This window comes from Danio rerio, chromosome 11, assembly GCF_049306965.1.
Source record: "Danio rerio strain Tuebingen ecotype United States chromosome 11, GRCz12tu, whole genome shotgun sequence".
Classification (NCBI taxonomy): Eukaryota; Metazoa; Chordata; class Actinopteri; order Cypriniformes; family Danionidae; genus Danio; species Danio rerio.
The window spans coordinates 14,662,592-14,806,770 of NC_133186.1; the positions used below are offsets into that span (position 1 = coordinate 14,662,592).

The 144,179-nt window shown below is 37.8% G+C and overlaps 3 protein-coding genes across 9 annotated transcripts; all 3 read left to right on the forward strand.

The window, feature by feature from the left end:
- The first annotated feature begins 34,637 nt into the window (after positions 1-34,637).
- On the forward strand, positions 34,638-102,736 carry palm1a (paralemmin 1a). 4 transcript variants are annotated; one of them, XM_005155951.6, is made up of 9 exons: positions 34,638-34,753; positions 63,820-63,865; positions 64,542-64,622; positions 83,141-83,268; positions 83,821-83,929; positions 87,497-87,518; positions 87,754-87,819; positions 92,840-92,971; positions 101,457-102,321. In XM_005155951.6, exons 1-9 carry the CDS (start codon positions 34,749-34,751, stop codon positions 102,029-102,031), a joined length of 1,164 nt encoding a protein of 387 aa, XP_005156008.1. In that variant the 5' UTR covers positions 34,638-34,748; the 3' UTR covers positions 102,032-102,321.
- A 12,220-nt stretch (positions 102,737-114,956) lies between these two features.
- Positions 114,957-126,956, forward strand: misp (mitotic spindle positioning). 4 transcript variants are annotated; one of them, XM_021472448.3, is made up of 6 exons: positions 114,957-115,903; positions 116,027-116,187; positions 122,493-124,848; positions 125,531-125,772; positions 125,986-126,024; positions 126,103-126,956. In XM_021472448.3, exons 2-6 carry the CDS (start codon positions 116,128-116,130, stop codon positions 126,190-126,192), a joined length of 2,787 nt encoding a protein of 928 aa, XP_021328123.2. In that variant the 5' UTR covers positions 114,957-115,903; positions 116,027-116,127; the 3' UTR covers positions 126,193-126,956. The 4 variants fall into 4 exon arrangements, with proteins under 4 accessions (XP_021328123.2, XP_005156019.3, XP_696077.7 ...); XM_005155962.5 differs by having other exon boundaries at positions 115,552-115,898; XM_690985.11 differs by lacking the exons at positions 114,957-115,903; positions 116,027-116,187 and adding an exon at positions 119,821-119,889.
- A 3,046-nt stretch (positions 126,957-130,002) lies between these two features.
- Positions 130,003-135,245, forward strand: si:ch211-262i1.4. The gene is made up of 4 exons (XM_021479991.1): positions 130,003-130,624; positions 130,718-130,891; positions 134,982-135,138; positions 135,206-135,245. Exons 1-4 carry the CDS (start codon positions 130,003-130,005, stop codon positions 135,243-135,245), a joined length of 993 nt encoding a protein of 330 aa, XP_021335666.1.
- Positions 135,246-144,179: the final 8,934 nt, after the last annotated feature.

Genomic DNA, 144,179 nt, shown 5'->3' on the forward strand with positions numbered 1-144,179 from the left:
CTTATGCTTTCCTTCCTTAAGCACTGGAATAGAAGCCATTCATTTATTAGCTATCCAATTTCATCCTCAGTATATCCTTTTTACACAGATGCCGCCCCCTCCATAGGGGATATTATCAGGGCCGCCGACGCGCTTCTAACGGGCAATATCGTGGAGAAATTAATAGTCTGCCTCCAATATTCTCATGCACAGTTACAATGAAGTTGCCGTTCACTGCACTAATAAAGGGCGTTATCATTATCCTGCTTAAGGCGGCTCTTCATCGCTACATTCTGAATTTTTAAAAAAAAATCCATTTTTACTGTTGTACATGTTCTTAGTTGCATAGGAAATCGCTGACTCATCTCTCCTTTTAAGATGATAATCCCATAACCACAGCATACACAATTTGCATCAACATTCATTTATACATTTTAAGTTACCCCAAAACACCTCATCAATTTCTCACTGCTCAACACATCCACACATTCCATTCCCCACACAACACTTCATTTCTGTTTTCCCCGCTTATAATCAGTCTATACATCACATACTTGCATTCTACAAACACATTCAAGACAACTCCATCAAGAGCTATTTAAGTGGAATTAAATTCTTCCACACACATACTCTCCAAATGCATTGCACAATCAGAAAAGGCTACCTATCCTTTCATACAGACCACACTCTAGATGCAATGTACTGTATATTCTCGTCTTTTTCAGATTTCTCAGATGTTCTGAATTTACAGTAACACCAAATTTCGATCCCTCTATCCACCCACCATCACAGATCTGACCTTGATTGACGAGGAAACAATTTCCTTCCTCATCAAGCAAAGTAAACAGATCAATCCAGAAAAGGACATTGCATCTTCATATTCAATATTCTCTCCTCCACAAGCCCGTTCCAAATACTCCTAGCTTCATACACTATAGGAAAACACTAAGCGCAAGTCCCCTAGCCCCCTTTTCATAGACGACACACACCACCCAGTAACATGTTTTGGTTCCAAAAACACCTTAAAGTCATAGGACTATTCAGGCTTCCGTCAGATTCATAATCCAGTCACTCATTCAGAATTGGAGCCGCCACCACAGCAGCACACAAAGGGCTATCGCAACAACACATACAAACACTAGGAAGGTGGTCTCCCGACGCCTTCAAATCTTATATCTGACTCAGCCACAGCCATCTCAGGGAAGCTCAGAGGACCCTCACCAGCAGACGCAGTAATCCCAGCGGCCAAGGGCATGGGCCTAGTCCAGGGAGAGAATACGACCCAACCATACCAGCTTCCCGAGGGCAGAGGAACTACCCAGTCTCCCAAGGGCGCGGGCATGACCCAGCCATCTAGCTTCCTTTCTTCCTTCCAGCTGATTTGCACTCAGCCTTCTCCCCCTTTTCACTCACCTAACTCCAGCAGGAGTTCTTTCCCTGCCCAGACCCTCCAGCTGGGGCTTCACCGACCATTCCTTTTCCCGACTCCAGCTGGGGATGGCACATACAGCTCTCTCTCCCGTAGGAGAGCCAAGAGCTTCAACTCTCGCAAGAGTCAGTAAAAACGCCCCCCCAAGGCCCTAGATTACCCCATTATATATTTATATATCTATATGTTTCATACAAATATATAATTATATATAGTGCTGCCACCTCCCAGCTCTATCTCGGCAAGGAGTGTTCCTCGAGCACATTACTCCTTCAGAGTCCCCGCCCCCCCCTGCCCCCCTTCACCCCCCTCTCCAGCCGGAGTCCTTCCTTCCCCTTACCTTATAATGACTCCAGCAGGATTCCCGCCCACCCCATGGCTCTGACCTCCGCAGGGGTCTCCCCGAGTCTTTACTCCTGCAGTAGTATTCACAGCCCACGCCAACTATGCTCGGGTTCCCGCAGGAACCTGTTTCACCCTTTGCTCCAAAGGAGCCCCTTTACCTTTTCTTTTTCAAATAACTTTATCCAGCAGCCGGATATAGCATTTCAAGCCTTTGGGGAGTTTCTTCGAATACACGGCTGCTGTCCCGAGCTTCATGCATTTGGGGAGCTCTCGAGAACCACCTGATCTCGTACTCCCCTCACATGCTCTATGGACCTGGCGGGAGCCCTGGGCTCAACTATCTCCGAGCTCAGGGTTCTCTCCCGGGACAGCATGCCAAACCTGCTTACAGTTGTCAAGCAATATCTAAGTGTGAACTCTTGAAGTGAAGTTTTTAAACTAATTTCGAGAGGAGCACGTGATATAATTGACTGCAGCTGGCCACCTATCTACACTCATTAGTTAGCCAATCAGATCTATCCTAACTCACTATAAGTAGCCTAGCTAGATATTACTCCCTTATCTTCGTTTTCCGAAGAAACCCCCCATCCACCCCTTTCTCCTCTTTTTCTCCTTTACAAAAAAGGGGAGCTCTCGAGAACCACCTGATCTCGTACTCCCCTCACATGCTCTATGGACCTGGCGGGAGCCCTGGGCTCAACTATCTCCGAGCTCAGGGTTCTCTCCCGTGACAGCATGCCAAACCTGCTTACAGTTGTCAAGCAATATCTAAGTGTGAACTCTTGAATGTGCGGATATTGAAGTGCTTCTGACATTCGATCCTTTCAAAAACAAACGGCAGAGTAATGCATGAAAAAACAAAGGAGAAGCCAGAAAGGGTACCTAGCACGAGAAAAGGGTACCCAAAAGGTGGAACTACACGCATAGCTGAACACTGATTGGTTACAGAGAATCGTCACTCACAGAAGCAGGAGAATGAAAATAAAGGAACTGTCATTTTTAAAAACACTGCCAAGATGTTACACAGTAATAATAATAATTTAATTATTTAATTATAATAATCATTTTCTTGTCGGCTTAGTCCCTTTATTAATCCAGGATCGCCACAGCGGAATGAACCTCCAACTTATCCAGCAAATTTTTACACAGCGGATGTCCTTCCAGCCGCAACCCATCTCTGGGAAACATCTACACACACATTCACACACTCATACACTACAGACAATTTAGCCTACCCAATTCACCTGTACCACATGTCTTTGGACTGTGGAGGAAACCCATGGAAGGCAGGGAGAACATGCAAACTCCGCACAGAACCAGCGACCCAGCAACCTGCTGTGAGGCGACAGCACTACCTACTGTGCCACTGCCTCGCCCACATATAAAATAACAAGTTATGGTCGACCCAAACTCAAACCTACCTTGTCGTCATCCACCCCACATCAGACATGCTCCAACTCTATCTGTTTTTTAAAAAGCGTTTGAAACTCTGCTTTGTTCTTAAGCATTTGAGCCTTTTTAATGTAAAGTGGTTCACCTTTTGTTTTAATTGTTATGTTTGTATGTTTTATTTTATTTAGTATTGATTGTGTTCAGCACTTTGGGCAATGTTGTGTTGTAAAAAATGTGTTATAAAAATAAAATAACTAACTAACTAGTGTGCTTCACTCGGGTCAGTGGGTTTGATCATCCATCTGAAGGTGCAGGTGTTTGGGATTTTACCAAAATCTGGATCAATTTCTTGTCAACAGTACATTTAGAAATAAATTTACAATAAAGAAAATACTTATTTGTCTCACGGTATTACAGTACTGCTACTTTCTGATGATTGGAAGTCTTTTTCCAGACTTGCAAGTGCTAAATAAATAACTATAAATGTAAAATGTTTTCCCCTTCATATGGGAACTTCGACATGTGTCTGTATAAACAGACTTTGGGAGTGCTTTAGACAACCAATCTTTTCTGGAGATATAAAAACGGGCCAATGAAATGCCAATTGAATTGGCGGAGCTTAGCTCCACAGCTGAAACTGATGAGCCAATTAGGGCTATATTAGTCGGCTGTGTGAGTTAGCTCGTCAGAATTGTTGCTTCAGACCTGATCTGAGACTGAAACACCCTTCTGCTCAGCTGACTTCCAACATTGAAGAAAGCTTTACCTTCACCAGTGTGGGAGAAGACATGTAAGCGGCGGTTGAGCTGGGTTTTCCGTCCCCTTGGCGTTTCGCTGGTGATCTGAAAGAGCAATTTACTGAAAGGGCAGAATTCCCTAAGAGAGCACACGGTCATACAGTGCGTCTTTTTAAAGATGTCGTTTCGACAGTGTGTTTCTGGATGCGGTGGTTTCCTCGCCCTGGATGACAGGCACGAGTATTGCGTCACATGCTTGGGGGTCCAACATGTTGATGCGGTGCTTGTGGACAGTTCTTGCCCGCATTGCGATGGCTTGACTGTTGCGCAACTGAGGTCACGGCGAGCTCTTTTATTAGGGCGAGTCACCCTTGCTGCTCCCCGCCAAGCGGTTAGCACTTGGGCAGACCTGAGGATTACAGTGGGGGCTAATCTGTCGCCTGCGGGCCCACGGACCCCTCGCTCCTCTCCAGTGCGCTCTGTTTCTGCTTCGAGTGTGAGCGCTGGTCCATCCTCCGGGCTGGCCGCGCTTGCATTAGATGACACCGGGGGCGTGACGTCCATCGCTGCATCGGAGGGCGGGTTGACATGCTCCGTGGAGGGTTTGGACCCCCTGCCACCCTCTGGGGTTGTCAGTATGGTTACGGATCTGGAATTGGACATGTTAGCCGTGTTATCCCGGGCTGCTTTGGCCGTGGGGCTGGAGATGGCTTGTCCCCCAGAACCGCGGCCGGACCGCTAAGACGGGTGCTACGTGGGGGTGAAGGCAAAGCCTTCAAGACCCCACGTCCCCTTCTTCCCGGAGGTACACAGAGAGCTCACGCAGGTATGGAGGGCACCTTTATCCCTCTATGATGGAGCGGCCAAGGGATATGAGGCAATTTCCCGGGGGGAGCGTGCTAGCCGATCCACTCGTGGTGATTCGCCCAAACTCCCTTCCAAGGCGTGCAGGTTATCTGAGTCTCTCATGGCCAGAGCCTACTCTGCTGCGGGTCAGGCCGCCTCCGCTCTGCACGCTATGGCCACCTATCAACGCTACCAAGCCAAGAAGCTGGCCGAGATGCAGGAGGGAGGTTCTCCCCCAGGCTTGCTGCATGAGCTCCACACGGCAACCGATTATGCTCTCATGACCACCAAATCAGCTGCTCGTGCCCTGGGGAAGACGATGGCCACAAAAGTGGTCCAGAAACGCCACCTTTGGCTGAGCTTGGCTGATATGAGCTCCACCGGCCAAGCGACAATGCCGAGCCTCCTGCGGGACTGCGGCACCACCACCCCAGAGTGCGGTTAAGTCCGGTAAACGGACTGCGAAGCGTTACCGGGATGGGCCATTCGGAGAAGAGGGGACCTGCTCTTTCCTCGGTGGGGGGCCGGGAATTATTACATCAGTCCTCAATGACTCTAAACTCATCGCTGCCGGCCTCCGGGCTAACGGCAACCAAATTTCCAAAAGAGCAGTTTCCTCTCTCTCCGGATACGCAAACCCGAGCACTGCCAGTCTGGGACGCTCCGCCTTCCAGCTCGCAGCACCGGGACCCCTTGCCTCAGGCCCTCAGAGTGCAGCAGAACGGTATCCTTTCTCTTACTCTGGCTTCGCCGCGGGATCCAGGGAGGAAGGTAAGAGAAATTTTCTTATTTTCAGCTCTTCCTTGGGACGCTCTGCTTCCCAGGATGAGCACTCCCATCCTGAGCTGCCCCTCCGCTGGCACGTCAACGATGGTGCAATTAGTGCGCTCTCTGCTGGCTTGGTTAGCGCCGCTCAGCGCGTTGCAGTGGTTCATACGGACAGTCTGACTCGGCTATGCGATTCAGTTCTTTGGCTTTGGCTTTGCGATCGAGTCCCCAGACGGTCATGGTTCGGGCATGCACCGGGTGCGCGTCGCTCCGCTGTGTCTCCGCACCCTCAGCCTCTGGACGGATCTGGTTTTTCTACGGGCCGGAGTGTCTCTAGAGCTAGTATCCAGGCATGTTGTCGTAACGACAGATGCTTCCAGCACGGGCTGGGGGGCCATGTACAATGAGCATGCAGCCGCGGGTTCATGGTCCGGACCCCACCTGCATTGGCATATCAACTGCCTGGAGCTGTAGGCAGTGTATCTAGCTCTCCGCTGCTTTTTACTGGTGCTGGAGAGGAAACACATGCTGGTCAGGACAGACAGCATGGTGACGGTGACCTATATCAACCGTATGGGGGGTGTACGCTCTCGCCGGATGTCTCAGCTCGCTCACCGTCTGCTCCTTTGGAGTCAAACGCGGCTGAAATCGCTGCTTGCCATCCAAATTCCAGGCGAGCTCAACCGTGCAGCCAGTGCGCTCTCACGGCAGCTAGTGTCGCGAGGGGAGTGGAGACTCCACCCCAATTCGGTCCAGCTGATATGGGCACGCTTCGGGGAAGCCCAGATCAATCTGTTTGCTTCCACCGAGAACGCACATTGCCAGCTGTTTTATTCCCTGACCGAGGCCCCACTCGGCACGGATGCACTGGCTCACAGCTGGCCATCGGGCACGCGCAAATATGCGTTTTCCCCAGTGAGCCTAATCGCACAAACTTTGTGCAAAGTCAGGGAGGATGAGGAGCAGATCTTGTTTGTTGCGCCCCTCTGGCCCAACCGGACCTGGGTTTCGGAGCTCACACTCCTGGTGGCGGTCCCTCCTAGGCGCTTTCCCCTAAGGGAGGACCTCCTCTCTCAGGGACGGGGTACCATCTGGCACCCAGGCCCACATCTTTGGAATCTCCACATGTGGTCCATAGACAGAGCGCGGAACACTTAGGTGACTTACCGCCCGCGGTACTTAACACCATCACTCAGGCTAGAGCACCCACTACGAGGCATGCCTATACCCTAAAGTGGAGTCTATTCTCTGAGTGGTGCGCTTCTCGCCGAGAAGACCCCCGAACTTGCCAGATTAGCATTGTGTTATCCTTCCTTCAGGATAAGCTGGAGCGCAGGCTGTCACCCTCCACACTGAAGGTTTACGTGGCTGCGATCTCTGCTCATCATGACGCGGTAGATGGCAACACACTCTGGAAGCATGGTCTAATCATCTGATTCCTCAGGGGCGCGCGGCGGTTAAATCCATCCCGCCCCCCTTCATGCCCTCTTGGGATTTCTCTCTAGTCCTAGCGGGTCTGCACTCGAGCCACTCGAGTCAGTATCTCTTAAAATTCTGTCATTAAAGACAGCTCTGCTGGGGATCTGGAGGCATTTTCGGTCAGCGAATCGCGCCTTGAATTCGGGCCCAGTTACTCTCACGTTGTCCTGAGATCCCGGCTTGGTTATGTGCCCAAGGTTCCTACCACAACATTTAGAGATCAGGTGGTGAAACTGTAAGTGCTGCCTTCAGAGGAGACAGGCTCAACCCACTCACTGCTTTGTCCCGTTCGCACTTTGCGCCTTTATGTGGAACGAATGCAAAATGTAAGATCATGTGAACAGCTCTTTATCTGTTATGGTGGTCGGCAGAAGGGAAGTGCGAGCCTAACGTGAGAACTCTACAAGAGGTGTCGCTTCTTTATGGGCGTTATTACGCGGCGCCTCTCTCACAGATATCTGCAGGGCTGCGGGTTGGGCGAGACCTAAAACATTTGCGAGGTTCTATAATCTTCGAGTGGAGCCAGTTTCCTCCCGGTTATTGGGTAACCCCAATCAATCGGGGGGAATTAAGCTCGGTGTCACAAACGCTTGCTGCGCCATGCTCCCTAACCCAGAGATGCGTGCGCTTTATTCTACTTTGCTAGTAAGTTTCCCTTCTCAGGCGAACCCTAGTGAGGCCCCCATCATCGACTAGTCTATGTTAGCTAGGTAAAAGCACACTTACGACCACCGATTAACACCGATTAACCAAAGTCTGTTTATACAGACACACGTCTCCGTTCCCTATTCGGGGAACGTGAGTTATGTACATAACCTGAACGTTCCACCAAATGAAACCATTTTAGTCTGAAAATTGTGCTCATACAAATACAAATTTTGTGAAACATTTCACCTTCTTTTCTTTTGTATATAAATGAAAAGACCAAAACATAAATGGTCAGTGAAATAGCTAAAACACCAGAGACTTATGCACATTGTGCTGTGCAGAAACCAGCAGCATTCTTTTAAGTTTGATTCAAATATGAAGTGCTTGTATTTGAGACCTGACTTTTAAACAGTTTCTAATTTAAAGTGGAGTTTTAATCTCTCCACCACAGATCGTTTCTAGCCCAGAGCATTTTACAGCAATTGCATGGTAGACTTGGTGAGGTCGTTCTTATTAAATGCAGATTAATCAAAGCATTTGCCAGTGCATGAATTCCTAAATATAAAATGGACTTTGAATATGAAACATGTTAGATGCAATATGTGGCAATGCATCAGCCGTCAAAAAATGACGGAGAAAAATAATGAATAAAGATTTTCTACTGCTGACAGACTGCTGTTACTTATATTAAAGGAAAATAGGGATTTCTAAAAATATATTACAATGATTTTACAATGAAATAATAAAATGAAACATATGAGATGCCTGTTATGTATCGTTATTCTAATTATACTGATTGAGTACAAAGATGAAGAAATTATCTCCCGTTCAACAATAAAAAAATAAAAATAAACAAATAAATAAATGCAAATTGATATTCTGGTCATAAAAAAATAATCTTAGTTCACTCCAAAGTTATGATTAGCCATATTCAATAGTGTTTCTTTTTTATATACAGTTGAAGTCAGATTTATTAGCCCCCCTTTAATTTAATTTTTTTTTTCCCAATTGATGTTTAATTTCCCAGTATGTCTGATAAAATCTTTTTCTTCTGGAGAAAGTCTTATTTGTTTTATTTTGGCTAGAATAAAAGCAATTTTAATAATAAAAATAAAAAAAACATTTTAAGATCAAAATTATTAGCCCCCTTTTTTTTCCGATAGTCTACAGAACAAACCATCATACAACAACTTACCTAATTACCAAAACCTGCCTTGTTAACCTAATTAACCTGGTTAAGCCTTTAAATGTCACTTTAAACTGAATACTTGTGTCTTAAAAAATCTATTGAAATATTATATACTGTCATCATGGCAAAGATAAAATAAATCAGTTACTAAAAAAGAGTTACTAAAACTATTATGTTTAAAAGTGTGTTGAAAAAATCTCTCCATTAAACAGAAATTGTGGAAAAAAATAAACAGGGGGAGCTAATAATTCAAAGGGGCTAATAATTCTGACTTCAACCGTATGTAAAGTTACAATCACTCAAAGAGGCAAAGCCTATTTGGGTGCATCCATGAAACCTAGTATTTGGCAACAAAATATCCATCTTCCACCTAGTCAGCGCCGATGCCTACCTATGCTGTCCAAACATGAGGCAGTGCCCACGCCATCCACTGCAACTATCATGAAGTCTGCAAAAGCACAAACAGTGCTCTGACTGTTGCTATGGTGACTAGGTTGAACTATGGGGCTTCCAGTGCACAGCAATTTATTATTTTAATAAGAACTATATGTGTTCTTCAAGGGACGGATCTAGGCTTACAATCACATTTAATTCATTTGATTCCATTAAATACTTTTGAAAGATGAGAGACTGAAATGGATTTTGAGCACTGACAATGCTGCTGTCATTTTCTGTTGTGAGAAGTCAAGACTGGGTTTATTATGTGACTTCCGAGGTAATCATTTTTCAGATGTTTAAATAAAAGCGAGACAAGTGAAATGTAGAAAGTATTAAACTGGAAAAAACAAGACATAGTAGTCATTAGTTCATAGTAACTATTGACTACAATCAATGACTGTATAAAATATGTATAAATATAAATATATAAATATATTTGAGACTGTATATAACCAGTGCCTTAATTGACCAGAACCATCTTTCGGGACGTTTTATTGCAAGTGTAATTAATTATTTTTTTTTTAAATTTGGGTTTAAGTCTCGTTCTTTAACACGGAGGAGGCGGGCTTTATGACTTGCTGCAGCCAGCTGCAGCCAGCACCCAGGGGGCGATCTAATGGCCGAGACCTTCAATCAAATGCTGGCGTGAGGCACACTTGACTACAAAGTAATTTTAATGATTTTGGTTAGCCAATGGGTGCCATATGCACACTGTTTTAATATGTTAATTTGTTTTCTGATATCTACACTGTAATAATCGTCTGTGGTTTTAATGGTAAATGTCTGTACAATATACAGTTAAAACCTGTTAAATGATAAACAGCTCATTTCTGTACAAAATACGGAAAATAGCTGTAACAGATCTAACCTCTGTTTTCAAGAAACTAATCAGAGTGTCTGAAATCTCACCACACACCCTCTTTCACTCGTCCCTAAATTAGTCAATTAGTTTAGTCCACTAGACAGAGTGAATGACCACAAATGACTGAATTCAGACACTGATGAACAGCTGCTGTTAACAAGCACAATCACTGAAGTAAAGAACAAGAAATAAAACTACAGACACAGCCTCACACCAAAATAACTGAATTAAAACAGAGGATTAAACACCTCCATTAAATAACAGCATTAGCAGCTTCACTGATTACAGTTTGACTTCAATTCTCTCATATCTGCACGAATATTTGATAATTAAAAGAGTTTTTTTTTTTATTAAAATATTTCGTTTGATCTCTCCATCATGGAGATCAGAGGTGCTTTAGTTAAACTCTTGAACCTTTCCTCTTCTATTCTAATGTTTCTCTAGCTGTTATAACTGTTCATCAGTTATAGCAAGAAAGGCAATGAGAAACTATACTGTAAGTGCTTATTGTAAGATATATAATTTCTATTGTTTTATAAGTTTAGCCATAGAAAATAGTTTTATTTGATACTGTTTGTGATATGTTACAACATCCCATGGAGGTTCAACAAACAATTATCAAGGAAATAATAAGATATTAAAATTGAATTCTTTTCATGCACAAAAAACCTTGAAAACACCAGTTGCACATTACGACACACAGACATCAAGAATCAGGATATGAGCCTCAACCATGGTTGCTAAAAAAAAGCTGCTTAATTCATTTATGCTGCAATGCATGCTGGGGGCCAGCATAGTACAAAAATCCCAGCATGCATTGCAGCATTAATATAGCTTAAAGTCTTTACAATCTCTTTCTTTTCCTTTATTTTATGCTATTTTTGGGGTGTAATATTTCAGTAGATTGTCTTGTATTGTTCTGTGTTGATATTTATTTGATTTTTATTTTTTGTTTGTCACCATTATTGAGATTTAAGGACTAATTGTTGATATCTGTGTGTTTTTGAGTTTTGCCATATACTGTAGATCAAGCAATCACATTGTGAATGGTGTATTTAGACCTGTCAAACAGTTGTTGACTACTGCAGGTGAAGTGGTTACATTTATATACTGTATTTATTTTTCACTTATTTAATGAGTGCACAAGTGGTGAGGATGGTTTCAACATCATTGTTAATCTTATCAGACTTATTATTGTAGTCTTCATTTGACTTGTCATGCTATAAAATTAGCATGTTTGACACAATTAGTTATAGCAGTCAAAATAAAAACTAGTTTTAAAACAAATAGTTGAAGAGCCCAACTAAAGCAGACTCTGTCCCCCGTCATGGTGACTTCAAATGTACAACGGAAATTTCTTTAAGAGCTTTTGTCTATGTGACAGAAATTAATCTCAAAGGTCAATAATAAGTGAAGCTCCTGATGTTTGTGGCGTTGTTTAATGATCTCTGCTGAGATCTTTAGAAATTAAAAAAGTTTTTGTGCAATTTGTTATATTTTTATTAATTATTATTTTATTTAGAGTTTTATTCTCAGTTGATTTCATCTTTGGTTTTGGCTGTAATTTGTGTTTTTCTTTCCTTCTTCTGTTAACAGTTGTTCATCAATAATTTTCAATCCACCTTTAATTAGGCACTTAATTATACCATTAACTTCATCACTGTCTAAGTGTTCAACCCTCTGTAGTGAGGACACTAGTGAGGATTTTGCTCTGGGGTTTAAGGGGTTAAATGTGTTTGATGAAAAATACAGACTGTGGAATGTATTTTTAACATAAATATTCTGTAAACTGAATTTTCTGAAGGTAAAATGTTAAAAACAGTATATTACGGGCAACCACAGCTGCCGGTATTTTATCCTAAAAATCAAGAAAAATAACAGTAAAATACTGTAAAACATTTTTTTGTGGCACCATTGTAGAGTATAGTAGCATCTGTGTGCAAGTCCAAGATGAACTAAGAGTATTAGATGTTCTGTTGCTTCTTCTTTTGTTTGTAAACACATATGTACACATTAGTGCATTGAAGGACTGTATGTTTTTATGCACTAAGTGAACTGAGCATTGTACCAGTTCATAAAATACAGTTATTTTTCGTAAATTTATACAGTTCTATAAACTTCTGTATTTTGTTACAGAAAATTTCTGGCAGCCACAGCTGCTGGTAGTTTTCCCTAAGTTTAGCAGATTTTTATTTTTTTTACAGTGTGTGTCTGTTACCTTATTACAAACATATGTGGCAAATTTCACAATATGCATGTTAAACTCACAAATGACGCATTTAAACGGATCATATGTCTCTTCAGGGTGGCACTAAATAACCATACTATCTATGCCCCACATTTTGATGAGCTCTTTGCTGATTGTATAAACTACATATTTAAAATGAGCTTAAACAACATAATTATTGATGTTTTTTGAAAACTTAATTGTTTTATGTTTAATCCACTTAAATTTGTAAAAACTAATCTTATTAAAAACTTATCCAGCATATGTTTTTTGCAGCAAATGTCCTCCCAGCCGCAAACCATAACTTGGAAACATCCATACACACTCATTGACTCACATACACAATAGACAATTTCACTTACCCAATTCACCTATACCACGTTTTTGGACTTGTGGGAGAAACCAGAGCACCAAGAGGAAACCCATGCGGACATGGGAAGAACATGCAAACTCCACACAAAAACGCCAACTGAGTCACCCTAGGCTCGAACCAGCAACCTTCTTGCTGTGAATTATAAAATTTAAAATATAGGGTTAAATTACCTCTTTAACTTGACCCAAATGATCAAATTATTCAGGAATCCAAAACTATTTATATAAAAAATACCACCCAAATACACACCAGCATGCACTACAAACATCCAGACTTGATTATTTACCTCATATTTTATGTCCACAAAGTAAATAGAGGAAATAAAATAAACTTTCATAAAAGCTGATCAGATAGTGGGTAATGACTTTTGCTCTTTCCCACCAGGTATTCAGTTTACTCACCTTGATTAAATTCACATTGATTAAATTTTCAGCAGCTTTAATGAAGTCAGCAGTCCTTTGATCTCCAGCTACTTCAACTGCTCATAATGATAAAGCTGTTTTTTTATTATTATTGTTTTGCAAGAATTTCGAACAGAAAACCACTTCTACAATGCTAAAGAAGGTGAGTCAAACAGGTAGTAGACCTTTCTTTGGAAAAATGCTCATTGTGGAATATAATGCTTCTTAAGTGAACCCTGGGTCAAAGAGTTTTTACAGCATTAAAGCAATAAAAGTGAAATAGCGCTTTAACTGTAGTTGTTATTATTTATGTATTAGAATTTGTCCTGTATTCATTTTCATATTTTTATTCATTTTTCTTCAGCTTAGTACCTTTATTTATTAGGAGTTGCCATAGTGGAATGAATAGTGGAACTTATTTAGCATATGTTTTACACAGCAGATGCCGCAACCCAGTACTGGGAAACATCCATACACCCTCATTCACACTCGTGTGTGTGTGTGTACAGCACTTTAAATGGAGTTAATTTGTTAACAAAGGTTCAGCAACGGAACCACTCCTCACTTTGTCTCCTTTAATAAATCACCTACTACCTAAAAACTTTTTTAACATCCTAGGGCTTGATACAGCACACTTTAGCTCTTAAGTAGCTATTTAAAATACTTTGTTTTAAATTTGGGGCGAGGCAGTGGCGCAGTAGGTAGTGCTGTCGCCTCACAGCAAGAAGGTGGCCGGGTCGAACCTCGGCTCAGTTGGCGTTTCTGTGTGGAGTTTGCTTGTTCTCCCTGCCTTCGCGTGGGTTTCCTCTGGGTGCTCCGGTTTCCCCCACAGTCCAAAGACATGCAGTAAAGGTGAATTGGGTAGGCTAAATTTTCCGTAGTGTATGAGTGTGTGCGTGAATGTTTCCCAAAGATGGGTTGCGCCTGGAGGGGCATCCGCTGCGTAAAAACTTGCTGGATAAGTTGGCGGTCTGTTCCGTCGTGGCGACCCCAGATTAATAAAGGGAATAAGCCGACAAGAAAATGAATGAATGTTTTAAATTTTGTTACAGACAGTGTCTTCCTGCAACTGTTTTGCAGCATATGAAATTTCCCAAACATTATTTTTAATTGTCCAAAATGGGAAGACATTTTGTTTTTACTCACTGATAGTCAAAGCAAGTTCCAAAAAAATTTTAAGTTATAAATGCATTAAAAAACAGTGTTTTTTAAAAAGTGTTTTCTATAAGTTCGGACCACGAATGCACATATACAGTATGGACATAATTTTTCTCAAAAAGTACATCAAATCAAAAGATGATACTTAGGTTTTATTCTAATTAGGTTCCAATAAGCCCAAATAGCAAAGAGAAAAAATAAATAGATGAAAAAAACACCTTGGGCCTTAAAAGGTTAAGGCAGACCAGCCCTCTAGCAATTTTCTTCTCTTTCAAGAAACCACTCTCCCTTTCTCTACTTCTCTAACAAAATATTACAGAGACGATACCCACACTCTGAGTCTCTGGGCATCATCGTAGGACACCCGATCAACCTACCTGTTCACTGTTTATCCTCTTATTTCCCCTTCATCTGACTGTTCTCATACCATCCCTACAATTAAGTCTAGCTCAAAGTGTGGCGTAGTCCATGTTGGGGAAATATGATATAGGAATGTTAAAAAACAGGCATATGTTGCAAGTAAATCTTACGTAAACGACATGCAGACAAACGATTAGACTGGCATGTTTGTTTAAATTTCTGTGCTACACAAAAGAATGACATTTGCTGTTTAGTCAGGCTACTTCTTTAAAATGAATTGAACCAACACAGTTCTTAATATTGTTATGTTGCAACATAAAGGAATTGTTTGGAACCCAGCATATTTTGCAGTGTACACTGAAAGTATTTTTGCTGCTTGATTAAATTTCTTGTTTAAAATGAGCTGAAACAACACAATTCTTGAGATTTTTTGGGACAACTTATTTGGATATGTTCAATCTACTTAATCGATTTGTGTTGGGACAAAATTGGTGAATTGTGCGGAACCCTGCATTTTTTTTCAGTGTAATATATGTGTAGAATTGATGAATGCTGACTGATTTCTATTCTGTAATAATAATGCACTACACAGTGATTTATGTAAGAACGTCGTGTTATATTTCACAGTGGTCATGTTCACACAGATTTATTAGACACCAACAAATACCTTAAATTTGACTTTAAAGCGGGGTTTTAATACACATTTTTCACAGTCATTCAAATGTTTGACACACAGCATCACGCTGAAATCAAAACCTCCTCCATGCATGCACAAGCGTTCCGCAGCTATTTCAACCCCCTCTCCTCCTGACAGAAATTTAGACTCAGCAAAATCCAGAAGGCTGATCATTTGAAGATAATCCCTTCATTCCACATTGCAGAAGTGTCATTCAGACTGATTGTTTAGCGTTATTACAAAATCACTGCTCTCAAAGAAAATTATTTGCCTCATGAAGGGATCATTTAACCCTGACCACAGAGGCCAAGCAACCACCCAGATGGTATTTCACACCCACATCTACCACCCGGCCAATTCCCTGCCTCAATTTCTTTGTTTGTGTGTGTGTGTGCGTCTTCCCTGTCTTGGAGCAAGAGAGAGATAGAGATAGAGAGAGCGAGAGAGTTACGTTGCACTCCAAGAGAGCTGGCAGCGCTCCAATCCCCTGCGACGGCAACATTTCCATTGATCAGAGCAAATGGAGACATGTCAAGTTACCACGGCAACTGGCAGGCCAGTGAGGCGGCTCCGTTTGCAGGCTGCCAAAGAGGACTGGCTGCAAGAGCATCAGGGTGGAGCTGTGTGGGCTGGAATCCTACAAGAACACAAGCTTTGCATATATATATATATATATATATATATATATATATATATATATATATATATATATATATATATATATATTCAAAATGTTGAGTTATAGGGTTAGCTAAAAAAATCTCCAATATGTTTTTTATCAGCTTCTAACAAAGGACATTTGATGGATACTATAACAATAAACCAAACAAAATTAATTCACTCATTCATTCATTCATTTTCTTTTTGGGTTAGTCCCTTTATTAGTCTGAGGTAACCACAGCGGAATTAACCACCAACTTATCCAGCATATGTTTTACACAGCAAATGCCCTTCCAGCTGCAACCCATCACTGGGAAACAAGCCAGATGAGATTTACAATGAATGGATCTTATTGATTTAATAAAGGTTATTCCATATACATAGCAAGGTTTTACAACATAAATCAAATCAAATGAAATGTAATAATATTAATAATAAGCATTATTCTTTCACCAGACACTGTGGTTCTTTTAGAAACGACTGGGGTAATTTATTTTATTTATTATTTTTATTTGTTTTAGTATGTCCTTGTCATTACTCTTCAGTCTTTCCTTTTTATTCACACTATTGTTGTTATTGCTGGCACTATTATTAATACTATTATTTAACAACCTGTATATTGGTTATTTAATGTAATGTATATCTATGCACTTTGCTATATATATCATGATTTTCTAAGGGAAGGTTTTTTTATTGTTCAAGAAATACAAAAAAAAGGAAAATTTTGCGGGGGAAAAAAGAAATGACTGTGGTTGTAACAAACATGCACACAAGCTAGTAATATACCTAATTGATACAGCAATACTGTCATGGGGTGTACTGTCTTGGGTTTGTAAAGTAATATACAACAGCTTCACACATGGCTCAACCCATCATAATCAATACCTAGAGCTTTTTTCTATCTATTTTATAAATTCTACTTGACCGCTGAAATTGTTTGACACTGGTTGCTCTTTTTGGAGACTTAAAGTTGTGAAACTCTGAAAGCCAGATGGATAAAAGTTTTACTGCTGTCTCTGGACACATTTCAAGAATTTCAGAATGGGTGAGGAGAACAAAACTGTGGTCATCCTTTTTTATTATATATACAGTTAAAGTCAGAATTATTAGCCCCTTTTGATTTTTTTTGTTCTTTTTTTAAATATTTCCCAAATGGTATTTAAAAGAGCAAGGACATTTTCACAGTATGTCTGATAATATTTTTTCTTCTGGAAAAAGTCTTATTTCTTTTATTTCGACTAGAATAAAAGCAGTTTTGAATTTTTAAAAAACTATATTTGGGACAAAATTATTAGCCCCTTTAAGCTAATTTTTTATACAGTCTATACAGAACAAACCATCATTATAGAATAACTTGCCTAATTACCCTAACCTGCCTAGTTCACCTTATTAACCTAGTTAAGCCTTTAAATGTCACTTTAAGCTGTATGGAAGTGTCTTGAAAAATATCAAGTAAAATATTTTTTACTGTCAGCGAGGCAAAGATAAAATAAATCAGTTATTAGAAATAGGTTTTTAAAACTATTATGCTTACAAATGTGTTGAAACAATCTTCCCTCCATTAAACAGAAATTGGGGAAAAAAATAAACAGGGGCGATAATAATTCAGGGGGGCTTCAACTGTATTTTATTGGCTGTGTTTTCAGAGACTTATTACATATTTCAAAATGAATTCTGATATCTATAATAAAGTCCATTGTCCATGGCATCTTCTACTCCATCTACAGTCTGCCTGCCCAAAGCACACATGCACCCACGCAAGCACACACACACACGCACACGCACACACACAATGCAGCTGCAGTGTCTTGTAAAAGATTTACACAACGAACTGGGAAATGCAAATGGTTTTTAAAAATAACATATTTACTAAATTCATTCATGCACAATACAATTCACATTTACAAAATCCAATTTGTACAGTTGTAAACATACAATTTGTGAATTAACAAGTAAAAAATCATAAATATTTTTGCCAAATAAATTGGATTTCAGTATTTTTGAACCCTGTTTTGAATTTACTAATTGGATTTGAGTATTCATAAATCGTGTTTTAAACTTACAAATTGGATTTGAGTATTTATGAATCGTGTTTTGAATTTATGAATTGGATTTGAGTATTTATAAATCGTGTTTTGAACTTAGGAATTTAATTTGAGTATTTTTAAATCGTGTTTTGAATTTACGAATTGGATTAGAGTATTGTTGTGTTTTGAATTTCTGAATTGGATATTTGTATTTGTGAATCATGTTTTGAATTTCTGAATTGGATATTTGTATTAATGAATTGTGTTTAAAACTTATGAATTGGATTTTGTATATGTGAAGTGTGTTATGCATGTATGAATTTAATGTAAATTTAATGTAAAATTTAATATTTTGTATTAATTTTGATACTGATCTGGCTCCACAAATGTAACACTGACATAACGTTTTGTAAATAACAACTCATGGTGTTTAATACTTTGTAACTTTATCAAATTACAACTATTATTCAATGTATTTCTCTCAATTTTAAATCATGATACATATTACATTTAAATGTATACATTTAGCTGATGCTTTTATGAAAAGGAACTTATAAATGAAAATGCTAGTAATGCAAAGTTCAGCCATTATAAATGTATCCAGTGCAAGGAGATAAACAGTTTGTTACCCAGCATTTTGAATCAGGTCTGATTGCAGTTGACAATACATCACAAGGGGCAGAAGAAGTTGTATAGTATACTCTGTTAGGGCCTAGCTCCCCTTCGGGAGGGGAACTACAATGCTGTGTGGAAACTTTCACTATGCGAATTTCCCCAGAATCCAATCATCTGAAAGAGTATATAAACGGGCCAATAAAATGCCAATGAGTTTTCAGCGTCAGCGTGCACAGCTGGTACTACTTACAATCAATTTGGAATATAAGTGCAGGATGTGCTAAGGCATCCTTTTTCGCTTCAGATGCTTTCACGAAGCTTCAGAGAGAGTCGATAAGAGTTTTCTCTGACTGTTTTGACAGAGAGATAGAGAGAACGAGAAAGCAGGCTACTTCTCCTGGTCCAGAGTGTGTGATATGTGGCAGTGGTAGAGCTGGGTTTCTCTCTCGCCTGGCGTTCTTTGGGTCCGGTCCTCCAGAGCATTATATATTTTTACCAATTTCCTAAAAGAGCAACACGTTCGTGCAGCGCGTCTTTTTTAAGACGTTGCTCCGACTGTGCGTTTCTGGATGTGGTGGTTTCCTGTCCCTGGGTGATGGGCACAAGCGCTTCGTTTCATGCCTGGGGGTGCTGTGGTCGATGCGGTGCTCGTGGACAGTGCATGCCATTACTGCGGTGGCATGTCTGTTGAACAGTTATGATCACGGCTTGCTCTTGCAAAAGGGTTTACCCACCCCAGTTTTCCCCCGCTCCATGGTGGGCACTCGGGCAAATCTGAGGGTTACAGTGGGAGTAAATCTTCCGCCCTTAAGCTTGCGGAACTCTCGCTTCTCCACACATTTGTAAAAATACATATTTAATGCTTTGTTTATTTTCCACCAATAAACATGGAGCAAATTATAATAATAATGTAGATTAACTTGCACGCATATCTACATCAATAATCTGTAACAAATTATAATGTAGATTAAAGTGCCCGCATATCTACACCATTATTACTGTAGTAAATTAGCTCAAGGTTATTCTTCCCGCTCCTTTCCGCCGTTATAATGTTGCGAGTTATGATTTAGATTTTAGTGCTCGCGTACCTTCTGGACCATTATATTGCGGACTAGCTTAACGGGAGAAAGATTCATTTGAATGGGGCTTCAAATGAATCGACTCTTTAGATTCGAACAAACGAATCGTCCAATGATGCTATCAAAATAAAAACCCATAAAGTTTGAGCAGGGTAAAAAGATCAAAGTTTAAGACATTTAAAATAAAGACAAAAGACAAAATAAACTTTGTTGACTACTCTAACAAAAACTAACACCTAACACAAACACACATTCATACAAGCATAGGAAAGAGTAACGAACCTGAAGTAAAAGGTTGAGAGGATGTAATGATGGAAAAACCTTGGAGTTTGTAAGAACAAACCAAGCAAACCAAACATAGTCAAATTCAATAACCCTTCTATTGTCTCTTTAGGGTTAAATTTAGTTCACACCAGTTTAGATGTTGGGAGAAAGGTAATACTTGCGGTCTGTCCGTGATATCAGAGCTCCTGTTGTCTGACCATGTGGTTCGGCTGGCTGTTCCTTTGTTCCCGCAAGGTTTGTAGTGCGGGTGAGTCCGTGTTTGAAGTTGAAACAGCAACAGGATTCTGAAATGTGAAATGTCCGAGCTGTGCGATTAACCCTTTCCGTCTGGGTTTCCGCCTGTTTTCTTGGAGGTTTCTCTGCTTAGGTCCCGTTTTGAGTTTCTGAAGAAGTTGCAGAGAGTTTGAAGAAAAGTTTCAAAACAGCGTGTTTCAGAACAGAGCCAAGTTCAAGAGTTGCGGTTCAAAGAGAGACGGGGAGAGAGTGAGAGGTGTAGCTTGGTCCTAAGTTTTATAGGGCAGGTTCGGATCCACCCTCCATGGCAAGTTGACCAATTAGAAGCTAACTTCCTGGAATAATAAGTTTACGGCTCTTTGTCCGAGGCAGAAGAATTTGCATAGGCAAATTTTATGCAAATCGTGACAGAAATGTAAAAGTCTCTAAAAATGTTAATATGTTGCACACATAATAAAATAAAATGTCAGCGATCAATTTGTACAACGAGTAAGCTTTTCGGAAAGTCTAAACACGAACAGTATAAGTGCTTGTTTAGCTTCGGTACAGTTAAACATTATATGCAGAGGCATTAAAACCAAAAATATTAATACAGGAGAAAGGGAAACTTTGCAAAACACATGATTACACAAAGAGAGTAAAGTTTATATTAAAACATCAGTGTTAAACAAGCAGCTTAAAGGGTCCTGAACCGTTCTTTGTTCAATGCCGCGTGGCACATTCCTTTTAGGTCGTAAATACCTTGGAATCAGGTTTCGAGTCATTTCTGGGCAAAGTTGGCTCGGTTATGGAATAAAAGCAAAATGATTTTGTGTTTGGTCGGCCATATTTGTTACATGTTCCATCTAAGTTTCGGAGAAAGAAGAGCTCCATCCTCAGATGGTCCCCTTCTCACTTGATGACACCAAGGCTCAGATGTCCATCGCTTTATCGGAGGATGGGCTGTCATTGCCTGACTTAGTATTAGAACCCACTCCCTCCCTCTGGGGTAGCAAGAGCAGCATTGGATCTAGAAGCAGACATGATAATCATGCTTTCCTGGGCTGCTTCTGCCGTCAGCCAGGAGATGGTTTATCCCTTAGCCCCCGACCGGACCGACTAAATAGGTGTATTTGGAGGATTAAAAAAGCAAGACCTTCTAGCCTCCCTTCCCTATCTTCCCGGAAGTGTACAGTAGGCTCAGACAGTCTTGGAGAGAACCTTTTTCTGCCCGATCTGCGTGCGCCTCCGCCCTCACCACACTTGATGGTGGAACAGCCAGGGGGTACGAGTCGATTTCCCAGATTGAGAGAACCATTGCGGGCCCGTGTGTTACCTCTTGCTGGCAGAGTCAGCCTTGTCTCCCATCCAAGACGTGTTGGTTATCTACCTCTCTCGAAGCCTGAGCCCTCACAGCCGTGGGCCAGGTTGCTTCCATCATGCACACGAGGGCCACCTACCAGCGTTACCAAGCGCAGGCGCTGGCCCAGCTGCACAAGGGTGGTTCCAACCTAGGCTTGTTACGAGCCTCGCACTGCAACCGACTCAGCTCTACGACTCACAAGTCCACTGCATGTGCCCTGGAAAGGACAAGGCCACATTAGTGGTCCAGGAATGCCACCTCTGGCTAAACCTGTAGAAAAGATATGCGCAAAGTTGACAAAGTTTGGTTTCTTAACTCAACCATTTCCCAGGCCTGCCTGTTCGGCGACACCGTCATTAGATTCACCCAGGAATCCAGTCAGATATGATTGGCTGAGTCATCTATCGGTGGGAACATAAGACTGCTGCCCCTCGCCGAACCATCCAGAGCTTGTTGCCGAGGGCGTCTGCTTGTCCACACCTGCTCCACACCTGCTCCACACCTGTCTGCGTCTCCGGCAAAGCGGCAGTGCCAAGCACTTTGCAGGCAACCAGTGCTCCTCACCCCAGGGCTCTGCTAAGTCCAGTATTCTGGCCACAAAGTGCCCCTGAGACGGGCCATCTGGAAAAGAGGGGACAAGCTCCTTCCCCGGAGGGGGGCCGGGCTCTTCATCCAACGGCGCTTAAAAAATGCCATCAAATCCTCAAAGAAAGAGATTTTTTCCTTTCCTCGAATTTGACAGCCCAACACTGCCAGTCTGGGATGCCATGCCTTCCAGCTCACAGGGTCGGTGCACTTCGCCAGTGGTTCGCGAGGGGTGGGAGGACCGTCTCCCTTCTCTCACACTTCCAGCCACTTCTCGGATCCTGGGTGCTAGGTGAGAATGAGTCTTTCTCCTCCTGCTCTTCCGCAGGACCCCAGCGCTCCCCAGATCAGCTCTCCCATTCCACGCTTCCCCACTGCTGGCACGTCAGTGACAGTAGCGATGAAGCCATTAGCGAGGGCCTTGCCTGCCTGGTTAGCACGGGCCAGCCCTGGGCAGTGGGTCATACGCAGGATCAAAAAAATCGCGAATTCGGCCTTCCAATTTTACGGGTGTTTATCTCTCCAGGGTCAGCACTGTGCCCGCCATTGTCTTGCGAGAGAAGATTGCTGGCAAAGGATGCAATCTAGCCGGTCCCTCCAGCCAAGATGGAGAGCGGGTTTTAGCCTGTACTTCATTGTATCTGTTACGTATCGGATGCACCCCGCTACGCACATAAGATTAAGGATGACCACTATTAAAAGAGGTCACCCGGAGTCCCCGTTCCTGCTCCCCAAGCACACACACACACACACAGGCCAAGTTGTCAAAAGAGGTATCAGATTTATTAAACAAAAAGATCAATATCAGAATCAGGGAACAAAAAGGCCAAAACAACAAACAAAACAAGGTACGCTACCTATTAAACCTCTTACCTATACCAAAAATAAAGTTCCATAATAAAGCATACAATTCTAACCTCCATAACTAACCGCTAAACAGGAGAAAACTGGACAAAAGAAAAAGGGCCTTCCCTTTGATCATTCAGCATTAAGGTAAATATTAGTATCTCACCAGATAACTTTGCAACAGGGTTGTAGAAAGGCATTAAACAATCAGACACCGCTAATGCAGGTTACCGTCCTATTACCGTATTTAACAGAGTATCTCACCAGATTACTTTGGAAAAAAGGTTTCAGACAGATCACTGCCACACAGAGAACTCAGAGCGAACTGCTCAGACACACACACACACACAATAGCGAGGGGAAACAGGAAAAGAACTCGACGAGGAGCGTCATTGGCGTGGCTTTATAGCTGGCGCCGCCCCTCTCACAGCTGCACCTGATCTCCTCTCATGTGGAGAGAGAAAGAGATAGATAATGGAGGAAACACACACAGGAACAATACACACTAGCATTGTCAAAAATAATGTTACTCAATATGTAACACTCCTCCCCACCCATAGTAAAAAAAAAAATTACACCTAATTTTTTTTGTACTGCACACTTTACACAGAGCTTTCAGCACCAGGAGCTCTGGACAGCGCATCCGCGATCACATTCTCAGTCGCTTGTACACAATTTTTAAGAATTCCTGCAGTAAAAGTGCCCAACACATCAACCGTTGATTCGCATTAAACATGCGATTTAGAAACACCAAAGGGTTGTGGTCGGTGTAAACTTTGATCGGGAAACTTGAACCACCCAAATAAACTTCGAAGTGTTTCAAAGCTAGCAACAAAGCAAGGGCTTCTTTTTCAATTGTGCTATAGTTGCACTGGTTTTGGTTAAACTTCTATGAAAATTAGCACACAGGTTTTAAAATGCCAGTTTCAGCACTTTGTAAAAGGACAGCTCCCGCTCCCACAGCGCTTGGGTCTACCTCCAGCTGAAAGGGGCGCTCAAAGTCAGAAGCAAAGAGAACAGGTGCGTTGCTCAGCAGATCTTTTACACCATTAAAAGAAAGTTCACACTTGGGAGACCAGCGAAATACGTTGGAGGGCCGAAGAAGATCAGTCAGGGGAGCCACCAGGCTGGCAAAGTTGCGGCAAAACCCTCTGTAATACTCGGCTATGCTGAGAAAACGGCGCAGCTCTCGCTTGTTAGAAGGCTTGGGAAAATTCATTATAGCCTCCACTTTAGCACTGACAGGGAACACTTGGCCCTGCCCCACACGTTTACCCAAATAGGTGACATAAGCTTTGGCAAATTCGCATTTAGCGAGGTTTACAGTAAATGACGCAGCTTTTAATCTTGAATTTATCTCACGTAAGGTTTCAACGTGCTCCTCCCACATGGAAGAGTACACCACTATATCATCTAGATATGAGTCACAGTTTTTGATATCTCGTAAGACAATGTTCATAAGTCTTTGGAATGTGGAAGGGGCGTTCCTCATCCCGAACGCCATCACCGAGTACTGATCAAAGAAGTCTGGGGTGACAAAGGCAGAAATTTCAGCAGCTCTTGCACTAAGTGAGATTTGCCAATACCCTTTATGCAAGTCAAGCTTTGTAACAAACTTTGCAGGTCCAATTTTGTCGATACAGTCATCCATCCTCAGCAAAGGAAAACAGTCAGGTTTAGTAACTGAATTTACTTTTCTAAAATCAGTGCAAAAACGAAAAGATGCATCGAATTTCGGAACTAAAAGGCAGGGGGAGCTCCATGCACTCTGAGATGGCTCTGCTAAACCATGAGCGAGCATGTACTCCACTTCTGTTTTCATAATTTTGCGTTTAAAAGGATTGACTCTATACGGGTGTTGCTTGATCGGAGAAGCGCTGCCAACATCAATATCATGACTCAAAACATTCGTGCGAGACGGAACATCTGTAAAAATCTCTGGGAAACTGTGTATCAAGCACATCACACTGTCTTTTTGACAATCACATAGGTAAGACAGACGGGAATTCAAGTCCTTTAAAACTACGGAGTAACTCCCCACACACACTGCGTCACAAATTTCCACTTCCATATCACTCTCTTTCGGATCAGCTGGCACTCCACTGCAGATTTACATTTCACTTCGCTGGGATTTCTTGAGTAATAGAGTTTCATCATGTTGATATGGCACATTTTGACTTTCTAGCGACGATCAGGAGTTTTTAACACGTAGTTTGTGTCACATACGGGCCCTCAAATTTAGTCTGGAGCGCAGAGCCTGGCACCGGCAGTAAGGCGAGCACTAAATCACCTGGCTCAAATGAACGGGCAACACTCCGTTTATCATATTGCTCTTTTATAGACGCTTGAGAATTGGTAAGGTGAATTTTGGCAAGCTCACATGAGCACAACAAACGTTTACGTAATGAGTTCACGTACTCCGTTACTGGTACAGTAGAAGACTCACTCGCTAGTAACTGCTCATTCAAAGCTTCAAAGGGCTGTGAAAAACGTGGCCATAAACGAGCTCTGCCGGACTATATGCGAGCAAATCTTGCACTGTTTCTGTCACAGCAAACATTAAAAACGGGAGGCTCTCTGCCCAATCTTTGTCTCCATCGACACAGTGAATACGCAGCATTGTTTTAAGCGTTTGGTGGAAGCGCTCTAACGCTCCCTGTGATTGCGGATGGTACGCACTGTAGACTTGATGTGACACTGAAATTGCCTCGAGCGCACGCTTAAACTGAGTTGACATAAAATTTGTGCCACGATCGGTTTGAATTACGCGAGGCAGACCAAAGAGCGAACATAATTTAATCAGCTCCTTCACAATAGACTGAGTTTTAATGTTGCGTAAAGGTACAGCTTTGGGAAATCTAGTGGCCCCGCACATTAGAGTTAAAATGTACTGATAACCCTGTTTAGATTTTGGAAGGGGGCCAACACAATCCAAAATCAAACGCTCAAAGGGCTCACCCATCACTGGTATAGGGTGCCAGGGAGCCGGCCGCACGACTTGATTAGGCTTCCCGGCGACCTGACACGCATGACACGAACGACATTAATTCCCGACACTTGATCTTAGACTAGGCCAAAAGAAACACTTTGTGATGTGACTAAAAGTTTTATTAACACCAAAGTGTCCTGCCATGACGTGGGCATGCACTAATTTCAACACTGCCGACCGATATCAGGCTGGCAACACAATTTGATAGATGGGCGGTGTGTCTGGATCAACCACAGACGCTGATGTCCACTTACGCATCAGAATTTCACCATCCCAGAAGTATCCAATTCTAACTCCGTCTAACTCCGACTCAGTTTTGACAGCAGAGTCAACACAATAAGACAATAACGGGTCGGATTTTTGCGCTTCACTCAATTGTTTACGACCAATATTAACAATTTGATTGTCCAATTTGGTTTCATTACCACTCACCACATTGTCATCCACTGACAGAACGAGCTCGGTAAGATCCAAACGCAGCAGAAACGAATCGGACAAATCAACAGAATCTTTAAATTTCCGTGACTGCGAGTGTGTGATCACACAGGCAGGGAAAAATTTAGACATGTCGGTTATCTTAGCATCATTATTATCAGGACAATCGGACTCAATTGGACAGGGGAAAACACTACCTCCGGCCAAATCGTTCCCCAGAATAAAATCTACCCCTTCAACGGGAAATTGTGCGAACACCCCTACTTTAACTACTCTAGTGACAAGTGCAGATTTTAAAAACCCAGAATGAACCAGAATTCTGACACAACCCAGTTCAATTCCGCGAATTAAAACATCTGAACCAGTATAAGTCCTCTCCGACAAATGCAGAATGTTCTCCCGAATGAAGGAGTGGGCGGCACCAGTGTCCCGCAAGATGGATACGGCTTTCACGGTCTCCCTTGGAGATGTGGAAACCGAGCCCTCTAGCAGAAAAGGTTTGAAGACATCATTGTGCAGCCCAGTGTTCTCAGCCTCCATCATTCGAGGTTCAGTTACTGCATGTGCGACACTTTTAGTTTTACCGGACGCATTCTTTAATTTTCATGCCTTGCACTCCGAAATAAAATGATTCGGATCAAGGCAATTAAAACAAAGTTGTTTTTCTGTACGACTATTTGCTCCACCCACAGGTGCTCTAGTGCGGGCAGTCTCTGGCTTCACGGGACACGTATTTGTGAAATCTCTCTCACTATCAACTTTAAAATTTCGAAGTGGGCGGGCTGCAGGAATGACAGCGTGGTGAGTGAGTGACACATCGGCCAGTGTAGCAGCTTTAGACAGGGTAGTGACTTTTTGTTCATTCAGATATAAAACCATATTCTCAGGCAAACCATTTTTGAAGTCCTCCAACAAAATTAATTCCTCGAGACCTTCAAAAGTCGTAACCTCAGATGCCGTGCACCATTTTTCTAACATGGTCTTTTTATCGCGAGCAAACTCTAAAAAGGTTTGTTGAGCTTTTTTAATATGGCCCCTGAACTTCTGCCTATATGCCTCTGGCACTAATTCGTACGCCTTTAATACAGCAGCTTTATTCACGTCATATTTGAGCGAATCTTGCATGGACAACGCGGAGCACACCTCCTGCGCCTTCCCCACAAAACTGCTCTGCAGCATAATCGCCCACATTTTTTTTGGCCAGCCCAATTTGCATGCCACTCTCTTGAAAGCAATAAAATAAGCGTCCACTTCCGACTCTGTAAATTGAGGAACGAGTTTCATATATCGACTGGGATCGAAACGACTACTCTTAGCAGCTTGCACTTCTCTCGCTTCCTGGCGTAGTTCTAATTCGCGAATACGTAATAAGTGAGTCTCATATTCTTGCTGTTTAATTTTAAACTCGAGTTCCTTTAACTTCAGTGCCACATTCACGTCGTAATCTACTGCAGGGGAAGCAGCGGCTTCGAGCTCCTCTGGAAAGACGCCTTGCGAAGTCAGTTCAGAGAGAAGTTCGGCTTTAATTTCAGCTTTCGCTGCAGCAGATAGAACAGATATTTTATCATAAAAGAACGGTGGGCTATGGCAAATCCTAGATCTGCACGTTTTGAACCGCTGTTATCACAAGCTGCCATTCAGAATGCTTACGCAGAGGTGCATCCTCTGGTGTGTTCGTCCTCTGGATTGGTCTGCAGCAATAGACCTGAAAGACATGTACTTCATGTCTCCATACTTCCACGCCACCATCAGTTCTTCGATCTGCATTTGAAGGTCAAGCCTGGCATTACAAGTCCTCCCCTTCAGGCTCTCTCTCTCTCTCTCTATTTCTTACTTCTCGGGTGGGAGCTGGACTCAATCACTCCTCTCCCGAGAGCCCGCCCAGCTGATGCTGACCTTTCTGAGAGAGTTCGACAGAGAAACTGTGGCCCCACTGATATTATTTCAGAGACTCCTCGAGCATATGGCATCCGCAGCTGCTGTCTTGCCGTTGGGTGCTCCACATGAGTCCCCTTCAGCATTAGCTTCATGATCAGGTCCTAAGATGTGCATGGCTTGCGAGCGCGCACCGGGTGAATGTCACTCCACTGTGTCGCCGTGCCCTAAGACTCTGGACAGACCCTGGATTTCTACAGTCCTGTGTGCCTCTAAAACAAGTGTCCAGGAATGTCATTGTTTCAAAGGATGCTTCCAGTTGCGCTGAAGGCCTGTGTGGTGTGGGCATGCAGCTGTGGGTCCATGGTAGGAACCTGGCTGCATTGGCATTTTAATCGCCTGGAGCTGTTGGCATTGTATCTTGCGCTGCGCTGTTTTTATACTAGTGCTGGAGCGGAAATTTTGGCTGATCAGGACAGACATGCATAATACGCATTTCTCCAGTGAGCCTACTTCCATAGATACTGTGCAAAGTCAGGGAGGATGAGGAACAGTGTTATATATTGTGCCTCTCTGGCTTTATCGACCTCTATTTCAGCTCTCTCCTCGTGATGGCCTCTCCCTGGCACATCCCCTGGAAGAGGCTTTTTCTCTGGCATAGGCACCGTTTAGCACATGTGCCCAGATCTATGCCTCCATAGATGGAGCGTGGAGGACTAAAGTGACCTACAGATTAGGTGATTAATGTCGTCACTCAGGTTAGAGCACCCTATATGAGGCATGATTATGCCCTGAAGCTGTGTCTATTTGCTGTGTGGTATACTTTTCCCTGAGAAGGTCCCTGAACATACCAGATCAGTGTGATGCTGTCCTCTTTCAGTTGGTTTGAGCTAAGGCTGTCCACTCCGCACTGAGGAGATGGCATTAGGATCATCCCCACTCAGAGGACGCAACGATGGCAGCTTGCTAGGAAAGCTTCACCTCATCATCCCGTTCCCAGAGACGCGAGATGTGGATGTTAATTCTCTCTTAGGAGAGGTCTGCTCGATCACTTGACTCAGTATCTTTAAGATGTCTGTCTGGGTAGACAGCTCCGCTGGTCGCATTGGCATTGGTCTAATGGGCAGGTATCTGGAGGGATTTTCAGTCAGCAAAATATGCCAGCATTTTGGGCTGACCTAGTTTCACATTTTTTCTGAGACCCCGGCTCACCTAGGTCCCGTAGGTTCCTACAGCATTCTTTTTAGACCACGTAGTGAACCTGCAAGCGCTACCCATGGAGAAGGCTGACCCAGCTCCTTTATTGCTCTGTCCTGTTTGCGCTTTCCATATTATACAGACCGTACTCAGAGGTTTAAGATCCTCTGAGTAGCTCTTAATTTGTTATGAAGATTGGCAGAAGGGACGAACCATATCTAATGGCCCGTTTACACTGAGTGGTATGGTACGGTTTGGTTTGGTTTGGTACGCTTTTATGGCTGTTTTCACTGTCAAAAGGCGTACCGAACCAAACCGTACCGTACCACTTTTTCGACTCAACAAACTGCAGAAAAAGGTCCCAAAAGGTGGAGCTACACGCGCAGCTGAACGCTATTGGTTTACAGGGATACGTCATTCGTAGACTCAACAAGCCAGAATGTACACAAAGGACCCACCATGTTTGAAATACACAGCGAGAGATTACAGCGGAACTATAAAAAAATATGCAGCCAAGGTCGATCCTGCAAACAAACCCTGTCGTCATGATAAACAGCCACAAAGCCATGGAGAAGAGCAGATTCACCCTGTGCCGTGTAGTTTTTAACGAGCCAGTCTGAAGCCCAAGTGGTTTCGCTTTCTTTCTTGCGCTCGCCGCGCGTCTCTATCTGAAATAACAAACTTCTTGATCTGATGATAATAACATGCACTTGATTATTGACAAGCTTTGGAAACCGATCCTGTGAGAAGCTGACAAACGAGAGTGACACATTCAGAAAGAAAAGGACAAATGCGAGAGTGGAGCGCGAGAAAAAAGGTGAAGCCAATGAGCACGTTATTTCTTCAGCAAACGTGAACAAACTGCCTTGTTTTAATCTTTATTATCACCTTTTGGACTAATATGAACTGGGAATGATTGAATGACTCTAACAGAGGCTTCATGTGCTGATGAAGATTACAGACACAGATGAAAGGTTTTCACTGACTGTACTGTAGGCTATACTTTGTGTTGTTTTGAACCTAATTAACGACGAAGTGTCTGCTTTGTGTAGTTCTTCTGTAGTTGGTAACATATCGGAGACTTTAAGGGTCTGTATGTGTTCATATATGTTCATTTATTTATTTATTTAATATAATTATAGACGTTACAGTAGGCTATTTCGCACCGTCATTGATCTGCAGTTATAATCAACTCCTGTTTATAGAAAAGTTAGTAATAAACATTTATACACAAGTATTTATGTGTGTAAAGCATCTTTTTTTTGAGAAGTGCTTTTCATATGATATGTGAACGACCTATGCAGCTTTATTGTAGACATTTTCTCGAGCGAAAATGACGTCGACTGAAACTTTGTCATACACCACGCTCACCAAAAGGGTACCCTTGGTAGTGGAAACGCAAGCCTGATAAAGGTGACCCGTACCGACCCGAACCGTACCATACTGTACCAGTCAGTGGAAACGAGCCATAACATATATGGAACATACCAGCTGAACAGTGGATGCCATCTACCTCTCTTATCTGAGCCAGGGTGAGCTTTGTCCCCCAGAAGAAAGAGTGCACTTCATTCGGGGTGCGCATCCTTTTAGGCATTAACACGTGGCGCCTCTCTAACAGACATTGTAGAGCTGCGGGCTGGGTGACACCTAATACATTTCTGAGATTTTTTTTTTCATCTTTGAGGGGAGCCGATTTCTTCATGTGTGCTGGAAAATCCAGTGCTGGTGAATTGGTGTTTTTTTTTCTCTCTAACACAAAGATACGTACGCTTTCTCGCTTTGTCAGTTGAGTTCCCAACTTGGCGAACACTGCAGAGTTCCTCTGAGGGCCCCAGCATTTGACTCAGCAAAGAAGTCAAGTGTTGGCCCGTTACATTGTTGGCATGCCCGCTGGTCAGGCTACATTCTGGGTATTGGTGCCTGCTATGTGCGATCCCCCTGGCGATATGCTCACTCAGCCACGATGTAGTTCCCCTCCAGGTGGACCAGTGTCTTCCCTTCTCGCTAACCATCTCTTTTTCATGTACTCCCCCTTCTCAGGGCTAGCCTATATGTCTTCTTGCCACCAGGGCGAAAATGCCATGTTCCTTCACCACAATAATTGCCCCTTAGCTATTGGGCGTGACAGATTCCTCAGCTAGAAAAGGATGCCTAAGCTTGGCACGTGCTGCGTTCATATTTCAAATTGATTGTAAGTGGTGTCAGCTGTGCATGTTGACACTGCAACTCATTGGCAATTCATTGGCCTGTTTATATACTCTTTTAGATGATCGTATTCTGATGAAATCCCCAAAGTGGACGTTTCCACATAGCATTTCCATTCCTCCCCTTGGGGAACGGTGGTTACTTATAGTAACTGGAGCGTTTTTCATATACACAAGAGATGTATAACTGATTGTTGCATAGACTTAATACTCATCATTCATTAATTTTCCTTTGGCTTAGTCCTTTGTTTATCAGGGGTCACCGCAGCGGAATGAACCGCCAACAGTATCTGGATGAAGCCTTGATGATGCAAGCTCAATAGAGCTAGTGACATCACCTTGAGGGGTGAGGTTAGGTTAGTGCATTAAAAAGCATTGGATGCAGCTTAGATTGTACTGCACCTGGTCTGCATCCAAACCCCTCTCCAACTATTCCAGCATATGTTTTATGAAGTGGATGCCCTTCTAGCCACAACCCAGTATTGAGAAACAAACATAGGCCGTACTCACACTATGTACAGTTGCCTTGAACCGGGCCAAAGCACGCTTGTCCCGTCTTCCCCGACGGCCCGCACTCACATTACAATCGGGTCTGGGCAAGCTTACGTCATCAATGATGCGCTGGTGGTCAGGGGCGCTCTCATTCAGCACAGTGGAGATTTCTTCAGTTATATCGTTTGGGATGCTGTAACACGCAGTCAGACATTTCGTCGAAGAGATCAGCCACTTTTGACGCTCATAAACAATCATAAAGCCCTCGTGCTGCAGGGGAATTAGGAGGTTTGCTGAAGGTGCGCAGCTGTCGTGCAGTGAGAGGGTTGCATCTTTAATAAACTACGGCAGTTTGAGTTCATTAAACAGTAAGAATTATTAATAAATCCATATGAAACAGTCCCTTAAAAGTCATGTCTCGCTTTCAGTTTCAGGCTTTGGTGCGTTTTGCACTCACACACAAGCGTACCGCACCAAAGCCCAAGTGAAGCACGCACACCTCTTCCAACCGGGTCAGGGCCGGCCAAGTGAGCCTGAGCCTGATTCAGCGCACTCACACTTCTTAAACGATCTGGGAAACGGGCCTGGGCACGGTTCGGATAGCATATAGTGAGTACACCCATACACTCTCCTCTCGCATTCACACACACACACACTAGGGCCATATTTGTTTACCTAAACAAAATTTATTACTAAAATGTATTGATGTTTACCCAATTCATCTACAGTATAACACATGTCTTTGGACTGTGAGGGAAACCGGAGTAACCTGAAAAAAACCCACCCAAATATGGGGAGAACATGTACACTCCACACAGAAATGCCAATTGGCTTAGCTAGGACTCGATTCAGCTACCTTCTTGCTCTCAGGTGACAGTGCTAACCACTAAGCTACATTGCCATCTAGATTTAATATATTATCACATATTATAACATATTCACACAAAATCATTTAAATTAATAATATAAAACTGGGGCAGCACAGTGATACAGTGGGTAGCATGTTCGCCTTACAGCAAGAAGGTTGCTGGTTCAGGCCTCAGCTTGGTCAGTTGGTGTTTCTGTGTGGAGTTTGCATGTTCTCTCCCGTGTTAGTGTGGGTTTCCTCCGGGTACTCCGATTTCCCCCACAGTCCAAAGACATGTGCTTTCAGTGAATTGGGTTGGCTAAATTGTCTGTGTGTATGGATGTTTCCCAGGGATAGATTGTAGCTGGAAGGGCATCCTCTGTATAAAACATAAAAACGAAAACGTATAAAACGAAAAGAAAATAAATTAATGAATAAATCTATTATGACTAAGTAAAGTTGAAAGTGCCGGCCAGTTTGTTATTTGACTAATAAATGACATAAATAGGCTACAGTTTTTTATTTAAAACTTTAAAAGATTGCCTTTTTTCTAATGATATATGATGAAATTAATTTGCATTTTAAAAATAAGTATTTTATTAATTTCTCTTAATGTATAATTAAATAGAAAATGAGTTGAATAATTACAAAATGTTCCACATTTTAAGAAAAAAGAGCCACCCCTTACACCTGGCTGGCTATGCAAGGCGATAAATGGCGATGTGTCATTCTTGTTTAAGAGCTGACATGCAGCCTTTTGAATCATGTCTGATTGAATATGAGCCTGGATATAACAAGGGCCCAGAGAAGAAGTTGTGCAGCATACTCTGATAGTTTCTTATACACAAGAGATGTATGAAGGATTTTTGCTTAGATTTATTATATTATCACACATAATAATACTATTAACAATCCAGTTGTTTAAATTAATAATATTCAACTGTATAATTATATAATTAAATACAATTTTAAAATATACATTTAATATTTATTATAAATAATCCTTCTAAGTGTAAGTAAGTTCTTTCTCACATTAAGGATTACAAATGTATAACTATGAGCAGGTCTGCAAATGCACTCTAACAAGAAATATTGTTTTCTCTTTTTTAAAATGTAGAAAAATTCATGACAATTGCTTGCTTTTTTATTCTCATTTTGGAGCAAATTGTCTATTAGATAATGGTAAGCTACTGTAAGTCATTTTTAATGAACACGTGATTGGGTAAATGGGTCACAGGAGCAACCATTTTTAATAATATATAGTCAATGCAAAATCAAGTATTTAAACTTATTCTCTTTACTGCATAAATATTTATAGGCTCGTAGTACCTTTTACATCCATGTAGTGGCGACAAAGCTTTCCTTTAATGGTCAGATTGGGCCATAGATCCTTAATACAAAATGTCATTATTCACGTATATGTACAAAACTAAAAAAAAATTTTCAAAAAACGGATACTTTTAGTGAGTTCAGAAACATATGCTACAGTGTGAATGTCTTAGAGTTCGTTGACACGCGACTTTCTTTCCGGGTTGCGGTGGTCTGATAATAAGGCGCAGAGAGAGGCAGATTCAGGGGAGGGACGCACGCAGCAGCAGCTCCTGGTTTCACAGCTCTCACACAGGGAGAAGACACTGGGCTGACACTAATGCTGCTGCGCCTCTGATAAAACAAACAAACAGCCGGGGAAATAACCTGAAATTTGAGGGGGAAACAGCATTGAGACACTATGGAGTGAGTATAGCAACTATTCTTAATTTAGTGGGCAGGCCAATGTACCGCTGGCCCTTAGAATGAGTGAATAGAGCCACACCTGCAAAACATCCCAAGCTCTGCTCTTCTCTTGCCTTTTTTGTTCAGTGTGATTTGCTGTTATCATCGGGGCTCATTTAAACGATATATTTTTAATAAGCATGTTTTTCTTTTCTTTTTTTCTTTTTATTGTACCCTTTGTCTTTTTTGTGGTGGTGTATAATGTGTGCGGTAGCGGATAACGGTATGACATCCAGCGGTGAGCAGCATCCAGCACACATGCGCTATTTAGCCCGTGCTGACAGAAATAGGCTTCTCCTAAACGGCTTTGTCATTCAGTGCAGTTGTTTACATGCCTAATTTAGAAACAGCATCTCTTTTTTAAATCTTTGCGAATTTGCGATAGGCTACTTGGTTATCAAAAATGCTATTCATCTGACGTGTGTGTTCAGCACAGCACAGAACCGTGATTCGAGGCCGCTCGTTCTCTATATAGTTCTCTATACAGAATTTGTACAATTTAATTGTTAGGTTCATCTCAAGTTTTTTGTATAACGCTTTTTTTATTTACAGTAACTATTGTTCCAAAGCTGCTTCACAAGAGGTGTACATTATTAGGGTTCAATCAAAATCATAAAGTACAGTAGTCAATGATGTTATGTATTTGAGTATTAAATTTCACCTCAAAAATACAGATTAAAAAGAACAAATAGTTTTAAAACTTGGTTTTGCATGTAAATAAGCAGCACAGAATATAGGGGATCACTTTTTAACAGCTTCTAAGATATCCATCTCAACAATCATTGGCTAAAACTCCAAATAATAATTGTATATTCCCATTCCAAGCACACTATAGTGAGAGTTGACAAACATTCATCGTATTTTCCAATCAGCTTACAGTTATTTTAACAGCACAAAACATGTTTGTTCCCTGCAGGCACAGGACATCAACATACCATCATATTGACATTGTACGCCAATGTACCTCAATGTCATGGGCACGTTGGATTTTGTTTGGAAATGAAAATCAGGTTGATGTCAGAACCCAAAGCCAGGGTCAGGCTTACCAAATATCTACGTCTAATCGTGTTACACATTGACGTTATGTGGACGTTACCACTATAACATCTATCAGACGTTGGATTTTGGTCGCTTTCAAACACAACCTAAAATTAACCAAACATCAACATAATTTGACATCATTTTTGGATTTCAAAATAAGCTAGCCATTGAATTTTGGTCACCTGACGTCATGATCTAAATCTAACCTAATATTAACGTCTTATGGTGTTGTGTGCCTGCTGGGTAATCACAAATTGTGAAAAAAAAATGTAGTAGAAAAACAATGGATGACCATCAGACAACTCTAACATCTAACATTAATTGCAAGTACATTGCAATGCTTGCAACTATAAGTTAAATCTAAAATCTAATTGGGGAATTACAAATTTGCATACAGAATTGTGAATGGTTTTCTTTTTTTCATGCATTTGGAGAATGAATTGTGGTGGATTTATTTTTTAAACTATTGCATTTGCCTGTTTCTTATACCTAAACGTCTGGTATTTTCTCAGAGACCTACCTTTAATGTTTAAAAAAAAATGAATTACACTTTAGCATTTGTGTAATGCTAAATGTTGCTAAATGTTGAGAGATGCCAATAATAACAGAATCAAAATCTAATATCACTATGACAGATCCTTTATTCTGTATTGTGATGTAATTAAATAAAATGAACTGGAAAAACCTGTGACAGTGCGGTTCCTGATTGGATGGAGGCAGATTTGAATGCAAAATGCATGCGATTGAAAGAAAGACTTAGGTTTATGTAGATTAAATGATTAAAGATATCAGACATACATTATGTGATACAAGTCTGTCATGTCACTGCACTGTTAACAATTTCTGTAAATTACACAGTATTTAACTGTAAAATGAGCTGTAATTTACCGTAGAACAATTATACAGTATAGAACTGTATTTTAAAGTTGCATTGTGTGAAATATCCCATGGTGCCATTAAAATACAGTATGTTTTAATCGGCTGTAAATGGAAATACAGTATTTATACTGTAATTAGATTTACAATAAGTTACTGGCGAACTGCTGCCAGTGAGTTACTGTAAATTATACAGGATTTTTTTTACAGTGTGGCAGACTGGAATATTAAATATTTTGTTTAAAAAAGGAATAATGGTTAAAAAAATTATAATTTGTTCACAAATTAGCGAGGGTTTTCTATTTCATGTTGACTTTAGTTGACAATGTGTAGTTTTACATTTATTTACTTCATCATCTATTTTCACTATCAGTTTTTAAATGATATAGAACAAATAATAAGACACAATAGATTTCTGTCTGTCCCCTTTGTGAATCTGAAAGGACAGACACTGTACGTCTTGACTGGGGCTTTAGCTAGAAGAGCAGAAACAACTGTTGGCAGACTTAATTACTCTAATGTACTACACTAGAGAGAGGGAGAGAAAGAGAGAGATGAGGGATAGACTGACAGTTGCTCTTGGAATCTGAATGAAAGGCCCTGCCCATATCGGATGACACATGCCTCTCCATTAGTGACTCGCAGAGGTCTGTCTGAAACCCCATAAATGACCACTCCGTTCAGAGGAGGATGAAATTAGTCGCTGTTTTATTGGCCCATTGAAAATATCTTCTCTGAAATATGACCTGAGCTGCTTTTAGCTGCAAAAAAAAAAAAAAAAAAAAGTTAATGGAAATTTTTTTGGATCAATCTATTGTGTATTTTAGTTACAGTGCTCAGCATAATTGAGTACACCCAGTTTTGAAAATAAATATTTTTAATCTATTTCTCAGTGAATATAAGCAATGTATTTAGGTGCATTTAAACAAAACAGATTTATTAGACAGATATATTTATTAAAAATATATTTTAGTCACCAAAAAAAAAAATTAAATTGAAAGATAACACAATTAAATTCAAGCAAAATATTGCAAAAAAAAAAAATCACAACCTACAATTTTTTTACTTCTCTTGATTTTTCCCTTTTTAAAATTTGGGTGTAGTTTTTTGACCGTTATCGTAAGTTATTTTGTTAGAAAAGCTCCAGATTTGACTACAGTACTGACTAATCTAATGTATATGCACAAATATAATATTGTATAGCTTCCTAATCAAAATATGAATTTAAAAGATAGATTTGTGAGAGGTGTAGTTATAAATGCTGTATGTTAAAACCAGTTTTTTTTTTCCATTTTTATAAAAAAAAATAAAGCATTCAGCTCAGGCTTCAATGAGAACGTTGATGGGCACACCAGTTCCTGTTGATGTTGCTTTGAAACTCAGCATGTGTACCATTTGCCCACTGTCGTCCTTCCCTCTTGCTTATGAAGTGCTGATTTCTGCCACATGTGCTAAGGAATTCTGTGAGGCTTCAAAGGACTCATCAGACTCTGTGTCTGAGCTCAGCCCTAATGAACAGGCCTGAAACTGCTATGTCAGTGTTCCTAAAGAATGAAGAAAACTGAGTGGGAAACAGCAAAGAATTAGCAGCAAGGGGGGAAATGCTTTTCAATACTCATCATCATACATTATGCTACATTCTTCCTGTACATTTTATTATCCTCTTGGCTCTGATGTTCACTTTCTTTGTCATATGAGCTCACGATTGTCTCCTTTATCTGCCATGTCCAACACCCTTTGTTGACAATATGGGGTTAGCTTGTATAAATTAGACAGTCATTTTAATTCAGTTCACTGAGAAAATCGCATGTAATCCCATAGGGAGCTTCCTATTTTAGTGTTGTGAATAGTGTTGATTTCAGTACAGGGATTTTGGAAATGGATATCAGTCTGTGAATGTAGTATCATAAGATTATGCCTTTTCAGCAGTGGATGGAGTAATTGGAGTAAATGTAATTTCTTTCTGTACTTAAGTATAGATTTGGCTAATTTGTAATTGTACAGAGTATCGAATATATTAGCGTTTTTCACTCTTTACTACATTTTAAACTACTCTTACTACACTTTTAAAGACGTAAATGTACTTTTTACTCCACTACATTTTAATTGACAGGGAATTTACACTTTACATTTTGAATGGTGACTAAATTCCTCTTCTGATGTTTATTTTTAGTACAAAGGAATAGTATTACCATCTACAACAGTTATTTATTTTAACTCCAGAGCTGTGGGACCCACCACTCTGCACATTTGGTGTGTTTCTTTTACAGCTCTGCATCAGGAGTGTTTAATGGCAAAGATATACAAAATGTGCAAAATGGTGCAGTTTCCAAAACCGCATACATCCCTATTATATAGTATCTACAAAAACAGTATTTGATTTGAGAGTAGAATGTCCGAATTTATAATATTGGAAAACCGGAAGTATGACCCACAAGCTACTTCTAGATTCTTAAATGTGCATCCAATTGACACTTTACTATCCAATGAGACCACAGGAGATAATTAATGAATGGGAGTGAAGTGACCCAACTGACGTGGGTAGTCATTATATTGACGACATGGAAGATCTGAATTTTATACCCATATTCACAGGGTGAGAATTAGACCAATCGGAGTGGGATCAAGTTTTTTCAGTTATGTTCGGTAATGTGCCTCAGTGTACCAAAGTTAAATATTGAATTTACTTACATCTAATTTATTAATCAAACTTTTGTTTTTGTTTTGAGGGATATTGAGTGGTTCTCAATAACATTGGTGATATTAAATAAAGGGTGACAGGTTTGCATTCCTGCACCTATTACAGGATGACCATGAAAGACTGCACATATTTTTTTATTTTACTGTTTAACTTACATGTGAAAGCAAGTGTATACTAAAATACAAGCTATGCATCTAGTTTTAGGGACACCTACAGTACAAATACCTTTTTTTTTTTTTTTACAAGAAACATGTTTTTTACGCTGTCTCTAGATTTGCCGCTATATTAATATTTTTTGTGCAGACATGCGTTCACAATGGTATGAACCATTATAAGCGTTGGTCAAATGCATATTAACATTATCTATTATTTCATTTAGAAATATTATTTAAGATATAGATGAGAGAAAACTCTTTCATAACTATTAAAGGGTAGACACCCCCATACATCTTGTTTTGATGTTCTTCATGAGGTGTGAAGGGGAGTGTATATATCCATTATATTATATTTTAATGAATTATCCAGTTAACCAAGGAGATCTTTTTTTGGAGGATACTGGTTTACTTGTCATTCTACCCACCGTGATGCCCATAAAAGAAACAAGTATGAGAAAATAAAAACAACAAAGAATAAAAAATTATTAAAAACAGAATAAAAAAGAAAAAAGAAAAGAAAGACGTAATAGTGTGATCTGTCGGGTGTAGCACTTTGTTGTAAGTCTAGATTTGAATGTGCCTAATGTTGTAGTACATCTGATAATTTCTGGAATCTAATTCCAGCAGTGAGGAGCGCAGTAGCTGAAGGCGGATTCACCCTGTTTTGTATTCAGTGAGCATATCTGTAATGTATTGAGGTCCTAGGCCATTTAGTGTTATGTAGACAAGTAATATTTCTTTAAAATCTATTCTGAATGTAACTTGGAACCAGGGTAAAGACCTGATTTTCTGGTTTTGGTCAGAATCCTGGCAACAGCGTTCTGAATGAGCTGTCTGACTATCTTTTTGGAGGGCCAGTGAGGAGTCCATTACAGTTATCCAACCTGCTGGTGATAAAAGCATGAAATAAAGCATTTAGTTTTTGAGATGTATGCTTATTTAGTAACTGCTTTGACATGACTACTGAAACTCTGACTGCAGAATCACACCTAGATTCTTGACCTTATTTTTTGTTGTTTGACCTAAGAGCCAAGGTGCGCATTCACATTGAGAAGCTCATCTTTGTTCCCAAATGCAATCACTTCAGTTTTCTCTTTGTATAACTGAACAAAATTTTAATACGTCCAAGTGTTAATTTCATCAATGTATTGCCAGAGGGGGTCAATGGGGCTATATATATCCAAAATATTATATTTTAACGAATTACCCATTATTTCAAGGAGATCTTTTTTTGATGGAGACTGGTTCACTTGTCCAATTTTTGAAAACTTAACTGAGTAGCTTAAATTGGCCTTGAGTGTTTATAGATGTTCAAAGTGGTGACCTTGCTGTATTGCAGTATTTATTTTACTTTACACTGTGATGCAAAAATATATATTTTAATTTATATTTTTGAATATTATTTAGTTTTGTTTTGTATCGTCCACTATTCTTTTAATACCACTGACTTTATTATATGAAGAATTTTTAAAAAATGTTTTTATTTAGTATCCTATAAAATGTGCGTGAACTGGATGTTGTTCGGTGTACTTTAAACTGAATATTGAGTGGGGGACGGAGCTTTCTTTTGTGCATTGTTCACTCATAGAAATCTAATAAGAGAGACGTGGTTAAAAAAATATATTGGCTGAAGGCATCAAACTGACATCAACAGAGAAGGACCGCCATTCAAAGATGGAAGCAAATGATCAGACTTTGATTGAAGATTACCATTTTGTTTCAGTGGATTAACTTGCATGGATGAATTGTTCACCTAAAGAGTAACAATGTGTGCTTGCAAAATAAATATTTAAACAACTAAACTAGGATTTCACACAGACTGTAGCCGCACAAATATATCAATTTTTTTTCATCAAAATATCCAAAAATTTCTAGAAAAGTGTTTGCATATTTTGTAAACATACATTATCCCAAATGTTTTAAAATCTTTGTGACATGGATCATATCCTGTATCAACTTAAAAATGTTGTGGATTTTATTAGACTATATGTTTTATAACTATAGAACTAAAACATAATGTAAATAGAATGAATAAACAGCGCTGCTTCTTATTCAATGTGATCTCGATGCAGAAGAAGTTGACTGTGGCATAATAAAAGTAAATGATTTCAGAATGTACATTTTTGGGTGACTTAAGACTTAATTTTTTAAAAAACAAAACACTTTTACGTTGGTCTCTTAGCTCAATGAGAAGCACCACCACAATCCAGCCTGTGATCTCCCGCTGCTCAGCTGTGCTTGTGATGACTCTGTAACCAGACGTGATTACTTTGCTGTGACGCTTCTGTCTTTGAGGCCACTGAATGCCTCAGTCTCTAATGCTGAGCCCAAAGGCATGAATAGCCCTTCACATGGTGTTAAACAGACTATAATCTAAGTCTGAATTCATCTATAGAGTCTGAGTCTATGCTTCAGGCTATGTATTATATTTCTTCGACTGAATTCGGTTTGGAAATTTTTAGACAATAGATTTATGACAACAGATATGATTTCAAATATTTATTATAAATTATTTCCACAATGAGCAGCAGTAGTAAAAGTCAGTGAAATACTTAGCATTGACATTTAAGTGAGTTATGGTTATTAGTTTTGCAGGGTCTTTATTGAAGCATGGCTCATTAGGCTGATTCTCTAGGGTTCTGCTGCTGGAATGCAAGACTTTCTTATGTGACATGATCTGTGATGCTAATTTGATTTGTGTGGGAACTGTGGTGTTTTTATTTTCTTTTATTAAATTTGTTCTGTTTTGCTTTTGTTCATGATCTTTACCCCATTATTTATTACTTAAAGGGCATGTTCACTCAAAAAGCAATTGCACCAGCTCATTCAAAGACCAGAAACGTATCAAAAGACATAGTCAACATCCATGTGTCTTCAACAATTCAATTAGATTATCAAGCTACAAACTATTTTTGTGTGCACATAAAAAAATGACTTTTGCTCCTCTTCGGTTGGGGAACTTCAGTGCTATAAGTGAATTTGATCTTGGAAAATCCACGTATGGGAGGATTCGGTTCAGAAGCCGCTTGTCTGAAAGAGTATTGAACGGGCCAATGAAGCAATGAATTGGCAGCGTAAGCTTGCGCAGGTGTGCTTCATTGCCAATTATCCCAGCATATAAGCACACCTGGAGCGAGCAAACGACATCCTTTTCGCTTCAGAGACTTTCTGATCGAGTCGATGAGGGTTCCTCCTTCTGTGATCCAGCGATTCCGAGCGAACGAGAGCATTCTTTCGGTCCAGAGTGTGTACACGCAACTGCAGACGGTCGAGCTGGGTTTCTCCTTTGCCTGGCGTTCTTTGGGTCCGGTCCTCCAGAGCGGTGCGTATAAAGTTGCAACTTCACAAAGAGAGCAACACAGTCGTGCAGCACGTCCTTTTCAGGGCGGCGCTCCGACTGTGCGTTTCTGGATGCGGTGGTTTCCTGTCCTCGGATGATGGGCACGGGCACTGCGTTGCATGCCTGGGGGGTCCAGCATGTTAATGCGCTGCTCGCGGGCAGTTCATGTCGTCATTGCGATGCCATGACTGTTGCGCAGTAAAGATCGCGGCTAGCCTTTGCAAAAGGGCAAACCACCCCAGTTGTCCCCTGCTCTGCAGCGGGCACATGGGCAGATCTGAGGGTTAGAGATAATCCATCGCCCACGGGCCCACGGACCTCCCGCTCCTCCAAGCGCTCCATCCAAGCTTCGGGCGGGGGAAGCGATCCGTCTAACAGATGGTAGCCCTTACGCTTGATGACACCAGAGACCAGACGTCCACCGCGGCATCGGAGGGTGGGCTTTCATTGTCCGATGATGATCCAGACCCGCTCGTCCCCTCCGGGCAGGTGAGCACTGTCAAAACGAATCCTGAAACGGACATGTTAGCCGTACTTTCCCGGGCTGCTACAGTCGTGGGTTGGAGATGGTTTATCCCCCAGCTCCGCGGCAGGACCAACTAGAGGGGCGTCCCCTTCTTCCTGGCGGCCAGGGGGTATGTGGCGATTCCTCAGGTTGAGTGCGCGATGGCGGTCAATCCGCGCGGCGCCTCTTCTCCAAATCCAAAGCTTGTAAGTCTCCCATCCAAAGCTTGTAAGTTACCTGCCTCCCTCGGAGCTAGAGCTTACAAGGCTGTGGGCCAGGCTGCTTCCGCCTTGCATGCGATAGCCACCTAACAGCGCTACCAAGCGCAGGCGCTGGCCGAGGTGCACGAGGGTGGGTCCAACCCAGGCTTATGAGCTTCGCACCGCAGCCGGCTATGCTCTTCGGACTACTAAGTCCGATGCGTGTGCGTTGGGGAGGACGATGTCCACACTAGTGATCCAGAAGCACCACTCCTGGCTAATATGCGCGAGGTTGACAAAGTCCGCTTTCTTGACTTCCCCATATCCCAAGCTGGCATGTTCGGCGACATCGTCTGTGAATTCACCCAGGAATTCGAGGCGGTAAGAGAGCAGTCTGATGGGTAATGTCTTATCGACAGGTCCGTAAGCCCGCTCCACCTGCCGTGCCATCCATACCTGCTCCTCGCTGAAGGTGCCCGCCTACAAGAGCTGCACCGCCCCCGCACACGCCTCTGGCGAAGCGAGCGCGTCGAGCACCTCGGAAGCAGGCAGTCCCCCCTGCCCAGAACGCCGCTAAGTCCAGCAACGGACCGCGAAGCGTCCCTGGGACAGGCCATCTGGAGAAGAGGGAACTTGGGGCCCCATTTCCAACGGCACTTTTTACTGCCATGAAATCATCATGAAAGAGCACTTTTCCACTTCCCTGGATGTGACAGCCCGAAATCTGCCTGTCTGGGATGCTATGCTTTCTAGCTTGCAGGTTTGGTGCGTTTCACCAGTGACTCACGAGCGCTGGGAGGACGGTCTCTTTTCTCCCACCCGAGCCTCTCCTCCAGAGCTCGGTTGCGGAGTGAGAGCAAATCTCTCACCTCCAGCTCTTCCGTGGGACCCGCGTGCTTCCCGGATCAGCACACCCACTCCGCGCTGCCCCACTGCTGGTATGTCAGCGATTGTAGCGATGAGTCCATTAGCGAGAGCTCTGCCTGCCTGGTTAGCGCAGGCCAGCCCTTCGCGGTGGCTCATACGACAATCAGACTCGGCTATGTGATTCAGTTTCCGAAATGGCCCCCCAAGTCATGGGTGTGTATTCACTAGGGTCAGCCCCCTGTCCGCCCCTGTCTTGCGAGAGGAGATTGCTGTCCTCCTGGCGGAGGATGCAATCGAGCCGCTCCCTCCAGCCGAGACGGAGAGCGGGTTTTACAGCCTACACTTCATCATGCCCAAAAGAGCGGTGGGTCACGGCCAATCCTAAATCTGCGCGTTTTGAACCGCTGTCTGCACAAGCTGCCGTTCAGAATGCTCACGCAGAAGCGCATCCTCTGATGTGTTTGTCCTCTGGGTTGGTCTGCAGCATTAGACCTGATGGACGCGTATTTCCATGTCTCCACTCTTCCTCGCCACCGTCAGTTTCTGCGGTTTGCATTTGAAGGTCGAGCTTGAATGGCACGCGCGCACACCGAGTCTCTGTTACTACGCTGTGTCGCCGCGCCCTCAGCCCTTGGAGCAACCCCTCGTTCCTACAGGCCTGAGTGCCTCTAGGACAGGCGTCCAGTCTTGTTGTCGTTTCAACAGACGCTTCCAACACGAGCTGGGGGGCTGTGCGTTGCGGGCATGCGGCTGCGGACTTGTGGAAAGTTATCCAGTTGCATTGGCATATTGCCTGAAGCTGTTGGCAGTGTTCCTCGCTTTTTTTCCGGTGCTAGAGCGGCAACATGTGCTGGTCACGATGGACAGTACGGCGGCGTTGGCGTATATCAACCGTATGGGGGGTATGCGCTCTCGCTGCCTGTCTCTGCTCGCCCGCCGTCTGCTCCTCTGGAGTCATCCGCGGCTGAAATCGATGCACGCCATTTACATTCAGGCAAGCTCAACCGTGCAGCCGATGCGCTCTCACGGCAGCCTTGCTTCCTGGAGAATGGAGACTCCACCCCGAGTCTGTTCAGCTGATAAGGGCGCAATTCGGGGAAGCCCAGATCAATCTGTTGCTTCCCCCGAGATTGCTTATTGCCAGTTGTTCTTTTTCCCTGACCGAGGGCTGCACTGCACTGGCTCACAGCTGGCCTTAGGGCATGCGCAAATACGCGTTTCCCCCAGTGAGCCTGCTTGCGCAGTTACTGTGCAAGGTCAGGGAGGACGAGGAACAGGTTGCTGGTTGCGCCCCTCTGGCCCAACCGGACCTCGATGTCAAGGCTCTCCCTCCTCGCGATAGCCCTCCCTTGGCAGTTCCCTTCGTAAGAGCACCTACTCTCTCAGGGACAGGGCACCATCTGGCACCCTCACCGATTTTTGGAGGTCCTTAGACGCGAGGAAGACTTAGGTAACCTCCGATTGCGGTGGCCAATACCGTCACTCGGGCTAGAGCCCCCTCCCCGAACGCGCCTATGCCCTGAAGTGGAGTCTATTCAATGAATGGTGCGTCTCTCGCAGAGAAGACCCCCGTAATTTGCCAGATCAGTGTTGTGCTTTCTTTTCGCTGAGAGTAGCTGGAGAGCAGGCTGTCGCCATCCACACTCAAGGTTACATGGCTGCCATCTCCGCTCTCATGACGCGGTGGCTGGCGGCACTGTGGGAACGCATAACCTCATCATCCGGTTCCTCAGGGGCGCCAGGCGAAATAATCCACCCCGCCCCCTCTCATGCCCTCTTAGGATCTTGCCCTCGTTACAAGAGCCGCGTCAGATCCCTTCGATCCTCGACTCAGTATCTTTCTGTCCCTGAAGACAGCTCTGCTAGTCGTGTTGATATCGATTAGAGGGTAGGGGACCCGGAGGCATTTTTTCAGTCAGTGACTCATGCCTGTAATTGGGCTGGCTTTCTCTCACGTCCTGAGACCCCGTCCGCGATATGTGCCAAAGGTTCCTACCACTCCGTTTTAATACCAGGTAGTGAGCCTCCAAGCCCTTTCTTTATTGTCCAGTTCGCGCCTTGCGTATTATCCGGACCGCACTCAGAGTTTAGCAGCTCTTCGTCTGTTATGGCGGTTGGCAGCAGGGAAGTGCCGTATCGAAATTAAGTTTTCCCACTGGATTGTGGATGCCATTCTCTCGCTTATCAGAGCCGAGGTGAGCCGCGTCCCCCGAGAGTGCGTGCGCACTCCACTCGGAGCATCGCATCCTCTTGGGCGCGCGCACACGGCGCCTCTCTAACAGACATCTGTAGAGCTGCGGGCTGGGCGACACCCAACACATTTGCAAGGTTTTACAATTTGCGAGTGGAGCCGGTTTCCTCAAGGGTATTAGGTAACCCTTTGGTGATTGAGGAAACGATTCGGTAGGGTGTTGAAACACGCTTGCGGCGCCATTCTCCCTAACACAGAGATATGTGCGCCTTTTTATCTGTCAGTAAAGTTCCCCGTCAGGTGAGCCCTGCAGATTCCTCCGTGGCCCCCAGCACTGACTCAGCGGAGGAGTCACTTGCTGGCCCACTACATTGTTGGTCTGCCCGCTGGTCAGCCTGCGTCTTGGGTATAGGTGCCTGCTATGCATGATCCCCACTAGGCGATCCCATATGCTTATTCTGCCACGGTTAAGTCCTCCCCTCCTGGGTGGACCCGTGTCTTCCCTCTCCGCTAACCACTTTTTCTATGCGTACTCCCCCTTCTTAGGGCTAGTCCATATGTAAATTCTGCCATCTATTCCCCCCTTGGGTAGCGGATGGCCTCCACAGCGTCCTCGCTATCGGGATTGCACGCTTCCCAACGTACTGTCGTATTCCTAGAATTATCTAGATGCTCACAACTTACCAAAAAATATATCTAAATCCGTAAAACTTCTGTTATAGTGGGATAAGTTAGGGCCAGAGACACGTTGGAGGACCGCGCCTCCCATGATGGGGGTGCGTCACACTTGCTTGACTATACCCTCATCGGGGGCGTTGGTAGGGTGCAGTCATTATGGCGTTTTCCATAGTTCTCCCATACGTGGATTTTCCAAGATCAAATCCACTTATAGCACTGAAGTTCCCCAACCGAAGGGGAATGTTTGAGGTTACAGAAGTAAACCTTCGTTCCCCGAGGAGGGGAACGGAAGTGCTATACTCCATCGCAATAATGACTGTCCCTTAGCTGTTAGAAAGTCTCTTCAGCTTAAAAGGATGGTGTTTGCTCGCTCCAGATGTGCTTATATGCTGGAATAATTGGCAATGAAGCACACCTGCGCAAGCTTACGCTGCCAATTCATTGCTTCATTGGCCCGTTCAATACTCTTTCAGACAAGTGGCTTCTGAACCGAATCCTCCCATACGTGGATTTTCCAAGATCAAATCCACTTATAGCACTTCCGTTAACCTCCTTGAGGAACGAAGGGTTACTTCTGTAACCTCAAACGTTATGTGCACTTATGTACAGTAGGGCTGCTCGATTTTAGATTATGAATATTTAAAACTATTATCAGTAACATTGATTCATATTATATGTATGTTCATAAATGCTGTTAGACTCCACAGAAAACCATAAAACAAAACATGTTCTATTTTAGTCATCTTAGCTTGCATAATTTTTTATTATATTTTATGCAGATATATGAATTCTTTCCAAGTAGAGTTATTTAGGTCATCTTTTGTGAATTCTATTCACATTGCATATTATAATATATATTGCAGAAAAAACAAATATTGCAATGTCAGTTTTTTCCAATATCATGCAGCTCTAGTCTTCACTGTAGAAATTGAACTTGATTTGTTACTTATTAAAGCTGCAAAAGTCCTTCAGTCAAGAGCAGTGAGTTATTTTGTCAATAGTAACTGGATGCAACCTTTTTGATGCAAGCTGAGATTGCATCACTCAGCGATGCAATGTCAGACACAATGCACTCAATGGAGTGAGTGACGTAGTGACTGTGACAGGTAGGGTTAGGTGAGCACATTAAAAAGCATTGGATGCAGCTCAAATTGCACTTCACCCCTCACGATTTTATCCCTGTCTTTTGATGTTTGGTTAATAGTGATAAGCACTATCAGCAGCAGCAATTATAGCCCGCTTTCAATTTAAGAGCCACCCGGTTTACGATTTACAAATACATGAGGCTTTTCTTTTTGAACTCTTTATGTTCATTACACAACAAACAATGGTTCATGGAAATAATCATTAAGTGCTGTGTTTTGACTAGTGGTGGCCCGTGAATAACATTAACATCCAGCGTTAACACGAGACTCCTTATCGTGCGATAAAAAATATCGCAAATAATCTATTCTCAATGTTGGGTTGAGAGCTGGGTCTATTCTATGCAAGCTATGGTGATTTTAGCGTGGATGTATACCTGACCGGTGAGCTGTCTGACAAAAAAGTGCCCCTCTGAAGCAAATCAGCAGGATGCATGATAAACTGCAGCTCTGCAATTACACTTTAACTCATGAACATTTCATTCATGCCACCATGACAAACTGGGGTATTAGACGCAAATAAGGAGTAATGACTGGTGAGAGTGTTATGGAATGTAATTTAATTTCCAAATGTGTGTGTGTGTGTGTGTGTGTGTTTGTGTGTGTGTGTGTGTGTGTGTGTGTGTGTGTGTGTGTGTGTGTGTGTGTGTGTGTGTGTGTGTGTGTGTCAGTGTGTGTCAGTGTGTGTGTGTGCGGTCCTTTACTGACAGCCGCATATGTGGATCTTGTCGGAAAATGACGGTAATAGTTTGATTGTTTTATTTACTTAAATGATGCCACTAATATATGCATACTCCACATGTCTTAATTCCATTTCTGTTTAGTTCAGTTATGAGTTGAATTAAGGTAATCAAAAATCACTATTTCGAGCTTATGTAGGCCTATAGTTCTAAATTCATGTTTAACTGAATAAACAGTTAGTAAACACAAGTACATCTTATTGAACATACTTCATTTTCAATTCAATTCAATTCAATTCAGCTTTATTTGTATAGCGCTTTTACAATGTAGATTGTGTCAAAGCAGCTTCACATAAATGGTCATAGTAACTGGAACAGTGTGGTTCAGGTTTTAGTGTTTAAGTTCAGTTCAGTTCAGTTTAGCTCAGTTCAGTGTGATTTAATCATTACTGAGAGTTCAAACACTGAAGAGCCAATTCATCGATGCGTAGCTCTACCAATCCTGAACCATGCGAGCCAGTGGCAACAGCGGAGAGGGAAAAAAAAACAATTCATCACCAATTATCATAGTACAACAGTTTCTCAAGCAGTTTGTGATGCATTTTGAAAACAGGAGATGGTCTAATGCACAACCTGGCTTGAGAAACCTGTTCTCAAAGACTTATTTGGGTAGCACACATATTTCGAATGCCTTCAGCAGAATTCAAATCAGCCATTTCAATCTAGATTAATCTAGATTAATTCCGAGATTAATCTAGATTTTAAAAAATTAATCTATGCTCACCTATAGTTTTGACACAAATTTAGCATTTAATTGCCCTGTTAGCCGGGGACCCTAAGCTAAAACATGACTTTACATGTGTGTGTTCTGTTCGTCTCTGAGGCTGAGCACATGCACACTACAGCACACGTTCTCTTTCTTACCTTCAAAACGTGAATGAATTGAATACACTTCAACTAATGAGACACGTTCCTCAATGCAAAAGTCACATTATGATTTAATTCATTTCATTATGAAACGTTGCTGAGGAGCGAGTGCAGACTGAGGCAGGATATGATATAATAATCTTTTTACCTCAATTCATATTTTGCATAATTGTTGCATGGCCCTTTAGACTGACGTACACTCCAGGATGCCTGTGCACATGACTTCCTCTGCACAAGCGCATCTAGTGTATATGTCAGCAGCCAGAATGAGCATGAAGTATAATAAATAAAAAGCACAGCACTTTTATGAACATGCAACCTAGTATTTTCATGGCTTGATAATATTCTTTTTTCTGGACTCATAGACCATTGCTTTCAAAGGAAGATGAAGGAACTTTCTGATTTCATCTAAAATATCTTAAATTGTAATCAGTAAATGAACAAAGGTTTCAGGGGATTGGAATGACTTGATGGAGTGAGTAATGAATCACATCATTTTCATTCTTGGGTGAACTATGCCTTTTAAAAAGATATGTAGCGCCTGCGTCAATTTGTTGCTTCTTAAATGCTACACCCGAGCCTGTTTTGTGATGCAAAAAAGCAAAAAGCGTAAATATCAAAAGGCATACAGTTCTTGTAATGTCTTCTTGTTTATTATTCAAAAAAACTTCTTGACATTACGTTTTAATTTTGAATTTGGCCAACAAAAAATGCAATGTCCACGCAACCCTGTGACCCTCCACCATGATCACGTGATAAACAATTAACCATTTCATGTTTACCACACTCCAGCCCCTAATTATTACTGTCATAAATATGGAGAAATAAAAATTCTTCTTGATTCATCTAAAAAGGACGAGCAAACTAAGTGTTCATGTTTTATTGTTTCTGCCTTTGTTAACAGCTTTGTCAATTTTACATGTTATTCATCTTCTGTTTCTTGTATAAGAAATATAAGTTTACTCAAAATCCAAATATGTAGGTGATTTTTTTTTCAGCCTAATTTTTTGTTAAAACCCTTTTGCTACCTTGCAATTTTTTTGATCCGACTTTATATTAAGTGTCCTTAACTACTATGTACTTACATCAAAAAATAAATAAATAGGGGTTGGGTTAGGGACAGGTTTGGTGGTGTGGGTAGGTTTAAGTGTGGGTTAAGGTGTAGGGAATGGTCAGCAGTGTATTTACAAATGTAATTACAGAAGTTAATTACAGATGTAATTACATACAGGTATTTAAGCAAGCATAAGTACACAATAAATACATGTATTTACACAATAAGTACATTGTAACAAACAATTAGTTTCTATGTAAGTACATATTCGTTAAGGCCACTTAATATAAAGTGGGACCATTTTTTTTTTGTGTGTGATTTTTTTTAATAATATTTTGAATTTAAATTTGAAATTATATTAGTAATTGATAATATTGCAACCAGCACTTTGAGATTCACAAAAACATACACAGCCAAAACAAACTTAATACTTTAAGATACAATCCAGTTTTCCGAAATGAAATGGTTGGTTTCATGGTTGATTTTGACAACTAGTTCAACATCCTTGTATGTAATGACTCTAATAATGCAGTGAGGACTATTAGTTTTATATGCAATAACTATTCAGCATTTATGAGTTCAGTTAATTTTGGCTGACATGACAAAAGCAAATGATAATGTTATAAAACAGCAGAGAGTTGTATGAAAGCATTTGATGCACGTCCAAAAGCATTTGCAATTTGTTGAAAGAAAGGAGAAACTTCTACTATGATGTGCACAAATGATTAATTGTTTTGAGAAATGCATTAACTGTTGTGCAAATGTAAATAGTGAGAAATGCACCAAAGCCACTAGGAAACACTGTAAAATATAAATATCAGTATTAAATTTTGCCATGACAACTAACTAAAACAAAATAAGTTTAAACATTAAAAGCTTAATTCCAAATGTGTTATTTTGTGGTCAGAAGAAACAAGTGAGAACAAGTGAGTAAACTTTAAAAGTCCTTTTAGTTTTGGGTGAATTATCCCTTTAAAAAAATAAAAATAAAATGGCCATATTAATAAATAAAGATATGAGCGTTGACGACGCAGTGGCACAGTGTATCACGTTTGCCTCACAGCAAAAAGGTCACTGGTTCAAAATGGGTCACTTGGTGTTTCACTTGGGTTTCCTACAGGTGCTTCTGTTTCCCCCACTGTCCAAAGACATGCGGTATAGGTGAATTGGGTAAGCTAAATTGTCTATAGTGTATGTGTGTGAATGAGTGTGTGTTGATGGAATAGCATCTGCTACGTTAAACATAAGTTGGCAGTTCGTCCCGCTGTGGCGACCCCAGATTAATAAAGGGACTAAGCTGAATAGAAAATGAATGAATATATGAGCGCTACAGATTTATAGGCCTTACATTAATTTTGCGTACTTCAGACTGTGAGAAAAGAAAGAAAGTTGGCAGCATTAATCTATTATCCAAGTCTACAAACTGTGCTGTGTCAAAAACTTGCTTAAACCATCCTCTTAAATGACTTCTGCGGGACACTCCCACAGTCATGGGGTCTCAAAGCTGTGCTTTTTCACAGCAGGAGCACATTTGCTCATCCACATGACCTCAAAACATCTCTGAACTGTAAGACGTGAAATGCTCTAACTGCTGAAACTGTGAGAAGAATGTATTCATACAGTGTTGGCAAGATTAGGTTCTGCTTTATTGAGTGGAAAAACATCTGTTTTAGTTCTCTAGCATGTCTGATGTGATTTCTTTAGGGTGATGCCTTGAATTCCTGCTTTTTCGTAGACTGTTTCGACCAAGCGATGCATGTCAAAAGCAGCTTAGTTTGTGAAATATGTCAATAGTTTGACAAGTATAATATACCTACAATAAACACAATAGTTCTTTTTGAACTCAATACTCTCCAGAATTGAACTCTCTCATTATTGGCCAATAACATACAGATGTGGAGACAATTGTGGGTATGTGGGTTTTGTACAATCAGACCCTTTTACTTAGTATTTTGGTCTGTTTTGCAGTTGTTTGTTTAAGGGTAATGTTGGAGCAGGCAGACACATAACCAACTACAATACAAATTTAAAAATTCTCTTTACCATCAGCCATTCATTTATCTTATCCTAGATAGCATGCAGGGGTACTGAGAAAAGATTTTGACTGATGCCGTCATCACAGAATGCAAGGAAAACTCCTTCAGACAAGTTCTTTTTCCCCCATTTTATTCTGACAGTATTTTTATTTACTTAGTGATAAATACATGTTCCACTGACAGTCCAGACAATTTATGTGGAATCACCTGCATCTTCTGCTCCAAACTAAATGTATGTCCAAATATTCTGAATGTTGTTTTTTTTTTTGGAGAGAATGAGGATTTTTATTTACATTTCAGGCAGATAATTAAATAAAAATAGATTTAAACGATAAAAGATTAAATGAACTGTTCAAAATGAAGAAAAATAATTCTTTAAACAATTTCTTCCCAAACTTTAGTGAATCATGTTTGAAATTATTACCATAAATTATCATACATGTCAGCATTGAGATGCAAAAATATGTGACATTAGTTAGCTTCAAATGATAGAATACATTGCAAACATTAGAAAATGTTGACAATAAAATAAAAATCATAGCCTTTAATAAAAACAACGGCCAATACAGAAATCAAAACAAGTTATAAAATCTCATTCACTTTTTCTTCCCTTTATTTAAATATTGGTAAAAGTTACTCTATTAATTTAGTGAAGAGCAGTAAATATTCTCTCATTTTGTTTTGTTTGATAATAGAGGTGTCACTGTAAGAATGCCCAGATCTAAAGGCTAATGAAAGCATTCGATTACTTTACCTGTTTATGCTCATTTATGAGAAAATTAGTTGTGTTTAAAATAGAACATGCAGGACGGACATGTTTACATAAAATTAAGTGTATTCTGCGGCTGGAAGTTAACGAGAATTATTTAGATTATTTATTAAATTTCCCATTAATTGTATTTTATGAATGCCTACCCCAACCCTAAACCCAACCCTTACAGTAATGTAAAGACAGATCTGGATCTGGAGTCTCCTCTATTATCATAGCTAGTTAGCCATGTGGATGGATGAAATCAGCCTTCTGAACCTACCAGTAGGCGTATTCTCTTGAACAGCTCTTGCAATATATCAGATTTGTGATCGGCTCTATGTTGATGACACTTTCATTTTTCATTAGGGGTTTTGATTTGTATGGTATTTAAGTATTTTAATAAATAGTTGTTTGCAGTGTTTGTGTTTTTTAGCTTGCAATTCATATTGTGTGTAGATAATGCCTTCACTTGTAGAGACCATCATATTTATTTTAATAAATCAATTATGCGGCCAAAATATACAACCAAAAAAAAAATCACTACAGTTATTAAGAATTACAAGAACAAATTATTAAATTACATTCAAAGTTATGTGTTCAAATGTGGGTCATTTTTAAGCTACTTTTTAATGGGACTAACGGAAAAGAGCAACTTGACTGAGCAGCGTAGCACTTTTATCTTACCCATCAGTGACTCTTACATAACATTACATGGCTACTTGGGCTTTCTGTTGACAGCTATTAAAGCATTAAGCTAGTAAAGGAAGTCTAATCAGCTGGTGAGTGGGGCGTTCTGACCGGACCGGCTCTGAGATCCTGCTGTTGTTTTTGCTTGTTGTGATAAGCATGTGACGGGAGAAAAAATTAGCCAGACACATGACCCTCATTTTTCTCAGCCTTAACTGTACAGAATTCTGCAGCTGTGAATAGATTTCACCAAAAGAGAAAACAAAAATTTAGTGTGAGGTCTGAGAAGCATGTTATGTCATTTTACAGCTGACAATGCTGACCTACTAACCTTGAACCCAGCACAGTGTGGCAGATTCTTTCTGAGGTCAGTTTGCAGAGAATGGTTTCTTTTTCTGAAGCATTTATTCTGTTTGTAAAGCTAATTAACCTGCGTATTTGTTCTTTTTTATAGCAGGCAAAAATAATTAAATATATCCATATATACTTTGCCATAAAATGAGATTCTTAATTGGAGCATTAGTCTTGTTTCTTGTCCAAATATCTAAAAATTCTTACATCAAAAAGTATTTTCTTGACAGGTAAAAAAAAAAAAAGTCTTGTTTTCTTGTTTCAGAAAAAGAGTTACACAAGCAAAATAATCAGTTTTGTTGCTTAGAAATAAGACTATATTGCTTACCCCATTGGCAGATTATTTAGCTTATTTTAAAGGGCTCCTATTTTACCTCTTTTTTAAGATTTAATATAAATCTATTGTGCCTCCAGAGTGTGTCTGTGAAGTTTCAGCTCAATATACTCATCCGATTATTTATTATACCTTTTTAAATCTGTGAAATTCGAACTGTTAGGACATTGTAGCTGTTTTTGTTGCCTGTGCCTTTAATTCGAATGAACTGGTTCTCCCTGCCCACTGCTCTCTTGTGCGTGTCAGAAAGATAGCCTTTACGCAGATAAACAGCACAGTGACAGACAATGAAGCAAATCTCGCTTACTACAGTAAGAACTTTCCCCACTGTTATTTGATATATTTGTTGTGAAGTTAATTCAAGCCTTTCTGTAATGATGAGTCACAACCTCGTTATAAAGTTAGCTCATTTTACAATGCAAGATACAGGTTTAGCTTTGCACTGTTTTTGCATGACAAATGTGACAGGATAAACACTAATATCCACTGCTGTTTGGACATAAGTTATGCTAATGTACAAAATAAATCAGATTTAGGTTCACAAACCAGGATTGAATTGTCGTTTTTATAATTGTACTGATACTATGCGGCTGTGATGATGAATTACGTCGCGATTTTACTGTCCTTATTACAAATATGTTTTAAAAAGGTTTTAAACTTGTAAAACTCATTCTTGATCACATTTGATGATGATTGATGATCACAGCGAGCTCAACAGATCTTTTAATACCAGTTGCTTTGCACACGTCTTGTGGATTATATGCGTTACTACTGAGACATGCTAACATGTGGCTGTCAATCAATTCAGTGGGTGGGGAAACAGCACTCTTACGTCATGTTGTGGTGGGCCTCCAAATGGGAGGGATTTGAATCCTGTTATAATGTCAGGAGGCTTAAAAAGGAGACTTATTGTGTTTCTTTCACTCCAATATGACTGTGGACACACTTTATCTACAGAGTTCTGTTCAAACAGCTTACAAAAGTTAGGTACCCTTTAAGGAAAAACTCACTTCATTTTGACATTATTTCTGAAAACAAGACAACAAGTTTTACTGGTCTAGAAAATGCTTTTTGGTTTAAGAATTTGTAGATATTTTGACTAAAAACAAGACAAAAACAAAGAAAATACTTTTTTAAAGTTTGAAAGCTTCAAATGCCATTTTTTGAAGTAAAATAAAAAATTTTGATGCCACCAGTGCTATAAGCATGTTGATATTCAAATTATTTTATTAATAATATTGCACTGTGAAGAAAAATGGGTAAAGCAATACAGAGTTTTTATGGTACATCATCAACAAGGATTCATAATGGAGGCATAAACACTGACTATGTTTACATGGACATCAGCAGTGGTGGAAAGAGTACTGAAAAATCATAATCAAGTAAAAGTACCATTACTTGCCAAAAAATGTAGTGCAAGTAGAGTAAAAGTATCTAGTAAATACTGTTCAAAGTATGAGTAAAAAGTAGCCTTTCAAAAGTACTCAAGAGTAGTGAATATTACGCTGTTAAAAGCTGATGCATTTACATGTAATTTGTGGATATGTGTAAACGTAACATTCTGTAGCGCATCTAGTTATTGCCCAGCAGGCACACAACGTCAAAAGACGTTAATAGGTTAGATTTAGGTTGTGATGTCAGGTGACCAAAATTCAACTTCTAGCCAGCGTCTAACAATGTTATTTTGATGTTCAATAATGACGTCAAATGATGTTGATATTTGGTCAATTTTAGGTTGTTGGAAAGTGACTAAAATTCAACGTCGAGCCAACATCTTAAACCAATGTAACTGACGTCAAATACTGATGTTTATTTGTCAGATATGGCAACCAAAGTTCAACGTCTGATATACATCGTAGTGGTAACGTCCACACAACATTAAGCTGTAATGTCATTAGATGTTGATATTTGTTAGGTTTTAAGTTGGACATTGACGTTGGCCTGAGTTCTGATGTCAATTTGATTTTTTTTTCCAAACAAAATGCAATGTCCCCATGACGTTGGTGAACTTCAATCTGACATCATGTTAATGTCTTGTGACTGCTGGGTGTTAAAGGCCATTTCAGTCATCATACAGTCAACATTGTCATTCTCAAAGTCATCTTTTCATCAGTGACATCTTAACAATTGTCTCTGGGTCAATGCGTGTAACGATTTTGGACATCATTTTGGACACTTTTAATGCTTTCAAACAGTTTGCAGCAATTATAAATCGACCATGTCTTGAGGTAGTTCATTATGAGGTGATTTACCTTCTGTGTGCGATTTGATAGGACAGGAAGTAGTGACTGCAGGAGGAAGGAAAGTAATGTAGTAAAAGTAGTGATACAGCACTAAAAATATTAATCATGGGAAAGTGAAACAGCACTAAAAAAAGTACTCAAGGGAAAGTAAAAGTACACGATTTTAAACTACTTAGTAAAGTACAATTCCTGAGGAAAAACTACTCAATTACAGTAATTATAATTATTAATGATAACAATGAACAATATTATTGTATATATAATGATATAATGAACAATAATAATCCTGTTTTACATGTTAAAGAACATAGTTCAATTTATTTATTTATATATTTATTTATTTGTTTGTTTGTTTGTTTATTTACATTATGATTTCAATGTCTAATTATTAAATTGTTAAAATTACTATAATTAATATTCTTAAGAATAAAAAGTTCTTTTTTCTTTGGAAAAGTGCACTGATGATGCTATTATATTGTCATTCTGCCATTATAAAATGAGTGGCATAAAATGGTCTTAAAATGACAATATATCACCCATTGCAGTATATTTTTGTGCAATATATCGTACAACAAATAATAGACATCATGGCAGGTCTAATTAGTGTCATATTGTTTAGATGCTTTTATAGTTATAGGTTCAGTATAATTTCTTGTTGGATAGTAAATCTTTTTATGAATGTAGTAAATTTCATGTGCATTTTGAAACATATTTATTATGCATTGAATAATTGTTTTTTTTTATTTTTAGACAGATTTTTTTTTACCATAAGTTCATGCACAGCATATGTAAACAAATATTTTGGCTTATTCTGGCTTATTCTACATTTCTGTATTATTATTGTGCATCAATCATGTCAAATAAACCTGGAAAAATTTTAATAAATTCAATTAATTTTGTCAAAGTATTGCAACCTCTCCTGCTTACTAAGCCCCTACTATATGATTTAGCTGCTTTTTTCTGCTTTTTTAGCAGAATTTTTCTAGTGCTATATTGTTTATATTGAATATATTGTTTTGCTAAAGTATCAGGGGAAGAATCTTAAAATGTGAATTTCACATCTACATCTACTTCTATTACTAAACATTTCTGTTGGTGTGAATAGCCCTTGCCGGGTGGGTACAACTGTTTGTCTGACTGATTTCAGGCATTGGAAATATTCAAGAAAACCTAATTGAATTTGAATAGCATACTACTCTGAGTTGCATTGTTTTTGGAATACTACTTGTCCTGCAAGCAGGGTGTCTGTGGGGTCCTAAAAAGTCTTAAATTCACTGAAATATTGTGTTGTAGATCTTAAATAGTTTTAAACCAGTTTTATTTTTTTAATTTCTATGAACAGCTATTAAACTGCGCTAACATTCATCCAGTCACAAGCACAATGGGGTATATGCACACAGACTTTTAAATTCAGCCAGCCAGCCTCAGCTTTTCCAGTGAACTGTCTTTCCATTATAAAATTGCCACGTTTAAGGTCTGATTTCTTTAAAAATCTGAGATCTTCACTGCATGATAGATAAACGATTTAAAATGGGTCAAAGACCAGACAAGAAGCACTGCATTAAATTCCAAAACAAATTTGACAGTTTATTTTACACCAATATTTTATATAATAATAGAATTTTTGTGCACGCCTGTTGATGCTGACAGCACTAGTGGTTACGTGGTCTTTTTTCTCATTTTACACTTGAAAAACGTAATGTATGCTTAAATCTATTCAACTGAATGTATTGTAATTACATTACAACATTGATGCTGCAAAAGGAAACTCGTAAAATTAAAAATAGTCCCATTAAGCTTTCACCGGAAGTTTATCATTGGCTGAAAAACACTAGCTGTGCATTTAGCCCATTAAATAAACAATAACTCGATGTACCAATATGGTGTATTTATCTTCCTCACAATAACATTTGTTTAACAGTACTCAGTGTATTTATAGCTACCTGGTTAGGACTAAAACTAATTTTAGTTTCTAAAACTTGTCAATTTTTTGGTTAAAGTTTTTTTTTTTTTGGTTAAGGTTTTTGTTAAAAAGCTGTATTTTTCAAAGGCAGTTAAAAATCTTTTCCAACCTTAGCATTTTGCCTTATAAAAAGTCTAAAATTTAATTCACAATTGTCTTTAAAATGTCTTAAAAAGTCTCTTACATATGACTTGTAGAAACCTGCAAAAGTCACATTATATGATTACATTGTATGCTTGATGAAAAATATTGCTGAAAGAAAAAAAAACACATTTTACACAATAATGGTCAAAGTAATTAAATTAAAATTGGCTGAAATGTTGAAAACAGGAATAGAGTTGACATTGACAGGAGCCGTCTATCACTCTAATACAATCCTCTCAAATCAGTCAGAAACTGGACAATTATTTGGTATCACACACTGTAAAAATTGTAATGACAAACAAAATTTTTAAGTTATACAACGTTTAACTTAATAATTTTCAGTCAGTTTAATTAATGTAAGTTGAAATGACTAGAAAAGATAATTTGATTCAACTATTTTTTTTTACTGTGCAACTTCATTAAATATAATGTTGTTTTTTTTGTTAACATTGGAAATATGACATGTATGGTAAGGGGTTTCTCTTGGTTTCTCTTGGATATTAAGGGTGCTGTTGGTTATTTTGGTGATTGATAAGCTGATTCAAATGGTTGTTAGAATGGTGGTTTTTGTATTTTTTGGGCTGTTGAAAGAGTGTTGGCTGTTAGTTCAGGTTCAGGGTGGTTACTGCAATAAAAGTCTCAATAAAAAGAGCACAATCATTTATGGTTACACATAATGGTTTGCACATAATAATATTAATATAATCGGGCAGCACGGTGGCACAGTGGGTAGCACTATCACCTCACAGCAAGAAATCTCTAGTTGAAGCTCAGTTGGCATTCCTGTTTGGAGTTTGCAAGCTCTCCCTGTGTTTGCGTGGGTTTCCTCTGAGTGCTCCGGTTTGCCCCACAGTCCAAAAACATGTGTTATACAGTAGGTGAATTGAATAAATTAAATTGGTCGTAGTGTATGTGTGTGAATACAAAAGTGTATGGGTGTTTCCCAGTGTTGTTACTGGAAGGGAATCTGCTGCATAAAATATATACTGGGTAAGTTGGCGGTTGATTCCACTGTGGTGACCCCTAATTATTAAAGGGACTTAGCCAAAAATAAAATAAATTAATAAATAATAATATGATGATGATCATAATGATGGTGAAGTTTGTGTGCAGGTTTACTGAGAACTGAGACACTGAGCATGTGATTCTTGTGACAACAAAACAGTGCATATGCTTATTTATTAAAACCTCCTTTGCAATTTAATAATCACACTAAACCATGTCATAATTTCATTTTTGTTTTTTTATTAATCATGCAGCCCTGTGCTTAATACAGCCTAACTGTATCTGATATTCTGCTCTACTGACTTCCTAAACAATGCCGAAAATGAAAACTCCCCAAAGTGGCAAAATGTAATCAAAATCATGTTTGCGAGTAGCTATATGAAATACCAACACAATCTCACGGTAATTCGTTACTTTTTGATTTAGTGGCTAATTGTTATAATTCGTATGACCTAATTTATACAATTTAGTACAATATCACTTAATGATGGTTGGATTTAGGGGTGGGGTTGGGTGCCACACCTCCTTTTTAAAATCATACAATTTTGTACGACTGAACTAAACTGACAAAAGGTAAAAGACTTATAAACAACTATTTCGAGTATTTCCTGGTATTTTCCTGGAAATATAACTATTTTATGATTTTGTCACTAATCTGTATGTTCAATTCATACTAAACTGTATGAATGAAATCGCACAAATTCATAGTAATTAGTCACTAAATCAAAAAGTTACGAATTACTATGAGATATCATTATAAATACTGACAATTGCTAGTTGGTGGGTAACAAAATGATGAATTAATACAATACAATGTATAAAGAATGACATCCATTTTTTTAAGTGATTTGCTGTTTCTAACATAGGCAAATCAAATTATATTTTTTGAAGATTGGCTGTTCTGGCATCACTGACAACAGTGAATCAAATAATGGGATAAATATGAGCTGATTGAGTCCAGAGCAGTGATTGCCCATCTTTTACGTTTCTAATAACTCTAACCTGAAACATGACTGCTTTTTTTTTAACAATCTTTTGTTTATAATTTTTTTTATTATTATTAGCTTGTTTATTCTGCAAAACCCAAGATTGTGGCAACACACCCCTGGAGTCATTCTGCCAATGCAAAAACACTGAGATGGTGCAAACGAATGGTTCTCTGCATTTTAGAGACGGATGATCTTGGTGAGAATGGATCTAAGACAGAGTAGCATGAATTTGATATTGCGACTATGATGATGGTCTGTTCCATTCGGTTCCATTTCCAAATGGGAAAAACACGGTAAATATGGTCAGGTCACTTTAAAACTATATAAATATCTGGATTTGCGGAAATGTTTTATAGCTAGTCACGAGCCATTGGCAGGTGTGGCAGTAAGTTGGTTTTAGGCCCTGAATATGAGCTTTCAACATAAGTCAGTGGAATTTTGTCACCTATTTTATTATGAAAAAAGTAGTATTTTCAAACCTATCATTTAATGATGGATTTCAGAGATGTAGATATAAATTTACTATACAGATTCAATAGTTTATATAAAAGAAAGCATATGGCAATTTCTATGGGTTTATGATTTCACCTTTGTAAAATCAGCTTGAAACATTATTTCCTTCCGTAAAGAAGGTTCAGCATCAACATTATTCATGCTTTCAGCTGCTGTGTCACCATTCAGTTCCTCTGACAGACTGTTTGTACAGGTGTTGTGTTTACTCCGGAAGGGGGAGGGGAAAGTGAGTTAGGCGAGTCAGAGTACAGTCTTTACATTTTTCTTTTCCCTATTGGAATCTCACCTCAGCTTTTGTATAGGGGGAGCTGCTACAGCTGTGTCCTTCAGAAGATGGGGCCGACAGCAGGGGTCCATCTCTGAATGAGCCAGGCCCTTCGCAAGTGAACAAGGAAATGTGGGTGTGTTGTCAAGAAATTAGGTAGTGAGTTGAACTAGGATGTTCCTGATGGGAAACTAGATTTCATTTGTCATTAGGGAGAACTTCATGCTGGCATTTGTCTACAGACATTTCTCCCGCATGACCTTCAGAGGATGTGGTGAGCGTCAACACAGTTCTTCAGCCATTTCATGCTGTTCTTGGAATCAGTTGCACAAATAGTACAAGGAATTTTTGGAGTTTCTTTCCAAAGCTGAATTTTTCTTCTCTTGCTCAATCAAAATCAGCATAAATATAATCTTACAAAGCTCATTTTTCAAAATGCTCCCCTCTTGCATTACGAGAAAGCTCCATTTTATCCTGAATCTTGGCAGTCATTATTCTGCAGATTTCAAAGGTCTTTTCCATTTTTTGTAAATTTCCATCTTGACTGTTAATTAATGCTTTAAAGTGAGAGTTCTATGAAAATTAGTGGTGTGTTGTGTGGCTATGCAGGCCCCTAGCCAGAGGGGGTTCGGGTGGTTTGAAAGACTCATCCCCTACTCACAATTTCCAGAATTTGGCCCCTTTTTGAGCTCATTTGTCGCATTAGTATGCCATCATAAACTGTAAAAATAACAAATAGAAGAAGGCTTTAAAACAAATTTAATTATATGTTATAATTTAAATGGACAAATTCTGACTGAGGAATTGGGCTGGTCAGTTTATTTGCCTATAGGCTACAGTTTTAACAGATTTCTATATTTTGTTTTTAATGGTGGATAATAATAAATTAACAAGTATTTTTTTGTATTTCTTTGTTAAAAATGTTAACTTAAAATTTTTATCTCATTACATTATTTATAAAACTGTAACAACATAATAAACATTGTAAATAAATATACATTTTTGTGAATATAAAATAGTATGGTAAGCACTTTGACAAAAAATAAGGACTTTTTTGTTGCATCAAAAAGTGTGGAATTAATAACACTATCCAGTATCCAGCAAACAATATTGCTTAAAATGTCACTAAAAAGCAGTATTTGGTTTTCATAATTTAATAGAAAATGAGGCAAATAACTGCTAAAGGTCCACTTTTTGAGAAAAAAAGAAGCTCACCTTTTAGCTACGGGCCTGCATTTACTGGTGCAAAGACAGCAACTATGTCATTTTACACACAGACTTCACCAAAATAGCAAAGAAAAGCCAGATGCCAGAACAGGAAGCAAATCTTCCTTCTGTTTGTGGATATTGTACTACCTGGTAGCCTAATATATATTCTGTCTCTTTCAGGATGTCAGAGTCAGTCTCACAGCAGGAGCGGCTCCAGGCTATTGCAGTAAGTCAGATTCTCACACCAAATGCTCCCCTGGCGGTCTCAATAAACCCACCTACTGAACCCATTTCACAAATGTGAAACTGGGTCAGAGATTTTTACATATGCAGTTTGGAAACAGCTGATTTTGAGCTGTGTCTAAAATGGCTTGTGTTGTCTAGTATCCTTGGCTGGAGACATATTATCGTCTGAAAAAACAACTGCAAAAGTGTGATTAAGTGTCATTATTTCAAAATTACAATTTATTTGTAACATGACAACCATGCATATAGACCATTTTGAGAGATGTAAACAGTAATGGTCCTAATGTATTTTCTGTTTTAAGTTTTAAATTTTCATTGTTTCTGAGAGTCAAAAACCCACCTATTGATAAATAATGTTATGAAAGCTGTTATAACATCAAGTTATAATTGCATCACCTCTTGCATCTGTGTGTGTATATGCAATAATATGTCCCATGGGAGTAGTAGTTCAGGTGAGTGTACATGAAAGTGATCTCCAAAAAGGAAACAATGCTGTCACTTATCAAATAATTAAAAAACACTAGCAAAAATATCACAGCATGGTATGCTATTGTGTGGTTGTTTGTGCTCACTTGTGTTTTGTTTAAGTTACATCAGTGGTTTGAGTAGGTATTATCTCAATATTAATGTTAATATCATATGATTTTTATTAACAGGAAAAGAGGAAAAGGCAGACAGAAATTGAGAATAAGAAAAGACAACTAGAGGATGACCGACGGCAGCTTCAGCACCTTAAGGTAAGACAATGACAAGAAAAGGCCCGATCAATGCAGTTTATGTTATCACCTGCTAAGATACTTTACACTGAAAACCCTAATAAGTTAACTAAACTAAATTAATTGAGTAAACTCCTTGCCTCAATTTAATTGAGTAATAGAGTTTCCCAAAACTTGCATATTTAAGTTGATTTAACTTTTCGGTTTTGTAGACTATACTTAAATTGTTCAGTTCACCAAACTTAGTTATATATATATATATATATATATATATATATATATATATATATATATATATATATATATATATATATATATATATATATATATATATATATATATATATATATATATATATATATATATATATATATATATAACTATAAGTAGCCTTTTACTGAAAAAAAAAGACCTTGCACTTAAAAGGTTGCACATATTATAATTTTACAGTCAAGACTACATTTGTGAAAGTTACCTATTTTTTTTTTATTTAAAGGATTAATTATAAGTTGGAGCTCACTACACTTGAAATCTTAAGTCTATACATTTTTATGGTACATAAGTAAAACCCAAATCAAGGTTATAAAATGGCTGTAAAATCTGACTCTTTGTTTATTTAAAAAATAACCTTAGTTTATTATAATATGACATAGTATTTCATCAAATTTTATTAAGTATTTGTGAGTTAATGTCATAAATATGCTTTAATAATTACACACTAACTATTAAATAGCAAATTTATATAGTTTTTTTCTTCATATGTCATAATTAATATTTTATCTATTAGGTGTTGTATGACTGTCATATTTACAACTTATGTCCTACATTTATCTTATGACTTATCATAACTATAATTATGCATTTATGTTACATATTAATTTGGTCATAATTCTAAATTAGCAATGAATTATGTGAGAAAAGTGCAAAAACACTTTGACTGATATTCTTCCTTTGTACATGTCTTCAGAGAAAGCCCTGGCCATTAATAACAAGCACACATCCACCATTAGAGTTTTCGAGCCAAACCTGCTGAAGATAGTGTCAGAGATTATAGTTTTAGGATGCACAGATGAACACCGTAGTCTCCAAAGACGACATTTTTCTGAGCCACTTCATTTGGCATATTCAGGTTTTCACAGAGATAAAATTAGTCCTGTTTTAAATCTGCCACTATTCTGACATATAGGCATTTGTAGCTCCACCCACTTTTAAAAAAGAGTGCTGGGAGCACAGTCTCATATGTCATCATTTATATTTTATCTATAAATTAATATATAAATTTATATATAAATTGTTGCTGTATGACTCATAATTTTAATTTTTGCCATATATTTATCTTATGACTTAGTATATAATAATTAAATCTTTTATTATAATTATAATTATACACTTATATTACATATTCAATTGTTCATAATTCTAAATTTATTATGAATTGCATGACAAATGTACATTCAAAGTATTTGTTTTTCAATGTTTATTAATTATTCTAATGGTCTTTAAGCAATTTCAGGTAAAATGTCCCTTTAAGCAAAGACAGTTGGAATATGGTTCCCTGTTATAATTGAGTATTGCATTTTAAGCATGTCTGATGATAGCATCTTTGACAGTGGGCCTTGAAACATCAGTGTTGACCATTGACCAGACCACTGTAATTCGGTGCAGTCTGGGCCAAAAACACCCTGTCAGACACAGGAAGAAGAATCTTCCATGGGGGATGATGAGACATCCTGTTTGTGTAAAGAGGGAAATGTTTCACTTTGCTAAAAATGGTGTATTGTCTCTGTGGCCCTCGGGTCAGGTGTACAAAATCGTGGACTGTTGGTGGTCTGTTTACTGTTCATGATATAAGGGGTTTAAACACAGTTGTGAGATAACTGTGTGTGAAAATAATCAGCCGCTAATGGTACACATGCATTAATTCTATTTTTTAATAATCACACCTCATAAAAACAGTCTGCAGACACTTATTGTTTAAATTTGATATTCTTCCTTTGTACATGTCATCAGCGAGAGAAAGCCCTGACCATTAGTAACAAGCAGACATCTGCCATTAGGATTTTCGAAGCATACCTGCTGAAGATAATGTCAGCAACTAAGAATTGAGTTTGAGGATGCACAAAAGAGCACCATAGTCTCCATACCTTCTTCTGAACCACTTCATTTGACATTTTCAGTTTTTCATAGAGATAACATTAGTCCTGTTTGAAATCTGCCACTATGCTGACACACAGGGCTTGACATAAGCTTTTTTGATCACCAGCCTCTATGGCTAGTAGATTTCCAACATTACTAGCCACTTGCCATTTTCACTAGCAACAATTTTGTTGGTTGGAAAAAAAATATTTTGTATTAATAAACGTGACTTTGACATGCTAAAACGACTTGATTTAGATGTGTTGTCCACATGCCTGCTCATTTATTTCACTGTTTGTGTGTGTTGTGTGTGAGCTTGCTCTCTGTGCATGAGCAAATGGGTTGTGTCGCATTAAAATTGTTTTTTATTTCACATGACTTTTTTTAGGGCTCAAAATTAAGGATTTACCAAATTTATCTCTGACCACACCAAAAAGAAAATGTATTTCTTAGCCACACATTTTAAATGTGTCAAAAAAAAGCAAATAAATAGCTGTATACATGCACAAAACTCTTTTTTTTTTTTTTTTTTTAAATGACATTTAAAAATAACTATTATCATGTCTAAAATATGCACAGTAATCTGTCCTGGCTAAAGGTCCCAGATCAGAGGTTACTACACATAAATGTGGAGTTAATATCATATTAAAGCAATGTTATTGCAAAGTATTATAATTAAACTATATTAACAAAATAACTGTAAGCAACAGAAAGCAGGTAAAAACATACCACGAATGATAGTGAAAGGATGATCACGTGCGTGAGAATAATTCAAACGAGAGCAGTGACTACTGCTGCTGCTTACAAATGTTTGCAGCTTACACGAGCATCGCTTTTTGTCCAGTCAATTTCAAAGAGAACCGATCGCAACAGTTGCGCTTCCTCTACGCACGGTTGTTTTTGCGCACGTAAACGGTAGCTTTTTAACAGTCGCGCGCATCACATCACCTGTGCGCGTGAGTAATCATCCTCTCATAAGGTATTCACCTGCTTTTGCTCGCGCGAACACAGTTATTGTTGTCCGTCGTGCTGCTTCTCGATTCTTAGATCACATTTGCACGCATATTGGGCCATCCTTATTGTCGAAACCTACTTTAAGAAAACTACAATGTAAAAATTATTTCCAACTTGCCAAAGTGGATCGTGGGAGCGGCTGTCTTAAGCCTAGTTTATACTTCTGCGTCAAGTGACCGGCGTATTCCACGGCACATGCGACGCGCGTAGCTGTGCATTTATACTTCTACGCGCTGTCTCGGTTGATCTGCATTAACACTTCCGAAACGCTAGTTGGCAGTGAGGTGTAAATGTTCCTCTGTGTCGAGGTTCTTCGCTGCTGTTTTGCTTTTCCTGAACACTTCCTGAATGTACAAGTGGCTCAAACTCGCTCATTTTGAGGCAGGAACTGGCGGACGTGCATCAACTTTAACTATGAGGTAAACAAAAAACAAAACTTTACATCCGGAGCTCCTTCACAGGACTCCACACTTGTAAACAATAGCTCCATTGGGGTCGCACCATTCGCGCAGCTCTGGTCCCGCCCAGACTCGTCATCGCTACTAAGCCGACCAATCACAGAGCTTGCGCTACGCGCCGATTTGAGGTTCACGTCAGCAACGCTGATGGCCATGGCGTAGGGCTATGCGTCAACGCTGTAGCATACGCGTGCGTTTGACGCAGAAGTATAAATCAGCCTTTACCCACCAGAGGCTGAAATCTACCCGCATTTGGCGGGTTGGCGGGTGTTAATGTAAAGCCCTGCTGACACATATGCTTTTGTAGCTCCACCCACTTTTAAAAAGAGTGCTTGAAGCACAGTCTAATTTGAATGCAACAGTCACCAAAACAGCACAATTTGGATCAAAACCTAAAAGGGGCCATTTAAAATAGTTATAAAACATTATTTGTGGGGTATTTTAAGTTGAAATTTCACACAGACCCTCTAGCGACATCAGATAATTATTTAAAGTCTTGTAAAAAGGGGAATAATTAATTCATTTTCTTTTCGGCTTAGTCCCTTCATTAATCTGGGGTCGCCACAGCGGAATGAACCGCCAACTTATCCAGTATATGTTTTTACGCAGCGTATGCCTTTCCAGCTGAAACCTATCACTGGGAAACAACCATGCACTCTTATTCACACACATACACTATGGACAGTTTAGCCTAACCAGTTCACCTATACCACGTTTTTGGACTTGTGGGGGAAAACGGAGCACCCGGAGGAAACCCATGCGAACACGGGGAATAATTGGTCTCCTTCAATGTCTCCGGATAAGTACCAAGCTACCATACGACACTGATACACAAGCCTGATAAATGCTACCTCAGATCATTTTTGTGAACCAACTTTTGTGTTTAGTAGAACTTCACATCTTTATTTTAATCTAGATGTATTTGATGAGTATAGTGGCACAAATGTGTCACTCATTAACTCTCTGTTAACACTGAGCTCTTGGCCAAAATCCAATTATAATGATGCTACTGAACACTTAATTGAAATATTGAGTCAACTAGTTTGAGCAGTTTGTTTGCAAAGACATGCTCTATAGGTGAGTTGGATTAACTAAATTGGCCATAGTGTGTGGGTGTGAGTGATTGTTAAATTGTATGGGTGTTTCCCAGTACTGGGCTGCACCTGAAAGGGCATCCGCTGCGTAAAACATATGCTGGAATATTTGGCGGTTCATTCCGCTGTCGTGACCCCTGATAAATAAGGGACTAAGCTGAAGGAAAATAAATGAAAGAATAATTCTAGATGTGGATAAAGGTTTTTTAGTCCTTTTGCAAAATTATTTTATTTTACTTAAACTGTATAATGCTAATCATACTGGGAACTACTAATTTACTAGAAAAGCTTTACATTGCACTTATATTACTTCTGTCATATTCTGTATGTATACCATGCAGCCTATATTATGCTTTTTTTTCTGTATGTGTAAAGTCAGATCAGCTTTGTAAAAAAAAGCAAACACATACATTGTTTTTGTATATCTTCATATTCTGTATACCATTGTTGCTACTGTTCACTCAATCTAATAAAAAATTATATTTATTGGAAAACCTAAACCTAATTCCTTTTTTGAAAATAAAACTCAAATCAAAATAAAGAGAATACTTTTTAAAGCAAAATTACTAACAGCCTTAATTGAAAATGTGTAGCATTTTGTCACTTTGATGCCTCTTTGTTTACTTGCACCAATATATTTGTCCAGGCCATGTGAATAATGTGAAACACATAATGCATTTACTATAAATGCATGATATTAGCAGTAATTGTGTCTTCTGCGCAAAAAAAATTAAAAAATCACCCCGAAAAACATCCCACGAGAAATCTAGAGTGCCTGGTTCTTGGTACTAACTTGGTATGGTGTAAACCATACTTAGGCCTAATCCCAACTCTACCCCTTAGCCCTTGCCCTTACCCCTACCTCTCATTTTACGCGTTCCTGCGAAGGGGTAGGGGTGTCCCAATTCTCTTTAGCTTGAAGGCATAGGGCTAATGTAAAGGGGTAGATTGCCCTTCGAATGAAGATCTTTCAGGACCACACTCAAAACCAAGGGGTAAAAAAATTTCCCAGAATACACCAGCCACAACGGTAGGATGGCTGCACCTGGAAATAAGGAGATGCACAAATGAGTATTTTTGTTATTATTACAAATCTTTACAACAAACAAGCACATGTTTTACAGTTTTTCTCAATCGCTTTGGTGCATTTCTCACAACAGTAGTGCATTTCTGCACAACAGTTAATGCATTTCTCAAAACAATTAGTACAAACTGCAAAACCTAGTTGATAACCTGCAAAAGCGTGTCACATGCTCAAAATGGCTAGTTCATTCCACACTGCTAAAATAAAAACCTCTAAATTTTGTGATCTATAATCTCCATTAATTACTTCTGTACAGCAGTCCCACAACATTTTGACACTCAAAGACGCTCAAATACCCTGTCAGAAAAATCTAGTTGTTATGAATGAGCTTTTTACAGTGTCTGCTATAATGTTAGTTTTTCTCAGTCGCTTTAGTGCATTTTCCCCAACACTATTTACATTTGATCAACAGTTAATGCATTTCTCAAAACAATTAGGACAAACTGCAAAACCTAGTTGATAACCTGCAAAAGTGTGTCACTTGCTCAAAATGTATAGCTCATTCCTCAAAAGCAAGTATTCATGTCAATAAAAGAGTCAGTGTCATCAAGATGAAAAGTCCTGACACCATTGTTTATGAACAAGATAGTCTAATAGCTTTGTCATGTTTTCATGATGACAGTTTACTCTGTACATTTTTTACAGTGCAAAAAAGTGTATTTTGGTGACACTTCCTGAAAATGCTCAAGATAGCACTATATACTATTTGCACAGCCATTTTAAAACTCCAGTAAAGTTAGACATCACTGCATTTAGTGAGGTATCTGAGTACAAGACATTGAATATGTATGATTCACAGTTTTACTGCATATGCTCTTTGCAATTTTTATTTATTCACAGCATTGTACAAATGAAGAAATACCCCCTTATTTACAACAAACAGAAACTTCCTTTGGGTAGAGCTGTGCACAATTGTAAACAATATTGCAGTACATATTGGAACTGAACCTACAACATACACAGGTCTGTAAATCATTCAGGAAATTTTTCATTTTAGAAGATATTTTCAGGAAAAAAAAATGTAAAAACATTTTATAAAACTAGCTTGACAGATTTTGACAACTAGTCCAACATTTTTGTATGTAATGACTTACAGTTTTTCTCAGTGGCTTTGGTGCATTTCTCACAACAATATTTACATTTGCACAACAGTTAATGCATTTCTCAAAATAATTAGTCATTTGTGCACATCATAGTAGCAGTTTCTTATTCCTTCCAACACATTGCAGATGCTTTTGGACATGCATCAATTGCTTTCATACAACTCTTTGCTATTCATAACTTTATCATTTGCTTATGTCATGTCAGTAAAAATTAACTAAACTTGTGAATGCTGAATAGTCATTTCATATAAAACTAATAGACCTCATTTCATTAATTGAGTTATTACATACAAAAATGTTGAACTAGTTGTCAAAATCTGTCTAGCAAATTTTTATTAAAAAAAAAAATCTTTATTTTCCTGAAAATGTCTAAAAAATTGAATAATTTTATGATTGATTTATAGAATTGTGTGTATTGTAGGTTCAGTTCCAATATGTTCTGCAATATGGTTTACAGTTGTGCACAGCTCTACCCAAAGGAAGTTTGTTTGTTGTAAATAAGGGTGTATGTATTCTTTTGCACAATGCTGTGAATAAATTACAATTGCAAAGAGCAACTGCAGTAAAAATGTGAAACATACATATTCAGTGTGTTGTAGATTCCCCACTAAATGCAGTGATGTCTAACTTTACTGTAGTTTTCAAATGGCTGTGCAAATAGTATGCAGTGCTGTCTTGAGCATTTTCAGGAAGTGTCAACAAAATCTGACTTTTTTTGCATTGAAAAAATGTACAGAGTAAACCGTCATCATGAAAACATGACAAAGGCATTTGACTATCTTGTTCATGAACAATGGTGCCAGGACTTTTCATTTTGATGATACTGGCACTTTGATTGACATCAATACTTGCTTTTGAGGAATGAACTCTCCGTTTTGAGCATGTGATGCGTTTTTGCAGGTTATCAGCTAGGTTTTGCAGTTTGTATTAATTGTTTTGAGAAATGCATTAAATGTTGTGCAGAAATGCACTAGTGTTGTGAGAAACGCACATAAGCGACCGAGGAAAAACTGTAAGTAATGAAATGAGGACTATTAGTTTCATATGTTCTGACTATTTAGCATTCACAAGTTAGTTTAATTTGACTGACATAACGTAAGCAAATGATAATGTTATAAAACAGCAGAGAGTTGTATTGAGAAACTGCTACTATGATGTGCACAAATGACTAATTGTTTTAAGCAATGCATTAACTGTTGTGCAAATGTAAATATTAAATAGTGAAAATATTGAAAAACTGTAATGTTGTTTTTGGTGTGTTTACATAAATGAACATGGCCACTGTGTAAATGTGTAGTATAGTTACAATCTTATTCCTACATTATATATCTCTTCAGTGAATTCCTGAAGATAAATACTAAAAAATAACCCAACTTGAATAACTACAACAGTTACAATTGTCTGATCTCATATGAAGCATGAGATCATGATGACATATGATGACGTGTGCTGTTGTAGTGGTGTCCCATTTCTTAGTGGTAAATTTTAAAGCCCTTCCACTTCACACTCAGTTTTATGGGGCAAAGGGGAAGGAGAAGGGGTATGGGTAGGGGTACAAAATAGAATTGGGATTGTGCCTTACTCTGCACTCAATTTCATTGACCAACTAAAAGCGACATGTTCAAGAAGTTCTAATTTTGACAGCAAATATTAACTAAATTCTACTCTTAATATTTGTATAAAAATGGCAATTATTCTTAGTCATATCGTTTTTGTTATAAATAGTGCAGACAAATGAGAAAAAGTTCCAAATGCAGCTCTATTTAAGCAAAGTATGGTCGCACAGGTAATGTCTAACAGGCATAGACAGCAAAAAAGGGGTAATCCAAACCATAATCCAGTAAACAGGCAAAAGTGTCTGGGCAGGCAGCAAACAATCAATAATCCAAAAACAGTAAAAAAAAAGTGTGTGTGTGTGTGTGTGTGTGTGTGTGTGTGTGTGTGTGTGTGTGTGTGTGTGTGTGTGTGTGTGTGTGTGTGTGTGTGTGTGTGTGTGTGTGTGCAATGAGCTAATTATCAGCTGTAACATGAGTTGACTGGGACAATGTCTCATGGGAGTTGTAGTTCAGGTGAGTGTACATGGGAGTGATCTCCAAAAAGGACAAAACCGCTGCCAATAACAACAATTGTCTTCTAAGTTAGTTTTTGTCTAGTTTTAGTCAACTAAATCTACTCTAAAATAAAATGAGTTAAGTAATTAGCTCAAAATAAGTAAATAAACTTTTTTTTCTGGGTATTACTGCAAAAGGCTTTATTAAGCTGGTGTTAGTTTAAAGGCATAGACAATAAGCTGTACTTGTGCTCTGATAGCAAGTAAAAAAAATGCTGTTTGTGTTTGAGCCTCACATCCACACACAATATTTCATTTACAGCATTGACATCTCATCTTGTTTATCCTCAATCTTAAACAAATAAATGAATATGGGTGCTTGATTGGAATTGAAGCAGTGTAGGGATGTCATGGCACGGATATTATCTATAATCTATCATTTGATTATCTAACATACACTACATGACAAAAGTCGTATCACCTATTCAAGTTTTACAAACAACAAATAATAACTTGACTTCTAGTTGTTTATTTGGTATCAGAGGTGGCTCATATAAAAGGCAAAGTAACTTATTAATAAATAATCAAGTTATTAAAGTCATGACAAAGAAAGTGTTCTTGCAGGATTTCCAGAGTTCATCAAGATTATTTATATTTATCATCAATGCCTACTCTAATTCCTTCATCTTAGCCCAGACATGCTCAATAATGTTTATGTCTGGTGACTGAGCAGAAGTACCTTGACCTTCTTTGCTTTTAGGAACTTTGAAGTGGAGGCTGAAGTATAAGAAGTAGTGCTATCCTGCTGAAGAATTTGACCTCTCCTGTGTTTTGTGGTGTATTGGCCAACAGAAATGTCTTGATACCTCAGACTGTTGATGTTTTCATCCACTCTGCAAAACTCTCGCATGCACCCATTCTAAATGTGACCCTCAACCATGAATTTTCCTTCAACCAAAACTTCACTGATTACTGTAAGAATCTTGGGTCTATGTTGGTTCCAATAGGTCTTCTGCAGTATTTGTGATGACTGGGATGCAGTTCAACAGATCTGTCTTTAGCCACTTTTTCAAATGATCAACTAGACGTCATTATAAGTTATTTTTTGCTCTTACAACTGAGATCAATGACAAAAGATTTGTCAGGTAGTGTGTTTATCTGTAGAGCAATAATACATTTAAATTCAAAAAAGTTTTAGCAAAAAAATAAAAAATTGTTTCTTTTGATTTTTCCAGTTTTATAACATTTTATTTAAAAAAATCCCAAACATATTAATTTAGATGTACAAATTTTTTAACTGTTATCTTACGTTTTTGATTTATTTGTTACAGTTTCGGCTATGGGACTGAATAATCTAATGTACTGGATATACACAAACATATTATTGTAAAGGCATCCTATAGTAAATATGAAATAAAAAGAGAGATCTGTGAGGAGTATACTCATTTATTCCGAGCAATGTATATGATTCTTATTTCAACTGTTTTAAAGCTGTATTTATTTATTTTATTTATTCATTTATTTATTTATTTTTATTGACAAGCCTATCTTGTTTATCAAGCCTATTTATGTATATACTGTGGAAGTTAAAAATTGCCATTTTTTGTTTCTGCATGTGTTTTTGAGGCTTCACAACTTTACAGCAGCCAAGAGACTTTGCTGTGCTGGCCAGAGATAAGATCCAAAAACTCTCCTCATTAGCAGTTTCTATGGAGCTCCCATTTAGAGTCAGCAAAATGCTGAGGGCGAGAAAGAGAGAGAGATGAATGGCCGAGTGAATAGCGGGCTGCAGGTCGCTAAAGTATGCAGGGGCCTCTGAAAGTCCCGAAAACACATGCTCTCTGATATATGAGCAGGCTTTCCTCAATCTAAGATAAGGACCACAGTGTTCTGCTCAAATTTAGAACAATTCCAAACACTTGAGGTATGAAACTGCAGCTTTAGGCGTCTGGCCAAGTCATGCTAAAGCTTATTTGTGTGTGAATTATATTATAGCTATCAAACTCATTCTTTTTTATTTTGGCTTCAAAGCTTCCCTTGTTTTAATTGGCTCAACAGTTTATTTAGACTGATTAAAGGATGCCTGATGTGCCAAGAGCGATCAGTACAGGATGCTAATAAAGATTAAGTATTGGATAAGATAGGTTAAGATAGGTCTTTTCCTCTTTATTTATGGGGTGTCAGTATGTTTGTAGCTATTCATTGTGTTAATATGTTGTTCAATTTGTGTGCTGTGGAAAAGTTATAATTGATCGTGTAGTTGTAATTATTGAGTACTATTAACAATCAATCAAAATATTTGAATAATAAGATGTCACATGACACAAGATTAAGAGTGGTGAACTGTAACACTAACAAAAGGTACTTTGAAACTAGGACTTTTGAAAACAATAGCTCAGTCACTGGAAGCACATGGGAGATTGTGCGCTTTATCCTGTATTTTTCATTGCATTGTGTTGGTGGAGATGTTTGTGTGTGTGTGGTCAGTATGTACTCCCACAGCTGGTCTCTGGAGAGAGGGAGGTGGCAGTTCAAGCAAGAATGAACACTGAGATGAAAGAAAATAAAGAAATGAAAGATGATACAAGGTTCAAAATGAAGGAGCGATCATTTTTAGCGACTTTTTTTTTTTTTAAATGACCAGCGCTAGTAACTGTTTATATGTTGATTGTGTTGGATTTACATATACACATTTTTGGCTTTATTATAATGATCTAGACGCAAAGTCTAAAGCGCATGTCGTAAAAGCATTTTACATGAAAATACAATTTGCACTATGGAGCATGATCTGACAGGGTTGTGCTTATTCTCTTAATGTGTTCTGGGTGTGTTTTGAGCATAACATGCATTAAACCCAACAGAGTTCATTCATTCAATCATTTTCTTTACGGCTTAGTCCCTTTGTTAATCTGGGGTCGCCACAACAGAATTAACTGCCAACTTATCCAACACATTTGCTATTTACATGGCAGACTTGTAAGTGGATTAAACTGAATGCTTCACTGGTGAGAAAACAGAACATCTGCAACGCGAGAATAAAGAACAAGCATCCTCCATTGAGCCTCTTTACTTTTTCTTTACTTTTACTCTTACTTTCGTAAAAAAAAAGAAACAGTGTTGCACTCTAGTAAAGTTTCTGTTTAACAGAGAGAAGATTTTTTCAACACATTTCTAAACAACAGTTTAAATAACTTATATCTGTTGACTGATTTAATTTATCTTCACCATGATGACAGTAAATAATATTTTACTAGATATTTTTCAAGACACTTCTATACAGTTTAAAGTGACATTTAAAAGCTTAACTAGGTTAATTGGGTTAACTAGGCTGGTAAACTATCGGGAAAAAATATAGCTTAAAGGGGCTAACAGTTTTGTCCCTAAAATGGCTTTAAAAAAATAAAAAACTGCTTTTATTCTAGCCAAAATAAAACTAATAAATAAATTTTCCAGAAGAAAAAAATATTATCAGACATACTGTGAAGATTTTCTTGATCTGTCAAACATCATTTGGGAAATATTTAAAAAAGAAAAAGAAAAAAAAAACAAAAAAAAAACAAGGGGGGGGGGGTAATTTTGACTTCAACTGTATGTATATAATAAATAATACTGCCAATAATAATAATAGTATACAATTGCAAATTGTCATGAATAAACTGATAGAAGGCATGGAGGTAGTGATTTTTATATTTATGTATAAACCACAAATTTTGTAACATTTTAATCATTTAATTTTTTTCAAATGTAAAGATATTTGTGTACATCCTGTATGTGTTAAGCAATGTAGAAGCATTTTGACCCACATAAACACATTACTAACACACTCTGCGCTATACTTCAGACCAGGGGCGGACTGGCCATCTGGCAGACCGGGCACTTTCCCGGTGGGCCGACGTACTTTTTGGGTCGGGCTGATCATTGTCTTATGACATAAAAGGCTTAGCAGCCTATCGTTTTTCTTTTTTTCTGCCTTATTAATTGACGCTGCTGTGATCTGTGACTCTCTGAAAGTAAGATGCTTTTTTTTTCCTGGACAGACAGACCGGGCCAGCCCATGTGACACTCTGCAGCCCATTGGTTCTTTTCTGTATTGACATTTGGTTGGCCCAATCACAAACTCCTATTTTGGGCACTGTATGAGCGTGCGTCGTCTGTGTGTATTTGTCAAAATAGTCGAGAGTCAGAGAGAAGAAATGCAAGAGAGGCGCAGAGGAATCGCAGGAAATACACCGGCGTTTCATTTTGCAGTTCTGAGAAGTTCTCCGTTCATTCTAGTACACGGCTAAAAACGCAAATCACGTGACCACACACATGCACACTCTCTGCCAAGAGCTGCAGCCAGTAGTTCAGCGGGTGAGCATAAACCCCAGGTGAGAGTATAGTGCAGGTCAGACAGTTCATCTGCTGGATCTCATCTCACTATAGTTGTTAAACGTGATATTGAATTCATCTTGTTGTTTTAGCTGAGTGCAAAGATAAGCTAATATATTAATTTATGTGACCACGTACACTGATTCTGCACATTGACTGATTGCTTACATTTATCATATAAATTTATTGTATGGTATACTGTTATAATGGCCATTATTGATTATTAAAACTGATATTCTGCAAAAGAGACGGGGTAAAGTTTGTTCTTTTCAAAGAAAATGAAAGGAGGCAGTTATATTTAAGCCCTGTTTTGTTATAAATATGCTGAGTGAAGATGACGCTCATATACATATGTAGCTACACGAGGCTGTTTGGTGTCTGTTAATCATAATATCAAAATAAAACAAATTTGACTTATATTTTGTTTTCATTGTTTAGATAGTAAAACAGCAAGCAGGATGAGGTGAATTAGGTTATAAAGTACACTGTTCCCTTTGAAGATTTACCCATGCATTAGCAGGCAGTTTTTGTTATGTTTATTATTAAATATAGTCTGAGTGAATAATGTATTGAATAAGCTAAATTGGCTGTAGTGTATGAGTGTGTATGAGTGTGTATATGGGTGATTTCCAATATTGGGTTGGGGCTGGAAAGGCATCTGCTGCATAAAACACGCTGGAATAGTTGGCAGTTCATTCCACTGCGGCAACCCCTGATAAATAAGGGACTAATGTGAAGAATAAATGAATATAAAAATTAAAAAAATAAATAAAAAATAAAAAATAAATGAATGAATAGTGTATTTTTTTAGAACTCAACAAATAGTTTTATGGACAGTATACAGAAATTAAGTTGAGATTAAAGTTTGTATTTATTTATTATTTATTTCATATATATGGCTTTTGTGTTTTATAAAATATGAGTTGATAAAAATATTGGACGTGCATAGATAGATAGCATTTTGATTGAATGTAGTGGGCCACTCTGGCCCAAAATGCCAGGGCCGATTTTTTTGCCCCAGTCCAGCCCTGCTTCAGACCACCTTTTAGTTAGTCAATGGCGCAGTCTATTTCATTTCTCAAAATAGCAATGCCAACTATCCTTTTCAGACCAGCACACCCAAGAGACCACAAAGTGGCACAAATGGACAACTATTGCTATTTAAACAACTTGGCACAAAATGTGAAAATTACTGTTGCGCTGGGCTGAAAATATAGCAACAAATTGCGCCAAACACGTCTTGCACCTTATTGCGAAGGGTGTATGATAGGGCCCTTTGTATGAAACAAATGGGGATAGAATATGGACAAACTCAACACTTGGGCTACAATTTTGAATTTAATTGTAAATAAATTCATACAGGGCGAAGCAGTGGCGCAGTAGGTAGTGCTGTCGCCTACCAGCAAGAAGGTCGCTGGGTCGTTGGTTCGCAGTTGGCGTTTCTGTGTTGAGTTTGCATGTTCTCCCTGCGTTTGCGTGGGTTTCCTCCAGGTGCTCCGGTTTCCCCAACAGTCCAAAGACATGCGGGACAGGTGAATTGGGTAGGCTAAATTGTCCGTAGTGTATGAGTGTGTGTGTAAATGTGTGTGTGGATGTTTCCCAGAGATGGGTTGTGGCTGGAAGGGCATCCGCTGCATAAAAACTTGCTGGATAAGTTGGCTGTTCATTCCGCTGTGGCGACCCCGAATTAATAAAGGGACTAAGCCAACAAGAGAATGAATGAATGAATAACCTGTCGGCACCTCTGAAATCTGACCTGGTACCAGTAATAGTAAAAGAAATAAGACTTTCTACAGAAAAACATAGAAAACGCTGGAAAAATTTAAGAGGATCAAGACACCCCATCTTTGACCTCACTTATTAACAAGATGCTTTTTACTCAACAATAATAGCTGCTAAATATCTGTCAACTCTTCACAATATAAGACATGGTTGATTTACTATTCTAGATAGATGTTATGTATTTTTAATGATGATAATGATGATGATGATGATCATCATCATCATCATCATTATTATTATTTGTTATTGCTGTTTTATTGAATCATAAATGTATTTCTTTAAATAAACTGTTTTTTTATTTTTTATTAATATTGTTATAATTTTTTTTGGTTTTATCTTCACTGAAGTGTATTGTTTTCATATATTCTGTTTAACAAGAGAAAATAACTTGATTTAACAAAATAAATAAATAAATAAATAAATAAATAAATAAATAAAGCAACATTAAATAACATAAATGAAAATAATTTAGCTTTTTTTTTTTTTTTTTACAAAAAAATATTGCAATGCAAGAACAAATTTGAACTATTGCCCTCACTGTAAAAAAATCTAGGTTCCACAGAAATGATTTGTGTGGGACAACATGAAGGAATTAGGTTAAATTATTAGTTTTTACTTATTTAAGTGGATTATTAATAATTATGTTGTCCCCACAAAGAAATTGTGATAATTGTGTTGTTTCAGCTCATTAAAAACAATTAGCTTGAACAAAGAGCAATTTTTTTTGAGTGCTGATTATGTTTGCTTTTAAAAATAAACTGAAACAACTCAATTCTTAAGTTTTTATGGGAAACATTTTAATTGTTTTAGTCTTTAGTCCTTTATTTATGTTTAATTAACTTAAATTAGCTAAATAAACTACTGAGTTAACTTTATTCCTTCATGTTGCCCTAACACAAATAAATTGTATGGAATACAGCTTTTTTACATGCCACAATCTTCTTGTTGAGTCATAAGAGTAGGCTACAGAATCCAGAACTGGTACTGATGAACTGAATCAAAATACATAATGGTAGGCATGTGTTATTAGCATATAAGAATGTTATTTAACTTGACAGCAAGATAGAAAATGGCCATGTTCAAAAGTTTGATCAGTAACAGCTGGAAGAGGCAGGAATGTCTGAGGCCTGGAGCTTTGTGCAGTAAATGCCAGGAACCCCTTAGGGGATGGACAGCCGCCAAATGATACAACTCACTTCCATAATGTTCCGTCTTTAAGTGTGCGCAGAATAACTTTTCTGTGATCAGTGTTTTTTTTTAATGCTTGTCAAATATCTGGAAGTACGCACAGAAAGAACTAATCAATCTTCAGTATGCTAGGTCTGCAATATTTTTATATCTGCAAAAGGCAGATTTAAATGGGTTGGTAATAGGTTGGGTTTGTATAAGATATTTTAAAATGTTTGTATAGCAGCATTATTGCCACAGTCATTTTAATATCTGCTGGAAAGAGTTTGCTATGTATATGTAAGATCTGAAGCAGTTTTATTAACATATTCATGCAGTTGCATCAACCAATAAGCAAGGATTGGTCTCTAAGAGTCAGAGCAAGATCAGTCTCAGAGAGTAAATCAGAGCAGTGTCTTGTTTTGTGCCAAGGCAGCTTAGTGCCAGCTCAACACTTAGATTTTAGTGCCAATTAGCTGAATAATTCAAGGCTCTGAGATCGAGAGCTGTGCACTATTCAGTTAGTAAGGATCTCTGCTCTCATACAAGATCTCCAAAGGCTAGCGATAACAGAATTTAAACTCTTTAGGGGCATAGCTGTTATTGTTCAACTGCACATGCATCTTCAGTTTCAAGCATGTCTTTTCTTCTTCTTTGCCATACTTTTTTTGTTTGTTTCATTTATAATGTTCTAAAGTATTTTATGTTTTTTAATCTGGCTTTTTAACCTCACCAAGGCATTTATTTAATCAAAATATAAGTCTTCAAGTACACTACTTATCTACCTATCCACTACCTATCCAAGTTTTAGGAACAACAAATAATAACTTTAATAACTTTAGTTGATTATTTGGTATCAGAAGTAGCTTATATGAAAGGCAAAGGCTTCTAGATTGTTTATTTTACCAAAATAAAATATGATAATGCCTTAATTTTTTATGATTTAATTAGGACAGTAAGGTCTGACTTTGCTGAGACAAAAGTCTTTTCACTTAACAGAAATAATGTACAGTATAGAATGTAAAGTCCTGGTACAGTGGAAAAACAATTACTATTGTGTATAACTCCCAGCTTGGAGAACTGCATCCATACATCTCTGCAATGAATCAAAAAACTTAATAATAAAGTCATCTAGAATGGCAGTTCATCAAGATTCTTTGGATTCATCTTCAATGCGTCCACCTTCATCTAACCCCAGACATGCTCAATAATGTTCAACTCTGGCCACTGGGCTGGCCAATCCAGGAGCACCAGTACTTTCATTCTCAGTACTTGTAATTGACAAAGAAGCATTATTTTATAAACTTAAAAAAGTACTCCAACTTGCAAACAATTTAGTTGGTTTTCAGCACATATTCACAAACAGAGAAAAAATACCTCTACCATAATTGTGAAAAACAAAATAACCCAAAACCCAAAAGTAAAAGAACAAACAAACGGCAAATAAACAAATGATATATGTACAACCACACTATTATACACAGACAAGTCACAAATTGCTCACGGCACCACAGTAGCTCACTCACTCGCCAGGTTAACTGACTCCGAATTTGAGTTTTAGGGCTTCCTTTTAAAGATGAAGCCCCACCTCTTTGAAATAAACCAACATATACAAATTAAAATGTAATCTATCCTTATAAATAAACTGCATAGTTGCAATCTAAACAACTACATTCACGACTAGAAAAGCCTTAAAGGTACATTATGTTGTCCAACAGCAGCAATATTTGTCAAACTGTAGAGTGTCCTCTGCTTGTTGCTATACAGTATGTGGGCAGAATAATACATAAGGTTAAAGGATGAAGAAGCTGGACAAGTGCTGTTATTTACAGAATATTGCAGTATAAAAAAGTTGTATTAAACATATAAACATGATTATATACATAAATAAAGATAGTATAAACATATGTTCTCTGCCCTATCCAAACGACAATAATTGAGTTATCCTATATATGGTTAGATTAGGGAAAGTACCTTTTTTCGCCTAATTTTCACCTACCAAACCTGAAGTCTACTCATACCTAAATACTATTGCATAAAAGCAATATTTCATCTCATACAGATAACCCTTTTAAACAACATAAACCCTGCTGAAAGGGACAAATATTATTGTATAAATAACAACCTCAATACTCAAAAACCTTAAACTAATCATGTCTTTTTATTACTAGTTTCATGTATGCAGCTGTTAAAAGTTGTATAGTAATAAGTTGCTTGCAGAATCAACCAGCAATCAACATTTGACAAATTATATTATTTTTTTTACTCTTTATTTGATAGTCAAAGGCACTTCGGGAAAGATGGCTGCTGGATGGTGCGCCCTCTGCAGGACAGGAGGAAGACGAGACAACTAAACAGCTGCGGGAACATGAGGCCAAAACCAGAGGTCTTGAGGAGACCATTGTCAGGTAAATCCTCCTCAGCATTTTTTAAACATTATTTAAATATTAAGAATACACTTTTTTTTTTAATAAAACGAGTACTAAAAAGAAGTAGATGTGTTAGAAAGGCCCTGATATAGGATTCATCAGGGCTGTGTAATATGGATCTAGTGGCCAGGATTGTTCTTATCTGATTTGTCTCAGTTTATTCCCTATGGTGTAAAAGAGGCAGAATCTCTAATAGCAGAACAGTCGGTCTGAATGTCCAATACCCTGATTAAATTTCTGCTCTGGCTACAAGAGCTCCTTGAAAGCCACCCATGAGGTTAGGAAGGTTACTTTTTGAATTTACTTCACTACATATTAGAAAATAAATTTTTTAAACAGTAATGAAATATGAACGTATATAATGTAAGGATTCTGAAAACTTTAACTAATTACTAAAAACGTTAACAGTTAAAGTTAAACTGACTATTCCATATTTTAGGAGCCATATATGTGAACAATCAACCTCTTTTAGTAGATTTTGCTATTCTGAGTACTACCAGAAGCCTTTCTGGCCTTTTCTCTTGAGCACAGCCTGGAGAGAGAGTTGGAGGAGCTAGAGACGGGTGTGTCTGCAACATCCACCAAAGAAAACCTTTCAGATGCACTTCAGGAAATCAACACCAAGACAGTAGAAAAAATGGTGAGTTTTAACCGAATGTGTTTTGTAACCAATAAATTTCACTCCAGGTTTGGGATCTAGAGGCTTCTGTTGAAACCTTTGTACATGACACACAATGGGGGAAACATCTTATGTCTGGCTACACAAAGGCCATCTTGATTAAAGTAAGTGATGAATTGTTCTGCTTACAGTGCAGTTTCACTCAGGCATCATGCGCTAAACATCTAGGACTGACAGTCCTTTGCCTCATGAAAGCATTAGTGTTCTGCATTCAGAGCAGAATCCATAGCAACAGCAGTGATGCTTCGACAACACTAATTATGTTCTCTAATAGTTCCTTTAAAGTACATTGTATGTCTCTGTCCAGGCATTGGCTGACCTCCAACTTACAGTTTAAGTGTTGTGTCATCAGGACTGCAATAACATTTTTTGTTTACTTTAATAAATTTCCCATTACATTCACAGTGTTTTATTGTCTAGATTACTGCATCTTTCATGTTTCTCTAGATGACAATAATTAAGAAACAGCAACTTGGACTTAAACCTGACAGTCCAAACAGTTTCTATGAAAACTAATTTAATGCCAAAATAGATACATGTGTTGCTTTGTTATTGATGACTACACATTGTAAAATTGAGGGTAAATGTTATGTAACTCTTGACATTTGGCTATGACTTTAGTTTTTGGAAATACATTTTATAAAGTCAAATGTGTACATAGTTCAAATGAAATCCTGTAACACACTTTTTACTACGGCTATGCACAAATCAAAAGAAAATTGAGCTTTTTTTTTTCCACAAAAGGACAAAATGTTGTGTCTCACATAACCATGATATTTTATAATTCATGATGTCAAGTAGTGTTACCCTGTGGATAGAGCTTACATAGGACACTTTAGACTCTATCAGCCAAAAGCTTTTATCACAAACAGCTATGAAGTATTGTTGTGGATAAAGTGCATGTATACATAGCCATTGTGTTCTCGGCCATTGATAGCCAAGCCGCATTTCCTGAACCATTACTAAATCACCTGAGGAACATTCTGGTGAATTTATATGAATGCTTTGTCATTTAATCACCTGACATGAACCCAAATGGACATAAGTAATTTAATTTGGAAACTACATCATCACCACTAGGGTTGGGCCGATAGACGATGCCATAGTCGATAACCAATGAACAACACGATACTAATCTGGCATCGCCATCCATTGCCCCGCCCCCGTCGCAAACCCGCTGCCGAAAAACACACACTCAGGCCCTGTTTACACTTATATGTTTTAGTAAAATGGCATTTTAGAACAAAAGTGATACACATCCACACCGTTTTACCTTGCATTTCTGAATAGCCCTCTGTCTGCTGAAAACGCACATCACGTGACCACACACACAGCCACACACACACACACACACACACACACACACAGCCACACACTATCATACGCTCCGCTGAGCTCCAGGCAGAGAGCAGTGCACGTCAGAGAGCGCGTCTCACTACAGTATAATTGTTAAACGTGTTATTCAGACATCCCAAGTCTCACGGAAGCTTCGGGAGTCTCTATGTATTTGCGGGACTCATAATGCCCGCAAACAAGTAATAATTTCCCGGAAATCGCGCATCTCCCTCTCAGCCCTTAAATAAGTCGCACACTATTCTCACCCCAGAATCCCTCCTCGCTCTTCAGACCAAGATTTTTTTTTTTAAGTATTAATATGTACCTTTAAGATACTTTAAAGGTGCAGTATATAAGTTTCACATCCAGTGGTTAAACTAGGTATTGCATTTCTGGATCAAAACAAACGCAAGCGCATGTTGCCAGTTTGACGACCAAGAGTGAGAACATCAAGCCCAAAGTCTTATTTTAATCGTGTTCTAGATAAAAGCAACAGCACACGATAGAAGGAATATCTTTCATATTAAAAGGAGGTCTTGTTCTAACCAACACCTCTAATTAATATATTAGAAATGATTCTATTTCTCACAAGTCAACAACAGGATAAACTGATCACCTCTGGTACACCTCATTTGCTTTATTCAGTGTTAAATGCTAATAATGTGAGTTTGAATGCCATTTCACATGCCATTTATTACCATACTACTGAATACTACTACATAATCACTATCAGTGATTCAGCATGTACATTTAATAAAGAGGTTTAATATGTATTTATTAGATCATAAACCTTACCATATTGTGAGTAAGTGAATATTCTGTGCTTCTGAGTGGCTGTATTTAAATTTCTGTGGTGTTTCATCTGGTGCAAACAGCCAAATTGAATCTGGTGCAAACAGCCAAATCTTGTCACATAGCATGTTGTTGGGACACGTGGTTACAATGTTATCTGCTCACCTAATGTTTAGGTTTGTAATATTTATAATATTTTCTAATTAATAACCTCATGTGGAACTCTGAATCTAAGTCTCATTTTGGAGTCTGCTACTGTCCAGCGGAGCGAAACGGCCATTTTCAAAGCAGAATATCTGACTTCAGCATTGTTTTTCAGATAAACAAGAATGTTTACTTGGCATGTTTCTTAAATACCTGCAACCAAATTATGGTATTTTATGCTTTAGAAAAGTCAAAAACTTGCACACAGCACCGTTTAATTACTTTATTCAAAAAAACGAGTGATATGTCACGCTCTCTTGGCATGAACATATTTTGCCATCATAATGGTTGTGTTATGGTCATATGAGTGCCTTGACAAATCAGGAAACAGACAGCAGTAGTCCAGAACACCAGTCAGAGAGCAGTTATGGACAGCCACACGTGTTTTCAAAATTCTGCATTTTAGCCCATCTATGCTGAAACTAAACACCAGCATTTCCAACCTTTTTCAGCATTTTCAAAACACTGTTTTCAGGCATGCCAGAAGTACCTGTAACAAAACTCTAAATACATTTTAAAACAAAAATGCAGTAGTGTAAACGGCAGTTGACGTTTGTTCTACAGGTTTATTTGTATCTCTTAAAAATAGCCACCAAAAAAAAAAAACAATAGATTAGCAGCTTTTTCACTCATTCATTCATTTTTATTTCAGCTTAGTCCCTGTATTAATCAGGGGTTGAAAACAGCAGAATGAACACCAACTTATCCAGCATATGTTTTACGCAGCGGATGCCCTTCCAGCTGCAACCCATAACTAGGAAACATCCATACACATGCATTCACACACATACAATACAATCAGTCTTTGCTTATCCAATTCACCTATACCACATGTCAATCTACTTGTGGCGCAAACCAAAGCACCCGGAGGAAACCCATGCAAACACAGGGAAAACATGCAAACTTCATGTTAGAAATGCCAACTGACCCAGCCCAGGCTCAAACCAGTGACTTTTTTGCTGTGAGGCGATCGTGCTACCCACTGCGAAACTGCGTAAATTAAAATGAATGAGTTCTACAATGTGCAACACAACCACTTCTGTTAAAACCATGATCCTTTTAGTACTCTTAAACAGAAAATATATTGTTGTTGACTGTATTTGAATATTTCATATTAAATGCACACATGCATAACATGGATCAACCAGATCAAATTTTAAACAGCTTTCTTTCTCTCTCTCTCTCTCTCTCTTGCAGGTGGTGACAGAATCTGTTAAAGGTAACATCCTCAACCTGATACATCTCTAATGATAATCTATCCATGAGCAATATTTGATCTCCACACATTTTAAATGTCCGCAATTTATAGCTTACAGTCGGTGAAGGATATTTCAGTGTTGTGTTTAGTACTTCCTTTCCATCCCCGCTCTTTCTCCTCCTCTTCCTCACTCTTGCTTCTTAAACCTTATTATCATTCTCTATCCTTCTCTGTCCTCGTTCATGACCCTAATTAGAGGTCAAAGTTCACGTCAGCCCTCGTCTGGAGAAATCCGGAGGTGTCTCTGACATGATGAGAGCAGGTGAGTGTCGGTCCAACTGTAGCTCACACATTCACTCTTCCTGCTGTTTTTACCCTTTACTTCTTTAAATATGACAAAAAAGAACACATATTAAAGAAAATAGAGTCAACATGAAAGTTAAGGTGGTTTTAGGATACAGTTTTGTATGCCATTGCAGAAATAGGAGAAAACCTTTCAGTGTATACCATATTAATGTCAACCCAGGCTCATTCTGAAAACATAGAACTATATAAATTTCTGGAGAGCGCCAGTTTTTTTGCAGTTTTTGTTTTCGTGAATCCACCAGAGGCCGCTGTGTATGCTTTTAAGATTGCAAATTTCTCTCATGGGTGCCATTCCCGCCTGCTCTTCTAACATAAATCCACCAGAAGCAGCTATGGACTTACTGACTGACTGACTGACTGATCAACTGACCCACCCTCCTCCTTCCCTGAACCCAACCAATAGTGTTTTCAAAGCACTGATTGACCCAACCACCCACTTATCTAAACCCAACCAACAGTTTTAAAAAGATAGATTTTTACCACATTTTTAGATTTTACCACATTTTCATCCTGTTATTGACTTATTTATAAAATTTTTTGGTTTCTATTTTTTACTACCCTCTTTCTGGAACCGTTCTTCTCCGGACTCAAACCCTGTCACCGTGGTCAACTCCTCTCTGTCTTAAGTTTGCCGATGTACATGGCGAGCTACTGGTCAAACTGGTAACAGCGGGAAAGCCTTCCACACGGAGGTAATCGGTCAGCTGCTAGCGCGAAAAGGAACGGCATCATACCACCCCATAGCGTTCGTTTTAAAGACTCATTGTAGCCTTACGTACTTCTGAATCTCCAGAAATTTATATAGGGCTATGTTTTTACAATGAGCCTATGCTCAATGTTGTGAGATATTGTTGTCGATGTTCAGTGTATGCTTAGAAACTTTTCAACTCCTATTGCTTTTTTATCATAAAACATGAATGTGCCAAACTGATGGCTAAATTTATGTTTTAGAGTCAAGTAACTGAACAAAAGTTTTTTGCCTTTTAGACATTTTGAAATGCACAAATGGCATTACAGAACTTAAAGACAGAGTCCTAAATATTTAAACACACCACAATTAAAAATGATCATTTGGTATCCAGATAAAACCAATGTAGAAATTATGTCTTTGTTAAAATGTTATCTTTTTAACTGCTCTTGTTTTTATATCCTGAAATATCATGTGTCAAACTGATTGCTGAACCAGTATTTTCAGCAGAAGTAAATACAGCCAGACAAGACTTTTTAGAAAGTTATTTTTGTTGTTGTTGTCAGTGTTATCTAGCAGGTGAAACTGCATATTCCCTCTAATGTGTGTTTATTTATGTGTCCACTTGATTACAAAACCAGAAAATCCAATCACGTGTTGATTTCAACTAATCTTGTCTTCTGATTTTCTGTTCTCTTGGTTGGTGTGTTTGCATGTGTGTGCTTCCATGTGTGTCTCAATCATAAACTAAGCTAAATAACAAAGTTAAAGAATGTTATTTTTGGAAATTATACTTTTAAAGGATCCGTTGTCATGGCAGTGCTGCCTCTGAATTAATAGCATGGCTGTATTCAGAAATTGCATACTTTCCTACTACATCATATGGTATGTAAAAAACAGTATGTGAAAATAGTATTGAGGATAGTATAGTTCATTCATTTTCTTTCCGGCTTAGTCCCTTTATTAATCTGTGATCGCCACTGCAGAATGAACCGCCAACTTATCCAGCATATGTTTTACGCAGTGGATGCCCTTCCAGCTGCAACCCATTACTGGAAAATATCCATACACACTCATTCACACAAATACACAACAGCCAGTTTAGTTTACTCAATTCACTTATAGTGCATGTGTTTGGACTGTGGGGGAAACTGAAGCACCCAGAGGAAACCCACGCAAATATGGGGATACATGCAAACTCCACACAGAAATGCCAACGTACTCAGTCGAGGTTTGAACCAGCGACCTTTTTGCCGTAAGGCAATTGTGCTACCCACTGTGCCACCGTGACGCCCAGTATAGTATAGTATAGTATAGTATAGTATAGTATAGTAGACTAAACCAACAAAACCACTGAAGATGATTTGTGAATGGCATTAAAGCTACGCAATTGAACATTCATGGCAGTTTTAATGACAAGGGATCTGGCCAATCATTTAGCTGATATTCTATGCCCTGTCTTTGTCTGTCATGTTGTCAGTCAGGTGTCTTAGCAGAGTAACAATGGCAATTAACATAAAAATAATGGTCATATCTGAATTGCAACACAGACAGCAGGTACCCAGTCAGGCTGGGCTATGTCAAAGTCCCTTTAAGGCAAGTCATTTCACTCTGCGGCTATCTTTTAAACGCCTCTTGGGCAATATGGTCGGCATTTTGTCTGAATGGGGAAACATCAAATTCTCCAAAATTACTTGCCAAGCTTATGATAAAAGTTAATATTAGGAAACACCAATTCAATTACACAACAACTGTCTGTAGTTGTATTTCTAAATGTTCTAATCACTCAAAATCTGCATAAACTCACTATTGGTCCAAGCCCCTACCCCGGAGATTCGTCAGTCAATAGCGATCACTGATTGGCTCGTGTACTAGAAGGTGGGCTTCATTTGCCATGTTGATCATTAAACTTTTCCCCATTAAAAACTATACGAGTGACATGTCTTGCGTATTCTTTAGTTTTGACAATATACAACTCCATCCCTTTCTAAAACCTAGAGAAAAATTATTGAAATGGACATATTTGTGAGAACGGATCTCCATCAACTTTCAATCAATTGTGCTGTTACTACTGCTGAACAAACAACTCAAGACTATGATAAAATGTATATATATATATATATATATATATATATATATATATATATATATATATATATATATATATATATATATATATATATATATATATATATTATTTTATTTATTTATTTTTTTTATTGACCTGGGACAGTATGCATAACTTTAGTTTAGGGATTTGTGACGTGACAAAAGAACTATTTGAGGACTCGGAATATGAAAGATGAGATCAGCTAATTTAACCTGCCTGCCTGGAGAGACAAACAATTAATCTTTAGTGTCTCTTATAATTTTGTTGATGCATTATAGTTTTGTTCTTGATCGAGATGCAACAATTTGCATGTGTTTGTGAATTATATTAGAGAATAGGTATTTAACATATCAGCTGGCATTTCTGTGGGGAGTTTGCATGTTCTCCCTGTGTTCGCATGGGTTTTTCTTTGGGTGCTCTGGTTTCCCCCACAAGTCCAAAGACATGTGTTGTAAGTGTATTGGAGAGCTAAATTGTCCGTAGTGTATGTGTGTGAATGAGAGTGTATGAGTGTTTCCCAGTGTTGGGTTGCAGCTGAATGGGCATCCGCTGCGTAAAAGCAAATACTGGATAAGTTGGCGGTTTAGTCCACTGTCACGAGCCCTGATTAATGAAGGGATTAAGCCGAAAAGAAAATTAATTAATGAATGAAATCAAATGTTCAGAATTTAATGCATGGTGGCTCAGTGGTTAGCACTGTTGCCTCAAAGCAAGTAGGCCGCTGGTTCAAGTCCCAACTTCGACACTTGGCATTTCTGTGTAGAGTTTGCATGTTCTCCCCATCTTCGCGTGGGTTTCCTCCGGGTGCTCCAGTTTCCCCCACAGTAAAAAGACATGTGGAATAGGTGAATCGAATAATCTAAATTTTCTGTTGTGTGTGTGTGTGTGTGTGTATGTGTGCGTGCGTGCGTGTGTGTGTGTGTGTGTGTGTATGTGTGTGTGTGTGTGTGTGTGTGTGAATGTAAAACAAATGCCAGAATAGTTGGCATTTTATTCCTCTGTGGTGACCTCTAAAATAGGGGCTAAGCTGAAGGAAAATTAATGAATGAATGTTCCGAACTGCCCATCACTATAGTTGTATCGTACGGTAGATTGTATATCAGCCTTTTTTGCACTCACACTCTGAGCAGTGTACTTAATTTACTGTAGATTATACAAATAAAATATGAAAAATGTTTTTACAAATTAACTCTTCACTTATCATTGCCTCGTTAGTCCTGATAACAGATTCATGGTGTAAACAACCGGTTCTGGCAACGTAGTTGAGGATCCACACATAGTTTATTAAGCAGAGAATGCAACGCGAACAAACAGTACCATATACAGTAGGTAATCCAGAAGCATAGTCAGCAAAGCAGGCGATTGGTCAAGACAGGCAGTCAAAACAATGAAAACAATAAGGAAAGACTTTGTGGTGTTACACTACTAGTATAACAAGACTCAGCAAAGAGTTAGTGTGAACGAAGTGTCTTGATATTCCTAGTTATCAGACCTTTAGGAGCTTCCAGCTGTGTGTGTAATCAGGTGTAATCAGGAACTTGTGTGTGAGTGCAAAGACTTCTGGGAGTTGGATTTCATGTAGTGGCAGATGTGTAGTTGTCCAGCCATGTGCACTGGCTAGATTGCTGGTGATTGTGAAGATCTAAGATGCCAAGCTTCTAGGATTCAAGCTAAAAAATAATAGAGAGGCCTTTAAGGACATTAGAAATAAAAGTAGTAAAACAATGCAGATCATGCCCCCTGTAATATTAACATAATATTCAATAATAAACGGAAATAATTAATCCAAAAGTATGCAATTTCAAATGCAGCCTATGGCTTTAATTGATTTTGTCCATATAGAATTATTGCAAAATACACAACAAATGATTTGTTTCTGATGATTAATATTATAATGAATAAAAAAATCTAACATTTTAATAAATATATATTTCTAATTTCTAATTAAGATAAATCATAATATACATTACATTAAAATACCATCGGACATACTGTCTATCTGTCTTTCCTCATTTTACATTATTATAGTGATGGTGCATAGAGCTTCCTAAAATCATGTTTGTCTAGCTATAAGGAACAGGCGCAAAAATGTATGAATGTGTTTGTGAGTGTGACTTAATTTGAGTATGACAGCGCTTCATTGCAGGATGGTAATGTTTCCTTTTACATGCACTGCAGCAATGTACTCCGTAGAGATCACAGTTGAGAAGGACCTGGTGACTGGCGAGACCAAAGTCCTGTCCACTAACACACTGCTCCCCAAAGACCTCTCGCAGCAGGGGGTCAAAGTCTATGAGGATGAACAGAAAGGTGGCTGGCAATAGAGCAGGCGTGCTTGGCTTAACTAGATATGCCCGCTTTATGAGAAGTGCACAAAATATATTATGGAAAATTATTGTAATTTATCCTAATTGATCAAACCTGTTGTTCAAGATTAAAGGGATAGTTCACACAAAAATGTATTAATGTACTCACCCTATAATTGTATCAAACCAGTTTGAGTTCCTTTCTTGTTTGGAAGAATATTGGAAACTGATGGCCTTTGACTTTCAAAGGATTTTGTTTTATTATTACACAGTATTATTCCAGAATATGTTTTAGATGTTAGTGGCTACTGGTTTCCCATAAGCAAACAAACAATTGTATATGTGTGTTTGTTCATAAAGGGTGATTGTCTTATCTATCCCTTTATTCTTCAATCATTAACCAACATAAATGTAACCTCCCTCATTTTGTTCCAGGCCTATATTATTAGTTTTGTATTATATTCTAAACGCTCACTTTTCACATATTTTTGACTGCTGTCTTGTGGGTCATGTGACACACATGGGAATCATTCCCATTAGGTAGCAAATATGTATCTTCAAGTAGTATATTGAAATTTACAAAAGGCATTTGACATTTCATAGCTTTTAGATATTAGTTAATGCACTGTAAGATAACAAGAAACAACAATAAATGGCTAATTAAATAATATTAACATTTATTAGGGGAGAAAGGGGACGAAAGTAACGTGGGACGAAAGTAACAAAGCAATTTTCTCAAAGCCCTGACAACATTTGCTTTCCAGGCTATAACAGCACATTCAGCATGCAAGTGTTGATGGAAAGATCATGCGATTTCGAGACCATGTTCCACGGTTAGGTCCAAATATCTTTTTTTTGTGCAAAAAGTAAATTATTGTAGCAGTTCTTTTTTGTCTTATTACAAGTTGTGTTTCTCTTTTCATGTGTCACTAACCACAGGTTATTTAGTGCAATAACACATCCTTAAGTTTGAAATGTTTCTAAGTTTAAAAATAAATCAGAGTTTCTGTGGGGACAAAAGACACAATGTCCTATTGATAATAGACAATAATTTTTCACTTTCACATTATAAATTTCAGTGTTTTGATTGTTTTATGAAATTAAAGCAAATTGCCAATTATAATAAAATGATTTTAAAAACTGGAGAACATTTTTACATTATGCATTATTGAATTGCATTTGAAACATTTGATGGAAGTGAATTTTAAATTGAAAATGCCATTTAATAATTTTTTGCAAAAAATAAAGGACAATATGTGTTTGCAGTTAACATTAACAAGGTCATAGTCAGATATAATTAAAATAAACAAGATTAAGCAGTAAATCCACCAAATATTATTGTGTTAGTAATAATGTGCAACTTTTATTTTAAGTGATGTTATATTGAAGTTGTTCTACATTGATACAAAATAACACTCTTGTAAGTTCGTAACCACAGCAAAAATATATTTCTGCTAAAAATATTTTCTTTTAAAGTTAGGTTTTATGAAAAATGTTACTTTGGTGCTCGCTCTCCCCCTATTATTAACAAGATTTAGAAACACTGTAATGTATTGTTCAGTCTTTGCTTAGCTTAGTTTATACATTAATTAAAGGATCCTTTCCGTAAAGTATTAATGGTTAATTTTGTTCATGTATGTTCATGCAACTTAAATTACACTTGTTTATTTCCATTGATGGATATATACATTACAATTTTAGTTTACTAGATATTTTACTAGAGCCGTGATAATTATATGCGGAAATGTCACAACAAGCCTTTTTTTTCCAATGGGACTGGCTTGTAAAATCTATTGTTTATTACACTACTATAAATTTAGTAGCTTCTTTATGCAGTGCTAAACACCTCTTTTGCATTCCACCCAGGGCTGCACGATATTAGAAAAAACTGAAATAGCAATATTTTGTTTTTCTGCAATATACATTGCGATATGAATATAATTTTACAAAAGATGATCTAAATAACTCTACTTGTAAAGAATTCATAAATCTGCATAAAAGATAAACAATTTGCAAAAAGGAATTAATACAATAGAAAACAGATTTTAAAAAAATGTTTTGTCTTTTCTGGTTTTCTGTGAAGTCTAAGAACATAAATGCAACATTAATCAAATAGCATAAATAATTCAATACAATTTTATCTTTGTTACATTGAATTGTTTATTTAAATTCTTTAGTCACAATTCCTTAAAACAAATCCATATAAAAATCTTTCACTCTATTAGGGTTCAAATTTGCGATGACTACACAAATCACGTTCTTAAGCATGATTATAATCACAACACAGCATTGCAGATCCTGCAATGTGACGATTGCAGATGCGCATATTGCGATGTCGATGCTAAAACTATATATTGTGCAACCCTAATTCCACTATAGAAAGTGAATAAGATCAATTTGGAACAACAGGAGGGTAAGGTAGTTTCAACTTGCATGAATATTTGTATTTTACATTTGCCAGTTTTAAAAATAGCACACCATGATCTGTAATCAATGGTCACTTCTCATAAAGGAAGTTCACTTGAGCTTGGCTTTAAATGCAGGAGACCACAAACTTCCGTTTTTTTTTTTTTTTTTTTTTTTTGATGACTATTACATTTATTTCCTAGCAGAAAATACCATTTAATTCCTTTTTGGTCACCCTGCAACTTGACTGCTAGTTGTGAGCATGCAGCCGCTAAGCTTGGCCTTGTGCCTTGAGTCCGACTTCACTTTTCCCACTTAAAGGTGCAGTAGGTGATTGTCTTCAGAAATATATTTTTGTTGTGCTTGTTGAAAGTCTCTTTACAGTCCAATAGTAATGACTAAAGTCAATCTTAATGTGTTATATGTATTTTTATATTTTGGATAAGGCATAAAACAAAAAAAAATATTCATCCAATTAAATATTGTTGGGCCGTCATCTCCCATAATTCCGATAAGTAGCCCAAACTGTCTGTCAACAAATGTAGATTTGGGCTTTTGCGCACCTCTGTTCATGTTAGAGCTGCACAATTAATCGAAATAAGATCGCTATCTCGATTCGACCCCCTAGATGATCTTAATCCAGCATTTCTACCATTCTGCCAATCATATTTTCAAGTTGAGGAGAGAAGAAAAGGCAACCGCACAAGTCTTCACATTGTTTTACATACGTTATTCAGCAACGTGGACACCAATGGTGTTGAAATGTTGTTGAGGAGTCACATACTGTTTTTATAAGGTATAATTCACCTCAAAATGCCACTTGTGTCTTCATGTAATGATGTATTCGCGGCTGCGATATCTCACGTGACGTGAGCTGCTGACCGTGAGCTGTTACCACAGAGAGGGTGGGTGCGCGCCTGTGAATGAAGTGTACTTTAGTGAACAGAACCTGCATAGGCTGTAAATAACAGGTAATAAAGTTGTAAAAAACATTCAGTTTGTGGAACAGAGTGACTGTTTAAGAGCCGCGCGGGAAGTATGAACAGCACTTAGCAGTAAAAATTAAACCGCATTTGATATGCTTTTTCTTTCTTAGTGAACACAAAGTGTTGTGCATGAGAATAAACAGTAGACCTACATATAATATTTATAGTTTTCTACCATATGTTTGAAATTTATCAATAATAATAGCTCACTCATTTAAACCTTTATTTTACATCTACAGAATCGTGAGAAAATTGTGATCTTTATTTTAAGCAAAATAAATCGCTATTCTCATTTTAGCCAGAATCGTGCAGCTCTAGGTCATGCATATCCGCCAATAGCACGTGCACGCCTGCATGCATGCTGCACGTTCACGACATGTGCTGCACACATAAGACAGTCACAGTCGCGGTAAAATCAAATGCTGAATTGAAACTTTTTAAAATCCTGAATCAATATTGGAGTTGCTTTTGCACGCTGGAGGAAGGATGACACCATGAATAAAATATTTATTTTAGACAGGTAATGTTATGTTTTAAAACTATTTTAGTCTGATGTAGATGTTGTGGTTACAAATGGGTTATAAACACAAAAGTGTTGTTCAGCCACTGAAATCTTCCGGCGAAAGATTGATGTGACTTTTTTTCATTTTCATAAGGAACCTTTACAGCAGGGCTATTCAATTGGTGGCCCGCGGGCCGAACCCGGCCCCCTGAGGCAATATGTTCTGGCCCTCCAATTAGTGTATCCAAGACATAAAAATTTATTTAGTTCAGTAGAAAAAAGGCCGCTATAGCTATGAAGTGGCATGTGTCTGTTCAATTCAGTATGAGCTGCAGAGGCTGCACAGAGCGTGAGTCACCATAAGCGAGTGGTAGGGACAGCCGAAAACATTTGGATATGTTTTGTAGAAAATGCCTTTTGTACAATGCAACGAGCTTTCCTCTGTCCGGGCGCACGCAGTAGAAAACATCTCACGGTGAGAATTGCACGTGCCTTTCAGTGCAATGTAAACAAAATATATGTTAGACGAATTTTTATTAAAATGATTATATACGCATGAACCCAGATGATAACAACAGTTAATCTAAATAGCTTTAAATAACTTCCCAAATATAAAGCTTATTGTTCTAAATTACATTAGACGTGATAACCGTAAAAGCATGATTATTCTTCAGACTACATCGTAAAATCTATAATGTTGCATCACTAATTATTATGCTGTTCAAAACATAATATATGAGTGTCTGAATGTAGAAGAAGCCTACTTCAGCAAATGCACTGATTTTGTTGTGCAAAATACAACATTTTGAATGTTTGTAAACCAAAAAATAGTTGGACAATGCAGTGGTATTATGTTGTTTTAAAATGCAATATATTAACATTTTAATGTAGAAAAAGCCAACATTGGTGTCTTTATGAGCACAAATACAGCATACAGGCTGTTATATGTAGTTGTGTCATCACTCATATAGCCATATCCCTCCGGCCCTTCGTTTGGGATGCTTTTCATGAAACAGCCCCCATGCCTAATTGACTAGCCCTGCTTTACAGCATAGATAATGTAGATTTACATTTAATTTAACAAAAAAACATCAGTAAATAGTGCTGTTCCACCTAGCCTACTTTACTGAGCTGAAGTTGCTTTTACTGTATATTCACATTGGGTCATGTTTGTACAATGACAGCCTGTGACGCACTCCCTATATTGTTTACTGCTACTCTGAATATTCACTTTGAAATAGCATGTATGTGTGGCTTAGTAACAAGTGTAATTCCAAGCCCTAAATACATTTCTAACTGGCGAATAACATTAACTAGTGGGTTGTCTGCTGTCATGTCGCGGTGCGCACGTTCGTGATTTCAGGAGGCATCCCGTCCAAAGATAATTTGCTAACCAGTTAGCATTTTGGCATATCACCTACTACACCTTTAAATGTTTGTTGTTAAACAATAAAACAGTAATGTAGTACATTTTATGTTATGGATATTTAATAAAATACTTGTATCACTCATATTGCATCTGTTTTTAAGGCTTACGCTTCTAGCTACTAATGCTAACACCGGCAGCACTGCTTGCTTCCTGCTCTGTTTACTCAGCTTGCCACACTTTCCCTGTGTTTGATCCCTCACTCAAGTGAGCACTTCAAGTGAAGCTCACTTGACACACATAACCCAGAAAGACAATACTAACAATAGTCCCTTACAAGGCACAGTATGCATTCCATAGATTTTATCAATGAGTAGATTGATGTTTTTGTAGGCTTACATTAGCCATGTTGGTATCCACCGTGTATGCACATTTTGGACTATCGCATAAAATGCTTCATAGAGATTTTAAAAACACACATAAAATACAAATGCGCACGACTGAGTAGGATATACTTTTTTAAAAAGTTTGCATAAACTACAATCGACACACATTTGATGAATAAATTCCAGCATGCATATAAAAATATATATATATATTGTTTTGATCGTGTTAACAAAAATGGCAAAAATTTACAGGTATACTTAAGTGGATAAAGAAGTTATTCTTGATTCTTATTCACTTACTCCCAGTGCCATTTATATCGAAGTTGATATTCAGCCACACCATGTTGGTGTTCCGTAACATTTAATCTTTACGAGGTGGGTCCTTAGCATAACACTTAAACCCCAACCTGGAGGACCCATTCTTCAATTTTAAATTTGATTTATGAGTAAGAAGTGAGAACCATTCGTCTTTAAAGTCAGCATGAAACTGATGTCCTTTATTCCAATATCATGACATAAATCCACTTGAAATGATCCTGAAATTAGGAAAGAGCTGTTTGGCTGTGCATGAGTTCATCCTTTGGGAACCGATTGGATCATTGGAAGATGGGCATTGTTAACAAAATTGAGGAAGATTGATGAATGGACAAAGGCAGGGAAGAAATCAGATGGCCACTGATAGAGCCGCACTTAAGACATTCCATGTGACCATAACTGAAGAAATGTCATTTCGAGGGGGAGGGAAGGTTATGGTATTTGAGGTTATAAGATCCATTGTTTATAACAAGCAGCACTATATAGAACAAGATTCAATTTTGATTTCATGCTGACTTTAAAGTGGTTCAGTATTATTACCTCCAAGAACTGTCTTCCTTCCAGAGGTGCGGTCTAGTTTCCAAAGGCCAGCTATTCATTGCATTTTGTCTAATTTATTAGATAGGAAAGAGACACATTGGCTTCTCCTACCACACTAAATAAAATTTTTATTTTTGATATTTGACGCCGTTTATCAGAAACTGATGATTTTGTACTCTTTGATTCATTGGATGGAAATGTTTTATGCGAAATTCCAGTTTTGTGCATAGGTTTAATTTGCATCTTTGGATGGAAACATAGCTATTGTAAGTGACATGTAAAACATACAATTACATAGTTATTTAAAATTATTTGTTTGACATAAAGTCATAAATGTACTGCTAGGGGTTGCTGTATTGACCTACCTACAACTGCCACTGAGAGTAAATTTTACCCATGTACGAATTCTGTTTAGAAATGCTAAAAAAATGCATTATTTCACTGTATTATGACACTGTAGTAACAAAAGTACCTGGAGTCATAAAATGATCATGTCTAGTCATCAACTTTATTTTTGTCCTGTTTTTTACTTTGAGGCATTTTAATGCAGGCTGCATTTTCACTTTCATAATGATAGGATAGCTTTAAGGTAAACAAGTCTGCACTGACAAAAATAATTTATCAGTCAATTCATGTTTTGTTGGTTTAATAATAATCATATATTAATATATCCATGTAATTTAAACTATAATGAACAATAATTCACATCACTGCCTATGATGTATGATTCAAAGACACATTTAAGCGCACAGCTTCACCTAATTCATTATTTTGTCATATAATTTAGCCCACACGGAATCTGTGCGCTCAGAAATCTGCAGATTTTTAGCCCATCATTGAGTCTATTTATTTACTTGTGTAAATGTCTGTATAATCATTTAGTAATAATAATGACTACTATGAAAATTATTTATTTACAATACAGTACAATATTGTCTTTTTGCAGATAAATCAGAGACTTGCTTTGTTTATCAAATTTATATATTGGATTTGCATTGTAAACCTTTTACACAAGTTTTAAAAAGTTTTTAAAAGACACACAAGTTTTAAAAAGTATATATTTTTCATTTATTAAGTTCTAAGTTATGATACTGATCATAAAGCAGAAATCTGCTAATTTTTTTTACAAAATTGTCAACAGAATGTTGGCAGATTCTGTCTCGCCTTAGTTATAATTTATAGTTTAAATAAGAGAACTCCAATAAGAGTAGACTAAAATGTATAGATCTAATCATGCGTTGAGTATTAGAGGCTCTGGATCGCTGTCAGATGAACTCTCAGATACTGAGGTGACCGAGCTGGGCACATCACTTATTTTACTACCTTTACAAATCACATTCTTGTATGTTCTTTCACATTCTTTCTTTCTTTATTTATTTATGATTGATTATCATTAATCCAGCACATAAAAATGTGTTGCCATGCAGCATACAAAATTAAAACACAAACAGCAGATCAATGCAGGCTTTTTATAGCAGGGTTTGACCAATGGTGGCATGTAAAAATGCCCAATTTATTTTTTTTTTTACTTTTTTTTTTATCTGGTTTTACCTAAACTATTTTTGACCTCAAGGAATTGTAAATGAGGCAATTTTAGCAAAAGTCAACAACCTAGAGGCTTGAATGTTATGTTGAAGGTCTTTGTTTGGTACATTTGAAATGGAATGGGTAAAATTTACTCCATGACGGTTAGTGTCAAAGAAATATTATTTTACGTCTTTGCAAAAAGCATATTAAAACTTATTTTAAGAAGATTAAGGCATTTGTTTTTCTTTTTTTTTTTCTTTCATATTAAACAATTTTTTTTCTTTAACTGTATAAAAACCTGCAACCTTTTCTTGATCTTGAGCACTCTTGTTTGTTCAGGTCAATGTTTCTCCAGGCATTGTCATGTCAGTTCAGAAACAAAATGCAGTCAGTCAGAAAATTATTGAGAGGTCTCTGAGTGACTTTCCCTGACTCAGTTTGTCTTGTTTTTCTCTGTATAGTGGTGCATGAAGTGCGCAGTGTGGATGGCACAGTAACCAATGGTGTTCACCAGCTGAGCTCTTCAGAGGTTGATGAGCTCCTCCACAAAGCTGATGAGGTGACCATGGGCGAGAGTAGCAAGACAACGCCACGACTGGAGCGAGGGCAAGCCGAGAAGGAGGAGAAACATGAGAAAGATGTAACCCCAGCTGAAGCTAGCTCTACCCCCATCATGGAAATCACGGGCGTAGAAGCGAAACCCGCAGCCCCGCAGACGGAAGTGAGCGGAGCCAGTGCGGAGAACCCAGTTACAATGGTTTTCATGGGTTACCAGAGCGTAGAGGATGAGGATGAAACAAAGAAGGTTTTGGGGATGGAGAGCACGACTGTGAAGGCTGAGGTGGTGCTCATTGAGGATGGAGAAGGCAAAAATGCTGGCAGTGACACCAAGCAGGAGCAGGCGCCCCCTAATGGCAGCCCAGCAGAGGCAGATAAGGCTGAAGAGGCAGCAAGAGAGTCTGAGCAGCCAGAAGGGGACAATGCTGAGGTCAAGAGCAAGGAGAAACAACCATGCAAGTGCTGCACCATCATGTGAGCCCAAACACACCCTCCCAAACACGGACTTTACTGATGAAATGCAACAACATGCAAAGAGAACAATGTCAAGGCAGAGAATAAACATTCAGTATCTTTTGATAAGCTGTTATTTCTTTAATTGATTTTTACCTGTTTTATATTTTATATATTACTTTATCTTTCCCCCATGATACTCTCTAACCTCATTTCATTTTTATTTTGAAATAATTATTATTTTGTTTTATTTTTTGTGAATGAAAAGAATGATGTCATATAGAAAAGTCTGAAGATTAAACCAAACTCAACCGATCAGTGTCCGTTCGCTTTAAATAGCGTTTCCTTTCATTGACTTTATTTGACTTCCCTTTTTGCGAAGCAAATGTTGCATGCACTACAAAATTTTTTCACTCTCACATATAAAAAGCTCAGTTTATTAATCAAGTAAGTTGTGAGATGCATTTAATTCATTATCATTTTGTTTTTTAAAGTAGGAATAAAACCTGTGGTATTGATGCACCTTTTCTTAGTATTGACAGTATTGTTTTAAAATGACTAAGCATTAGCTGAGTTTTTTAAAGGAATGTTCCAGTTTTATTTAAAAGTTCTCAGTTACTACAGATAAAAAGGACAATGAGTTTTTACCCATCCCCCAGTTTGTATTTGCATTGAAATATTAATTTGAATGTGATTTTTGAATGTGATTAAAACAGATTATCAACTCTAAGGTTGCCTAAATCATTCTCCTTTTATGGGAGCATGTACGCTACCATCCTAAATGCTTGGGGTAGGTAAGATTAAAAATATATAATCTATAATATATACAAAATGTCATGTTTACTGGGGGAGCATTTATTTGATAAAAAAATCAATAAAACTGTTCTAAATTGCTTTAATAGTTCACATTTAAAACAACAAATTAGTAAATGCTATCTATTCCCATGATGGCAAAGCCATTTTTATTTGGGAATAAAGAAACAATTCTTATTGTTATCAATTTTAAAAAGAGAATTACTGCTTTCAATTTTGTGGAAATTATTTTATTCTAAAGTACAGTATACATTTCCGATAGTACTCTTTTGTAATTTGATACAAACATTTACCAACCCAGCCTCATTCTGATTACGTACCCCTATATACATTTCTGCAGAGTATCAAATACGTTCCAGGAGCTTTTTTTTTTTCTTTTGCATTTTTTGAAAAAATGTTTGCAAATCCATTAGAGGACGCTGTGTAAATTTTTGAATACCTCAAATTTCTCCCGCAAGTGCCATTCGCTACTGCTTTTCTCATGTAAAAAATCCACCAGAGGCCGATGTCAACTGACTTACTGACCCTCTTCCTTCCCTAAACCCAACCGATAGTGTTTTCGAAAGCTATCCAGAAATATAATCTATAATATGTATAAATGTCATATGTTTACTAAGGGAGCATTTATTTGATTAAAAATTCAGTAAAACTGTTCTATATTGCTTTAATAGTTCACAGTAGTTCACGACAAATTTTAAATGCTATCTGTGGACCACTTTGAGGAATGTAAACGATAACATTGATCCTAATGTATTTCCTGGATTACATTTTGAATTTCCATAGCTTTCAATAATCCAGAAAGGTCCACATATTGATAAATGATGTTATAATAGCTGCTTTAATATTATGATATTGATAAATGTTTTAAAAAATAACCGATTGACCAGCACCCACCTTCTTCTCTAAACCCAACTGACAGTGTTTTCGAAAGCAATCCAGAAAAAGAAAAGCCCTCACGGCAGCCTGATTTTTACCACTTTTTCAGATTTTACCACATTCTCACCCTGTTATTTACTTGTTTATTTATTTATTTATTTACTGGCTTTTGTTTTTGTCTTACTCTTTTTCTGGAACCGTTCTTTGCCAGACTTGAACCCTATCGTCAAGTCAACTTCTTTCTGTGTCTCAAATCCTCCAACATACGCTGCGAGCCACTGTACAAACTGGTAACAGCAGAAAAGCCATCCTCATGGTAATGGGGTCACTTGGTAAGCATTAAAAGTAAGGAAGTCATACCACCCCTTAGCGTTCGTTTTAAACTCAAAATGCAGACATACGTTCCTCTGGGTACATAATTTGCAATCTCCAGAAATGTATTTAGGCTACGGTTTCAGAATGAGCTTATGTTGCCATTTACTGTTAATTTTGATCAATATATTGCATCCCTGAATAAAAGTGTTAAACATTCCTACCCCAAAACCTTTGAATGTTGGTGTACATAGCCTTGTAGCCACTTAAAATGCAAATATGAACATTAAAGACTTTCTTAGTGTTTGCAAATGATACATTTTTGTTAATTTTCACTATCATATAAATGATTTATAATGATTTTGTGGTAAAAAAAAAAGCATATATTCTGTAGCATAAACTAATTTCAACCAGCATTCATCCAAATACACAAGTAACTGTATTTTGTGCAAAGGCTAAGCTTTCAGTTATTACTATTTGTTTCAACTCAAAGAATGTTAAGTGCTTTTATCAGAGAACACCTTTCATTTTTTTTCCGTTTACTATCCCTCAAACATAGACACATGCTCAAAGGAAAACATATACACTTTCTATTCCTTATCTTTGTTCTCCCGTGAGTCCAGTAGATTGCGCTCTTTCATATTGAAATGTAGGACAGGTGAGCTGAGAATATCTCAGTAAGCTTTGATGTTTTGTTAGGCTGTTTGGTGGTTGTTCACAGTTAGACTTTTACATCAAAGAGCTTGTGCACGTGTTTGTATTCTTCCTATGTGGTTTTAAACAAAAACACTTGAATTAACCCCCCTAAAGTGCTCTATTTATTGAAAATAGAGATTAAGAGTAGAGAGTAAATTGTTCTCTCGTACATTCTGCATGATATAAATTTGCATTTCATCATTTGTAGCCTTCTTGTCACTTCATCTGCATCACATTTTGAGTATTGAAACTGAACTGGGCTTGTTTTGAAAATAAGAGGTCTGTACGTATCAGACTGGCTGTGTCCAGGATGGTATTTTGATTGTATGCCAGTCCACACTGCCATCAGCCCTCAGGAAGGGTCAATGACAGCTCATTCCAAACAAGTAACATCAACAAACTGCTGCAGCCAATCCTATGCAAGAGCCCTCATGCGTGTGAACTAGTGTCAGATAGGCGAATCTCTCTTCCACGCTAATCAAAACAGTTCAAGTATGGAAAGACAGGAAGGACAACATCCGCCCTTTCTTAGCTGTTCCTAGGAAATAGCTGGAAGTGTGGTAAGGGGACAGGAAAAGCTTAATAGGTTACTATGCCAAGTACTAAACAAACTTTCTTTCTCTTTCTTTCCTAATTTTTGTGGGAAAAATTGGGGGGAGGGAAAACTATATTACCAAATACTTCAGTAAATTAAAACTTGTTGTTTTGTAACGTGTTTTTATAGAGAATAGACTGACTGAATTGACCCTTCGCAAGACCCAGGTTTCAAATTTTAGCCAAAAAATAACACTTTTAGTTCATGCTAGTCCCCTTGTTATACAGCAATATAAAAATGTGCTTTTTGTGAAGAACAAGTGTACATACATTTGATTGTGTGACAGAAGGCAAGTTTTGTTAATATTTGATCATAATTGCCTCTTTAATGTACTGTGGAGTTACTTAGTTACCTGTATTCTGTCTCCACGTAAACTGGCTTCAGATTACTGTTGTCACAGTTAACATCCTCCTCATTTCTTAGCATTATTAATGTTCTGCTATACAAAAGATGGAGTAGCACATCAATTTGCCATTTGCGGGTCTTTCATGTAGAGAAATTATGATTGCTAAATGATGATTCAATAAATAATGAACAAACATGTTGTTGCATGTGAAATAAAATGCAGATAGCAATATTTACCACCAGTGTAGATAATTATTAATTATTCAAAACTGTCTTTTTAACTGTAGTCATGCACTTTATGGAGTTTTTTTCAACACTCTATTTGTGTTAATCATTGTAATCAAGTTCTAAATTAATCCTTTGTGTACTGTTTAAATTTACTATTCTTTTGTAATGTTAGGTATGAAAACATCCACTGACTTAAACTGCTGTAAAAATGCATCAGACAAATATTTATTTCAAAATGTTTTGCATAACCTCAGTCTTGATCAAAACTACTAAATTGCTACTACATTTAAAGGATTTTAACTCTTTAAATGGTGAATTTATAAATGATGTCACTGATTTGGTGAAAAAATAAAACACAAAATGACTTATTTTCAATATGAAAAGTAATTTTGAACTAGATTATTTTTACCTTTTATCACAGTCTTGCACATGTAATCGATTAGTACCAACCTTGGCTTTGATGCATTGGTATATTTTCATTTTTTCCATTAAATTACTGTTGGTGGCTGTTTTTGGTCAAATTGACCTGCATTATAATCACATTTGATGGTGCATAAATATTTACTCCATAGATCTGAGAGCTGAGATGCAAATTTAGATTTTCAAGTAAAATGCATAAAGGTCACTCTCACACACTCAAAGACACACACTTTAATATGCTGTTATACACCATATAAAAACCAGAAAGCTTTTTTTGTGCACAGGCCTATGTAAAGGTTTAATCGTGCCAACTAATGGTCAACAATAAAAATTACAAATCTTCCCAACAGGGAAAACCACCAACAATCAAAAATTCATGACTATATGGTGTCATGGTTTTATAATGATAAAAATGTGGTTATAATGGAAGTCAATAGGGCAAAAACATTCGCCAACAGTGAATTAGTCAGAAAAAATGAAAATCAATCAAAAACAATGCATCAAAGGCAATGCTGTTTCACATGTCCAAGACTTTGATAAAAGGTTAAAAAAATCCAGTCCATAATTACTTTTTATATTGAAAATACATCATTTTGTGTGTGGGTCTTTAACTAAATCTTATCATTAATGAATTTAACAATTAAGGAGTAAAAATCCTGCAATTTTCTAAACAATTTAGTAGTTTTGATTACAGCTGAGGTTGATTTAACAGATTTATGTGAAAAGAAAATTGAAAAAAAATATTTGATGCATTTTTACAGCAGTTTAATTTAGAGGATGTTTTCATCCCTAACATAACAAATTTGCCCAGAGTGTATTGTTGAGTTTTTTTATTTATTATTTTTTCAGAGCCTTTTTTCAAAATATGTGTCAAAATAAGATTTGTCACCAAAAATCATTCCACTAGCTAAAACACAGAGAAAGTTGTGCCCAAATTAAGACAGAAAATAACCCCAAAAGTGGATGAAAACATCTCCAACAGTACATAAAGGTTAACATTAAGGGCCCTATCATACACCCGCGCAATAAGAAGCAAGGCACGACGCAATTGTTGTTTGCTAGTTTCAGCTCAGCTTAAGAGTCATTTTGACGTTTTGCGCCACGCTGTTTAACTAGCAAATGCTTTTGCGCTCATATGTGGGCCCATAGGCGTTCTCGTCTAAAAAAGGGGGTGTGTTGAGGCGCATCGTTGGGGCATTACTATTTTGAGTAACACATAGGTGGTTCAATAAATCAGATCAAAGCTGGTCTATTGTCCAGCGCAGAGCGTGTTAGTTGTGCGCCTCACTTACACATTGCTTAATACACACAGGATGTACAGCAATACGCAAATATCTTTACAAATGAAAAAGAATTAAAGGATTAAAACATTACAAAAATTATTATTTTCTAGCCTACATAAAAACCATACTTTCATGCCTTCTTCATCTCGGGGGGGCTTTTTCAGTTTATTCATAACAATTTACTTTTGTATAATATTATGATTATTAGCAGTTTTATTTATTATATGCATATTTATATTTGTTTTATTAAAAACAAGCTTACATTTGCCACCTGTCAGGTTTTAGACCATATAGGGCACAGCATGTGTATTTGGAAATAACTCAGTTTTTGGATATAAAACAGTTTTTTTGACCACACTTCGTTATTATTGTTCATTTCTTCGTTTGCTGGAGATTAGAACTAAATTTAGAAATAGTTTTGAAACAAATCTTTGCGCTTAACAAATAAAATTTAATATTTATAGACTAATGGATGTCTGTGTGTACAACATGTTTCCCTATCCACGAGAGTGAAAGTGAAAGTAAGCAATGAGGAGGCTCATCTCTCATTCTCGCGCTGTAGATGGTCTGTTTAACTGTTTTCTCTCTAGCGAAGTGTTCAGTTTTTCCACTTACAAAGTCCACCATGTAAATAGCAAATGTGCTATGGCACAGTGCAACTGGCTCTTAAAGGGAATGGGAGATGAGACTCTGATTGGTTTATTCTCAAAACACACCAATAACTCATTAAAAGAATAAGTTCAACCCTGTAAGACCATGCGCCACACGCAAAGTGGATTTTTCTGTCCTTATAACAGCAAAAGTGGATCCTGACACGCCCTTAATGCGTTTGCGCCCTGGGCTTTGCACTTTGCACATGGAACGACAAAATAGAGCCCTAAATGTGTTTTGGACTCTAGCCACTATTAAAGTGTACATAGATCAGCACCTTGAAAATTGTACAGAAAATAGTGGAACACCTGGGAAACTTCTGAATATTCATAGTGTGTTTGGGACACACTAATTGTAATTTCCTCTACTATTAAGATGCATGCAATATGGGATGCAGCAAAATACATTTCACATAGCTGTAAAAAAAAATTGTGCATACTTACAAAAACAACAAAACGTGCTTTTGTAAATTAAAGAAAGCATATAGGCTGCACTTTCTGCTGATTCAATATCTACTTTTTTGCACAATTTCTGCCATCTTTTGAAATTGTGGATTTTTTAAACAAGTTTATAAGCAGAATGTGTGTATTGAATGACCTATTCACTCTGGGTATGTACTATCTATGTCCCATACAAGTAGCAGTTTTCAAGTTCAAGTTCAGTGTTAATCTACTAATTGTACTGTTACTGTGTGATTTGTTTGTGGTGCAACATGGCAGATAGCAATATAGAGGCACGTAATATGAGAGTTGTGATTGGTAACATGACCTGATAATCAAACTACTTGCAAAGGGTCAATTATGCTCAGTTATGCGGCACTAATACAATTTTTGTTATTAACATTTTATTTTTATGTTTTCCAGTAAAACATGACATTAAAGGTGCATTCAGCAGTCTGAAATCACAATAGTGTCATTGATTAATGTGGTCCTGTATGATTAGCTTGAGTTTTCTATAAATTACATTGAATCATATTGAGAGTATATAATAATCATAGGTCATATCATAGGTCTCAAATTTGATTACTGGAGAGCCGCAGCTCTGCACAGTTTTGATCCAACCCTAATCAAGCACAGCTGATCCAACTAATCAAGGTTTTCAAGACTACTATAAACTATTAAGCAAGTGTGAGGTGGTTGGAGCTTAACTATGCAGAGTTGTGGCCCACCAGGAATTGAGTTTGACACTATTGATCTTTATAATGGTGCATTACCCAAATTTTCAAAAAAAAAAAAAAACTACTACTCTCTATCTATTTTTCTCCATCGCTAAATTTGTTTACACTGCATAGTTGGCTCATTTTTAAATATGATTGTTTTCAAATAAGTGTTTTGGCATTCAAATAAAATGATGCAATTTCACCAAGTTGTCATGAGTTATCAAAACATTTTGTTTCTTTGTATCACTAAAACGTTAATAAGCACATTAACTGTCTAATTTTCACTTCATGCAAAAGGATTTTCCTCAGTGTTTAATAAAACGTTGCTTGTCGTGACATGGTGACCCAATTCTGCATGGCATAACACATAAATAAAACACTTTTTTTTTTAAATGAATTCTCGCAAAACACCATTCTTCATGTGTAAAGTTTAGCACCAATCTACTGAATGCACTTTTATTTATACATTACATTAGAAGGTTTGTTGAAGAGTATTACATTTGTTTTGTACTTTGTAAACAATGTGTTAAATTTAACTAGACTGCAAGTTATAAACCATTTTAAGGGAATTAAATCATCCTGCTAGCTGGTAAAGGTGATTTAGATGAAGTTTTCATGTGTTTTGCTGTGTGCTTATATGTTGATGTGTGCTTATTATATTTCAGTTCAGTTAACATGTCCTATATCTCTCATTTTAAAAGGAAACTCAACTCTTTTCTTTTACAGTTTTATCATTTTTAAATAATTCAGCTGATCTCTTGGTCTGGCTGGAGCACTTTTAGCTCAGCTTAGCATAGATCATTGAATCTGAATTACACCATTATATTTTTACTCAAAAATGACCAAATAGTTTTGATAATTTAAAGCTGGACTCTTCTATAGATTGCGTATTAAGACCAACAGAAAGAAATGTTGCCATTGTCTAGGCCTATATCGCTAGGAACTAGGCTACACAAGCATAATAATAAAGGAACTTGGCTGTACCATGGCTGCAGCAGGCACAATAATACTGCCTGAAAATAGTCCCCAGTTAGGTAACTTCCAATGTGACAGACTGCCTAGATTCAGGGGCAGATTTTGTGATTTATATTGCTGTTTTTTTTTTTTTTTTTTTTTTTTTTTTTATATATCACTCAATCTTTTTTGGACATTTAGAATTAATGCAATCTCTACATTTTAAATGATTAGTTTTCTTAAAATTAATTTACAACTAAAAATATTTTTTTTTTCATAAATTTGACTGCTGGATAGCTCCATGATGGATATTTAATTTTGTAATATTACTATCATTATTACATAACATTACATTATTATAATAGTATTTTATTTGATTGTATATTAAATAATATTTTATTACATTATTATTGTATTTGTTTAAAGCTTACCATACAAAATATAGTAGAAAATGATGTTGTATATTTTTGTATACACATTGATATAGTTACTTAAAAATATTTTTTGATTTGGCCCCAGATTTCCTGGGGCCCTAAGCCGACACTTACCTCGCTTATTGGTTAAATCCCTCCCTGCCTAAAATATCACAGAGTATATACAGTAATCAGAGAGTAAAATTCAATACTTATTATAAATAGGTAATTTTTTTTTACTCTTTTCATAAATTTTAGAACCATTTTAGGTTTCAACTGAAAACACTTTCGAAAATTTAACTTACAGTATATTTAACAAACATAAAATTTGGTAACTAATCCAAAGCTAATACATTATTCATATACTGAATAACAAACTATTAAATCTAGCTAATTCAGCAGGTTGACACCTATCCGCTTGTTAAGTTTGACGTCACGCAAAGCGGCTTCCGGGTCCAAGCACTCTATTCAACTGAATGGGGAGACTCATAAAATGCTACTAATAAACGTTTACAAAAAGGATTTTTTACTTTCGAAAATCACAATCGCAATATATGTCCATGCCTAATATCCGATGGCCAGAAAGTCATTCATTTTTTATAAATTGTTACATTTTTTTGTATTTGTTATGCAGCAAGCCCAGAGATTGTTGTGTACATTATGATTTTATATAAAATTAACTTTAATGTGTGATAGGAATAAAACGTGATCATAAACGAATGATTTCTCCACTCAAATGAATGGCGGCTTGGACCCGGAAACAGTATTACATACGTCATCACTTAACAAGCAGATAGAGCTGCAGAAATAATGGTGTTGCCTTGGTTACTGCAGTAAACAAAGCAGCATGATGTCAAATCTAGCAGGATTTTATTGATTTCATAAACTACACAGCATCCTTATGTTCGCAGATTTAATTCAGGTAAACCTTACCATACAACCATACACTGCTTAATCAAAAAAATATATATAAATAATAGAATACCTTCAGAATAGCATTTAAGACTTTTTAATAATTTTTAAGGGTCTTAAATTTCTCTACATTGATTTATCAACTTTTAATACTTTTTAATACCCCGTGGACACCCTGTATCAGCCTAGAAACTAATTTTCCATTGATCTTACACTACATAGTACAATATGCAACTAAATAATAGGGAAGCTTTGAATAGGAAAGTTATCACATCTTTTTGGTTTTTTTTTTTTGAGAATGATGGTAATATGCTAAGCTAAGACCTTGAAGCTCTGCTGAATTGATTGAAAATGTGTAAAATTCAAAAGTTTATCTAAGGACTTGTAAAATGAGCCTATTTTCCAAAAAAAAAAAAGTGGAGTGTTCCTTTTGACATTAGTTAAAATATCAGTTTAACTGCCCAAATCATTGGGAAGAACTTTGTGGAAGTCAATGTGCCTATGTGTTCAGATTCCCAGCAGGCAAATGAGATCAGCATGATTGCAAAAAAACCTTTCTATTTATCTTCCTCAATTATGTGTACATTTTCACCTGTCCATGTTTTCACTTCACTGATTTAAAACAGAATCTGTGAGGTTATAATTTACGGTTTACTGATCTGTCCTCAACTGGGCCCCATATACTTTAAAGTCTTTGGTCACTGTAAGTTTCATAGTTGCCTCACTATGTTGTGGCTCACTTTACTGTTCATCTGTATTAACATTCCAGTTTCAATGTGTTTCTCACCCCTAATTGCCTTGTTGTCTGGCCATGGGCCTGACATATCTCTTTTGTATAGATGCATGCTTTTATAGACACATAAATCACACGTAGCTACATAGAGATATCCATTTTCATGTTTAATGTTTGAGTGCATGAGCCCCTAATCTCTGATGACATGCTGAGTTCAAAGACACAACAGAACAGAGGACAATGTAGGATTAAATAAACTGGTTTTAATAGTTACTAGAGTGGGCATGCCAGTCAGATTGGGTACCCAACTACCCATCACAGCCCACTCTTACTGGTTCCTCTGATAGCAAGTGTGTGTGCTTTTACTGCCACTGTTGACTGTGTTGTGAAAGTCTGCTTTCTAATCAACTCGAGTTGTAGAAAGAGTTAGAATGAGACATTAAAACGTGACGTGCTTTGATGAAATCACTGCCTCTGTCCTTTTTTGCATTGCATATATATATATATATATATATATATATATATATATATATATATATATATATATATATATATATATATATATATATATATCATATATATATATCTATATCACATTGCAATATTGATGTTGAAATTACATATTGTGCAGCTCTACTATTTAATCACCGCCTAGTGGTTGCCAATCTTTACGAGTTTCTTTATTCTATTGAACACAGTAGAAGATATATTAATAAAAGCAGAAAACCTGTAACCAAAAACAAATCCCATGGAATGCAGGTTTTCAGCATACCTCCAAATATCTTCAACAGTGTTTGAGAGAAGAAAGAACAAGTAAAGGGTGAGTAAACTACAGAATGTTTTATTATAACTATTGTTAGAATATTACTATTATATCTATAACTAACTGTTATAGTAGACAATTTAATAAAATTAATCATTATTCATTTTTCTAAGTTAAAAAAAGTGTAATTTCTTATGTCTGAATGCTTTTAAAATCACATAAAAGTCACAGGCCTCAAAAAAAAAAAACCTTGCAAAAGGATAAATTATATGTTGAGTGATATAATCCTCTCAACATTGTATATAATTGCGAATTGATTATAGCAAATGATCAAATTGCAGTATTAATGTTGAAACGATATATTGTGCAGAAATAACAAGTTAAGGGTGAGTAATCAATGACACGATTTTTTATTTGAACTATTGTTATAATATAACTATTATAACCAACAGTGCTCTATTCTGATTGGCTAGTGAGATTTTGATGAAAGGCTCAGTGTCCTCGAAGTAGAGACTTCAGTAAGTGCACTTGCATGCACATTGTTTTTTTTTAACAATTGAGGCAGTATAAATATGATTTCACTTTCAATAATGGTTTTACATTAGTGTAAGAGTTGAAATATTGCAAATATTTTGATGTCTTTGACAATTCAAAACATGAGTTGAAAACAGGGCCAATTGACTCCACAACCCAGCAGGGGGGAATGCGGGAAAAACCAGTTCCTGCTGCATTTGCATCTGAGTATGCTGAAACTCAGCTTCATCCCCCCCATCTCACGCATATTGTCATTTCAATGTTTGAATGTTCTAGATTAACCAAACTGACTTTAACTGTCATGTTTGATATCATTTGAAATGTCTCAGTGCGATTGATACAATGGTCTCATTCTCTCAGAAATAGACATATTCAAAACAATAAATATATAACTTCAGGCATCTTTTGAACCACTGTGAAGGGTGTGACTTTTCCACTAAGTGTGAATGCCTTTTGTTATACACACCCCCTTCCTTGAGGGAATTCTTGGATTATTTAAGGTAAGGTTTGAGAAAGGCTCAGGGCGATTCTGCCTAACCAGATCAGCCCATAACATGGCTTGCTCCATGTTATGTATATTTCAAAGTCAGGATATGCATCTTTTAATTTTGGATTTATCTTTGATAATTTGATGTTTTGTATTGATCATTTATGAATTGACTGATTGAATTGGCATAATACATTTACCTGACTAATAAATTGTTATGTTTTGAATTATTCAAACAGAGTTCGTGTTATTATCTTTAGTAGATTGTGGTAATTTCATAGCACCACAAGCCCCTGTTCAGGTTAGTAGTGGACTAGGACACGGTAGACGGAGCATTGCGGCATGCTACACGATGTCTCTAGAGCTTCGACTAACAAATTGGCATTTATTCATGTATACTTAGGCTGTAAAAGGATATCTAAGGGGATAGTCCTTCACCTGTTAAACTTATAATACTATTTAGATAGTATAGTGATTATTCAAAGTTACTAATAGTTTAAGTACGACTGGTCTGCTTAATTCTATAGTAATGATCATTATATGACTAAATAGCTCTGTTTGATTTAGGAGGTAGCTGACCTATGGGGACCGCATAAAAAATATCCTAATCTGAGTAAGTAGGGTTCTGCCTTTTTAGGATAGCGGTCAATCGCCACTGTTTAGTGACCAAGACTGACATGCTTGTGCTTAAGAAATTGTATACCCGGCCGGTACAAGATTCAGGATGTGATAGGAATCCCAATGAACTAGAATAACATAAAATGATAAACCGAAGAGAATATTCAATCATAATCTAAATTAATGTGAACGGAAACAAAATAACCTTCTCAATGTTTTATAATTGGAGTCAGATAAAACGAGGATAAATATATTAATATTCTAAACCACCTCATACTAAAATTGGAGTCAGATATGAGCTAAGTTTAATATAAATCAACATTGTGCACTGGAAAGACCGAACATGCAGTGAACCTTCATCCACCATTGGATACCGTCATTGGACCAACTGGCTGGACCTTACATTAGTTTCACGGTTTAATCATATCTGGAGACACAACAGAGCAGAGCATACAATAAAAAAATCAATTAATCTTAATAGATTTTTCTTTTAGTAGTTCAAATGATAAAGTAATATACATATTTTATTTATTTTTAAAAATTAATCTTGTTTCAGGCCTTGCACTAAGGAATGTCACTGTTGCCATCCAGAACTAAGAGCCACTGCATTTTTGTCATTCCTATTGTTGGTGGCTAAATGACCAGGCTTCACAGAAACTATGCAGTGCATTATGGGATAGCAAAGGGGTATTCTTACCTTTTGTGCAATGTTTGCTGATTATAGCAGTATTCCAGACTGGTATCCCTGCCCTCAGCACACTCACAGACACTCACAGCTACTACATGCATGCATGCACTGAATCTCTGACTGTGAGCCAGGTCACCCCACACACACTGTTGCCTTTTATGCTTAAGATGATACTGCTCGTTTTGGCAGAGAACTGTAATTACCACATGCAGCCATATCGGAGGAGGAGCTTTACCAGAGCAACTGAACCAAAACATAAGTTTTATGGGTAGTAGGTGAAAACTTGTTGTTCAGTCTGGCTGATATGGTCTAGACCAGATTGATACCTGCAGTGGCACTGATGGGGAAGGCCGGGCCTGTTTTCAGCTGTATGAAACACAATGGTCACGCCATTTCCATGGAAATACAAAAGGTGAGGTAAGTTATTCCAAGCAGGAAATAATGTTTTATTTTGGGGACTAACAACAAAATAAAATAAAAAATATATACAGAAATGTAAATAATTTGTACAATTTTTTAAAAACTCAAATTCTTCCACAGACTGGACTCTGGACTGCATAAAGCTGAGCTCATTTCACGCTAGTGTCTCCCTTCGAAGCTCTAAGAAGCAAGAACTGCAGCAAATACCAGCTCAAAGAAGCATGTTCAAGTACACTCCTCCCTGGCAGGTGTTGTGCAACAGTCTAGATCATGATTTTAAGGTAAGGTTGCACAAACCCTTTCAGTGTTAAGCATACATAAGTACACCCCTTAAAATCTCTCATTTAAATTCATGCTTTACAATATTATATATATATATATATATATATATATATATATATATATATATATATATATATATATATATATATATATATATATATATATATATTTTTTTTTTTTTTTATTTATTTTTTTTTTTTTAAAGTAAGAATCAAGAGAAACAAAAAAATATAAAATTATGCATTTTTAGTTTTTTTTTTCAACATTTTGCTTGAATTTTTATTTAAATGTATTATCTTTCAATTTCTAAAGATATTCGGTGACTAAAATTATATTTTAATAAATTTAATAAACCTGTTTTGTTCAAATGCACCAAAATCTATTACCTATATTGGCTGAGAAATGGATAAAAATATTTCTTTTCAAAATGGAGTGTATTCATTTATGCTGAGCACTGTATGTTTAAAGAAGTTCATTTATGTAAGGACTTTAAAATAAATTTTTATTCTACAATATTTTTCTTTGACCTCCTCTAAACAGCTTTATAAAACTTTCATACATATGCTGACTTTCATTCGTCTGTATAAAAAATTTAATATATATTTGTATAACACTACACTATAAAAAATATCTGTTTCTGTATTTTTTGTTTTCCTTCTATTTAAGGTTGTGAATTTGATAATAATCTCTGCTCTGTGCACATTTGATGTTGAAAATTCAACTGTACAGCTTAACAAAGTGACTTATATTGTAATTTTAGGTGTTTAAATAATATAATAAGAAAAATATTTACAAACAAATGAGTCTGCAAAATTACAGAAACTACTGGCAGCTTATTACAAGTTTTTTGCAGCATAAAATACAACACCAACTCAAACAATATATCACTTTAAACTATGAAAAATGTTCATAAAAGTTACTTTTTCCAACTTTTTAGGCTTAAGATCAAGGTCTCATAATGCAAGATCAAGGTTAAGATCAAGGTCTCATAATGCAATTCAAAAGCATACATAAAAATAAAATAATAAATATGAATCACAAAACACAGAGAACTGTTAATTTTTTGGATATTTTTACAGCGTGTTTTAAACTATCATGCTAATAAAACAACCGCTGTTTAAAGAAGTACGAGTTTGCAAGGGCTATAAAATTTATTTCATTCTACAATAATTTTTAAAACTTGACCACAGACCTTACCTAAACAGCTTTATAAAACATACAAGACTTTTATACATACTGACTTTCACTCATAAAATATAATTTGAGTTTGTACAAACTTTATGAAGCTATAGCTATTAAAATACTTGTAGCAAAATACATTTTCTGAAAATGTTTTAATTTGATTATAACATTTACTTAAATGCTGGATTCCTTTAGCTGTGCAAAAAAAAAAAAAAAAATTAAATATTAGATTCAATCATTAAACAATTATTGGAAAACTCCTTCAGAACTGCTGTAATTAAAATTGTAGTTTAGCTAAAAAATTAAGCTATTTACTTACTGTTCTAAACATGTATGTGTTTCTTCCTCTGCCCAATATATCATTTCAGGATCGATATCGCAATGTGTGGATCAGCAATAGTCAAAATGCAGGATGTGCATTGTGCAATGTTGAGTTGGGATTATAATTATCTAAAAATCACACAGGATTTGTGGAGCCTTAATGAATTTAAATATGAATCTATTAGTATAAACAATTTTCACTCTGACGTTTTTTAAGGTCTGCGACTGTAAGATTTAAAGCAAATATTAACCATTTGAAAACAAAAAATTCTAAGGTTTGCCGCGTTAAAAATGATTTATTGTTTTACTATATACTACATAATAATACTATACAGTGTTATTTTAGATTTTGTAATTGATTTATTTGCCTCAATATTGCTAGATTCCACCAAAACAAAAACCATTAAGCGCTGTTTATTTTGTTTTATCTGTTCTGTTGTTTTCATCTGTGCTTTTTTTTAAAAAAACTAAATGTTTTAATATTTTTGAACATTTTATGAAGATGCACTGGGCGCAATGGATGTAAAACTATAAATTCTTCCCAAACAAAATACAAAATATTGCAATGTCAGCTTTTTTCAATATCGTGCAGCCCTACTCTGAATACAAAAGAAGAAATGTTTGGTGGGGAAAAAAGGTAACTAGACAGTCGATTGACTATTTTATTGACTTTAAAACTCTTAGACTGCCTTCTATCAAATGGTTGACCATGTTTTTACTGTTTTAAATATTGACTGAAAGGGTCGTTTAAAGAATGACTGTTTTACATAATGGTTTACACACAAAGCACTGTTGGTTTACAAAAAAACAAACAAACATCCTGTTGCACTACTACACTTGAAAAAAACAAAAGAACAAGAAAGCTTGTTAAATGAGATTGTGAAATATTTTATGGCATACATTCTCATACGCATTTGTAGCACCTTATAACCTATATTTATAAAAAGCTGTACATACAATTCATTATCCAAATGTTTTTGACTAACTGCATCTCTGTTTAATGTCTGTTTAATGTCTTTTTTCATATTTGTTTTGTGTTGTCACTTGTCACTTTATGTACACTGGAAGCTTTTATATATAGCCAAAACAAATTCCTTGTGTGTGTAAAGCACTCTTGGTAATAAAACTGATTCTGATTAAAAAAGGTGATTTAGTTTTCAAATTTTTTTTATTTTAAATATTTTTTAATAAATTGGTCTTACACTTCATATTTTCAGATTTTTCTTAGTATATGTAATAAGTCCAGTACTTTTACAATAAACCGACATATTAACCATTTGGTATTTTAGAAATTATGGGATGTGTTGAAAAAAATACATTGAGTGAGTTAACTAGCGATATTAAGAATAAAAAAATGCAATCCAAACATTTTTTTTCTTGGTGGGGTGGATGAAGGGTTAAAAAAGCAACATTGGAAGTTAAACATTTTTTCCCAAAATTTCTTCTTTCGTATTCAGCAGAAAAAAAAGCTCATGTATACGTGTTTTCAACCAGAAGGGATGTAAACAAGGAGGCTAAGTAAATAAAGTTTAGGTTTTGAGTTGGGAAATCTCTTAAAATAGCCCAAGTTTTTTTTTTGTCCACTAGATGTCAGCATTTGTGTTTTGATTATTATTTTTAATCCCGTAGAAACATTTGCTCAAAAAGATTTAATTATCTTATTATGAACAATTCTCTACACGCTCAATTAAAGAGTAACTAGGCATGATTTGTAAAAATAAATAAATAAATAAAATACTTTTACGGCCATAAATTCAGGAATGTAATATATGAGTGTCATGCTCTGCAGTTTTCACTCCTCTCATCTGCTCTGACACGAGGGAGTTTCATTGTACAGCTCAAGTGACAGCTTCAGCTTTTATTTTAATTGCACTTCAGTTGTTAAACCTCTCTGCACTCCTATGCATACATGTAAACAGAGTTAACAAGAATGTTTATGAGTTTAGTCATTAAAAAACATTTATTTTAATTCTGTAAACAGAAGATTCAGAAACAGGCTGTACTAATAATGTGCCTGATAATTATTTTCATTCTAAACTGCATCCAAAACTATCAGTGTTTGTAGTCTGAGTGAGAGGCGTGTCTATGCGTGCATATGTGATATTAGCTGAACTTTGTCAAGTCAGTGCAGTAAAGACAGAAGCGTCTACTGATGCATGTGACACAACAGCTTCTGACTCCACAGCTGATGTCGGAAGGTGAGTGCTGCTCACTTTTTTTTTTCTTTTTTTTGGGCTAAATCGTTTTATGAAATCTTATTAATTAGTATTATTATTTTTTAATTTGAGGATAAATATTTTATATTTATATATTGTTGTCTTGTTTCTAGTCCAAATATCTAAAACTACTTAAATCAGGATAAGTTAAAAAAAAAAAAAGTATTGTCATGTGTTCTGAAATAATAAGTCCAAATCGAGTGTTTATATATATATATATATATATATATATATATATATATATATATATATATATATATATATATATATATATATATATATATATATATATATATATATATATATATATATATATATTATTATGAAGACAGAAGTAAACAAAATTGGCACACTGCCATTTTAGGTGACCTGATAAAGATTTTGTAGATCAAAACGTTGTTTAATTAAATAGTTTTTTAAAAACTAAAGTGGCAGTGTGACTATATTGTTTACTTTTGTTGTTATTTTGTTTGGCTTGATCAAGCACCTGCCTTCAAGATTTTTTTCTATGTGGACACTAAATCAAGCAAAATAATTTTCCAGTAGGGGATAGTAAAATAATCTTAATTTCAGTTTGAAGTATCAACTTAATTTTATACCACAAACAGATTATTTAGCTTGTTTTAAGAAAAAAACACTTTATTTTGACTTATTATTTTTTTTTAAACAAAATAATATTTTTTTTAGGATTTGGACTAGAAATTAGACAAAATATCTGTGAAAGAAATAATAATGAATCCCTACATTTATATAGTGCTTTTGTTTTGAAATGCTTTTTTTTTTTTTTTGCAGTGTATTTCAAAATAAAAAGGTAATGGGTTGATATTTAAGATGCCTAAATCATAGGAGAACAGAAAGGGATGTAATGTAAACAGTAATTTGAAACAATTAGCCTACCTGTTACAGTATGTTAAATAATAAGGTTATGTATTTTATAGAATTGACCTTCGTAAAATTGCATCTAAATATGAAACTGTAATATAGTGGCCATATTTTAAAATATTTTATGGGCTAAAGATTATTTTAAGAGTTATTTACTATTACTCTTTAAGGGTAGAGGTATTACTTGCCAGATTCAATGTTCATCAAACATTCGTGAAGCTACAGTATAATTTCTGCAATTTTTGGGACACCCCGCAAACAGTTTCAACCAATCAGCACAGGCAAAGTAGTAGTTTCCAGGAAACCAGCCTGCTGTCATTTTATCAGTAGTTCACAGTTCACGATGTCACACATGGACACCCACTGACAGTGAGCAAAACTCCCTTACAACTACGTAAGCTTGTTCAAAGCGGCAGACAGCTTTATCTATTGTTTTGATGCAGTATTTAGCACAAGGGAATAATAAATAGTTGATAAAAGACAGAACTCTCCAGTAACGTGAGGTAAGTAACAGTTTTTTTAACTTATGTAATCACTGTTTGAAGACTTGTGACTATTCAAAAATGTAATGAATAATCTAAAATATTGAAAATTAAAGACACATCATTTGAATAAACAATCAACTTCAAGTGCATGCAATATAATTTGCATTGTATAGCATTTGTTTTTCCTACTAAGGAAGTCAGTGGTTACAGGTTTTCAGCTCTCTTAAAATATCTTCTTAAGTGCTCAACAGAATAAAGAAACTCAAAGGTTTGGAACCACTTAAAATTATTAACAAGACGTCATTAAATTGTAAGCATTTTTTATTTTTGTCTTTTCATCCTTTTAAGCATGAAAGTGGTTAATTCGTTAATAAAAAAGAAGCAGGTTTTTTCAGTCAATAGGTTTTGAAGTTGGATAAACTATGACAATTTGACATAATGTTTCTATAGTAAGTAAAATATTTTATTAAAAGTAAAAAAAAAAAAATTAAAAGTTGATTTTAAACAAATAAAGTTTATTAAAATAAACATAACTTCCACTAATGTAAGTTACAATAATTATAAAAACAATAAATATAAACTGGTAATAAATTGATAAACTAAATATTAAAAATATGTAAAAATAAACATCGTTAAACTAAACAGAACAAATAATGACAATTAAATGACTACATTTTGGTTATTCTACTAATAATGTTTCACAGGAAAAACATGTCAGGAATAAAAGTATCATCTGCTTCCAATGTTTTTATTAGATATTGTTATTTACAATATAATGTTCTACAGCAATTCATGTAAAATGTTTAATAAATTTTATAATTGTACTTTCTAAATGGTTTTCGCTCTTATCCTTCTAATCCTTTAAAGTTCAGGCCTCTTAAACATTGTAGGCATCTTTTTAAATTCTACACATAAATAGGTTTTTGTCAGTCCTGTCACATTTACATTAAATTTAACAAAAATGTGTGTGATAAGGCTATGACCCGGAGTGACCTCATTTGACGGACAAGAAGCTGACAAGGATGCGTTTTATCATTGAATTGTATGATTTTAAGTTTGTTTTTGTATTATTATTATTTTAGAATGACAAACTTAAGTCAGGCCCTGTCACAATTTTTAAAAGTAAAAATGTACATTTCTGGTTGAATGTCCCTTATAAACAACGAATTAACATGGTTACTAAAGCTCTCTCTCTCTCTTTTTTTTTTTTGTTACCAGAGACAGGCATCAACTGTAACAGTCAACCCATATGATGCATACACACACCCCTTAGCAGAGAAGCAGTCTGTGATCTATTCCCATTCTTCGTTGAGACCTTTGCTTCCAAGGCCTGCCCAAAATCACCCACCACCCAGAGTCCCCATGACTAGCAACCCAAAGCGTTGGGTGATAAAGCCCTTCTCCCCTAAGCTAGAGCAGTTGGATTTACGCTCCATACTGAGCCCTACTGACCAACCACAGTCGCTAGAGAAAACGTGGAGTAGCAGAAAGGACGATGATTCTTTTAATTATAGCTTGGAAAGCACAACAGTAACAGGCATGCAGCCCACTGTGATGGTGTCATCTGAGAGTGGCAAAAGCACTCCAGAAGTGGTTGTCCAGGCTCGACAAGTGTCTGTGTCTGAGGATGGAAGTGACAGTGAAGACTGGAGGCCCAGTACCCCAAGCAACCCTAGCAGCCCTAACAGCAGCACAGGTTCACATGTCGGGTTCTATTCCTTTGTAGATGACCCAGCTAGCCCAGAAGCAGAGCTTAATAAAGTTTACATGGTTTCTCCAACAAGACAGGCCAAGTTAAACACCCTGAAGCAGAAGAACACCTTTAAACTACAGACTTACACAGAGGGAAATAGACCTGGAAGGCTGTTTGAAGAAACGAATGGAGATGACCTCTACCGAGTTGAGGAAGCCTCCACGGAGGAAAATCCAGACCGAATTGAGATCATTCGAAATCAGGCACCCAAGAAAAGCCCTGCCCTTAAAGAACAGTGGAGTGCCTTAGAAAATCTGGACCTCAGTAACACTCCACAAAGGCTCCTGGATGGGTTTAGTTTGCTCTACAAACCAGTGAGTGCCAAGACTGAACAAGCCAGGGTTGAGCCTGAAGCCATAGACAAGGAGCAAATTGACTTCAATGCAGCACGAAAGCAGTTTCTAATAATGGAACAATCAAAAAAGAATGCCTTCCAACAGAGTCATCAGCATCTCCCTTACTCTCCCAAAATGCGAGGACGAACTATGTCCTCAACAGCCAGCATCTTTACTCCAAAAGAAGTAAGCAAAGAGAATAGTCTAGAAGAGAATCAGTTCACACTAGCATCACAACAAAAGACAGAAGTAAACACTGTGACTGTGACAGAAGATCAAAAAAATGGAGTTCTGAGTGTTGCTATAGATGATGTTGAATCTGATCTTGGTGAGCTAACAGTAGGTTATACCAGTAATGAGAGAATTTCAAATGACCCTTCCATTTCGGAGATGGGAAGCAGCTTGGCTTTGCTTAGTACGGAGGAGACTCCCATTCAAAGGGAAATTAGAATTTCTAGAGAACGAGAAGAGGATTTGCGGCGATCAAGGGGTATCTTGCGCACAGACATTTCAGAGATGGTGGAGATCAGGACAAAACCAATTCTTTCCTTTTCATCATCACAGATAAAAGCTGCAAAATCCAAGGAACCAAACAAAGTAAGCTTTCTTATTCAGAGAGAGCTTGAACTTGACAAACAACAACAGTTCCCAATCCCAGATCATAATCAAAAAAACCAAGCACTGGAAAAGAAGTCGGCATTTGAGTCACATCCACAAGAAATTCCAAACATATCTTTGAAGGCAAGTCAAAGAGAAAATGAACTAGAGCAAAGAACAGATTCTGCAGATGACATGTGGATTACAGAGCAACCTGTTCTATTAGAGGAAGGTGACCTCTCTGACACAAAGGAAGTTCTTTCCCCTTGCTGTCCACATCGACATCCTGATGAATCTACGCTTCAGAGAAGCACTGACTGCAGCACTTCTAGAAGCAAAGTCCAAATAGGTCCATATTCTGAGAAAAACGACTATTCTAAAGTAAGGGTTTATAATGAAAATGGTGTTGACAGCCAAAACAGTAATCCTAGAAGACAGAAAAAATACTCCTGGAATGTGGAAAATGACAATAACATGCTACAGAAGAACAGAGTATACTCTCCAACTATTCTGTCCCAACTGAATCTTGAAAAAACTAGGTACAGCCCTTCCTGGAGATCTCACCTTGAGCCAACCAATTGGAAACCTAAAATGCAGAATGCCCCAGACAGTATCCGCCAAGAAATCGAAGAGGACCTCAGAAGAGAACAAGAGCTTCAAGAGCTAAGAGAGTTTATCTCAGTACCCAACTCAGCTGTGACTTCGCTGAAAACTTCCTCTAAACCCAGATCTCCACTAATCGGGAGTGAGGAAAACTTATTATCACCAGAAACTCCAAAGAGGCACATAGAAGAAGTGGATTCTATGCCTCCAGAAAAGAAGACAGATCATAGTTCCCCTTATTCCTGGAGTCTGGCTACTTCCTCTGTATTCCAGTTATCCATGGCAGGTATAAGAATCTGTTTGGTCACAATGCACTTAAAACATGCTAAACATAGAAAATGGGTAAGGTGAAACTGCACACAGGTACCATTGTCATTCCAATTACCTGTTGCCAGGAAACAGTCCTATTGTTCTGTACAAATGCATTTCATAACTTTCTTGTTCATAGCTAACTGATTAACTTAAGTGTTAAAATGTTTATGGATGTCACCAGCACCAAGGAATGAGAAAGAATTGCCAACTTAGTTTCTGAACTTTGGACATAACATGGCATTCTGCTTCACTGAAGAATGATTAATCATTTACTTTGTGGATGTAAATCTACATTTCAAGTTAAGGTGTACTTTTCAAACAATCAAATGTCATGTTTTCCAATGTAATTTGTCCTGGTGGCTAGTGCCCTCTAGATATAGAGCAAGTCCACAGTACACAAATCAGTTCAGAATCTGTAATCATTGAATCATTGATCATCCTAATCAAGTTGATTCATAGAAGCTTTTGTTTCAGAAACACTCAGGAGAAAACATGACTAGCAAAAAAAGTCTAAACAAAATGTGTCAAAATACAGCAAAAAAAAGTATGGAAAAACAACTTTAATACATTAGCTAACATTAACTAATACACCTCATTTTACAGTGTAACCAATGTGTGAATGAAGCAGACTCATTTTTCCCTGTTTATCTTTCCAGATAAAAGTCAACAGATGTCCTCACCACTACAGAATTCCAGACTGCCTTCTATGTCAATAATAACACCCCAGCCTTGGGGCAACCAAAAGCCCATGTCCCCAACAGTTTCCTTGATAACCCCCATCAAACCCTTGAGTGCACCGGTTGACATGTTATCACCCACCTCTCAAAAAGGTCTGACTGAGACACTGCTCAAGGACTTTGAGGACAGGAAAATAAAACTGAAGCTGGAAGAAAGTGCAGTGAGTAGTCCCATTTAGCTGAATTTCACAAATGATTTAAAAAAAAGTGTGATTATAAAAAATAGAATTCATTATTTTTTTACCAAGAGACTGTTTTCAGACACTATTGACACAATACTGTGTTTTAACCACTTATAAAAGTGACTTTTGCATAATACGTCCCCTTTAAAACTAAGCTAATTTTTCTTTCCTCATTTCTTTATTTCTTTATAGTATGCTGGAATCCAACCTATCGATGCCATAAACAATGAGGTAAGATGAGGTTTTCAATGTCTTGTGCGTTCTGTTGATCCAGTTTGATCATGTTGTGTAACTGTGGTTTCTCTGCAGGTCGTAGAGGCCACCCGTGTAACAAGGCATAAAAACCAACGAGCCTTGCAGTGGGAGGCAGGCATGTACGCCAACCAGGAGAGCGAATGAATCGGCAGCAACTTAACAGATGTACCAACATAACAGCTGCAATCCTTCGTTGGACTGGATTTAACTCCATACTGCACTTACAAGCAAACTACACTTGCACCACCTCACTATATAAAGTCAATGCCTTTAAAACATGGACATTTCATTCACAGTTTAGCTATAGCTGTTCAGAATTGACTGGCATTATGGAATTAGGTGTAGGAGTGGAGAGCATCTTGCCTGCTTGAGGTGAAGTGTATACATTATACAGATTAGTAACATCCCCAACTGTCAAATAGTTTTTAGGTGAGGCTTGCTTTTTGAATGAGGAATAAAATTAAAGAAGTAAACTAAAACCACGGCCAAGTTTTTACACAAACAGAAGGGCCCATGAAATCTGAACATGGACACAAACTCATTTAGACACAAGCTTTTAGATTTAATGAAGTAATTTCTATTTTGAAATAATGCTGAATTTTGTTTTTTACTGAAAAACCTTTTTTCTAAATTGTTTTATTTTTTATCATTTGTATTGAATATTGAAGATGCTAATTATGGCTTTGGAGATTTTTGCAGTATTGTAAGCTAAATGTCTTATAACGATTGTCTTTTTAAAGTGCTACATTAAGGTTGTATTTTGTTTCAATAGTAGTCTGTGTTTAATATCAAGAGATGATACTGTTGTCTACTGTTTTTAATAATAATAATAATAATAGGCTGATCATGAAAGAGGTTTTCTTTCTACTTATATTTTAAGAAAACAAAAATAAATAATTGTTAAAGAATTTGGGTATTATTTGAGGTATTTGCTTGTGCGCTGTATTTCAAATTATTTCAATTTATGTTTATTTCTATAGCGCTTTTACAATGTAGATTGTGTCAAAGCAGCTTAACATAGAAGTTCTAGTAAACTGAATTTGTGTCAGTCCAGTTTTTAGAGTTCAGTTCAGTGCAATTTTAATTTCACTGCTGAAAGTCCAAACACTGAAGAGCAAATCCATCGATGCGCAGCTCCACAGGTCCAAATCCAAGCAAGCCAGTGGCAAGAAACAAAACTTCACCAATTGATGAATTTAAAGAAAATATAAACCTCAAGTGAAACCAGGCTCAGTTGGGCACAATCATTTCTCCTCTGACCAAACTTCCTGTGCAGAGCTACAGTCTAGGCACCGGAGGCTGGAGAACACTAGACGTCCATCATGGAGAAACCGCAGGTGTTCAGGCTGGCCCACAGGATCAATACAAAGACTTGTCTGTCACTGTGGTCTTTCAGAATCAGTCTCATGCTTTCAGGAATCAGTCTTGTGTTCAGTCTCAGTCTCAAGTATTTAAACTGCACCACTGTAGCCTATTTGTTGTGATAGTGATTCTGACTTTGTTTCATGTTTTAAAAGCTGAACCTTGTTAATATGTTGGGACAAATATGCTATTAATTTAAATAAGCAAGTAATTTAAAATTAGTAATTCTCGAAAAAAAAAACAACAAAAAAAAAAAACCTTTAAATCAGCTTAGAGTATGTGCAATAAATCTGAGTGTCTTGTTTGCTAATATTGACAAGCATCCCGCTCTCAGCATAGCCTACCTGCTGTCTTTCCTCACATGCATGGTTTCAGGTTCTAATACCTCTCTGAATATAACTGCAATTTCCGAAAGATTATTTTATCAAGCTAAATAATTACTGTTCAAAAACTATTTTTTTGATTATCCTTTGAATGCGGTACATGCATGACAATTGGACTACTGCGCCCCCTAGTGAATAAACATCATTAACATAACAATATAAATGCATGCATTTCAACTAGCCTAAATGTTTGGTCATTATTGAATAAAGCCATAAATGGTAAATAAATAAATAAATAAATAAATAAATAAATAAATAAATAAATAAATAAATAAAAATTCTAAGATTGAACCCTTATGTGTTGGTGACACTTTATGTTCTCCGGTAAAATAAGTGCAATCTCATGGATTTTACAAGCAGCAACAAGTTTCCTTTAAAAATCACTTTCATTTCAGTCACACAGCTTCTAACCTGCATTATCTTTTGCACTTTCAAATTAGTTAAAATCCATTCCTAGTGGATACACTCCTGTGAGTATGTATGCCAATTTCTTTCCCTGCATGAATCAACACTGAGATCTATATGAACGCATGAAACGTTTTATTGTGTGTGTGTGTGTGTGTGTACAATTTATCATGTTGCTCTGAAAACTGATATACAGGATAATCTCTAGACCATATGTAAAATACTTTGGCTTTTAGTGGTCAACCTGACTCTCTTAAAACAGTCATATGCTACTGAAGGTAAAATTATTCCTTTTTGTTACATTTTTTTTTTGTAACAAAGAGTGCTGTCAGAAAGGTGTATCTTTTTAACAGATTTTTTTTTAAAGAATAGTTTTAATAATTCATTTCAAATAAATATATTTTTTTGTCTTTATCATGATGACATTTTTAAATATTTTACTGGTTATTTCAGAAGCTACCATTCAGTCTAACATGCAATGAGCTATATATGCAGAGCTAGAGTTTTTGAGCCAATAATGAGCTTCCGGTAAAAGCTTTATGTGACTATTTTCAATTTCATAACATTCCTTTTACAGCATTGATGTTGGAATTTAATTCAAATATAATCAGATAAATAGACTTAAGCATCCATTTGGTAGTTAAACCATAAAAAGAGTTGAAAGAGTGTTTAAACACACACACCATCATTAGCAGCAGGGAAGTGCAGAAACTCATTTGAAAATACTGGGGTAAAATTAATTAGCATATTTTAAAGACATGGCGCGGAAAAATACAACTTAATGCAGTGCTTCTTGTTTGGTCTGATACCCACTTTACATCGTATCTCAGCCAGGCAGTGAAGATTGCTGTTTTTTAAAGAAATCAGGTCTTAACAAGGCGATTTTGTATGGGATGACAATTAACCGGAAGCCCTGGTGCTGGCTGACTAAAATTAAAAGTCTGTGTGCATAAATCCCATTTAAAGGATAGTCATCGTACCATAGTGGTATTATCTGTAGCTAACTAAAAAATTTAAATAAGTGGGCTAATAATATTGATCTTATATATAAAAGGCATCAATTAAATGTAAATAATTTATGTAAAAATTTACAGATTTTATTCCATCCAAGCTAAAAGACTTTTGCTTTAGAAAAAAATATTGTGTAAATATATTTTATTATATGAAATATTGTGAAAATGTCCTTGCTCTATTAAGAAATATCTGAAAAAAGTTCAAATTTCTTTTTCAAATATTTTCCAAATGTTGTTTAACAGAGCAAGGCAATTTTCACAGTATGTCTGATAGTATTTTTTCTTTTAGAGAATGTCTTATTTGTTTTATTTAGGCTAAAATAACAGCAGTTTTTAATAAAAAAAAAAAAATATATATATATATGCCCCTTTAACCTGTATAATTTTTTGATAGTCTACAGAACAAACCATCTTTTTATAATAACTAGCCTAATTGCCCTAACCTGCCTAGTTAACCCAATTAACTGAGTCAAGCCTTTAAATGTCACTTTAAGCTGTATAGAGGTGTCTTGAAAAATATCTAGTAAAATATTAACTACTGTCATCGTGGTAAATACAAAATAAATCAGTAATTAGAAATGAGTTAATAAAACTATTATGTTTAGAAATGTGTTGATAAAAATCTTCTCTTTGTTAAACAGAAATTGGGCAAAAATAAAAAGGGGGTTAACAATTCAGGGGGGCTAACAATTCTGACTTCAACTGTAGCCTATATTTATACATAGCATTTATACACCTACTTCTTTTGTCTTAAAGATTCAGACATCTTAAGATTCCATCCTGTCGATCAAATGGGGCCCATTCTGAGTTTAGTGGAGCCAGTGGTTGTCATCAATAAATTGGGGACATCTTTCTTTGAGATGGCCCTCACACAGACCGTGTACAACCGTTCGATGAAGGCAACAGCAGGAGATAGCAATCAAGCACAGGCAATGTCCTCACGCTTTCTTCTAATTCAGAGCGTGTTGTCCTCTGTGATGGCAATGTTGTCCATCATTCCACTGAGTCGTATGGCAGACCATCATGGACCTAAAGTCTTCTTGGTGTCATCTCAAATGGGTTCTGTTTTGGGCATGTTTACGCTTGTCATCTTCATGTACTGTGAGGTTCCCCTAGAGTTTCTTTACTTGGGATCTTTGTTGCATGGATTGAGCGGAGGTGGGCCAATGTTCTGGGCCGGGGTGGCTGCTTTGGCATCTCTGAGCTCAGAGCAGAGAAAACGCACTCTTAAACTCAACATCGTGGACTTCTGTTTTGGGATCGCAGGGGTTGTGGGAGGTCTGCTTTCTGGATATCTGTACCAAGTAGGACCATCAGTTCTCCTCCTGACAGCCATTTTGATCACCGCTGTTGCACTATTGTACTCTGTGTTCGCCCTCTCTGATTCAAGATTGTCTTTGCCTTATTCTGAGGGTGAGCCGCTTCTGCCAGAATCTGAAAGTGGGAAGACAATGGATCGAGTTTCTTTAGGGTTGCTAATGACATCCATGATGTTGTTCATGCTAGGAATGGTCGGAGCAGAAAATGTGCTCCAGCTGTTTGTGCTGAAGCCTCCTCTGAGCTGGGACTCAGTGTGGGCAGGATATGGCAGGGCCGCCACCAGCGCCATGTACCTCAGTAGTTTTTTAGCAGTCCTAAGTTTGTTCAATGTGATGGGGGACACAGCCCTTACACTTCTTGGTATTGTGTCCAACTGCACTGGGATGGCAATCATGGCATTCGCAATGGAAAGCTGGATCTATTTCCTGGGTGAGTTGATCTTAAGATAATTAAAAGTCTTTTTTATGTGTTCTGGGTGATATACATTGGAACATCACAGCTTGCAATACATGGATAAGTGTCCTAGAACAGGGGGTTTCAACAGAGGTGTTTGAAACCTTGGTAAACTCCTGAAGAACTTAACTTAAGTTTAAATAAATAAGAAAAAAAAAGCTAAATATAAGGTTTGTGTACTATTTAAGTTATCATTGTCTTAAAAATTTGGATATAGACTATTTCAATGTGGCAATATCATTGGCCCATGAACATTTCCTACTTGCTGTCAAACTATTTCGTAACTGTAACAAGATGTAATTGAATCATATCTTAACATTAAAACAGCTGTCATAACATTATCTAGCAATATGTGGACCTTTTTGGATTCTTGGAAGCTATGTAAATTAAAAATGTAATACAGGAAAGACGTTAGGACCATTTTATTGTTTACATCCCTCAAAATGGTCTATATGACACATGAGGACTTTTCAATTAACTTTTAATGCATAGTGTAATAGATAGTATAAAAATGTGTACCATCCATCAAAAAATTGTTAAATGGGAAAATATAACAATTAAAATACAGCACAATGGAAGATAAAATATACTTCAAATTCTACATCTTGAATAAAATGTGTATAACTTTCTTCAGAAGAAAAAATCTACCTCTACATATACAATGCTGATGCATATAAGACATCTGAAGATGAGGCTTTAAATATCTGACTTTATTTCACCATTACTGCTGGATTCACTTTGCATTATATAAAGTAAAAACAATCTTTTAAAGAGTATCCTTTCAAAGAGCCAGATTTGATGCAGTGGCCAGAAATATATTTAAGACAGAATACAAAAATGTTTGTTGAATTAATGAGGGTAGAGATAACAAAGAATTAAAACATACAAACATAAACATCTATTTATCCTGTGTGCACAGATCCATTTTTTAATGGTTATTTTGGGGCTTTTAAGTTTGTTTGTTTTTTTATCTGTGCAAATATTAATATGTTTTCATCTGCGATTGATTTTTATGACATCTTTAATTGTTACTCAAAATAAAATTATATTGCATCACTCCTGGTAATTCTGTTAATCAAATATTAACTGTTGGTTGCACCTGTAAACAGATATATTATTAAATAATTATTATTATTTATTGTATATTTTAAAAAATATTAAGTAATAACAAGTTCTTTTTAGGTTTAAATAAAATTGTAAGAAGCAGTTTTCTTCTGAAATGTTCACAGGTTTTTATACAAGTAGTACACTTAAAACAACAGTTCACCCATAAATGAAAATTGATTCACTATTTACTCATCTTTTTTTGTATTTAGCAAAAGAAAGAAACTCATAAAGGTTTGAAACAAGTAAAGGGTTCATATGGCTCATATGAATCTTTAACTCAAGTAAAGTAAACCTACTCAAGTGTTTTGAAAAAACAAAACATTTGGATTAATACAAATCTGAAAGTTATTTGACTTTAAGCGGCAAGGAACTCAAATTGCAACAGGTAACAGTAATGGAAGGGAAGAAATCTGAGAGATTAAAAAAAACTTAAAGAAACAACGGCATTAATGTCAAAAAAGGACCTTTATTTTTAAAAGTGTCTGAAGAACCAAAAATTGTGTGCAAAGATAAAGACACATTGATATACATCCATCAAGACAACATGCTTTAAGTTTTTTTTTTTTTTTTTGAAAACTTTTATTTAGAAAAGAAGAACTGCACAATATAAAACAGGAAGTAATCTGCGAGAGACTGGAATACAAGAACTGTACATACAATTACAAAGTGATAGGAAAATAAGTAACAAATAAGAAAAAGAAATAAAAAAGAAAAGAGAAGAAGATAAAGGAAGGGGAAGTATAAAATGAATTTAAAAACACAGAAAGCATTCAATATTAATTTACAGGAAGCATGTTTCTAAATTAACTTGCAGAATTTTTTTTTGTTAGATAAACATAGCTTTAAGTAAGGAATCAATTTTAATTAATAAATGAGCAAATGAGGGAGAGGATTTAAGAATTTGTTGTTTGTGGATGAAGAATTGTGCATATATTATGAAAAAGTGTGTGTATATATATATATATATATATATATATATATATATATATATATATATATATATATATATATATATATATATATATATATATATATATATATATTCTTCATTTTTATTTTTACTATTAGAATAATAATATCTTTCAAGTTGAAGAGTTTTTTTCATTGATTGAGATTTATTTTGAAAAATTACAATTATGTAAATCTAGCCAAAACGTTTGTGAGATTTTACACGTAGAAAACGTGTCGACGTTTCCTCACTTTCCTGACAGAATAAAGTATTTGCAGTATCAGTAAATTTTGAGATAAATGCATTGACTTGGTATAATTTGTGTAGAATTTTCAAGTGAATTTTCTTTGCTTTGTTTGGGATTACATATTTATATAGAAGAAGCCATGTCCTTTTCCAATCAATATTTTGTATTAAAAGTGCAGGTGATCTGCCTGTTAATATAAATCTCTGAAAGTCCCTCCCCTGCCATCCACAGCTATGCCTCCTTAACACGACAAAAGATGACAACACAACTCTGTCTTGTGTTGAGCTAAAGCTAAATCTTGGCCGATGGCGATCAGGAATTACACTCATTACTTAGTCATACTTACATGCTATTTCTGACCGAATATTTAGAGTAGCGGTAAACTATATAGGGAGCGTATCACAGGTCGTCATTGTTAAAAAATCTGTTAAAACCAATGTAAATATTACACATACTTCAGCTCAGTAAAGCAGGCTAGGTGGAATAGCGTTATTTACTTGTTTTGTTTTTAAACTAAATAAAAATCTACATTATCGATGCTGTAAAAGGTCCCTTATGAAACTGAAAATAGTCACATCAATCCATCGCCGGAAGCGATAGATTTCAGTGGCTGAACAACACTTTTGTGCATATAACCCACTCAAAAGAACTCAATCTACATCAGCTTTGAGGGACTAAAATACTTTAAAATCATAACATTACCTGTCTAAGAGAAATACTTCAGCCATGTCGTCCTTCCTCCAGCGTGCAAAAGTAAATTCGATATTGATTCAGGATTTTAAGTTTTAAGTAATTTTAAGTTTTGATTTGCCATTTTTTTACCGCTCGCTCTCACGCTCACTCTCTCATGTACAAACAGTTGCGCAGTAGCTCAAATCTGCATTTGCTGACAGACAGTTTGAGCTTCTTATCAGAATTATGGGAGTTGTTAGGCTGACGCTATTTTAATTGGATGAACATTTTTTAGTTTTATGCCTTACCCAGAATATAAAAAAATACATTTAGATCATTTACTATCTTAATGCACCATTAACTCTGACCAACATGATTTTCCTCTTAGAGCAGTTAGATTTTTTTGTTGCAGAACTCGAAGAATAAGTTTGTTGTTGCATTTCTTATCATATATTCTAAAAACGTATTATAATAAGAAGGGTTTTATGGTTCTTTTATTTATATATTAAATATAATGTTTTGTTAAATGAATAATTTTTTTGTGATAGCATTTACAACAATGTTAAATTTCTTATATGGGATAGGAATCTGGTGAATTTTTATGAATTGTTTGTAAGTTAACAAGTTTTCCGAGTCATCAAATAAGGAAAATAAATGTAATATATCTCTGTCGTACTAATTTGCAAAAATTAATAAATAAATAAATAAATAAAGATTTATTTGTAATTGTGAGACAGCCAGAGGGATCATGATGTTTGCCTGTGTACCCATGCCAACACTGCGAGCTATGCTCTCCAAGAACCTGCATCCGCAACAATATGGTAAACTGCAAAGAAAACATACACACACACACAAATAAATAAATAAATATATATATATATATATATATATATATATATATATATATATATATATATATATATATATATATATACACACACACACACACACACACATACTAGTGAGGTCTTATTGTTATAATGTTAAATAACTGATACAATAAATACTTTGTCTCTTGGCAGGCCGAGTCTTTGGGCTGCTCCAGTTGCTTCTGGCTGTGACTGATCTTTTATCAAACGTCTGTTTCACTTCCATTTACCCGCTAACTCTCAGGTGGTTCAGTGGCTTCTGCTTTATCCTCTCCTGTGCTATTAGTTATATCAGCGCTGTCCCGATCATGTAAGTAAATCTGATGAATCTGATGATTCTTCTCAGATAATGTATAACAGCTTATTTTGTTTTTCAGTTATCTAAGTGGCCGAACCTTGAGAGATGGAGCCATCTGAGAGGAGTGCCATTTACATGAAAATAGTTTAGATTCAATACTAAGGAGTCCCAAGAAGACATGGTGATGGATAAATAAATAAATAAATAAATAAATAAATAAATAAATAAATAGATAAATAAATAAAACTTGCCTAAAAACTTTGTATTCACTAAGAAAATCTTTGTGTGAAATAAAATGTTAGTGTTCCCAAGAATCAATGTTTTGTTAGATAACAAAAAACAAAACAATAACATGTAAAATTGTAACAAATGGGTTTCTGGTGGAACAGAAAAGTTTTATAAGCAAAAACAAATGTCTGTCTTGTCAAAAATATATTTTTATTATTAAAGTGGAAAAACCCTAAGCCAAATTGTAAAAATATACACTGATACTGACACGTCACATAAATACAGGAGAAGAATAGAACATTCCGTAAACATACCTTCTCTGCTGTCTGATCATGAATCCATTATTCTATAATTATTCTAATTATATTTTTAGCTCAGTTGGAGGTTTACATTTTTGTTGCACTGTATTTTGACATCTCTAAAATACCTTTAAATTAATCTTATTTTCATAAACAGCCTTTAATATGATGGTCCCTTACATATAAATATATTTTTTCTCCACATACCTATTTTATTTGGAACAATAAAAATATTAGATCTCTTAAAAATCTTTTTTTTTTTTTTTAGAACTGGTTTAATAAACATATACTTTTAGTTAGTAAGCTTTTAGATGCCCCTTTCTCATATGAAAAATGTATGCTTCAGTTCCCCTTCGGGGGGAACTCCAGCACTATAAGTGGATTTGATGTTCTAAATCCACGTATGGGAGATTCGGTTCAGAAGCTACTCGTCTGAAAGAGTATTGAACGGGCCAATTAAGAATGAATTGGCAGCGCAAGCCTGCGCAGGTGTGCGGCATATGTGCGGCAACTGAGTATATAAGCACACCTGGCGCCAGCAGACGCTATCCTTTTGGCTTCAGAGACTTTTCTGATCGAGCTTCATGAGGGTTCCTCCTGCTGTCTACAGCCACTTCGAGCGAACGATAGTCTCCCTGTCCAGAGCGAGTCCACGCAGCGGCAGATGGTCGAGCTGGGTTTCTCCCTTGCCTGGCGTCCCTTTGGGTCCGGTCCTCCAGAGCGGTGCGTATTGTTGCAAAGCATCCTAAAAGAGCAACACAGTCGTGCAGCACGTCCTTTTCAGGACGACGCTCCGACTGTCTGTTTCTGGTTGCGGGGGTTTCTTGGCTCCGGATGATGGGCACGATCACTGCATTACATGTTTGGGGGTCCAGCATGTTAATGTGGTGCTCGGGGGCGGTTCATGTTGTCACTGCGATGCCATGACCGTCGCGCAGTTGAGCTCGCGGCTAACTTTCGTGAGAGAGCGAGCCACCCCTGTCGCCTCCTGTTCTGCAGCGGGCGCTCGGGCAGATCTAAGGGCTTCAGCGAGAGATAATCCGCCGCCTAAGGGCTCGCGGACCTCTCGCTCCTCCAAGCGCTCCATCCAAGCTTCGGGCGCTGGGAGTGATCCGTCTAAATCAGATGGTTACTCTCACGCTCGCTGACACCGGAGATCAGATGTCCTCCGCGGCATCGGAGGGTGGGCTTTCATTGTCCGACGATGATCCGGACCCGCTCGCCCCCGCTCGACGTGTTAGCCATGCTTTCCCGGGCTGCGGACCGACTAGAGGGGCGTTCCCTTCTTCCCGGCGACGCACAGTAGGCTCACGCGGTCTTAAAGAGCACCTTTTTTCTGCTCGTGCTGCGTGTTCCTCCACTCTCACCATTCTTGGTGGTGGAGCGGCCAGGGGGTATGTGGCGATTCCTCAGGTTGAGTGTGCGATGGCGGTTAATCCGCGCAGCGCCTCTTCTTGGCGGGGTCTGCCTAGTCTCCCATCCAAAGCCTGTGAGTTTTCGGCTCCCTTGGAGCTAGAGCTTACAAAGCTACGGACCAGGCTGCATCCGCCTTGCATGCGATAGCCACCGACCAGCGCTACCAAGCGCAGGCGCTGGCCGAGCTGCACGAGGGTGGGTCCAACCCAGGCTTATGAGCTTCGCACCGCAGCCGACTAAAGCTCTTCGGACTACTAAGTCCGCTGCGTGTGCTTTGGGGAGGACGATGTCCACACTAGTGATCCAGGAGCCCCACCTCTAACAAAACTTGGTTGATATGCGCGAAGTTGACAAAGTCCGCTTTCTTGGCTCGCCCATATCCCAAGCTGGTCGGCGACACAGTCTGCGAATTCACCCAGGAATTCGAGGCAGTGAGAGAGCAGTCCGATGGGTGATGTCTAATCGGCGGCCCTGTAAGCCCGCTCCACCTGCCGTGCCATACATACCTGCTCCTCGCCGAAGGCGCCCGCCTACGAGAGCTGCACCGCCCCTGCACTCGCCTCTGGCGAAGCGAGCGCGTCGAGCACCTCGGAAGCAGGCAACTCCCCCTGCCCAGAACGCCGCTAAGTCCGGCAACGGACCGCGAAGCGTCCCTGGGACAGGTCATCTGGAGAGGAGGGAACTTGCTCTTTCCCCGCTGGAGGGCGGGGCGCCATTTCCAACGGCACCTTTTACTGCCATGAAATGAAAGTGCACTTTTCCACTTCCCCGGAGGTGACAGCCCGAAATCTGCCAGTTTGAGCTCAGCTCTCTAGCTCGTAGGTTCGGTGCACTCCGCCAGTGGCTCACGGGCACTGCAGGCCCTGCCAGCCTGGGACGCGCCGCCTCTCAGCTCGCAAGGTCTGCATGCTCCGCCAGCGGCTCACGGGCGCTGGGGGGACGGTCTCCTCCAGCTCTTCTGTGGGACCCTCGCGCTCCCCGGATTAGCACACCCGCTCCGCGCTGCCCCTCCACGGGTACGTCAACGATTGCTGCGATGACGTCATTAGCGAGGGCTCTGCCTGCCTGGTTAGCGCAGGCCAGCCCCTCGCGGTGGCTCATACGCGTGATCAGACTCGGCTACGAACTGCAGTTTCGAACGGCCTCCCAAGTTCACGGGCGTGTATTCACCAGGGTTAATCCCCTGTCCGCCCCTGTCTTGCGAGAGGAGATTGCTGCCCTCCTGGCGAAGGGTGCAATCGAGCCAGTACCTCCAGCCGAGATGGAGAGCGGGTTTTACAGCCCGTACTTCATCGTACCCAAAAAGAGCGGTGGGTCACGGTCAATCCTAGATCTGCGCGTTATGAATCGCTGCCTTTACAAGCTGTTGTTTAGAATGCTTACGCAGAAGCGCATCTTCTGATGCGTCCGCCCTCAGGATTGGTTTGCAGCCATGTCTCCATTTTTCCACGCCACCTTCAGTTCTGCGGTTTGCGTTCGAAGGTCGAGCATGGCAGTACAAGGTCCTCCCCTTCGGGCTCTCTCTGTCTCCGCGGGTCTTCACCAAACTCGCGGAGGGTGCCCTAGCGCCCCTTCGGCTCGCGGGCATCCGCATACTCAATTGTTTCGACGATTGGCTGGTTTTAGCCCACTCTCGGGAGTAATTGACTGCGCACAGAGATGAGGGGCTCCGGCATCTTTGCCGATTGGGGTTGCAGGTCAACTGGGAAAAGAGCAAACTCGCCCCGGTGCAGAGGATCTCTTTTCTCAGAATGGAGCTGGACTCGGTCACCATGGTAGCGCGCCTCTCCGGAGAGCGCGCTCGCCTGCTGCTGAACTGTCTGAGGGAGCTCGACAGCAAGTTAGTGGTCCCACTGAAATATTTTCAGAGGCTCCTGGGGCATATGGCTTCCGCTGCGGCTGTCACGCCGCTCGGATTGCTCCATATGAGACCACTTCAGCACTGGCTTCAAGATCGAGTTCCGAGACGCGCATGGCATGCGGGCACACACCGAGTCTCTGTTACTGCGCTGTGTCGCCGCACCCTCAGCCCCTGGAACGACCCCTCGCTCCTGCAGGCCGGTGTGCCTCTGGGACAGGCGTCCAGTCATGTTGTTGTTTTGACAGATGCTTCCAGCACAGGCTGGGGAGCCGTGTGTCGCGGACATGCAGCTGCGGGCCTGTGGGTAGGTGCCCAGCTGCATTGACATATCAATCGCCTAGAGCTGTTGGCAGTGTTTCTTGCTCTCCGCCGTTTTTCTCCGGTGCTGGAGCAGCAACACGTGCTGGTCAGGACGGACAGTACGGCGGCGGCGTATATCAACTTCATGGGGGGTATGCGCTCTCGCCGCATGTCTCAGCTCGCCCACCGTCTGCTCCTCTGGAGTCACCCGCGGTTGAAGTTGCTGCGCGCCATTTACATCCCAGGTATGCTCAACCGTGCAGCCGATGTGCTCTCACGGCAGCAGATTCACTCTGGAGAATGGAGACTCCACCGCGAGTCTGTCCAGCTGATATGGGCGCGATTCGGGGAGGCCCAGATCGATCTGTTGCTTCCCCCGAGAACGCTCATTGCCAGTTGTTTTACTCCCTGACCGAGGGCTCTCTCGGCACGGATGCACTGGCCCACAGCTGGCCTCGGGGCATACGCAAGTATGCGTTTCCCCCAGTCAGCCTGATCGCGCAGTTAATGTGCAAGGTCAGGGAGGACGAGGAACAGGTTCTGTTAGTTGCGCCCCTCTGGCCCAACCGGACCTGGATATCAGAGCTCTCCCTCCTCGCGACGGCCCTCCCTTGGCAGATCCCTTTGAGAGAGGACCTACTTTCTCAGGGACAAGGCACCGTCTGGCACCCTCGTCCCGATCTCTGGAACCTCCACGTGTGGTCCATAGACGCGAGGAAGACTTAGGTAACCTGCCGCCCGCGGTGGTTGATACCATCATTCAGGCTAGAGCCCCCTCTACGAGGCGCGCCTACGCCCTGAAGTGGAGTCTATTCACTGAGTGGTGTGTCTCTCGCAGAGAAGACCCCCGATCTTGCCAGATCAGTGTTGTGCTCTCTTTCCTTCAAGAGAAGCTGGACAGTAGGCTGTCTCCCTCCACTCTCAAGGTTTACGTTGCTGCCATCTCCGCTCACCATGACGCGGTGGCTGGCGGCACCATGGGAAAGCATAACCTCATCATCCAGTTCCTCAGAGGCGCTAGGTGAATTAATCCAACTGGCCCCGTCTCACGCCCTCTTGGGATCTCGCCCTCGTTCTCACGAGCCTGCGATTTGATCCCTTCGAGCCACTTGATACAGTATCTTTAAGATTTCTGTCCCTGAAGACAGCTCTGCTGGTTGCGTTGGCCTCCATTAAGAGGGTAGGGGACCTGGAGGCATTTTCAGTCAGTGACTCGTGCCTGGAATTCGGGCCGGGATTTTCTCATGATATCCTGAGACCCCGCCCGGGTTATGTGCCCAAAGTTACTACCACTCCCTTTAGAGATCAGGTAGTAACCCTGCAAGCGCTGCCCCCGGAGGAGGCAGACCCAGCCCTGTCCTTACTTTGTCCAGTTCGTGCTCTGCGCATTCATGTGGACCGTACTCAGAACTTTAGATCTTCTGAGCAGCTCTTTGTCTGTTATGGCGGACGGCAGCAGGGAAGTGCCGTGTCTAAACAACGTTTATCCCACTGGATTGTGGAGGCCATTTCATGTGCTTATTTGAGCAGAGGTCAGCCGCGCCCCCCGGGAGTGCGTGCGCACTCCACTGGGAGCGTCGCATCCTCTTGGGCGTGTGCGCGCGGCGCTTCTTTAACAGACATTTGTAAAGCTGCGGGCTGGGCGACACCCAACACATTTGCAAGATTTTATAATCTGCGAGTGGAGCCGGTTTCCTCAAGGGTGTTAGGTACCTTTGGTGATTGAGGAAACAACTCGGTAGGTGTTGTACACGCTTGCGGTGCCTTTTTTCCCTAACACGGAGAGATGTGCACCCTCCTGTCTGTCAGTAAAGTTCCCCATTCGGTGAGCCCTGCAGATTCCTCCAAGGCCCCCAGCACTGACTCAGCGGAGGAGTCACTTGCTGGCCCATTACATTGTAGGTCTGCCCGCTGGTCAGCCCGCGTTTTTTGGGTATAGGTGCCTGCTATGGCCGATCCCCGCTGGTGATCCCCATATGCTTTTCCGCCACGGTTAAGTTCCCCCCCTGGGCGGACCCGTGCTTTCCCTATCTGCTAACCACCTTCTTATGCGCACTCCCCCTTCTCAGGGTTAGTCCATATGTAATTCCATTTGTTTCCCCCTATTGGGTGCGGATGGTCTCCGCAGCGTCCTCCCTACTGGGATGGCACACTTCCCAACGTACTGTCGTATATTCCTAGAATTATCTAGACACTAGCGACTCCCAAAAAAATATACCTATTTTTCTTTAAATCTTCTTTGAAGTGGGATAAGGGTTGGAGGACCGCGCCTCTCATGATCTGGGTGCGTCACGCTTGCCTGACCGCTCTCTCATGGTGGGTGTTGGTAAGGTGCAGTCATTATGGCGCTTTCAATGGGCTCCCATACGTGGATTTAGAACATCAAATCCACTTATAGTGCTGGAGTTCCCCCGAAGGGGAACGTTCGAGGTTACTAAAGTAACCCTTCGTTCCCCGAGGAGGGGAACGGAAGCACTATACTCCGTCGCCATAATGACTGTCCCTTAGCTGTTAAAAGTCTCTTCAGCTTAAAAAGGATAGCGTCTGCTGGCGCCAGGTGTGCTTATATACTCAGTTGATTGCATATGCCGCACACCTGCGCAGGCTTGCGCTGCCAATTCATTCTTAATCGGCCCGTTCAATACTCTTTCAGACGAGTAGCTTCTGAACCGAATCTCCCATACGTGGATTTAGAACATCAAATCCACTTATAGTGCTTCCGTTCCCCTCCTCGGGGAATGAAGGGTTACTTTAGTAACCTCGAACGTTTTCTCTTCCAGCTGTTTTGGTGCAATTTCTGATTGTGTTATAACTGTAGTCAAATCTGGCCCTAAAGGTTCCTTAAATTCATTTATTTTTAACAACACAAACCTTTTTGTTGATCAAAATCTTTTCAGTTCTCTGTCAAACAAAGATATTCACACAGTTAATAATAGATCTTTTGGCTTCAACTGAAAATAAATTAAATAAAAAAATAAATAAAGCTGTTGAAGTCTCAATCAAAATAAGTAATAATTGCTACCCAATAAATACCAAACTATCTAAATTTAATAACATTATTTCCCCCAAACACTCATTTTCAATACGAAGAAACACTAAATCGTTTATTTTAAAAGCGTACTTACTGTAAAGTGTTTTGGGTTGACTTGTCCGATTTTATTAAAAGATTCTTATTTCCAAACTTCTGTATAACCCTAAATATTGTATTCTTCGGTTACTGCCTGAACCTAGACCCATCTCATTATAAAATTATTATAAATTTATTGTTTTTTTCTGGCTAAATTTTACATTCATAAATGTACATTTCCAAAGAAACTTTTTATTTTCAGAAAGGATCTTGACTTATATGTGACATTCTTAATTATACTGCATGTAAAATACTTTGTTGGTGTAAATCTTTTAAACGTGTATAATTTGCTGGGGTTTATGTAACCATTTTGTCTCTTTGTTCATATTATGTCTTTGTATTTTTTTCTTGCATAATAATAATAATAAAACATTTTGTAAACAATTCACAAATTAAATAACAAAAAAAATCTGGGGTCCGTTCTTCGTACGTGGATTACTCAGTTAGCTGGATTTGGATATTGACATGATCCAGGATTGTTTCGTTCTTCAAAGCTGATCCGAGAGTTGTTGTCATAGCAACAGTTCTGCTAGCTCAAACCTGATCGGAAGCAGGTTCAAATCATATAAACAGGATTAGATCGGCTCAGTGCATGCAAAGATAATAGAGAAAGTATGTACCGAATTCTGATACTTTCTTACAGTAGTAGTTATATACACTTGGGAAAATAGTAAATAGTAATAGTAATATTTTAACTATATATATATATATATATATATAAAGTTATAGTTATTAAAAAAATAAACAAAGTTATAGTTATTAATCAAACATGCAATCTGCACCCCCGAAATAAAAATACAAAGACTGCCACCTGGTGGTGCAAAGAGAAAACTTATTGATATGAACTTTTTAGATCACTTTAGTACAAATTGTGTATGATAATAGAAATGCAGAATGTGACTTTTAAAACAATAAATAATACATTAATGCAGTCGTAATCATGTTTTGGCAGTTAATATGCCAGTGATTCGATGCTTTACAAAAGTTGCAGACGCCTTTCACAAAACAAAATGCTTTTGTAAACATCCAGTTATTCCATAAAGTGATTAATAAACCGGCTACTATAATAAAGAAAATCTTTTCTAAATGTAGAGCTAATTACATTGATATGCATTGAAATACATGATGAATAATCTTGACACAAGTGTAAAGCCTGCAGTTCACAATAAATGTGGAAAGTTATTGCATGTCATATTTAACAAACGGTTTACTGCTAATTTGATGTAATTTGCTCACATGGATAATTGAATATTAATCAGATGATGTCATTACGCTGCTGTGCCGTCAGCCAATTTTTACAGTCATTGCAACAGACGCAGCGATCTCAGATCAGTTCATCCAGACATTCTAATCTGATTCGCGAACTTGTTTGAAGAATAAAATAAGAGAGAGGTCAGTTATCAAGATTAAAAGATCCAGCATCTGCCAACCCAGCAAACATGCTACTTTGGGGCCCATAAGGGGCCCATGTGGGCAGCACAGTGTGGGCCCAGATACCGGCGTGAAATGTGGGGCACGTGTGGGACCCACACTGTGGGGCAGGTGTGGGGCCCCTTTGGGACAGCCCAAAAGTGTGGGCTGACTGTGGGCTATCCCACACTAATCAGAGCGGGTTATCCCACAGTCAGCCCACACTTTTGGGCTGTCCCAAAGGGGGCCCACACGTGCCCCACATTTCACCCCGGTATTTGGGCCCACAGTGGCATGAAGTGTGGGGCATGTGTGGGCCCACTTTGAGACAGCCCAAAAGTGTGGGCTGACTGTGGGATAACCCGCTCTGATTAGTGTGGGATAGCTCACAGTCAGCCCACACTTTTGGGCT

What these genes read in the sequence shown, in the direction of transcription:
- palm1a (XM_005155951.6), top strand. An exon ending in AGCGGCTCCAGGCTATTGCA is followed by an intron (nt 63,866 to 64,541) that starts GTAAGTCAGATT and finishes TTTTATTAACAG; the next exon opens with GAAAAGAGGAAAAGGCAGAC. An exon ending in CTTGAGGAGACCATTGTCAG is followed by an intron (nt 83,269 to 83,820) that starts GTAAATCCTCCT and finishes TCTTGAGCACAG; the next exon opens with CCTGGAGAGAGAGTTGGAGG.
- misp (XM_021472448.3), top strand. Translation starts at nt 116,128, where the DNA reads ATGTTCAAGTACACTCCTCCCTGGCAGGTGTTGTGCAACAGTCTAGAT. An exon ending in TGAAGCTGGAAGAAAGTGCA is followed by an intron (nt 125,773 to 125,985) that starts GTGAGTAGTCCC and finishes ATTTCTTTATAG; the next exon opens with TATGCTGGAATCCAACCTAT. An exon ending in TCGATGCCATAAACAATGAG is followed by an intron (nt 126,025 to 126,102) that starts GTAAGATGAGGT and finishes GTTTCTCTGCAG; the next exon opens with GTCGTAGAGGCCACCCGTGT.
- si:ch211-262i1.4 (XM_021479991.1), top strand. Translation starts at nt 130,003, where the DNA reads ATGGGGCCCATTCTGAGTTTAGTGGAGCCAGTGGTTGTCATCAATAAA. An exon ending in CACAGCCCTTACACTTCTTG is followed by an intron (nt 130,892 to 134,981) that starts GTATTGTGTCCA and finishes GTCTCTTGGCAG; the next exon opens with GCCGAGTCTTTGGGCTGCTC. An exon ending in ATCAGCGCTGTCCCGATCAT is followed by an intron (nt 135,139 to 135,205) that starts GTAAGTAAATCT and finishes TTTGTTTTTCAG; the next exon opens with TTATCTAAGTGGCCGAACCT.